Here is a 138,420-nt window from a genome sequence, read left to right as displayed (position 1 = left end):
AACCGGCTGTGTCCCACCCTTAATCTTGTAAAAAAATTGCCTCCTCTCTTCTGTCCCTTCCTGCCGTCCTCCCCTCCCGACTTTCCTCTGTACTTGAAATAAATGCCTGCCCATAGTATTTCTATTCCACTGCTCCTGCCATCTCTGTACCATCACTGTCCATATTAGACCTTTTGCCTTTCTCATTAAAACTACAACATGAACATACCCACTACTAAGTGCTTGTTTAGCCAGTACATCAACTGCCTCGTTCCCCTCCACCCCCACATGGGCTAAGACCCAAGTAAATCTTATCTGTATATCCATCTGTCTAATCCTGCCACGGGTTTGTAGCACCTCATAAAGCAGGTACCTACATGTACAAATTACCTCAACTAACATGTAGCCCCGCACACTAACTTGGTACGGGTACCCCCTGTATGTAGCCTCTTTATTGTTATTTTATTGTGTTACTTTTTTATAATTTTTTACTTTAGTTTATTTGGTAAATATTTTCTTAACTCTTCTTGAACTGCACTGTTGGTTAAGGGCTTGTAAGTAAGCATTTCACGGTAAGGTCTACACTTGTTGTATTCGGCGCAAGTGACAAATAAAGTTTGATTTGTCTGCTACCTGAGCTAAAGCTGGAGACTCATCAACACTGCACATGAATCAGAGCAAATGACTAGTCTGTCTGGCTTGACTTCCTCCACCCACTGCAAGGCTAAGAGTATGGCCATCAGCTCCACTATATATTCAGCCAAATGAGCTGTTTATTTGTATTTTTTAATTTAACCTTTATTTAACTAGGCAGGTCAGTTAAGAACAAATTCTTATTTACAGTGACGGCCTACCAAAACGCAAAAGGCCTCCTGCGGGGACGGGGGCTGGGATTAAAAATAAAAAGAGAGACACCACAACACTACATAAAGAGAGACCTAAGACAACAACATAGCATGGTAGAAACACAATATGACACCAAAATTGTAGCAACACAACATGGCAGCAGCCCGACATGGTAGCAGCACAAACATGGTACAAACATTATTGGGCACAGACAAAGGGCACATTATTGGGCACAGACAAAGGGCAAGAAGTAGAGAAAACAATACATCACGCGAAGCAGGTGCAACTGTAAGTAAGAGTATCCATGATTTTTAAACGAAGAGATGGAGATAAAACTGTCCAGTTTGAGTGTTTGTTGAAGATCGTTCCAGTCGCTAGCAGCAGCAAACTGAAAAGAGGAGCGACCCAGGGATGTGTGTGCTTTGGGGACCTTTAACATTTTACATTTTAGTCATTTAGCAGACACTCTTATCCAGAGCAACTTACAGTATTGAATACATACATTTCATTTCATGCATTTTTTTTTTTGCTGTTATTTTTTTTTTGTACTGGGCCCCCCGTGGGAATCAAACCCACAACCCTGGCATTGCACACACCATGCTGGCGTTGCAAACACCATGCTCTACCAACTGAGACACAGGGAAGACTTTAACAGAATGTTATACAAAAATATCTCATTTACATAAGTATTCACACCCCTAAGCCAATACATGTTAGAATCGCCTTTGGCAGCGATTACAGCTGTGAGTCTTTCTAGGTAAGTCTAAGAGGTTTGCACACCTGGATTGTACAATATTTGCACATTATTATTAAAATATTTATTCAAACGTTGTCAAGTTGGTGTTTGATCATTGATAGAAAGCAATTTTCAAGTCTTGCCATAGAGGCCACTCAGGAACATTCAATGCCGCCTTGGTAAGCAACTCCAGTGTATATTTGAAAGGTGACATTTTTTTTGGAGGGTTTTATAAATAAGCATCAATCAGTGGGTCTTGCGACAGGTATTCAGAGATGACCAGTTTACAGAGGAGTATAGAATGCAGTGATGTGTCCTACAAGGAGCATTGGTGGCAAATCTGATGGCCGAATGGTAAAGAACCTCTAGCCGCTCGAGAGCACCCTTACCTGCCGATCTATAAATGACGTCTCCGTAATCTAGCATGGGTAAAATGGTCATCTGAATCAGGGTTAGTTTGGCAGCTGGGGTGAAAGAGGAGTGATTACGATAGAGGAAACCAAGTCTAGATGTAACCTTAGCCTGCAGCTTTGATATGTGCTGAGAGAAGGACAGTGTACCGTCTAGCCAGTTCTCCCAAGTACTTGCATGAGGTGACTACCTCAAGCTCTAAACCCTCAGAGGTAGTAATCACACCTGTGGGGAGAGGGGCATTCTTCTTACCAAACCTCATAACCTTTGTTTTGGAGGTTTTCAGAACAAGGTTAAGGGCAGAGAAGGCTTGTTGGACACTAAGAAAGCTTTGTTGTAGAGTGTTTAACACACATTTCGGGGAGGGGCCAGCTGAGTATAAGACTGTATCATCTGCATATAAATGGATGAGAGAGCTTCCTACTGCCTGAGCTATGTTGTTGATGTAAATTGAGAAGAGCGTGGGACCTAGGATCGAGCCTTGGGGTACTCCCTTGGTGACAGGCAGTGGCTGACACAGCAGATGTTCTGACTTTATACACTGCACTCTTTACCATATCAAAAGCTTTGACCAAGTCAATAAAATAGCAGCACAACATTGCTTAGAATCAAGGGCAATGGTGACATCATTGAGGACCTTTAAGGTTGCAGTGACACATCCATAACCTGAGTGGAAACCAGATTGCATACCAGAAAGAATACTATAGACATCAAGAAAGCCAGTCAGTTGATTATTGACAAGTTTTTCAAACACTTTGTAATAAGTTTCCTGACTGCCACCCCACATTCCTGCACTACAAATGCTGACCCAGTACGTCCTGTCCTTGGATCTTTTGAACCATCTGTGTAAATGGCTGCAAAATCCTGATACACAGTCGTATCCAGACGTCTCTTAAACAAATCAGCTGGATCAACACCCTCCCTATCTTTCTGTTGTCTGCTCTTCTTCTGTGAGGTTTAACTGCGGTTGGCATCCAATATGTTGCATTACTGCCGCCAACTGAACTATAGTATAAATCTATTACACTTTGTGATACAAAATGGGAACAAATCAATAAAACATACAAATATATGTTTTATTACCCTACCAACTAACCCTACAACTCACTAAAACCCACCACCTTATTCCACTACTTTAACACGATCTGATCCTGCCCCAGGCCAACAGCCTGAGAGGACGGAACACTACCACTCAACACACACTGTAACTCTTCTGAAGTCAAATCACGTACCCCCCTAGTACTTCTCTGTAGCTGCCACCACAACATCTATTTTCTGTGACTTACGTTCCATCTCTGCGGTACAGTTGATAATCATTGCTATGAACGCTATGAAAACAAACCATACAGAAACATGCACTCGTTGGCCTATCCCTCTGTTCTGGCACAGATCTACTATTCACAGGGATCCTCTCAGAATCCCTCACCCTGGATCCACCCTCCTCTACTTTCTTCACTGCCTCAGCATATCACATCTTCTGTACTACTCTGACCCTGGCCACCTTAACCTGCCTCTCTCGCACTGGAGACCTGCGATCCCCAGCAACATTGTCTCCCCCAAAGTTGACATACACAACTTCTTCCACTGAAACATTCCTCTGTCCCATGTCCTCATGCACACTTCCCACATCTTGGCTCCCTGACACCTAGAACACCTCAACGTATTCAGCACAAAAGCTCTAACAGTATAACTTATATATCCAAACATTACTTGGTCAGGTAATGACTTTGAATCAAAGCTTAAAAATAACACACTGTCACCTCTGTTTCACCTTGCTCCCCACCGGGTCTGCGTCGCGCCAATCGGCAGGCATCACAAACACCAGGAATCTTCAACTTACATAGCTCCACCTTCACACTTAACACTACCCCAGAAATGACTGCCTTCAATGGTGCCCTGTAAATAAGCACAAAGCAAGATACAAGCAGTGGTGTAAAGTACTGAAGTAAAAATACTTGAAAGTACTACTTAAGTAGTTTTTTAGGCTATCTGTACTTTACTATTTATATTTTTGACAACTTTTACTTTTACTTCACTACATTACTAAAGAAAATGATGTACTTTATACTCTATACATTTTTCCTGACACCTAAAAGTACTGGTTACATTTTGAATGTTTAGCAGGACAAGAAAATTGTCTAATTCACACACTTATCAAGAGAACATCCCTGGTCATCCCTACTGCCTCTGATCTGGCGGACTCACTAAACACATGCTTCGTTTGTAAATTATATCTGACGGTTTGAGCGTGCCCCTGGCTATCCGTAAGTAAAAAAGAAAAGAAAAAGAAAATGGTGCCGCCTGGTTTGCTCAATAATATAAGGAATTTGAAATTATTTATATAGTTTTGCATTTGATACGTAAGCATATTTTAGCGACAACATTTACTTTTGATACTTAAGTATATTTAAAACTAAACACCTTTAGACTTTTACTCAAGTATCATTTTACTGGGTGACTTTCCTTTTTACTTGAGTCATTTTCTAATCCAGTATCTTTACATTAACTCAAGTATGACAATTAGGTACTTTTTCAACCACTGTGTATCATGCGTTGAATTTCACTCTGATTTTTAAAAAATAACTCAAATTGAAATAAAGGTGGTAATTCACACCAGAGTTTGTCTTTCAGCTTGATCCCTCCGACTGTAAAATAGATGTTCTTCATTTAATACAAAGATAGAAATGGTCTATACCTCACCATTCAACTGTACAACAATATGTACACTGTGTTGCAATAAAAAGTTTTTGGTTTTCAGATTATTTGAGTGAATGTGTTTTTTTAAGATACCATCTATTATATTATTGCTATTCTTAACATAATGGCTTGGAAAGATGTTGGAGAAGTGAAAAGTTAAAAGGGGCAATATGCAATTGTTAAAGATATATAAATTAAAGATATATAGGTCACCCGTTGATTCTTTTAGAATATAACTTAACCCATTAGAACCGAAAATTAAAGCTAGTAATTGTAAACAAACACTGTATAGCATCAACATAGTTAACATTTGTTATTATGGATTCATAGCTCTGTCTATGAATTTAAGAGTGGTTACATTTTTCCAGCCCAATCCCTCAGATGTTTACCAAAAACTGTCGAGATGTCCACAATGTGAGGAAGGAGGTGGATTTTGTCCTACATTCTGTACATTTTCTCATCAATTAAACATTTGATCTCAATACAGTTTTTTGTTCCCAAAACTAGAATCTGTTATGAACCGTGGCCGAAGTTTTGTAGATTTTACCTTTTGCCAAAGTATAAAAAAATCTATCTGTTTAGGAGTGCAAAGGCAAATTGAGTTATTGCAAACGCGCCATCATAGAGTAGTCGTTCCCTGAAGAAAATATGCAAATTAAATATATCATCTTTGAACAGATTCGAAAGTAAAAGTTTACTGCGACAAATAGGCACAGCACATGTATTGTTCAACGGTCTTGTCAGAGGAAGATAAGGTCTAGTTATTCACACAAGTGTGATTGAGATATTATATGATAAAGGATTATTAGCATTATTTTCTGAACTAATATTTCCCGACTTCATTTGGACGTCGTGATTTTTCAGAGATTTTACGCACGACATGCCACCTTGCGTTATTGAAAAAGACAGGTCGAGGGCCCTGTATACAGTAAGTACACCTTCGCTTCTATAGGTACCTCATGGCGTAATGTGCTTTACCTTTGTCTCATTTGTAATAAGTAATTGCGGAAATACAGTATCTAAATGATTTTTGCGACGATCGACCATAGCCCAATCAATATATTTTAGATTGCTATTTGAAGGTGAACGTAATATGGGCCCATGAACGATAGGCAAGATTTCCATATAGTGAAATTAACCATTTTTCATTCTCTTCAGGTTATGTGGTTGTGCACATTGGCAGCTTGGTGTGTGTCTGTAAAAGTGTCTGTTTCTGAAAGAGAGAGCAATGTCCCTCCACCTGCTGAAGAGGCTGAGACTGATGCCCTTCTATCTTCTAGCCAAAGTCGCAATCATCAGACTTCTGAATCCAAAGACCGTTAAAAATCTGTGAATAAACTAGAGCACTATCTATTAACACATTGTTTTGTGTGTCAAGTGCACTTCATATTAGGGTGTGTACAGTAGTATTCTGTACTGGTCCAATTCTTCATCATCTATTTGCTCTTCTCCTTTGTCTGCAGTGCAATTTGATTTGACTACCATGGAAACATGATTGGTGAAAGCAGTGTTGTAGATGGATGTAGTGGATGGATGTAGTGGATGGATGGATGTAGATGGATTTAGTAGAGAGATGTGGATGATGGATGGATGGATGTATGTAGTGGTTAGATGGATGTAGTGGTTAGATGGATGGATGGATATCTACTTGGTGTTTGGTTTGACCATCCCCTGTTTTTCACAGCAGTGCAGAGAACAGGAGACAGTTGAGAAGCTCCTTGCAATATAGCCGCTCTCTATAGTGTTCACTGATTGTTATTGACATTAATTTAATGGTTGAGCCATCTGGTGACATTTCATTTGAATCCGTAGATTTTTCCCTGTTACAGTTTGCAATATAGAGCAATATATTGATCACTAGAAAATATCAGATTATTCTGACCGGTGCCAAGAGTATGTGCATTTAACATTTCACTGATAGTTATGTATACATAGAGAATCCGACCTTCTGTTGAAACTGTTTGTTGAGACAGGCAGGGTTTCACATGCTTGAGCTCTCCACTTGTACAAATAATATGATTTAAAGGCCCAGTGCAGTCAACATTTTTTTTTTCATATTTCCACACTGAGGTCAAAATGATACTGTGAAGTGAAAACAATCTGAATACTTATGTAAATAAGGTATTTCTGTTTTTTATTTGTAATAAATATGCAAACATTTCTGAAAACCTGTTTTCACTTTGTCATTATGGGGTATTGTGTGTAGATAGATAGATAAGTAAATTATTTTTGGAATCCATTCTAGAATAAGGCTGTAACGTAAGAAAATGTGTTAAAAGTCAGTGGGTCTGAATACTTTCTGAATGCACAGTACAAAATGAAATGTATGCATTCACTACTGTAAGTCGCTCTGGATAAGAGCGTCTGCTAAATGACTCAAATGTAAATGTAATAAGCAGCAGTGTTGGAGAAGCTACTCTGAAAAGATAGTTTACCAAGCTACCAATTACTTTACACCGGAACAAGTTAAGCCATTTTAAAGGTACCCTTAAGAAAAATATAGTTTACTTACATTTACATTTAAGTCATTTAGCAGACGCTCTTATCCAGAGCGACTTACAAATTGGTGCATTCACCTTATAATATCCAGTGGAAGAACCACTTTACAATAGTGCATCTAAATCTTTTAAGGGGGGGTTAGAAGGATTACTTTATCCTATCCCAGGTATTCCTTAAAGAGGTGGGGTTTCAGGTGTCTCCGGAAGGTGGTGATTGACTCCGCTGTCCTGGCGTCGTGAGGGAGCTTGTTCCACCATTGGGGTGCCAGAGCAGCGAACAGTTTTGACTGGGCTGAGCGGGAACTGTGCTTCCTCAGAGGTAGGGAGGCGAGCAGGCCAGAGGTGGATGAACGCAGTGCCCTTGTTTGGGTGTAGGGCCTGATCAGAGCCTGAAGGTACGTAGGTGCCGTTCCACTCACAGCTCCGTAGGCAAGCACCATGGTCTTGTAGCGGATGCGAGCTTCGACTGGAAGCCAGTGGAGAGAGCGGAGGAGCGGGGTGACGTGGGAGAACTTGGGAAGGTTGAACACCAGACGGGCTGCGGCGTTCTGGTTGAGTTGTAGGGGTTTAATGGCACAGGCAGGGAGCCCAGCCAACAACGAGTTGCAGTAATCCAGACGGGAGATGACAAGTGCCTGGATTAGGACCTGCGCCGCTTCCTGTGTGAGGCAGGGTCGTACTCTGCAAATGTTGTAGAGCATGAACCTACAGGATCGGGTCATCGCCTTGATGTTAGTGGAGAACGACAGGGTGTTGTCCAGGGTCACGCCGAGGCTCTTAGCACTCTGGGAGGAGGACACAAGGGAGTTGTCAACCGTGATGGCGAGATCATGGAACGGGCAGTCCTTCCCCGGGAGGAAGAGCAGCTCCGTCTTGCCGAGGTTCAGCTTGAGGTGGTGATCCGTCATCCACACTGATATGTCTGCCAGACATGCAGAGATGCGATTCGCCACCTGGTTGTCAGAAGGGGAAAAGGAGAAGATTAATTGTGTGTCATCTGCATAGCAATGTTATGAGAGACCATGTGAGGATATGACAGAGCCAAGTGACTTGGTGTATAGCGAGAATAGGAGAGGGCCTAGAACAGAGCCCTGGGGGACACCAGTGGTGAGAGCACGTGGTGCGGAGACAGATTCTCGCCACACCACCTGGTAGGAGCGACCTGTCAGGTAGGACGCAATCCAAGCGTGGGCCGCGCCGGAGATGCCCAGCTCGGAGAGGAGGATCTGATGCCTCACAGTATCAAAGGCAGCAGATAGGTCTAGAAGGATGAGAGCAGAGGAGAGAGAGTTAGCTTTAGCAGTGCGGAGAGCCTCCGTGACTCAAGTTACCTTGGAAAAACTAGTTCACTGCATCCAAACTACTTTGAAAATGTTTCGTATTTAAATCTGACATTTCATAGAATACAAATGGCAAGAACAGTAGTCAGATGATAACAGAATGTGTAATTTATCCTATTAAACATAAAAACAATGTTTCAAATGAGAATAAGGCAGGTCTGATGCCGAAAACGAAAGGAAATTATGCCTTCTTCACCCATATTTTATAAAAAAGTAGTGTGTAGTTCCAGTAGTTAGCTACACCGCTATATGGTAAAACAGTAGTGTGTAGTTCCAGTAGTTAGCTACACCGCTACATGGTAAAACAGTAGTGTGTGTACTTCCAGTAGCTAGCTACACGGCAAAAAAGTAATTAACTACTAAAACACCAAGATTTGATTTTAGTTCAACTACCACTAAGCTACTGCAAAATATAGGTTAGTTAATATAGGTTAGTTACATCCCCAACACTGATGACTAGGGCCTACACAACCTGTTTTAACCCAAGGTAAACCATCCTCATTCACTAAGTCCTAACTTGATGTATTGGTGATATTGTTTCTCCCTTACTCAGTCTACACTGTAATGTACAAATATGGCTTTCAGTTGTTGAGGACAAACACACTGTTAAATGTGAGCAGCCATCATTGCAATGGTAACAGACGAAGTGGAATCCACCTTTGTACAATCATTTTCTTAGCAGTTGTGGTTCCTGCCGACCACACTCTACGTTGGCATTCTGACAGGTGCCAGTCAGAGTCATCACAAAGCAACATCACTATTGGATTTAATGGCAGTATTTTATCTTTAAGTACAGAGATGACGTTGTTGACTTTCCCCCAGAATTCAACCAACCCTGGGTATTTCCACAGCACATGTTGAAAAGTACGAAGGTCCTCTGTGGTGCAGAACTCACATAATGGCGATGGAATAATACCCATGTGATGTCTTTTTTGAGGTGATAGAAAAACTAAATTAAAACTTAAATTAATTGGAGTTTCTAAATGATCCAAATATATTTTTTTCATACTGTCTCCCAATTTATTTGTCTGTCAGTGTCACGGCTGTCGAAAGCATCGGACCAAAGTGCAGCGTGGTTGTAGTTCCACATTTTATTAAATTCGTGAAACTTTGCAAAACATAAATAACTGAATTTACAAAACAACAAACCGTGACGCAGAGAGAAACAAACACTACTCAAAATATAATAACCCATAAAACCCAGGAAGAAAAACCCCTACTTAAATATGACCACCAATTAAAGACAACGAGGACCAGCTGCTTCCAATTGGAGATCAACCAAAAAACCCCAACATAGAAATAGAAACCTAGAACTTAAACATAGAAATACAAAACATAGAAAAACACAACACCCCCTGTCACGCCCTGACCTACTCTACCATAGAAAATAACCTCTTACTATGGTCAGGATGTGACAGTACCCCCCCCCCCCCAAAGGTGCAGACTCCTAATGCTCCTAAACAAAAAACAAAAACAAAAGGGAGGGTAGGGTAGGGTGGGCAACTCCTGTTTATGGCGCTCAAATGCAGTCCACATAACCTTAATCTCCAGCAGAGGAGGCGGCTCCGGTTCGGGGCGTAATCCCCGCTCCACCCGCTGATCCTTCTGCTTTATTACCACCGGACCATGGATCGTCGTCGAAAGAACCGGACTGTAGATCATTGCTGGAGGCTCCTGACCGGGACCCTCGCTGGAGGCTCCTGACCGGGGACCCTCGCTGGAGGCTCCGGACCGGGGACCGTCGCTGCAGGATCAGCGCCACGGATCATCACTGGAGGCTTCGTGCCATGGATCATCTCTACAGGCTCCGGGCCATGGATCATCCCTACAGGCTTCTTGCCATGGATTATCCCTACAGACTCCGGGCCATGGATTATCTCTGGAGGCTTCGTGCAATTGATCATCCCTACAGGCTCCGGGCCATGGATCATCACTGGAGGCTTCGTGCCATGGATCATCCCTACAGGCTTCAGACCATAGATCATCACTGGAGGCTTCTTTCGTGGAGCTGGAATAGGTCTCACCAGACTAGAGAACGTCGCTGAGAGTTCTGGACTAGGGAACATCGCTGGAGGCCGGGTGCGCGGAGCAGGCACCGGGTATACTGGCCTGTGGAGGCGCACTGGAGGTCTGGAGCTTATGGCTGGCACAACCCGTCCTGGCTGGATAACCACCGTAGCCCGACAAGCGCGAGGCGTTGTGACAGGTCGCACAGGTTTGTGTTGGCGAACTGGGGGTACCATGCGTAGAGCTGGCGCAGGATAACCTGGGCCGAGAAGACACACCGGAGACCAGGAACGCTGAGCAGGCATACTCCTTCCTGGCTGAATGCCAACTCTAGCACAGCACCTGTGAGGAGCTTGCACTGAGCGCACTGGGCTGTAGCTGCGCACTGGCGACACAGTGCGTATCTCAGCATAACATGGTGCTTCCTCGATCATTCGCCCCCCACAGTAAGCACGGGGAGTTGGCTCAGGTCTTCAACCTGACTCTGCCAATCTCCCCATGTGCCCCCCAATTTTTTGGGGGGGGGCTGCCTCTTGTGCTTGCCTTGTTGCCGGGCTAGTTCCTCCTCTTGTCGCCGCTCTGCTCTCGCTGCCTCCACCTGTTCCCAATGGAGGCGATCCCATCCAGCCTGGATCTCCTCCCATGTCCAGGATCCCTTGCCGTCCAGAACTTCCTCCCAGGTCCATTCCTTTGCACGCTGCTTGGTCCTTTTGTGGTGGGGTATTCTGTCACGGCTGTCGAAAGGAGCAGACCAAAGTGCAGCGTGGTTGTAGTTCCACATTTGATTAAATCTGTGAAACTTTGCAATACATAAATAACTGAATTGACAAAACAACAAACCGTGACGCAGAGAGAAACAAACACTACTCAAAATATAATAACCCACAAAACCCAGCAAGAAAACCCCTACTTAAATATGATCTCCAATTAGAGACAACGAGGACCAGCTGCCTCCAATTGGAGATCAACCCCAAAAAACAACAGAAATAGAAACCTAGAACTTAAACCTAGAAATACAAAACCTAGAAAAACACAAAACACCCCCTGTCATGCCCTGACCTACTCTACCATAGAAAATAACCTCTTACTATGGTCAGGACGTGACAATACCTGTCTGTAATTTCTTTGTGTCAGTGGGGTTGATGAGGGGTGGTCCCTGGAAAAGGTTCGAGTTGAAAAAGTCCAGGGTGATGTCATGACCACTGGAGTCATACACCTTAACACTAACTACCTGGCAGCGGAGGTAACTTAACGTGACCCTTGAGATTTACTATTTGGAAAAAACCCCGGGCCAGTGTTGGTACTGCTGACAGCATGACGATGCCGCCCACCGCGAGGAGGCAAATGCAAATAGTAGTTATCTGAGATTTTTATATTCACCTTAACGGATGGTGACCCCAGCTAGGAGCGAAAGAGCAGCAAGGTTTCCCACGTCTCGCCTTCCTTTCATCCTTCTTCCAAACCAAGTCATTCGCCCGGATGTCGAAGCTCTTGATTCTCTTGATTCTCCTCTGGTAGCTCTCCTTCTGTTTCTCCAGCGCCTTGTCCTTGTTCAATCTCACATTGATTGATAATAGAAATATATGCAATTTATATATCATATTATTACAAATACATCTCTCACATATTTCTTGGCGGGACAGAAAATAAATAAATTAACAGCGGACAACCTCCACATCCTTCTCACCTTGTGCCTGAAGGTCGTCCTTGAAGGCGTTCTGATCTGGTTCGACAACTTCCATCACATCAGGTGGAGTTTCAGTGATCTGAAAGTATGTTATACAAAAATAGCAATAGACAAAAAACACTAAGTCAATCACGAATTTTAAATACTACAGTATATTCAATAATTGTATTTACAATTGCGTTGTTCACCTCAGTCAACAGCTGCAGCTCCACGTTCATACAGCAGGCGATATGGTGAGTACTCAAATAAAGCGACCATTACAAAACAACGTATCAGGGCAAAATTTGAACTGTGACACTTACCGATCATGTGCAATGGTGAAACAACTGATGGGCTTCAACTCCTACGCCAAAGTGTTCACCCTCTCAAACTTCTGTGAGACTAGACAGGGTACTGACTATTAAGCACAAGGTGACAAATTGAAATATTATGTTCTCTCTGATATGAAATCATAATAATTTCAGATATAATAGAATGTGATTGATAAACAAAAGGTTATTTCACTTGCCCAGCTGTCCACATTCTTGACAATCCCATGCCAAATGCCAAAAGAAGAGTATGTTGATTTTGGCAATCATGCGCTTCACTCTGAAATGGCCAGCTTGCATCTCGGTCAGCATGGCCTCCTTCTCCTCAGTTAAAAATCACACTCCTGTGAGGCTGGCCATCCTTCCCCCGTAGATACATGTTATTGCCTAACAAGTTTGAAGACAAGAGTTGTGGAAATACTCATGTCTAAGTAATTTTGCACCACTGTCCTTCTGTGTTTCTCTCTCCCCCCATATCTCTCTGTCTTTCACGCTCTTCCCACCATCTCCCACCATCACTTTCACCCCCGTCTGTGTGTCTGTCTAGCAAAGACACCTAGTTAAGGGCAGTTGGAATGACCATAATTGCTTAGACCTATCCATTTGATTGATCAGGGTTAACTTATAGCTAGATACCTCAATATGACAGACATATAACTAAATGTATAACTAGTAACTTCTAGATGACCAACTACCTAGATGGAAAATGGTTGTTCACAGCTAAATCCTTCCAGTTATGTAATAGGCATTTAACTTCTAACGTTACCCTGAATAGTGAATTTCTGCCCCCTACGAATGTTGCGCCTCTTGTCGAGATCAGTGGTGCCTTCATAGTACTTCACCTAGTTGGAAAGAAAAAAATAGCATCTCCTCGAAGGATGCCATTGAAGTGCAAGCTACGTACAAACATAAAGCTACAAAAACAGTTAGCTAGCTAGCTAACGTTAGCTAAACAAAACTGTCTGGTTAGCTAGCTAGCTGACTAGGCAGTCTGATGTAAGTAAATAAGTAACGTACAGTAGCTAGCAATTTAAATCCAAAAACAATTTAAATTATTTATTCCTATTTAACAATATTTTGTAATATAAAGACAAATATATGGTAAAGAAAAATAAACACATTGTAGACTATAGGCTACTCCTGTATCTAACTTGTACAATACCGTAATCATTGAATGAAGAAGCGTACCCATCCACATTTACAATTTAATTTATCAATTAGCTACATAATAGTAGCACATACAGTATTGTAGAATAGGCTACTCCTGTATCCACACCATATTAGGATAACGTTATGATTTCATTGGTCTTCTCAGGCATGATTTTAGGAATTTGATAGAAGTTGTATGTTGTAGGCTGGTGCTGGGCAGTGGACGTCACAGAGAGGCTGGGCAGTGGACGTCGCAGAGAGGCTGAGGCTGGGCAGTGGACGTCACAGAGAGAGTGACGTTGAGGCTGATCCTGGGCAGTGGACGTCACAGAGAGGCTGAGGCTGAGCAGTGGACGTCGCAGAGAGGCTGAGGCTGGGCAGTGGACGTCACAGAGAGAGTGACGTTGAGGCTGATCCTGGGCAGTGGACGTCATAGAGAGGCTGAGGCTGATCCTGGGCAGTGGATGTCATAGAGAGGCTGAGGCTGGTGCTGGGCAGTGGATGTCACAGAGAGGCTGAGGCTGGGCAGTGGACGTCACAGAGAGAGTGACGTTGAGTCTGATCCTGGGCAGTGGACGTCATAGAGAGGCTGATCCTGGGCAGTGGACGTCATAGAGAGGCTGAGGCTGGTGCTGGGCAGTGGACGTCATAGAGAGAGTGACGCTGAGGCTGATCCTGGGCAGTGGACGTCATAGAGAGTGACGCTGAGGCTGATCCTGGGCAGTGGACGTCATAGAGAGGCTGAGTCTGATCCTGGGCAGTGGACGTCATAGAGAGGCTGAGGCTGATCCTGGGCAGTGGACGTCATAGAGAGACAGACTGGTGCTGGGCAGTGGACGTCATAGAGAGACAGACTGGTGCTCGGCAGAGTGTGCCATGTGTCTGGACTGTCTGTTGGCCCGTCATCAAACACTGTGCACACGTCTACTGCAGAGACTAGTGAGCTGGTGGAGTTTCTTCAGGAAGAAGAGGAGAGTAACCTCTCGGAGACCTGGAGGAGCCGCTCCAAGGTGGAGGCTCTGTCTAGCCTGCTCAGACTGCGCAGTGAGGACAACAACATCAAGAGTCTGGTTGTCTCTGTTCACACACTTCCCACTCAGGGAGGACAGTTTTCAGGTTTGTGCGTCTGGACGGCACTGAGCCAGAAGAGGCGGGCTCAAGTGATCCTGGAGTTCCAGAGCAATACACCCGGCAGCTCATTGGTCATGCTGCTGTCATTCAAAGCCAGAGGGGCGGGGCATTCTACAAATGTGTTGGTGGGAATAAAGTTTGACAAACCAGAAAGAAAAAAAATCTCCAGGGACCTCACAATACGATATCACGATCCTTAGGTGCCGAGACGATACATACTGAGGTTCTCACAATTCTATATGTACTGCGATTTTGATGCTGCGATTCGATATTTCAAACATTTTGCTCACTATGTGTGTGGTGCAGAGGGACGAGAGAGACCCATGAGAAAACAGTAAAAATGTCTCTCATTATTTCATTCTGGCTTTCATTATTGTCATGTTGTCATTCCAAGCTAGAATTTTTTTACATTGTCAGAAATGTCAAGTGTAGAAAAAGAGGCCTGTGAAGGTGGGTGGGTTCCTTTAGGATCCCGATTAGGCAGAGATGCTTTGTAATGTCCAACTGGTTTAGTAATGATGATAACACTGACATATCATGACACCTCTCCATCTCAAGAACTACAGCACAGTATACTCCAAATGCCATTCTGTTTGAGGTGTAGTTTGTTAGATTAATATTTCATATTAAAATGCCCTCTCATCATTTCATTCTGTCTTTCATTTTTGTCCCGTTGTCCACATGGGAAACCATCAGACCAGGCTAAACATTTTGTGTGAATTTGAGAGTCCATCTAGTATCATTACCTGTACTGCATGTAAAATCTGTGGTTTAGCATTGTTTAGCTTGAGCTGAATATGCAATATGTATTATTTACAGTGGTGTAAAGTAGTTAAGTAAAAATGTTAAAGTACTACTTATTGTTTTTTTTTGTTGAGTATCTGTACTTCACTTTACTATTTATATTAATGACAACTTTTACTTTTACTTCACTATTTTTGTAAAGAAAATAATGTACTTTTTACTCCATACATTTTCCCTGACACCCAAAACTACTCGTTACATTTGAATGCTTAGCAGGAAAGGGGAATGGTCCACTCAGGCACTTATCAAGATGTCATCCCTACTGCCTCTGATCTGGCAGACTCACTAAATGCAAAAGCTTTGTTTGTAAATTACGTCTGTGTCACACCCTGAGCTGTTTCACCTGTTCCTGTGATTGTCTCCACTCCCTCCAGGTGTTGTTATTTTCCCCAGTGTTTTTTTTATCCCTGTGTTTCCTGTCTCTCTGTGCCAGTTTGTTTTGTATGTTTAGTCAAGTCAACCAAGTGTGTTTTTTCCTGTACTCTTCTGCAATTCTACTTTTTCTTGTCCTCCCGGTTTTGACCTTTGCCTGTTGCCTATTGTGTCTGAATCTGGGTCTCACCTTGTGCCTTGATTGTCTGAGTGTTGGAGTGTTCCCCTGGCTATATGTAAATAAAAAAAACAAGACAATTGTGCAGTCTGGTTTGCTTAATTTAAGGAATTTGAATTGATTTTTACTTTATGTTTTGATACTTAAGTATATTTTAGCAAATACATTTACTTTTGATATGTAAATATATTTAAAACCAAATACTTTTAGACTTTTACTCAAGTAATATTTTACTGGCTGACTAACTTTTGCTTGAGTGCAACAGGGAAGTGTATACTCATCTTCTCTTTTTAATATATAAGAAGTAGAAACAAAATAAACACGTATACAATTAACAGAAACGACACTAACAATTCAGTCATGTGACAAGCACAAAACAGAATACAACTACCCACAATACAAACACACCCCTAATTATAGGACCTTCAATCAGAGGAAACGATAGACAGCTGCCTCGAACTGAAGGCCCCAACACCAATTAACTAAACATAGAAATACAAATGACTAGACAGAACATAGAAATAAACTAACATAGAACAATAACCAAAACCCTGGACTAATAAATCAAATACCCCTCTCTACATGGACACATACACACAACCACCCTGAACCACATCAAACAAATACCCTCTGCCACATCGTGACCAAACTAAACACTAACACATAACACCTTTACAGGTCAGAACGTGACATAAGGTTTCTTTATTTTTACTCAAGTATGACAATTGAATACTTTTTTCACCACTGTGTATTATGAGTTGCATTTCACTCTGATAAAAAAAACTAATTGAATTGAAGGTGATATTTCACACCAGAGTTAGTCTTTCTGCGTGATCCCTCCGACTGTAAAATAGATGTTCATCATTTAATACATACTGTAAATAGAAATGGTCTATACCTCACCATTCAACAATATGTACATAGTGTTCCAATAAAATATACTTTTTTTCAGATTATTTGAATGTGCTTTTTTAAAACACATTAATTTGACGCGAGTATCTTTTTTTGACAGGCAACACCCAAACGGCGTTCCATACATTCTATAATATAATGGTGTTATTTGAAATTAAAAGCTGATTTGACACGTCAAATAGTGTTATTTGACGTGTATATGTCCTTTAACACACAAAGACCCAAACGGCTTTCCTTATCTTATCTTGGTTTAGTTATAAAAGTCGACAGTACATTTGAACAAATTCGAAAGTGAAAGTGTACTGCGACAAATAGGCACAGCACATTTATTGTTCAACGGTCTTGTCAGAGGAAGATAAGGTCTAGTTATTCACACAAGTGTGATTGAGATATTATATGATAAAGGATTATTAGCATTATTTTCTGAACTAATATTTCCCGACTTCATTTGGACGTCGTGATTTTTCAGAGATTTTACGCACGACATGCCACCTTGCGTTATTGAAAAAGACAGGTCGAGGGCCCTGTATACAGTAAGTAGACCTTCGCTTCTATAGGTACCTCATGGCGTAATGTGCTTTACCTTTGTCTCATTTGTAATAAGCTATTGCGGAAATACAGTATCTAAATGATTTTTGCGACGATCGACCATAGCCCAATCAATATATTTTAGATTTCTATTTGAAGGTGAAAGTAATATGTGCCCACGAACGATAGGCAAGATTTCCATATAGTGAAATTAACCATTTTTCATTCTCTTCAGGTTATGTGGTTGTGCACATTGGCAGCTTGGTGTGTGTCTCTCTCCACTGCCACTTCAGGTGAGTAGCCAAGACTGGTAGTGGCGGTTTAAAATCTTTACTGAATTATAACAATGATTCAATAAAGGAACTGTAATAGACTAATTACTGTATTTGTATAGGTCTATTTGGAATCTTTTGCCGGCGCAATTCCTTCCCGTCACACCGACACCGACATACATGTTATTCAATTACTGCACCCACACTGCTCGCATGCCAACGAGGGCCTGCGTTGCCAAAGAAACCAAACGCGATCACGACACGCAGGTTAAAATATCAAAACAAACTCTGAACCAATTATATTAATTTGGGGACAGTAAACATTTATGGCAATTTAGCTAGCTTGCACTTCCTGGCTAATTTGTCCCGGGCTATAACGTTAAACATTGAGTTGTTGTTTTACCTGAAATGGAGAACATCCTCTACCTCGCCAATTAAGCCACAAATAAAACGGTCAACAGAATCGTTTCTAGTCATCTCTCCTCCTTCCAGGCTTTTTCTTCTCTTGGCTTTATATTGGATTGGCAACTTTCATAAATTACGTGCATTACCGCTCACCCACGTGGGTATAACCAATGAGGAGGTGGCATGTGGGTACCTGCTTCTATAAACCAATGAGGAGATGGGAGAGGCAGGACTTGCAGCGCGATCTGCATCACAAATAGAACTGACTTCTATTTTAGCCCTTGGCAACAGACATGCGAGCAGTGTGGGAGCAATAATTGAATAATATAGATTTAAAAATTTAGCGGTGTAGTCATATAAATCTATATTATTAAATTATTGCGCGCGTGTCAACGAGCGTCTGCGTGGCCAAGGGCTAAAATAGAAGTCAGTTCTATTTGTGATGCAGATCGTGCTGCAAGTCCTGCCTCTCCCATCTCCTCATTGGTTTATAGAAGCAGGTACCCACGTGCCATCTCCTCATTGGTTATACCCACGTGGGTGACTGAAAGACGAACTAGGTCAGTGGCGGTAATGCACCTAATTTATGAAAGTTGCCAATCCAATATAAAGTCAAGAGAAGAAAAAGCGGAAAGAGGAGAGATAACTAGAAACGATTATGTTGACCGTTTATGTGTGGATTAATTGTCGGAGTAGAGGACCTTGTGTATTTCAGGTAAAGTAACAACTCAATGTTTATATCCCAGGACAAATTAACTAGCAACAGCAAGCTAGGTAAATAGGACAAATTAGCTAGCAACTGCAAGCTAGCTAGCTAAATTGCCATGAATGTATAATGCTTTTTGACCTCTCCCCAAATTTATATAATTGGTTCAGAGCTTGTTTGAATATTTTAACCTGCGTGTCTTGATCGCGTTTGGTGTGGGGGGACAAAATCAATTTGCTCATGATGGCACGTGGCCGGTTTGGGTAAGGTGTTAGGCAGGGTTTATAACTTTGTGGCCGTGGTATCTAGTGACGACCCAGTTTTCTAATTTTGCAAAGCTGCCTGATCCTGAAAGCTTATATTGATGTTGTCACGTCCTGACCAGTAAAATGGGTTGTTTGTTATTGTAGTTTCGTCAGGGTGTGGCAGGGGGTGTTTGTTTAGTGTGTTTCGGGGTTTTGGGGTATTGTTCTATGTTAGTATATTTCTATGTTTATTCTAGTATGTCTATTTCTATGTTTAGTTTATTGGGTTGACCTTCAATTGGAGCCAGCTGCTACTCGTTGACTCTAATTGAAGGTCCTTTTTATAGGGGTGTTTTTTCCATGGGGTTTTGTGGGTAGTTGTTTCCTGTTTTGTGGTTGTTGCACCTGACAGGACTGTTTTCCGTCGTTTGTTTTGTTCAACTGTTTTGTTCATTTTTCCTTCAAATAAAAGAAGATGAGTATACACATTCCCGCTGCATTTTGGTCTCATCCATATGACGAACGTGACATATGTTTTATCTGCAAAAGTGAATCAGTCTGGTATTTATGAGGCTACCAGTTTTCTATTGGATGTTACAGATTTAAAGATATCGAATCTTTGGATACCAGACCACAAATGCCTTGTAGGCTATATTTTGGAGGTGCCATGTGATGTATTTTACAAAAAACAAACAACACATTTCTGAGGCTTATACTTTTAGTAATGAAAGTAATATTAGAGGTCGACCGATTATGATTTTTCAACGCAGATACCGATAAATGGAGGACCAAAAAAAGCCGAAACCGATTAATCGGACGATTTCAATTTTTATTTATTTGTAATGACAATTACAACAATACTGAATTAACACTTATTGTAACTTAATATAATACATCAATAAAATCAATTTAGCTTCAAATAAATAATGAAACATGTTCAATTTGGTTTAAATAATGGAAAAACTAATTGTTGGAGAAGAAAGTAAAAGTGCAATATGTGCCATGTAAAAAAAGCTAACTCAGAACATGAGAAAGCTGGTGGCTGCTTTTAACATGAGTCTTCAATATTCCCATGTAAGAAGTTTTAGGTTGAGGTTATTATAGGAATATTTCTCTCAATACCATTTGTATTTCATATACCTTTGACTATTGGATGTTCTTATAGGCACTTTAGTATTGCCAGTGTAATAGTATAGCTTCCGTCCCTCTCCTCGCCCCTACCTGGGCTCGAACCAGGAACACATCGACAACAGCCACCCTCGAAGCATCGTTACCCATCGCTCTACAAAAGCCGCAGCCCTTACAGAGCAAGGGGAACAACTACTTCAAGGTCTCAGAGCGAGTGACGTCACTGATTGAAACGCTATTAGCACGCAACCCGCTAACTAGCTAGCCATTTCACATCGGTTACACGAGCCTAATCTCGGGAGTTGATAGGCTTGAAGTCATAAACAGCTCAATGCTTGAAGCACAGCGAAGAGCTGCTGGCAAACGCACGAAAGTGCTGTTTGAATGAATGCTTAGGAGCCTGCTGCTGCCTACCACCGCTCAGTCAGCTCTATCAAATATCAAATCATACACTTAATTATAACATAGTAACACACAGAAATACGAGCCTTAGGTAATTAACTTCTATGGGAAACGTGGGACGTCAGCGTCCCACTCTATTCAACAGCCAGTGGTATACCGTGGCGCGAAATACAAAAACCTGAAAAATGCTATAACTTCAATTTCTCAAACATGACTATTTTACACCATTTGAAAGATAAGACTCTCGTTAATCCAACCACATTATCCGATTTCAAAAAGGCTTTACAGCGAAAGCAAAACATTAGATTATGTCAGGAGAGTACCCAGCCAGAAATAATCACACAGCCATTTTCAAAGCAAGCATATATGTCACAAAAACCCAAACCACAGCTAAATGCAGCACTAACCTTTGATGTCTTCATCAGATGACACTCCAAGGACATTATGTTATACAATACATGCATGTTTTGTTCAATCAAATTCATATTTATATCAAAAACCAGCTTTTTACATTAGCATGTGATGTTCAGAACTAGCATACACACCGAAAACTTCCGGTGAATTTACTAAATTACTCAGCATAAACGTTCACAAAATACATAATTATTTTAAGAATTATAGATACAGAACTCCTTTATGCAATCGCGGTGTCAGATTTTAAAATAGCTTTTCGGCGAAAGCACATTTTGCAATATTCTGAGTACATAGCTCGGCCATCACGGCTAGCTATTCAGACACTCGCCAACGTTGAGGCTCAGTAAACTCAGAATTACTATTAGAAAAATTGGATTACCTTTGCTGTTCTTCGTCAGAATGCACTCCCAGGACTTCTACTTCAACAACAAATGTTATTTTGGTTCCAAATAATCCATAGTTATATTCAAATAGCTCCGTTTTGTTCGTGCGTTCAGGTCACTATCCAAAGGGCGACGCGCGGGCGCATTTCGTGACAAAAAAATGCTAAATGTTCATTTACCGTACTTAGAAGCATGTCAAACGCTGTTTAAAATCAATTTTTATGCGATTTTTTTTCTCGTAAAATAGCGATAATATTCCAACCGGACAACGTTGTATTCATTCAAATAGGGAAAGAAAAACATGGTGGTCTCTCGTGACCGCGCATTTCCAGGCTCTGAGCCACCAGACAGACCACTCACAAACAGAGCTCCTGAACCTTGCCCAGAGACAGCAGACGCCCCAATCCACTTTCTGGCGCCTTCAGAGAGCCAATGGAAGCCTTAGAACGTGTCACATAACCCCAAAGATACTGTAATGTCGATAGAGATGCAACAGTTGGACCACAAATTGTCAGACAGGCCACTTCCTGCTTGTAATCTTCTCAGGTTTTTGGCTGCCATATGAGTTCTGTTATACTCACAGACACCATTCAAACAGTTTTAGAAACTTTAGAGTGTTTTCTATCCAAATCTACTAATAATATACATATTCTCGTTTCTGGGCAAGAGTAGTAACCAGTTTAAATCGGGTACGTTTTTTATCCGGCCGTGAAAATACTGCCCCCTAGCCCCAACAGGTTAATATGGTCAAATCCGGAAACTATCCTTTCGAAAACAAAACGTTGTCACGCTCGTCGTACGAACTGGAAGTATACTCGGACCAACGTGCAGCATGATCTGGATTCCACATATTTTATTTAAGTGAAACGCACAAAACAAAGAAACAACAAAACGTGACTAAGTGGTGCACATGCACAAAACACAAAATACAAAATAATATCCCACAAACGCAGGTGGGAAAAACAGCTACTTAAATCTGATCCCCAATTAGAGACAACGATTACCAGCTCCCTCTAATTGGGAATCATACAAATCACCAACATAGAAATAATAACCTAGAACCCTACATAGAAATAATAAACTAGAATACCCCCCAGTCACGCCCTGACCTGCTTCACCATAGAGAAACAATGGCTCTCTATGTTCAGGGCGTGACAAACGTTTATTCTTTCAGTGAAATACGGAACCGTTTCGTATTTTATCTAACGGGTGGCATCCCTAAGTCTAAATATTGCTGTTACATTGTACAACCTTCAATGTTATGTCATAATTATGTACAATTCCAGCAAATTAATTAAGTTTTTTGTTAGGAATAAATGGTCTTCACACAGTTCGCAACGAGCCAGGCGGCCCAAACTGCTGCATATACCCTGCATATACCCTCATCACCCGTTTGGCGAAGTAGGCTGTGATTCGATGAGAAATTAACAGGCACTGCATCGATTATATGCAACGCAGGACACGCTAGATAAACTAGTAATATCATCAACCATGTGTAGTTAACTAGTGATTTTGTTAAGATTGATTGTTTTTATAAGAAGTTTAATGCTAGCTAGCAACTTACTTCGGCCGCAATTGGTGTCTAAAAATACCGATTTCCGATTGTTAGGAAAACTTGAAATCGGCCCTAATTAATCGGCCATTCCGATTAATCGGTCGACCTCTAATATTAATAACTTTTTATATGACTTATGACATTTTAAACTCACCAAGTTAAAACAAAGTAAAACAGTGTAATCAGAAGATGGTGATAATTTGAACATGTTCTTCTTCCTCTATCAGACATTTTCACATGTTCGGTACCCGAGGATCCGGTCTCGGCGCGGTTTGGACATGTTGCCACCATGCCATGCTGGCTCACCCCTTCCATGAACGCAGAGGACCTGGAGGTGCGTTGGTACCGGCCCAAAGATTTCGACAACCCGGTCTTGCTCTACAGAGAGAGAAAGATCCAGGAAGCCTCACAGCAGTCCCAATTTGAGGGCCGCACCTCCCTTGGGCTCCGGGAGGTTACGTCAGAAGGGCTGAAGGGAGGGGATGTGACCTTGAAGCTGGTTAATGTCACTCTGAGAGACCAAGGGGAGTATGTGTGCTACGTCAGCAGTAACCAGGGCTATGAGATTGCCAGTGTCTTTCTCAATGTAACTGGTGAGTTCATTCAAGTAAAACATATCCAGGAATGATGCTATAGAAATGAAGAGATCTCCATCATTCTTTCACAAATAGTTGAATTAGCTGAGGTACAAAATGTAATACTGTTTTTTATTTGAGACTCTCGGAGACTTGACATTATTTAGTTTAATCCCCTCCTCCTTAATGTCCACTTAATCTCCTTCCCAGTGATGGGCAGCCCTCCTCTCCTCTCAGCAGTCAGAACAGATGCTGACTCTGTGAATGTGAGCTGTGTTTCCCATGGATGGAAGCCAAGGCCCAGGCTACAGTGGTCAGATGGGAGGCAGACTCTGAAACCTGAGAAGCTGGACTACAGCAGTGGGGCCAATGGTCTGGTGTCTGCCCACAGCTGGGTCCTCTCTTCCCCCTCCAGTGCTCCCTGGGTATCCTGTTCTCTGGTTCTGTCTGAAGGGGAGGAGTTGGAGGGAAGAGTGGACCTACGGAACCTTGCGTCTGTACCAGGTAAATAAGGATAATAACAGTGTTTCTTTCTGCTATGAGCATGTGCTGATCTGGAACCTATCACAAGGTGTGTGTGTGTGTGTGTGTGTGTGTGTGTGTGTGTGTGTGTGTGTGTGTGTGTGTGTGTGTGTGTGTGTGTGTGTGTGTGTGTGTGTGTGTGTGTGTGTGTGTGTGTGTGTGTGTGTGGTATTTATATGCTTGTGTGTATGGAAATGTGTGTGTCCAACAGTTTGTTGAATTAAATAAGGGATACCTTCTTTCCACTTCCAGAGACTTCATCAGGACTGCAAACAGCTGTAATCATTTTAGCTCTGCTTCTGCTCCTGTCCGTTGTCTTCATCGGTGTGTTCTACAAAAAGAGAGGTCAGGGCTATGTTTTGGTTTTGATAGTTATACTATATATTGATAAGCATACAATGCCATGAAAATGTTAGACTGGGTCAAATTTGAACTTAAGCCTAAGAGGGTATGGAATCCTCTTTCCACCATATTTGGATTTCCTACAGGAGAAAACAGAGGAGTCATCTCCTAAGCCCTCCTTTATCCCTCCTAAGATTTGATTGAAAACTCATGTGTGTTTTGCTTTTCAGGAAACAAATCAACACGTGTGCCTGAAGGAGGTAAGGAATCTATTTATCTACTTCACACTTTTCAATGTCAGTGTTCGGAATTGGATTGTAAATGCTTAACTTTATAACCATGTGTCCTAAATGTTGTGGCATTTTATACTGTAACTAGGCCTACATTGATCCTGTAAGAGAATACAATTAAAACTCTAAATTACTACTAAATCAAGTCTAATGAACACAAAATTATAAACACTACCAATGGACCATATTCTGTGCATTCAGTCACCACAATGTAAGATATTGCCTTTCTTTATCATATGGCAAATATTGATCCAAAATACTTACTGTACAGAATACATTTAACATTTTCCTACTGTCCCTGTTTTTGTGCAGATATAGTGGATATCAAGACTATGAGCCAAGTTGAAGGTAATTTATTTTGACATTTTCCAGAGAGAATCTGAATTTATTCTGATATTGCCTTTCTTTATCATGCAAGATGCTACACTTCTAAGAGTGTATAGCAAATATTGATCCCTTATACAGAATACTTACTGTACAAAATACATTTAACATTTACACATTGTTCCTGTTTTTGTGTAGATTTAGTGGATATAGAGACTATGAGACAAGCTGGAGGTAAAATATTTTGAAAAATGTATGATACATTCTGATTATTATTATCATGATTGTTGTTATTACGGTTCATTGTCATCTCCTGATTCTGTGTTTGTCTTCAACAGTGGACGTCACATTGGATCCCAAGACAGCTCATCGTCATCTGACAGTTAGTCAAAATGGTAAAATTGTGAGAGACAGTGAAGATAATGTATGTCCTCCGGGTAACCGTGCTTATATACTTGGAACACATGGTTTTACCTCGGGCAACAGTGCTTACTGGGAGGTTAGACTGGATAAGGAGAATGTAGGCATTAAAGAATCCTGGTGGGTTGGACTTGCAAGTGGGTCTGTTAAAAGACAAGGTGATGTACCAGCCACACCTTCCAATGGTTTCTGGTTCCTGTCCTCAGACAAAGAGAAAGGCTTACGGCTTAATATGACCCCCAACATCCTACTTCCTGCCAATCCTAGACCTCAGACACTAGGTGTGTATTTGGACTATGACAAGGGAGTACTCTCTTTTATCAATGTAAAAGACAATAAACTGATTGTCACTGTGAGAGCTATGTTCATAGGGGAGGTGTTTCCTCTTTTTAACCCAGGTAAAGGTGACAAAGCCCCTATGACGATATTAGATGTCAGCCGCTATAAAACAGACACTGTAAAAGTGTCTGTTTCTGAAAGAGAGAGCAATGTCGCTCCACCTGTTGAAGAGGCTGAGACTGATGCCCTTCTAGCTTCTAACCAAAGTCACAATCATCAGACTTCTGAATCCAAAGACCGTTAAATGTCTGTGAATAAACTACAGCACTATGTATTAACACATTGTTTTGTGTATCAAGTGCACTTCATATTAGGGTGTGTACAGTAGTATTCTGTACTGGTCCAATTCATCATCTCCTTGCTCTTCTCCTTTGTCTGCAGTGCAATTTGATTTGATTTGACTACCATGGAAACATATGATTGGTGAAAGCAGTGTAGTAGGTGGATGTAGTAGGTGGAAGTAGTAGGTAGATGGATGTAGTAGGTGGATGGATCGATGGATGTAGTAGAGATATAGTAGATGGATGTAGTAGTAGATGGATGTAGTGGATGGATGGATGTAGTCGAGAGATGTAGTTGATGGATGTAGTAGTAGATGGATGTAGTGGATGGATGGATGTAGTCGAGAGATGTAGTTGATGGATGTAGTAGATGGATATCTACTTGGTGTTTGGTTTGACCATCCCCTGTTTTTCCCAGCAGTGCAGAGAACAGGAGACAGTTGAGAAGCTCCTTGCAATATAGCCGCTCTCTATAGTGTTCACTATTATTATTTTAATGGTAGAGCCATCTGGTGACATTTCATTTGAAACCGTAGATTTTTCCCTTTTATAGAGCAATGTACTACTGCTTACTTGAAAAGATCAGATTATATTGACTAGAGTATGTGCATTTAAAAACAACAAAAATTCTACTGGGGAAAATCATTTTCAACATCCAACTTGAAAACCTGGCCATCTTTCTAGAGCTCCATCTTTCTGACCTGAAGTTCACTGACTTCATGATTTGACCTCGTTTTTTTTCCAAGTTCACAGTTGTCTTGAAAGCAACATGACCATCACATGCAGGTACCATCAGTTCTGTAAAATAAAAAGCAAATTATTTCTTTTTATGCTCAGCTGTGCGTCGCAAGTGCTACACCAACTGCTCTATTTTGTTATCAAAGCTTGAGTTTTGAAATTTAATATGGTCTGAGAAGAACAATATTGGCAGTCTAGGCCTTTAGCCAATATCCTGTGATAGGCCTCCTGTAAAAACCTAATACACTAATTCCTACAGAACTGTTTTTATTATTTGAATGTAAAAATCTCCAAATCATGTTTAAAAGAAAAAAATCTGAGCAGTTGATCTCGGCTTGCAATATGGTTTCTGGTTGTGGGAGTCTCACCTGGCCCAATGGGCAAACAGAAATGCTTTACTGGACTTCTTAGCCTGCGTTTACACAGGCAGCCCAATTTTGATCTTTTTTTTTCACTATTTGGTCTTTTGACCAATCAGACCAGGTCTGAAAAGATCTGATGAGAAAATATCTGATGTAATTGGTTAAAATACCAATTAGTGGAAAAAATATGAATTACTGAGGATAATAACGGACGATATTGCCACTCCTATTTGCCATATCTTTATACCATCTATTGCATCTAGCCTATGCCGCTCGGTCATTGCTCATCCATATGTATATATTCTTATTCCATTCCTTTACTTAGATGTGTGTATTAGGTAGTTGTTGTGGAATTGTTAGATTACTTGTTAGATATTGCTGCACTGTCGGAACTAGAAGCACAAGCATTTCGCTACACTCACAATAACATCTGCATGTGACCAATAAAATTTGATTTTATTTGTCTAATTCCAGCCACACAGCCTTGGAAGTGAACAGAAAAGCATTCACTCAATTACATTGCTTTTCATAAAGCAATATAATTTTGAAAAAATGCGACTGATATCGATATAGATTTTCCATATCGCTTCCCTTCAATGCTTTTACCTCTTGTCCATTTATCTATACAAACAAGCTAAAACTGCACACCTCTGAGAACAACCCATCTCGACCAGCTGACAGCTAATTATGCCAGCTAGCTAATTCAAGGGCAAGGAAAGGTGTGGGAGAGAGACATCCGCACAAGCTCAGCAATCCACATAAAGAGACACACATGCAATTATTGAACTTTGCTTTATCTTGGCCAGGTCGCAGTTGTAAATGAGAACTTGTTCTCAACTAGCTTACCTGGTTAAATAAAGGTGAACTAAAAAAAATACAAGTGTTCACGCTGTGAGAAATTCTACGTCACAATCAAATCATATAAAATGTGTTTGTCACGTGCCCGAATACAACATTTCACCTTATAGTGAAATGCTTACTTACACGCCCTTAACCAACAATGCAGTTTTAAGAAAAATACCTAAAAAAAACCAAGAAATATAAGTAACAAATAATTAAGAGCAGCAGTAAAATAACAATAGCGAGGCTATATACAGGGGGTACCGGTACAGAGTCAATGTGCGGGGCACCGGTTAGTCGAGGTAATTGAGGTAATAAATACATGTAGGTAGAGTTATTAAAGTGACTTATGCATAGCTAATAACAGAGAGTAGCAGGGGGTAGAAGCTGTTTAGAAGCCTCTTGGAAGCTCTCAACCTGCTCCACTACAGCCCCGTCCATGAGAATGGGGGCATGCTCAGTCCTCCTTTTCCTGTAGTCCTCAATCATCTCTATAGTCTTGATCACGTTGAGGGAGAGGTTGTTGTCCTGGCACCACACGGCCAGGTCTCTGACCTCCCTTTATGCAGATGTCTCGTCGTTGTTGGTGATCACTGTTGCGTCATCGGCAAACTTAATGTTGGAGTTGTGCCTGGCCGTGCAGTCATGAGTGAATAGGGAGTACAGGAGGGGACTGAGAACACAATCTGAACGTCTGGGAATATTTACACGACACCCATCACTAGTCAGGATGTTTCCAAATATATATTTAGTGATTTTTTTTTGTATTGACAGAATTTCTAATTCCATGTATTAGCTACATTTATATAATGTCAAGACAATGTAACGTGTCAGTTATGAATGTGTTTCTCGTTAAAAAAAAATATTATGGTTTATTTTTCAGTAATGTTGTGGTAGTGCTAATGTTTTTCCTACTGAATCTGTCACCATAATGTAGCCAATACTAAAGAAGTTCCCTTGAAAAAGGAGTGTATATATAAGCTGTCTAATTTTTTATTGTTGATTAGTAATTATGTACATTGTGCCAATATAATATTGTAAATGACAAAAAAATGAATAAAAAAACTGTCATCATAAACAAATTCAAGTAGGTATGCCTTATTTCATACTAGTTTGACTGAGACAGCGGTAGAGGTATAGTGAGGTAATCAGACACATTGTGTCTGGATATCTTACAAGTGTAGATGGATCTGGACAGTGAAACCATTTTAAACCATATTAATTAGTGAGTGTGGATGAGATTAAAAAAGTATTGTTGTCTATCAACAATGACAAGCCACCGGGGTCTGACAATTTGGATGGAAAATTGCTGAGGATAACAGCGAACGATATTGCCGCTCCTATTTGCCATATCTTCAATTTAAACCTACTAGGAAGTGTGCCCTCAGGCCATGAGGGAAGCAAAAGTCATTCCGCTACCTAAGAATAGTAAAGCCCCCTTTACTGGCTCAAATAGCCGACCAATCGGCCTGTTACTAAATCTTGGTAAAGTTTTGGAAAAAATGGTGTTTGACCAGATACAATGCTATTTTATAGTAAACAAATTGACAACAGACTTTCAGCACGCTTATTGGGAAGGACATTCAACAAGCATATCCTGCTATATTGTGGATAAAGAATTACTTGTCTAACAGAACACAGGGTGTTCTTTAATGGAAGCCTCTCAAATATAATCCAGTTAGAATCAGGAATTCCCCAGGGTTGCTGTTTACTAACGACATGCCACTGACTGAGTAAAACCAGAGTGTCTATGTATGCGGGTGACTCAACACCATACACATCAGCTACTACAGTGACTGAAATGACTGCAACACTCAAAGAGCTGCAGTTAGTTTCAGAGTGTGTGGCAAGGAATAAGTTAGTCCTAAATATTAAAAATCTTTCACTAAACCTCAACTAAATCTTATAATAAATAATGTGGAATTTGAGCAAATTGAGGTGACTAAACTGCTTGGAATAACCCTGGATTGTAAACTGTCATGGTCAAAACATATTGATACAACAGTAGCTAAGATGGGGAGAAGTCTGTCCATAATATAGCGCTGCTCTATGTTAACAGCACTATCAACAAGGCAGGTCCTAGAGGCTCTAGTTTTGTCGCACCTGGACTAATGTTCAGTCGTGTGGTCAGGTGCCACAAAGAGGGAGTTAGGAAAATTGCAATTGGCTCAGAACAGGGCAGCACGGCAGGCCCTTCGATGTACACAGAGAGTCAACATTAATAATATGCATGTCAATCTCACCTGACTCAAAGTGGAGGAGAGATTGACTTCATCACTACTTGTATTTGTGAGAGGTATTGACATGTTGGAAGCACCGAGCTGTCTGATTAAACGACTGGCACACAGCTCAGACACCCATGCATACCCTACAAGACATGCCACCAGAGGTCTCTTCACAGTCCCCAAGTCCCGTTTAGACTATGGGAGGCGCACAGTACTACATAACTAAATGGAACGCTATTCCACATCAGGTACAGTTGAAGTCGGAAGTTTTTTATTTATTATTTAAATAAACACCCTTGAAACTGAGGTAATCCTACTCTGTCCATGTCTGATCTGTGTAAACGTCTTGACCAAACCCCCTGGTCTGCCACAATATATATATAATATACAATACTGTATTGTATGTATGTATATATATATATATATATATACACACAGTTGAAGTCGGAAGTTTACATACACCTTAGCCAAATATATTTAAACTCAGTTTTTCACAATTCCTAACATTTAATCACAGTAAAAATTCAGTTTTAGGTCAGCTAGGATCACAACTTTATTTTAATAATGTGAAATGTCAGAATAATAGTAGAGAGAATTATTTATTTCAGCTTTTATTTCTTTCATCACATTCCCAGTGGGTCAGAAGTGTACATACACTCAATTAGTATTTGGCAGCATTGCCTTTATAATGTTTAACTTGGGTCAAACGTTTCGGGTAACCTTACACAAACTTCCTACAATAAGTTGGGTGAATTTTGGCCCATTCCTCCTGACAGAGCTGGTGTAACTGAGTCAGGTTTGTAGGCCTCCTTGCTCGCACACGCTTTTTGTGATGGCCACTCCAATACCTTGACTTTGTTGTGCTTAAGTCATTTTGCCACAACTTTGGAAGTATGCTTGGGGTGCCATCAATTTTGTGAAGTGCACCAGTCCCTCCTGCAGCAAAGCACCCCCACAACATGATGCTGCCACCCCCGTGCTTCACGGTTGGAATGGTGTTCTTCGGCATTGCAAGCCTCCCCCTTTTTCCTCCAAACATAACGATGGCCATTATGGCCCAACAGTTCTATTTTCTCCCTTACCTCACCTCGCTCATCAACTCATCCTTGACCGCTGGCTACGTCCCTCCCGTCTTCAAGAGAGCGAGAGTTGCACCCCTTCTGAAAAAACCTACACTCGATCCCTCCGATGTCAACAACTACAGACCAGTATCCCTTCTTTCTTTTCTCTCCAAAACTCTTGAACGTGCCGTCCTTGGCCAGCTCTCCTGCTATCTCTCTCAGAATGACCTTCTCGATCCAAATCAGTCAGGTTTCAAGACTGGTCATTCAACTGTGACTGCTCTTCTCTGTGTCACGGAGGCTCTCCGCACTGCTAAAGCTAACTCTCTCTCCTCTGCTCTCATCCTCCTAGACCTATCTGCTGCCTTTGATACGGTGAACCATCAGATCCTCCTCTCCACGCTCTCCGAGTTGGGCATCTCCGGCGCGGCCCACGCTTGGATTGCGTCCTACCTGACAGGTCGCTCCTACCAGGTGGCGTGGCGAGAATCTGTCTCCGCACCACGTGCTCTCACCACTGGTGTCCCCCAGGGCTCTGTTCTAGGCCCTCTCCTATTCTCGCTATACACCAAGTCACTTGGCTCTGTCATATCCTCACATGGTCTCTCCTACCATTGCTATGCAGACGGCACACAATTAATCTTCTCCTTTCCCCCTTCTGATAACCAGGTGGCGAATCGCATCTCTGCATGTCTGGCAGACATATCAGTGTGGATGACGGATCACCACCTCAAGCTGAACCTCGGCAAGACGGAGCTGCTCTTCCTCCCGGGGAAGGACTGCCCATTCCATGATCTCGCCATCACGGTTGACAACTCCATTGTGTCCTCCTCCCAGAGTGCTAAGAACCTTGGAGTGACCCTGGACAACACCCTGTCGTTCTCTACTAACATCAAGGCGGTGACCCGATCCTGTAGGTTCATGCTCTACAACATTCGCACAGTACGACCCTGCCTCACACAGGAAGCGGCGCAGGTCCTAATCCAGGCACTTGTCATCTCCCGTCTGGATTACTGTAACTCGCTGTTGGCTGGGCTCCCTGCCTGTGCCATTAAACCCCTACATCTCATCCAGAACGCCGCAGCCCGTCTGGTGTTCAACCTTCCCAAGTTCTCTCACGTCACCCCGCTCCTCCGCTCTCTCCACTGGCTTCCTGTTGAAGCTTGCATCCGCTACAAGACCATGGTGCTTGCCTACGGAGCTGTGAAGGGAACGGCACCTCCGTACCTTCAGGCTCTGATCAGGCCCTACACCCAAACAAGGGCACTGCGTTCATCCACCTCTGGCCTGCTCGCCTCCCGACCTCTGAGGAAGCACAGTTCCCGCTCAGCCCAGTCAAAACTGTTCGCTGCTCTGGCACCCCAATGGTGGAACAAGCTCCCTCACGACACCAGGACAGCGGAGTCAATCACCACCTTCCGGAGACACCTGAAACCCCACCTCTTTAAGGAATACCTAGGATAGGATAAAGTAATCCTTCTAACCCCCCCCCCCCCCTAAAGATTTAGATGCACTATTGTAAAGTGGTTGTTCCACTGGATATCATAAGGTGAATCCACCAATTTGTAAGTCGCTCTGGATAAGAACGTCTGCTAAATGACTTAAATGTAAAATGTAAATGTTTCATCAGACCAGAGGACATTTCTCCAAAAAGTACGATCTTTGTCCCCATGTGCAATTGCAAACCGTAGTCTGGCTTTTGTTATGGCGGTTTTGGAGCAGTGGCTTCTTCCTCGCTGAGCGACCTATCAGGTTATGTCGATATAGGACTCGTTTTACTGTGGATATAGATACTTTTATACCTGTTTCCACCAGCATCTTCACAAGGTCTTTTGCTGTTGTTCTGGGATTGATTTTCACTTTTCGCACCAAAGTATGTTCATCTCTAGGGGAACGAACACTAGACAAAATAAACAAAATGACAGCCAACAGTTCTGTCAGGTAACTACAACGAAACAGAAAACAACTACCCACGAAAACAAAGGGAAAAACAGGCTGCCTAAGTATGGCTTCCAATCAGAGACAACGATAGACACCTGCCTCTGATTGGAAACCATACCCGGCCAAAACATAGAAAAACAAAACATAGAATGCCCACCCACCTATCACACCCTGACCTAACTAAACAGAGAAAACACAGCTCTCCTAGGTCAGAGCGTGGCAGTATGTAAACTTCTGACCCACTGGAATTGTGATACAGTGAATAATAAGTGAAATAATCTGTCTGTAAACAATTGTTGGAAAAATTACTTGTGTCATGCACAAAGTAGATGTCCTAACTGACTTGCCAAAACTATGGTTTGTCAACAAAAAATTTGTGGAGTGGTTGAAAAAGGAGTTTTAATGACTCCAACCTAAGTGTATGTACATTTCCGACTTCAACTGTATGTATATATATATATATATTATATATTTATTTATTTTTATTCGCTAATCACACCCTTTTCTTATCTAAGGCTATAATCACTTCCTGAGTATTGAAGTGTGTAATACCAATGCAAAGTGTCCATTCTGTGTAAATAGTCTTCCAGACTAGAGTCACTACTAACATGGTAAAACGTTAACAAAAAACGTTCTCAGTCTCAGAAGAAAAAGTCAATTTCTCAGCTGCCTCACATTCATTTTATTTTAATTGTAACATATTTTTTTGACATCCAAATCAATAACATAGGTAGGGTTGTGTTCTCTAAAAACACTGGTCTGAAAATGAGCTGGCTACACAACAACCTACATTCACTAGTTTGCACATTGATTTATTGATTGATTGCTTAGTTGATTTATCAGTGACTCATCGTGTTTGATTACGGAGTAAATCCAGAGTAAAAAGGGCATCCAGTCGGAGTTCTTCTGTTGAATGAAAGAAAGACACAAATAAAAAGATTCAGTCATGCGTTTATCACATCACTTAATATGGGTTCATATGTAGACCAGCAGTAGAGTAGACAGGACTCACCGATGGAGGCGGACAGGAAGTGGCAGCAGCCGAGCCAGGCCATCATTACACTGTAAGGGCTAAGGTAGGTTACAGTCAGAGGGTGTGTCTCCATAGTCTAGAGTGGCTTCCTGTCTACTATCTCCATAGTCTACAGTGGCTTCCTGTCTACTATCTCCATAGTCTATAGTGTCTTCCTGTCTACTATCTCCATAGTCTACAGTGTCTTCCTCTCTATTATCTCCATAGTCTACAGTGGCTTCCTCTCTATTATCTCCCTAGTCTACAGTGGCTTCCTCTCTATTATCTCAATAGTCTACAGTGGCTTCCTCTCTATTATCTCCATAGTCTACAGTGGCTTCCTGTCTACTATCTCCATAGTCTACAGTGTCTTCCTCTCTATTATCTCCATAGTCTACAGTGGCTTCCTCTCTATTATCTCCATAGTCTACAGTGGCTTCCTCTCTATTATCTCAATAGTCTAAAGTGGCTTCATCACCTCTCCTACATTTCAATCGTCTACAAAGACTTCCTCCTCTCCACGCCTCCTCTCTTTCATCTCCCCTATCCTCTTCTTCTCCTCCTCTTCTCCTTCATCTTCTCTGCATCATGTTAACAGTACAGTAGCTTCCTCTCCTCTCTATCATCTCAATAGTCTACAGTAGCTTCCTCATTTCCTCATCTTCTCTCCTTCCTATTCTTGTTTCCTCATCTCTCCTCTCCTTCCTATTCTTGTTTCATCTACTCATCTCCCTCTCCTCATCTCCTCTTCTCTCCTGGTCTCCTTTCTTTACTCACCTTCCCCTCCTTATCTCCTCATCTCCTTCCTCATCTCCTCTTCTTCCTCTCCTCATCTTCTCTTCTTCCTCTCCCGTTCTCCTCTCTTTCCTCACCTTCCCCTCCTTATCTCCTCCCCTCATCTCCTTCCTCTCCTCTTTCCTCCCCTCTTCTCTTTCCTCATCTAATCCCCTTCCACATCTCCTCTCCTTCCCTCATCTCCTCTCTTCTCCTTCTTCTGCACTTAGCTGATAGCTGTTTTGTACTCACTGCCTTCCAGACAGGTGTAGGAAACCTCCAGGTATTTGTAGGTTCCGTAGCAGGGGTCCCCGAAGACCGGATCAAGCCCCACAGTGCATTGACTCTTTCCCTCACACCTGCAGAGTTACACATTTATAACACAGTTATAACACACATGCACACACAGGGGGGATATTTGTATACCACCTTTCAACACCACTGACATCCCCAAACTAGAGAGGAGAGATGGGGAAATGGATAGAGAGGGAGAGTGTACCATTGTTTGACAACGTTCAGAGTTTTGGGTTGCAGACAGTTCTGGTTGCTGAGCTCATGGCGTCCAGCAGAACAGGTAGAGCCGTCTCTACGGCCGTAGTTAGCATGAAGCACCTTCATCACACCCTTACCTACACACACACACACACACACACACACACACACACACACACACACACACACACACACACACACACACACACACACACACACACACACACACACACACACACACACACACACACACACACAATAATTGAATTGTACCCTTAGCTACACGGGGAGGGCTGAGGGGGATGGGTGAGGGTGTTTGTGGGTGTAATCGTGTGCTCACCACAGTCCAGGGAGCTGGTTGAGCCCTCGCAGGTGATACTGGTCTCTGAAAACACAACGCACACACACAACATCAGCCCTGCTGCTGAGACACAACATCAGCCCTGCTGCTGAGACACAACATCGGCCCTGCTGCTGAGACACAACATCGGCACTGCTGCTAAGACACAACATCGGCACTGCTGCTGAGACACAACATCAGCCCTGCTGCTGAGACACAACATCAGCCCTGCTGCTGAGACACAACATCAGCCCTGCTGCTGAGACACAACATCAGCCCTGCTGCTGAGACACAACATCAGCCCTGCTGCTAAGACACAACATCAGCACTGCTGCTGAGACACAACATCAGCACTGCTGCTAAGACACAACATCAGCACTGCTGCTGAGACACAACATCAGCCCTGCTGCTGAGAAACAACATCAGCCCTGCTGCTGAGAAACAACATCAGCCCTGCTGCTAAGACACAACATCAGCCCTGCTGCTGAGACACAACATCAGCCCTGCTGCTGAGACACATCATCAGCCCTGCTGCTGAGAAACAACATCAGCCCTGCTGCTAAGACACAACATCAGCCCTGCTGCTGAGACACAACATCAGCCCTGCTGCTGAGACACATCATCAGCCCTGCTGCTGAGACACAACATCAGCCCTGCTGCTGAGACACAACATCAGCCCTGCTGCTGAGACACAACATCAGCCCTGCTGCTAAGACACAACATCAGCCCTGCTGCTGAGAAACAACATCAGCCCTGCTACTGAGAAACAACATCAGCCCTGCTGCTAAGACACAACATCAGCAATGCTGCTGAGATAATGGGGGATAAGGAAAAGGATGAAGAGCAAGAAAGTGTGGGAGGAGCAATCAAAGAAAGGTGGGAAGAGCAATCAAAGAAAGGTGGGAGGAGCAATCAAAGAGAGGTGGGAGGAGTAATAAAAGAGAGGTGGGAGGAGTAATGTAATCAAAGACAGGTGGGAGGAGCAATCAAAGAAAGGTGGGAGGAGTAATCAAAGAGGTGGGAGGAGTAATAAAAGAGAGGTGGGAGGAGTAATGTAATCAAAGACAGGTGGGAGGAGCAATCAAAGAGATGTGGGAGGAGTAATCAGAGGTGGGAGGAGTAATAAAAGAGAGGTGGGAGGAGTAATAAAAGAGAGGTGGGAGGAGTAATCAAAGAGGTGGGAGGAGTAATGTAATCAAAGAGAGGTGGGAGGAGCAATCAAAGAGAAGATTGTGACAACACAGTATGGGGCTCCATTCATGAAAAAGTGTTGACTACTTTGTATCATGCACAAGCACATTTCAATTGACTAGTTGTTCACTAGACACCACGAGCAGGTTGTTGTCCACTGTACAAGTACAATATAGGTGTCAGAAGTGGAATGGCAGTGAACAACAACCTGTGCGTGGTATCAAGTGAACGACAAGCCCATTGGACAGGAGAGGGAGAGCGCCTGAGGGAGAATACTGACGAGCAGGCAGGCAGATGTAGGTGACGTCCAGGTATTTGTAGGTTCCGTAACAAGGGTCAGAGATGTGATTCACTCTCATGTTCACCTCACACATCTGCTTCCCGTCACACCTGGAACAACCACAGAGCAACACCATTAGAACCATAACAAAGCCACAACATAACTCCAACATAACCTGTAAAAACGGATATCTGGAGCTTGTCTGAGTGGTTGGCCTCTGAGCCCTCTGAGCCCCTGTACTTGATGCTGATTTGATCAACAAGCTCACATAGTCTCACTGCAAAATTAGACGTTTGTCCACATTTCTCACACGTCAAATTTTGAAGTTGTTTTAAATGGAAGCATACTTGATGGTAATAGCGTTGCCCCTAGTGGCGATGTGGGTTAAGTTAAGGGTTTAGGCATACCAGGGTTTAGGGACACAAACAACTCAAAAATTAACTTCAGGCATTCATTCTGATTGGTTACATTAAGGTTGAAAACAGAAAAACGACTACACTGTTAAGTTTTGAGATGTATTAAGACTTGCCTTGATAACTAAATGTGGATGGATGGTGCTGTGGTCTAAACAGCAGCAGTCTGTCATATAGACCTGGGTTCTAGCTCCAGGTACTTGTTTTGTTTGCACCCTAGTGGATGGTTTTGACGGAGCCTCCTGACCTGGATTTAACTTGGATCTGGAGTGATTTGACTTGGACCTGCACGTTTGTTTGTTTGTTTGTTTTTGTGTTTGTGTGTGTGTGTGTGTGTGTGTGTGTGTGTACCTCTGTGACCAGAGTGCCAGAGTTCCTTCCTGGGAACACTTTGTGTTAGTCAGCTGACTCTGAGGCCGTCCCTGACTGCAGGTCTGGCTGTCTGTGCGTCCATACAGTGCTTTCTGAAGAAAGACCACCCCATCTCCTATGAGAGAGAGCGAGAGAAGAGGGAGCATGAGAGACTCACGAGTCAACTCAACTAAGTAACCGATTGATTGACACGCAGAGTGTTGTTTCTTACCACATTCCAAATGCACCACACCGGCACCCTCACAGGTAGTCACCATCTCTGTGGAAGACAAAAATCTGATTGATACAAACACATCACACATACATCATATAGAGAAAAAGATTCAGCATATTTATGTGTGTGTGTGTGTGAGAATGTGTGTGAGCACGTATGTACAGTTGAAGTCGGAAGTTTACATACACTTAGGTTGGAGTCATTAAAACTTGTTTTTCAACCACTCCACAAATTTCTTGTTAACAAACCATAGTTTTGGCAAGTTGGTTAGGACATCTACTTTGTGCATGACACAAGTAATTTTTCCAACAATTGTTTACAGACAGATTATTTCACTGTATCACAATTCCAGTGGGTCAGAGGTTTACATACACTAAGTTGACTGTGCCTTTAACCAGCTTGGAAAATTCCAGAAAATGATGTCATGGCTTTAGAAGCTTCTGATAGGCTAATTGACATCATTTGAGTCAATTGGAGGTGTACCTGTGGATGTATTTCAAGGCCTACCTTCAAACTCAGTGCCTCTTTGCTTGACATCATGGGAAAATCCAAAGAAATCAGCCAAGACCACAGATTTTTATTTTTTAGACCTCCACAAGTCTGGTTCATCCTTGGGAGTAATTTCCAAATGCCTAAAGATATCGCATTCATCTGTACAAACAATAGTACGCAAGTATAAGCACCATGGGACCACGCAGCCATCATACTGCTCAGGAAGGAGACACATTTTGTCTCCTAGAGATGAACGTACTTTGGTCCGAAAAGTGCAAATCAATCCCAAAACAACAGCAAAGGACCTTGTGAAGATGCTGGAGGAAACAGGTACAAAAGTATCTATATCCACAGTAAAACGAGTCCTATAACGACATAATCTGAAAGGCCGCTCAGCAAGGAAGCCACTGCTCCAAAACCGCCATAAAAAAAGCCAGACTACAGTTTGCAACTGCACATGGGGACAAAGATCGTACTTTTTTGAGAAATGTCCTCTGGTCTGATGAAACAAAAATAGAACTGTTCGGACATAATGACCATCGTTATGTTTGGAGGAAAAAGGGGGAGGCTTGCAAGCTGAAGAACACCATCCCAACCGTGAAGCACGGGGGTGGCAGCAACATGCTGTGGGGGTGCTTTGCTGCAGGAGGAGCTGGTGCACTTCACAAAATAGATGGCATCATGAGGGAAGAAAATTATGTGAATATTGTGAAGCAACATCTCAAGACAGTCAGGAAGTTAAAGCTTGGTTGCAAATAGGTCTTCCAAATGGACAATGACCCCAAGCATACTTCCAAAGTTGTGGCAAAATGACTTAAGGACAACAAAGTCAAGGTATTGGAGTGGCCATCACAAAGCCCTGACCTCAAACCTATAGAACATTTGTTGGCAGAACTGAAAAAGCGTGTGCGAGCAAGGAGGCCTACAAACCTGACTCAGTTGCACCAGCTCTGTCAGGAGGAATCGGCCAAAATTCACCAAACTTATTATGGGAAGCTTGTGGAAGGCTACCCGAAACATTTGACCCAAGTTAAACAATTTAAAGGCAATGCTACCAAATACTAATTGAGTATGTAAACTTCTGACCCACTGGGAATGTGACGAAAGAAACAAAAGCTGAAATAAATCATTCTCTCTACTATTATTCTGACATTTCACATTCTTAAAACAAAGTGGCGATCCTAACTGACCTAAGGCAGGGAAATTTTACTAGGATTAAATGTCAGGAATTGTGAAAAACTGAGTTTAAATGTATTTGGCTCAGGTGTATGTAAACTTCCAACTTCAACTGTATGTGTGAGTGTGTATGTCTGTGTGTCTGTGTGTGAGTGAGTGAGTGAGTGAGTGTGTATGTGTGTGTGTGTGTGTGTGTGTTACTCACTGCTCTCCAGGCAGCCATAGGTAACGTCCAGGAAGATATAAGTCAGGTGTGCAGAGTTACAGAGGTCACACACACTGCCGGAGGTCGCCACCTCACACTTCCCATTTCCATCACACCTGGATGAGCAGTAGTAATGTCACACACCTAAAACACCTCCGACACTGTCCTTACTCAGGTTTTAGAAAGCATGATGTTATTTCTCTCCATTTCCCCTCTCTGTGCTATCAGTTTTAGGACCACTTTCTTTTTCAGTGCAGCTCAGTTTTGCTGTGAAGCTGTTCTTGATAAGATTCCCATATGGCTGAACTAATACAGGGACTGGTTACATACAGGGCATTCTGAGGGTATTCAGACCCCTTGACTTTTTCCACATGTTGTTACGTTACAGCCTTATTCTAAAATGGATTAAATTGTCTTTTTTTCCTCATTAATCTACACACAATACCCCATAATGACAAAGCAAAACAGATTTTTCATATTTTCACATTTATAAGGAGAAAATCTCCAGAAATATCACATTTACATAAGTATTCAGACCCTTTACTCAGTACTTTGTTGAAGCACCTTTGGCAGCGATTACAGCCTCGTATTCTTGGGTACGACGCTACAAGCTTGGCACATCTGTATTTGGGGAGTTTCTCCCATTCTTCCCTGCAGACCTTCTCAAGCTCTGTCAGGTTGGATGGGGAGTGTCGCTGCACAGATATTTTCAGGTCTCTCCAGAGATGTTCGATCGGGTTCAAGTCCGGGCTCTGGCTGGGCCACCCAAGGACATTCAGAGACTTGTCCCAAAGCCACTCCTGCGTTGTCTTGGCTTTGTGCTTAGAATCGTTGTCCTGTTGGAAGGTGAACCTTCGCCCCAGCTCTGGAGCAGGTTTTCATCAAGGATCTCTCTGTACTTTGCTACGTTCATCTTTCCCTCGATCCTGGCTAGTCTCAGTGCCTGCCTCTGAAAAACATCCCCACAGCATGATGCTGCCACCACCATGCTTCACCGTAGGGATGGTGCCAAGTTTCAACCAGACATGATGATTGGCATTCAGGCCAAAAAGTTCAATGTAGGTTTCATCAGACCAGAGAATCTTGTTTCTCATGGTCTGAGAGTATCTAAACATAATTTTAATATCTCCAAAGCAATTGCCTCTCTATGAACCACTGGCTACTTTTTCTATATCAACACACCTGCTGGTAACTCTGAACTGGTTAGGACAGCTCATGTGGTCTCCTCAGTATCTGTCAACTAGGGTAGGACTCTTATGACTAAAGAGGTTTAATATCTAGCTTTTATTTCTACCCATAAGAGTAGGAGTAAATTGTATCTATTCTCAGTGCTTACGACACATTTTCTACTCTGAGACGCTTTGTGGATATGGCCCGATTACTGTAAAATTGCTGGAAACATGCCAACAGGACACTGAAGTTGGGAAATAAACAATGTTGTTAGTAGAACATTGCAAACATTATACACTCAGTGAGCTTGCTATTGACTGAAGTTGTGTACTTTCCGTGTGTGTGTGCGCGCATGCGTGTGTACACAGACCTATTAGACACACCGTTGAAGGCCTCTGTATCGGAGCAGGCTTTAGGGCTCTCGTTTGATGACAACTTCTCAATAGTGCGGAATTTGACCCCATACACCATGATCACACCGTAATCTACACAGACACACATAAGAGTTGGTTTAACACTTGCTAATCCATATGAGGCTAGTTTCCTCAACTAAAAAGAACAGAATCTCCATTGAAAGTGCTTTTTAGTCCAGGACTTTTGTGTCCGGGAAACTGCCCTGTAAAAAGAAACTCAGTCCACAGGTGTAGATATACTAGGAGCTTAAGGTTCTGATGGAAAACTGGAGTTACTTTACCGCACTGGAGTTACTTTACCACACTGGAGTTACTTTACCGCACTGGAGTTACTTTACCGCACTGGAGTTAATTTACCGCACTGGAGTTACTTTACCGCACTGGAGTTAATTTACCGCACTGGAGTTACTTTACCACACTGGAGTTACTTTACCACACTGGAGTTACTTTACCACACTGGAGGCTGGGATCAGCACACGTCAGGAACCTGCGTTCAATCTCTGACATTCCATAACCTGGAACAGGAAAACAATGATCTTCTTTCACCTTTTATTCTCTGTCACCTCGATGAGGGTTTTCAGCCTCGAGCTACACATACCATCCGTAATCACTGTAAGATGATTAGACTTACCCAGAAAGAGGCTGGCCTGCAGCACTGGAAGAACACACAAGAGAATATACTCTTTATAAATGTGAAGCCCCTGGAGCACGTTAGAGGTTGAGAGGAGGAGAGAGGAAAAGGATGAAAAAACGAAGAGAAATTAGAAGAGTGGAGACTTACCGGCGAATAAAATTGATTGTCCAAGGAGCATTCTGTCTATTTTATCAGGGATCTCTATAGGAGAAACAGCTTCTGAGTGTCTGACTGTTTTGAATGGTTTTGCCCACGTAGTGAGATATGAATAACAGTTGAACGCATGAGCAGTTACTGGAACATATTCCCTCTTTACTCTGTTGACCAATCCCCCCCCCCCCCCAAACACACACACACCTTCAGTCAATATAGCATGAGGATGAAAGAAAGATTATAAAACGGGCGGGTCTAATCCTGGATGCCGATTGGTTGAAAGAGTATGTCAGACGTTATCTATTTCACAACTACCCACGGCTGTAACAAAATCAAAATGTCTATTTACTTCCTAGCGTAAGCTAGGCTAGGGGTGAGGGGTTAAGATTAGGTGAAGGTTTAGCTAAAAGAGTTAAGGTTATGAATAGGGGAAGGATTAGCTAATATGCTAAGTAACTGCAAAATAACAAAAAAGTAGTAAGTAGTTGAAAAGTTGCAAATTAGAAAAATGTTGCTAGATGTTATACACCTACCTGTCCACCCCGAATGACTACCATCCTTTCGTTTTTGACCTAAGTAACCATGTCTTATGTACAAAACGTAACATATCATACTACATGGAGTGTCCCCGATTTACACACAGAATAATAATCCTCCCTCAGGGGAGGAGTCAATATTCACTCAGGGGAGGAGTCAATAGTCCCTCAGGGGAGGAGTTAACAGTCCCTCAGGGGAGGAGTCAACAGTCCCTCAGGGGAGGAGTCAATAGTCCCCCAGGGGAGGAGTCAATATTCACTCCGGGGAGGAGTCAACAGTCCCTCAGGGGAGGAGTCAATATTCACTCAGGGGAGGAGTCAACAGTCCCTCAGGGGAGGAGTCAATATTCACTCAGGGGAGGAGCAATGTTCCAGACAATATTTTGGGATTTTGATTGAAAACAACTCTGTCTCATCTATAAACTCTGATGGTGAAGTTTTGCACTGTAGTGGTTGGTCTGTAACTCTGATCAGATCTGAACAGCATAAAGAGAGGACTTGGTGTATTTTAATACATTTGAATACACATATAGGACTACATACACACAACTAAGGACACTAAGACTCTTACCTGTCCCCTTCCCTTCCACCAACAAGACTCTTACCTGTCCCCCTCCCTTCCACCACCAAGACTCTTACTTGCGTCCCCCCCGTCCCCCACCTGGTGTCTCAGATGTGAGTTGTCGTAGGCTTATGCTATGTGCTGTATTTTGGGTGCTTGGCTTATTACTGGAGTTTTTAGACATGACTCAGTATCTGGTCTGTCTCCCTCAAGTGGTCAAAGTCAGTAACTACAGTGTGTGTGTGGCTCTGTGGGATGCTGCTAACCCTCCAGACCAGGTGATGGACAACTGGCGTCCCCTTTTTTAGGCCCACGGATCAATTTCAGTTGGGGTCTCAACTTTCTGTTGAGAGGTAGAATAGTAGAATACACAAGGTGACATTTCGAAATGTGGTTGTGAATCAGCTGTTTTTCTCTTGTGATGTCAGTCACTGACGGTCACTCAATTAGCCCCATTTTTTTTTTAAATTGTTAAGTTAGTCTAGCCAGCTGTCTAAACTTGCTAGTAATCATGATCGAATTAGCGACCGGGGGGGGGGGGTCCCATTGATTTTGTAAGTCACTCTCACTCAGATATCCTACAAAAACTGCAAACATTTCTCTCCACCCCATGGCAATGTGTAGAATTGCAGGAAATGAACTCAAACTTAAGATTTCAATTAGGACCTCCAAAAGGCTATGGCCAGCTCCGTCTAAACTTGTGTCGGTATGGATGTGGGTATTCATAATTGCTGCATTAACACAGGCAGCCCAATTTTGATTATTTTGCCCCATTATTGGCAAAAGATCTGATCTGATTGGTCAAAAGAGCAGTTAGTGGCAAAATATCAAAATTGTGTGTTTCAGAGTATGAGTGCTAATTTGGGATCAGTTTTGCCTTTCAGATGATAATGCATGAGATTACATGGACGGACGGGGGGGGGGGCCTGATCCTAGATATGTACTCCTACTCTGAAACACTTAAATGAACACAGGCTGTGGGGGTTTGTGTTCACCTTGCTCACAAGGGATGTGGGTAGTGAAAAATTTCATTTTGCTAATTCATAGTTGGAGCTATGGATGCAGGGACCTACAGTTCACGAGATTATAATGTATAGCTTCAAAATAAAACCTAATTTTCAGCAGTAGAGTGATATAATCTTCTGCAACGAGTTTCTAGCGAGAGGGTATTTTCCTGCTGTATCTGTAGTAGTGACTGTATACTGTATCACCTGTTCAACCATTAGACCCTTTACTAGAGCCCCAACCTGAGATGTTTAAGGTATTCTTAATATGACAGATACCTTGTGTGACTTCAGGTATTCTAATAACATTATTAGATATAGCTACATTTGTTTCAAGAAAACACGTTTAGAATATTGTTCTGACACATGTTCTTTATCATTAGACTATTCAGATTTTTTTAAATTTTTGTTTTGCAGTACTGTAGATAACCTTTTCTGTTACTTCTGTTACCATAGTGCAAAATATCACGTTACAATTTGTGGTTCAGAAAACACTTCAAAATGTGGTATTTACAATATGTACACCTTAGCACAATACGACCAACTTTATAACCACTACTACGTCAAATTTCATTCTTGATTAGCACGTATTTACATTTGTTACTAACAAGACCATATATTGTCGAGTAAAATGACTACAAAATATTTTTTTTTTAAAACAGACATGATAAACAATTTAAAGTAAGCGTGCCTCGTTTCATATCAGTTTAACTGAAACCGTGGTACAGAGTTGTGTGTGAACAAGTTCACTGGTGCATCATGGTCCAATACTTTGATCGATACCGTTAAAAACACAGCTGGCCGTGATAGCAATGGTTAAGAGTTCACGGCAGTCAGTTATCCATATCAAACAGCTCATCCCAGTCCATATGACATGGATGCTCATTCTAGGGGGGGGGTGATCTTATTGGTTCAAACCATATGTTTCTTCCTCCATCTTTGTAAAGATAACCTAATATTCACATTTGGTCTTCAGCTTTCAGTGGAGGTGGACCCACTCCTCTGAACTCCCTCACTTTCCCGGTCATTTCCCAACAGACTGAAATAAATGGTTTAAAACACGGGATTCTCCAGTAACTTCTAGGACCATTGTTCCGTAATCCAGGGCCCATATTCACAAAGCGTCTCAGGGTAGAAAATGTGTCGTAAGCGCTGAGAATAGAGACATTTTACTCTTACTCTTACGGGTAGAAATAAAAGCTAGGCATGAAACCTCTTTAGTCATAAGAGTCCTAACCTAGTTGACAGATACTGAGGAGACCTCATGAGTTGACCTCACCAGTTAAGAGTTACCAGCAGGTGTCTGATAATAAAAAAAAAGGCCTGCAACATTGTTAAATAATATGTCTAAGGAATATTGGGACACTGAAGGTATTTAGGGCCTATGTTAACTTTGATTGGATGATGAAAATGATACAACTTTTTATGCAACATTATCAGTAAGAGACTTGATGCCTACAGTACTGTACAAAATACATTTAGAGTAGTTATCCAGGAGTTCAGAGTGTTAGCGACAATATTATAAAACTTACGCTTTTAACAAACATCACAATTGGTAAAATAAAATAAAAAAGAAGGTTATGCACGCCAACATATTAGGCAATAATTAGGAGTAGACAAAGTGATCATGTCAGACAAATTATATCAAGTGTTTTACCATTACAACATTTGATGTACAGTCACATTCATCTGGGTGTCTGAAACGTGCTATACAGTTCACAGCTGGCCATGCCTCTTCGTGATTGGTTAGTTCCCATAATTTACAACGATGAGTGTCATCACCATCGGTACCTCAAACTGTCGTGATGACCAGCTGAGATAACCTTTTTAGGAGTTGATGTTAGTCCTGGCTCAGAGTTTGTCTGGTCAGTGTCTTAACATCCTAAAACCTACTGTGAGCTGGGAGTTTTTTTTTTGTCTTAAAAAACGGTTTTAACAGGATTCCTAGAACCTTTTGAGACACTATGTGGATATGTCCTCTGGTCAGAGGAGACATTTCAACTAATCCCAGTTAATTCTCTCCTTGACTCTTGATGAAGACAACACTGCATTACTGGGCTACACGGCTAGGACTGATACTGCACACCTAGTCCCAGGAACGACCTCTAAGGTCAGGTCAGAGGTCAGGTAAATTCGGTCGAAAAACAAGCAGACTGCACTTCTCCAGGACTAGAATAGGGTCACTCCAGATGGTAGAAGTCAGTTCTCTCGCTCTCTCCCATCTCTATCTAACAGAGTGTCCTGCCCTCTCCCTCCTGCCCTGCTTCTTCAGTAGCTGGATGCGGTTGTGGCAGTAGAACTTGATGGCTCTCCAGTCACGCTGGTTGCTGACCAGCAGGGGACAGAGCTGCAGGCAGCGCTCGCAGTCCGCCTTGGCTGGCACGCGCTGCTCCATGATGTTCCTCTTCAGGTGCGTCTCCACGGCGATGCGCTCCGCCTCCGACCAGGGCCGTTTCAGCACCCCACGCTTCCCTGGGAACACAGGACAGAGTCACGAACATCAATTTCCCAATTCCAAATCCATACCCACCGAGTACCTAACCCCTAAACACTTGTGTGTGTATGTGTACATGTATGTATGTATGTATGTATGTATGTATATACACACACACACACACACACACACACACACACACACACACAGCTCAAAAAAGTAAAGGAACACTTAAACAACACAATGTAACTCCAAGTCAATCACACTTCTGTGAAATCAAACTGTCCACTTAGGAAGCAACACTGATTGACAATACATTTCACATGCTGTTGTGCAAATGGAATAGACAACAGGTGGAAATTATAGGCAATAAGCAAGACACCCCAAATAAAGGAGTGGTTCTGCAGGTGGTAACCACAGACCACTTCTCAGTTCCTATGCTTCCTGGCTGATGTTTTGGTCATTTTTGAATGCTGGCGGTGCTTTCACTCTAGTGGTAGCATGAGACGGAGTCTACAACCCACACAAGTGGCTCAGGTAGTGCAGCTCATCCAGGATGGCACATCAATGCGAGCTGTGGCAAGAAGGTTTGCTGTGTCTGTCAGCGTAGTGTCCAGAGCATGGAGGCGCTACCAGGAGACAGGCCAGTACACCAGGAGACGTGGAGGAGGACGTAGGAGGGCAACAACCCAGCAGCAGGACCGCTACCTCCGCCTTTGTGCAAGGAGGAGCAGGAGGAGCACTGCCAGAGGCCTGCAAAATGACCCCCAGCAGGCCACAAATGTGCATGTGTCTGCTCAAACGGTCAGAAACAGACTCCATGAGGGTGGTATGAGGGCCCGACGTCCACAGGTGGGGGTTGTGCTTACAGCCCAACACCGTGCAGGACGTTTGGCATTTGCCAGAGAACACCAATATTGGCAAATTCACCCTGTGCTCTTCACAGATGAAAGCAGGTTCACACTGAGCACATGTGACAGACGTGACAGAGTCTGGAGACGCCGTGGAGAACGTTCTGCTGCCTGCAACATCCTCCAGCATGACCGGTTTGGCGGTGGGTCAGTCATGGTGTGGGGTGGCATTTCTTTGGGGGGGGCCACACAGCCCTCCATGTGCTCGCCAGAGGTAGCCTGACTGCCATTAGGTACCAAGATGAGATTCTCAGACCCCTTGTGAGACCATATGCTGGTGCGGTTGGCCCTGGGTTCATCCTAATGCAAGACAATGCTAGACCTCATGTGGCTGGAGTGTGTCAGCAGTTCCTGCAAGAGGAAGGCATTGATGCTATGGACTGGCCCGCCCGTTCCCCAGACCTGAATCCAATTGAGCACATCTGGGACATCATGTCTCGCTCCATCCACCAACGCCACGTTGCACCACAGACTGTCCAGGAGTTGGTGGATGCTTTAGTCCAGGTCTGGGAGGAGATCCCTCAGGAGACCATCCGCCACCTCATCAGGAGCATGCCCAGGCGTTGTCGGGAGGTCATACAGCCACGTGGAGGCCACACACACTACTGAGCCTCATTTTGACTTGTTTTAAGGACATTACATCAAAGTTGGATCAGCCTGTAGTGTGGTTTTCCACTTTAATTTTGAGTGTGACTCCAAATCCAGACCTCCATGGGTTGATAAATTGGATTTCCATTGATTATTTTTGTGTGATTTTGTTGTCAGCACATTCAACTATGTAAAGAAAAAAGTATTTAATAAGATTATTTCTTTCATTCAGATCTAGGATGTGTTGTTTAAGTGTTCTCTTAATTTTTTTGAGCAGTGTATATTCATGAAACATCGTTTTGATCTCCTTACATATTTTTGTATAGTTTTGTTCATACAAGTACAGGTTGGGATATAGAGAAAGGAGCAGAAAAAGTAGACAGAGTCACCTGACCCAGGGCTCGAACCCCAGTGGCTGATGGGGCATGTGACCGGCACACTTGAGTAGATTTGAAAGGACTCGTTAACTGTGAGGAAGTTATCGATTGGCTTGTTGAGTCCCTCAATTTTCTAACATGTCTGACGCTGGCTCGCAATGGCTTGCATGGATGTAGCGCAATAATGTGTATTAAAGCGGCTATTGTTCAAAAACACATTCACCCAGATAGGTTTGAATAGGTAATGCATTTGGTAGAACAAATACAACTGTACATACCTGACTTGGGCTGTATGATCCTCCTCTTGTGGGCACCAGGGAGCGAGGGGTTGACGGAGGAGGGAGCAGGGGCTTTATTCTTGCTGGGGGGTTGACCTGGTTGCTTCTTCACCTCCTCCACCTTCTCCTTAACCTTCTCTTTAACCTTCTCCTTAACCTTCTCTGCCTCCACGTCCGAGTCGTCTGAGAAGGAGTCTGCAGAGTTCCCTGACATCACTGTTGGGTAGGGATAGAAGACGGAGAGAGCGCGTTAGGTAGGGGTAGAAGACGGAGAGAGCGCGCTGGGTAGGGGTAGAAGACGGAGAGAGCGCGCTGGGTAGGGGTAGAAGACGGAGAGAGCGCGCTGGGTAGGGGTAGAAGACGGAGAGAGCGCGCTGGGTAGGGGTAGAAGACGGAGAGAGCGCGCTGGGTAGGGGTAGAAGACGGAGAGAGCGCGCTGGGTAGGGGTAGAAGACGGAGAGAGCGCGCTGGGTAGGGGTAGAAGACGGAGAGAGCGCGCTGGGTAGGGGTAGAAGACGGAGAGAGCGCGCTGGGTAGGGGTAGAAGACGGAGAGAGCGCGCTGGGTAGGGGTAGAAGACGGAGAGAGCGCGCTGGGTAGGGGTAGAAGACGGAGAGAGCGCGCTGGGTAGGGGTAGAAGACGGAGAGAGCGAGCTGGGTAGGGGTAGAAGACGGAGAGAGCGCGTTGGGTAGGGATAGAAGACGGAGAGAGCGCGTTGGGTAGGGATAGAAGACGGAGAGAGCGCGTTGGGTAGGGATAGAAGACGGAGAGAGCGCGTTGGGTAGGGATAGAAGACGGAGAGAGCGCGTTGGGTAGGGATAGAAGACGGAGAGAGCGCGTTGGGTAGGGATAGAAGACGGAGAGAGCGCGTTGGGTAGGGATAGAAGACGGAGAGAGCGCGTTGGGTAGGGATAGAAGACGGAGAGAGCGCGTTGGGTAGGGATAGAAGACGGAGAGAGCGCGTTGGGTAGGGATAGAAGACGGAGAGAGCGCGTTGGAGAGGGATAGAAGACAGAGAGAGCGCGTTGGAGAGGGATACAAGACAGATAGAGCGCGTTGGAGAGGGATAGAAAACGGAGAGAGCGCGTTGGAGAGGGATAGAAGACAGAGAGAGCGCGTTGGGTAGGGATAGAAGACAGAGAGAGCGCGTTGGGTAGGGATAGAAGACGGAGAGTGAATGAACAAAGCATGAACAACATGTTTTGTTCATTCACTATAACCTGCCTTATACAATGTAAAAGGCTTGGAGACTCAGGGCAAGGTTTTCCTCTTTCATTTATGTAATAAGCAAACCATAACATACAACACCAAGACAAGATGTCCGTTAACAATGTCTGTGAGAAGGACAGATCGTTGTACGGCAGGCAATGCAATTACAAGGTACCCTGTTCAGAGTTCCCATCTATTTAAAATGTTCTGGTAAGTTTGCTCCCAGCTGGCCTCCCAAGTGGCGCAGTGGTCTAAGGCACTGCATCGCAGTTCTAGCTGTTCCACTACAGATCCTGGTTCAAGTCCAGGCTCTGTTGCAGCTGGCCTCCCAATATAAAAAAATAAAATTTTTACAAATAAGTTTGTTCCCAGCTGTGTCCGAGTGAGAGGAGAATCACCCTTCATGTGTAAACCTCTAAACATGCAATCCCTTACTACTGCTTTATTACCAACTTACAAATAGTAAACATAGCCCTACTGAGCATGACCAGCATACTTGTTAGTAAACATATCGCTACTGAGCATTAACAGCATACTTGTTAGTAAACATATCGCTACTGAGCATGACCAGCATACTTGTTAGTAAACATATCGCTACTGAGCATGAACAGCATACTTGTTAGTAAACATATCGCTACTGAGCATGAACAGCATACTTGTTAGTAAACATATCGCTACTGAGCATGACCAGCATACTTGTTAGTAAACATATCGCTACTGAGCATTAACAGCATACTTGTTAGTAAATATATCGCTACTGAGCATGACCAGCATACTTGTTAGTAAACATATCGCTACTGAGCATGACCAGCATACTTGTTAGTAAACATATCCTTAGTGAGCATGACCAGCATACTTGTTAGTAAACACATCCCTACTGAGCATGACCAGCATACTTGTTAGTAAATATACCGCTAGTGAGCATGACCAGCATACTTGTTAGTAAACATATCGCTACTGAGCATGACCAGCATACTTGCTAGTAAACATATCGCTACTGAGCATGACCAGCATACTTGCTAGTAAATATATCGCTACTGAGCATGACCAGCATACTTGTTAGTAAACATATCCCTACTGAGCATGACCAGCATACTTGTTAGTAAACATATCCCTACTGAGCATGACCAGCATACTTGTTAGTAAACACATCCCTACTGAGCATGACCAGCATACTTGCTAGTAAATATATCGCTACTGAGCATGACCAGCATACTTGTTAGTAAATATATCGCTACTGAGCATGACCAGCATACTTGTTAGTAAACATATCGCTACTGAGCATGACCAGCATACTTGTTAGTAAATATATCGCTACTGAGCATGACCAGCATACTTGTTAGTAAACACATCCCTAGTGAGCATGACCAGCATACTTGCTAGTAAACATATCCCTAGTGAGCATGACCAGCATACTTGCTAGTAAATATACCGCTAGTGAGCATGACCAGCATACTTGCTAGTAAATATACCGCTAATGAGCATGACCAGCATACTTGCCATGCCTCCCTTGGTAACAAAGCCATCATTCCTCTAGTGCCGTTTCCTCCTCTCTTCCATCCCAATGAGATGGGGAGATTACTAATTCACATGTAAATGCAATGTAACTATTGTCCTTTATTCCCTTCAGTATGTATCAGGTGCAAACCCTTCATGAACAGAACGCACCCCCCCACACACACACACACACACACACACTTTCTCTGATAAGGGATGGAGCTGTGCCATGGATTTGCAGTGTGTGGTAGTTTGGTCATACCAGAGCCCAGTTCCCTGTAGTTTCCCCTTACCATCCAGCTCCAGACAGATGTGCTGCAGACTCATCCCTCTGAAGAGGACCCCCTCCTTTTCCCCATAGATCACCACCCTGCCCACACGGCCCATCAGCGCCGGGTCTCGGCCTATCGTGGCACAGCTCTGGGTCACGTGGTACTCCCTCTGCAGGAAGTCTTCCAGGCGCTTGGCGGCTGCCCCGCCCGGCTGGCCCTGCCCCTCGCCTTCCTCCAGGAGCAGTAGCTGGGTGAGAATGGCCACCTGCTGGCGCGCCCGTGTCTGGGTCAACGCCCTGGGGTTCTTGGCGCCGCTGGCACGTGCCAGGTTGCGCAGTAGGTCGGTGCCCCGGAGAGGCGTTGCGGGCGAGTGGAAGGGCCGGGAGAAGACGTAGGGGCTGTGGGGGTCGACGCCCACGTTGGAGGAGGTCTGAAGGAGCAGTTCCAGGCAGGACTCGCAGTGCGGGGGCAGGATGAGGGGCTGGATACGCCCCCTCTTACCCAGCACACCTGCCCGGGGGAGGTGGCAGAGGACCTGATGCTCGAAGGGGGAGAGGATGGCCTCCATGCCTGTGGGGGGGGTGTTGGCCGAGTTAGCCTGGGTCAGGGTAGGGCTTGGGGGGGTGGTGCGGTTGTGGTAGTCCTGGGTGGTGAGCTTGGCCACCTCACACTCTCGGTGGCGGTTGTAGAGGATGAGCAGCGCCAGGCTGGAATGGCAGAGGAGGCGCCAGGCCTCAGCCGAACTGGGGGAGCGAGTGAGAGACAAGAAGGAAGAGTGCTGCTGCCGGCTCAGGTAGAGCACCAGGCAGGAGAGGGAAGAGAGGAGAGGGGGCATGTGGTGTCTGTGGGAGCTAGAAAAAAGAGAGAAAGAGAGAGGGAGAGAGAGAGCGACACAGAAGGAGAGAGAGAGAGCGACAGAGGGAGAGAGAGCGACACAGAGGGTGAGAGAGCGACACAGAGGGTGAGAGAGCGACACAGAGGGTGAGAGAGCGACACAGAGGGTGAGAGTTTAAAAAAATACAATGTCAAAATGTAATATTTGAAAGCACATTTTTTTTCTTTTCCTGTTGAAAATCAATATCCCACGAATACACTTAAGGACCCAAAAATGTTTTGAGCAGAATCCCCAAAAAATTGACAACTGCAAACTCCATTGAGTAGGCCATTCAAGGAGTTGGTCTGATGTCATCGCCCCCCGGTTGAGAACAATAAAGGAGAAGCAGAGTACATAAGAGGAAGCCCCACCCTCTTGTGCCATGTCATGAGGATTGACATGTTCCTTTTGTTAATAAATCAGGTGATGAAGGAGCTGAAAAGAAGACTGGAGAACTTTACATCTCCATTATAATATTGATAGAATGGTAAAATATGCATTTCTCAAGCAATTTCAATTCAGAACTTCATATGTAACATTTAATTTAGGCCCAACTTCTCTTTCCAATGTAGCAGAACCATATTATCTGTCATACCTAGCCATCTGTGTACTCCAGTCCCCAGGACTCTCTACTGTCCCCGCTCCACTCAGCTCCTCATCCTGCTCTTCTTCCTCCGGCTTGGGGGTAGGAGGTGGAGGCATCTCTTCCTCTTTGCTCCTGATGGACTCCCCCGCTTTCTGCTGCTCCTCCTTCTCTCTCTTCGGCTTGCGGCCCCTCCTGGGTGGCGTGGATGTGGGAGGACTTTTCACCGGTGCCACTGCAGGGGCTGAGCCTGGCTTGGGCGTCTGAACCGATAAGTTGGAGGCTTTTTTGGCCGCGGCCGACTGAGAAGCCGAGGGTGGGGAGAGTGAAAGTGAAAAGGAGACCGCCCCCGAGGAACTTCGAGCGGCCACCGCATCCCTCTCTCTCTCCCTGGAGAAAAGAGGGGGAGGGGCGGGAGCAGAGGAAGAGGAGGGCTGGGGGGAGGCGAAGATGTGGCCGTGCGAGGAGGAGGTAGAGGAGGAAGGGTGTGTGTGGAGTGCGGATAGCTCCATGGCAGCCCTGACCTCTGGCTGGTTGGCATGGTGTTTCTCCAGGTGGCGTGCCAGAGAGCGGTAGTGGCGGCCGCAGTAGGGGCAGTGCTGCCGCCGGCTGACAGTGGCCCCGCTGGAGCTGCCGATGTTTATGTTGATGTTGTTGTTGATGTTGGTGGTGGGGGGCGCCAGTGGGGTGGCGGGCTGAGACGGGGTCTGGGCCGGGGTCGAGGTCGAGGAGGCAGCCAGCCGGGAGAAGGAGGATGAGCAGGGGCGCCCGGGTCCGGCCCTGGGGTTGGCGACACTCTTCTTCTTGGTGGTGGTGACGGGGGTGGCTATTTTGCGCTTCTTTCGGCGGCGGAGCATGCGGCCCCTCAGCTCCTCCATCTCTTCTTCTTCGTCGTCATCGTCGTCTTCCTCCTCCTCCTCTCGGTCCGAATCGCTGGGCTCAGTGTGAGTTAGCGGGGAGGAGGAGGGGGAGAGGGACCAGGAGGGGGTGAGGTAGTCGGAGAGAGACAGCGGGTGGGGGCCAGGCTCTTCATCCTGTTCGGAGACAAAATCCAAAAACATAACAAATGAGCAACTTTATAAATCCGCACAGTAACCAATAGAAAAAAATTAAGTTGAGGTCACGATCTTCTGATTACCTTATTTTTGTTATTGTCTGGGTTAAAGCTGCAGTCAAACCCTCAGAGACACAGAGCTATGGAATCCCTAGGATATTCATAAAGCAACCAACAGGCTTCAAATATGGAGCCCAACCAATCACACTGGGCAATGTTCTTTACATGGACAGAACAAGGAAACAACACAACAAGCAACTAGTAATGCCAGAACTGCGAATTTTGATGTGTATGAGGTTTCTGTTGGTCAGACGTCATGACCTCTGACCACACTCATTCACGGAGTATATTTAAGAATAGCCGAAATGGGTTTGCAACGAGGCAAGCTGGCGATGTTATCAGAGTCATTAGTCACCATGGCGTTCTCTCCCCAGTCCATCAGGCTGTAGTCCACTGTGATCTCCTCCCCTTTGGCGATGTCGCGAATCGCTATGACGACCAGCCGCACCTGACTCCCGCAGTGCACCTCTCGGATCCTACAGTTGGGCGGGGGGTGGAAGAGCACTGGCCCCCGGACCCCACTCGCCCCCTCCTCGCCCAGCTCCGACACACTGGACGGAGAAACAAAGTAACGTTACACACCATCCACTGGAGACACAGACTTTTGCTCTTGCCTAGCAACCACACCTGATTTCACTGACCAAGGTCTTGGTGAGGTGTGTTAGAAACTGGGCTTGAACAAAAGCCTGCACACCCTGCAATAGGTAAGGTTGACCCATACACTGCAGTCTCAATGCAACTACAGACATTTGATTGATTTCTCAAGACATGTCTGTCATTGGTTGTCTATTCCATGATCCTACTGTCTCTCTCACCAGAGCTGGGAGGGGTCGGCGAGGTAGTAAGGGCTTCCGGTTGGAGGTAGTCTGTCCTCCGCTCCGTCTGGGTACTGTCCATCACCTGGGAGAGTTAGAAACAAGTAAGAACAGCAGAACACATGATAGGGCTGGAGGACTGAATAGATAAACACAATGATCTGCATGTCCTTTTTGGCAGTGAGGGGAAAACACTATAGAGAGAGAGATTTATTTAACAAAGCTTAGGCTTCCGTTAAGGCCTATATGAATTCTACCTTAGATACACATCTCATGAGTAGCAGACCCTTTTTCCTTTCTTCCTGTGCCAATGCCATTCCAAATGTGTTCCTATATAGTCCGCCACAGTCGGACGCTTCATAATACCCATAAAACCTTGTAGTCAAACACGTTAATGGTTCCAATCGTTTCCCCACCAAGTATGTGCCCGGTGTAGGCTTGGCGTGATGTTTTGATAACCGTGTAAAATCTCTCTACCCTGACAATTTGAGTCATCAATATATTTGCCTCAATTTACACAAAAAAAATGTCATGCTAATTAGCAAAACGGAGAACACCTCAGCAAGACTACGAATTCCTGCAGGAAGCTCCTGCACGTCACATCTAGCCGACACGGTCAGCTACTCTTCACCTGCGCGATCAGAGATATGTGCCCAATCCATGATGAATCCATGTGCTGTATTGAAATGAATTGAATAAAGTGTTGAACTTCTTCTGTCCCATTTCTCGGTCTTAAACTAGCCACTGACAAAACTTTAGCTAGCTAGTTACACATATTTTGGATTACTTAGCATTGATAATTGTTTGTACAGTATGTCGACTTTGGTGTCTATTTCACACATTATGGCTTTTTCCAAGGATGACCACCATCAGTCTGGCCACGTGGAGGAGACCCCCATCAGTCTGGCCACGTGGAGGAGACCCCCATCAGTCTGGCCACGTGGAGGATGACCACCATCAGTCTGGCCACGTGGAGGATGACCACCATCAGTCTGGCCACGTGGAGGAGACCACCATCAGTCTGGCCACGTGGAGGAGACCACCATCAGTCTGGCCACGTGGAGGAGACCACCATCAGTCTGGCCACGTGGAGGAGACCACCATGAGTCTGGCCACGTGGAGGAGACCACCATGAGTCTGGCCACGTGGAGGAGACCACCATGAGTCTGGCCACGTGGAGGAGACCCCCATCAGTCTGGCCACGTGGAGGAGACCCCCATCAGTCTGGCCACGTGGAGGAGACCCCCATCAGTCTGGCCACGTGGAGGAGACCCCCATCAGTCTGGCCACGTGGAGGAGACCCCCATCAGTCTGGCCACGTGGAGGAGACCCCCATCAGTCTGGCCACGTGGAGGAGACCACCATCAGTCTGGCCACGTGGAGGAGACCACCATCAGTCTGGCCACGTGGAGGAGACCACCATCAGTCTGGCCACGTGGAGGAGACCACCATCAGTCTGGCCACGTGGAGGAGACCACCATCAGTCTGGCCACGTGGAGGAGACCACCATCAGTCTGGCCACGTGGAGGAGACCACCATCAGTCTGGCCACGTGGAGGAGACCACTATCAGTCTGGCCACGTGGAGGAGACCACCATCAGTCTGGCCACGTGGAGGAGACCACCATCAGTCTGGCCACGTGGAGGAGACCACCATCAGTCTGGCCACGTGGATGAGACCACCATCAGTCTGGCCACGTGGAGGAGACCACCATCAGTCTGGCCACGTGGAGGAGACCACCATCAGTCTGGCCACGTGGAGGAGACCACCATCAGTCTGGCCACGTGGAGGAGACCCCTATCAGTCTGGCCACGTGGAGGAGACCACCATCAGTCTGGCCACGTGGAGGAGACCACTATCAGTCTGGCCACGTGGAGGAGACCACTATCAGTCTGGCCACGTGGAGGAGACCACTATCAGTCTGGCCACGTGGAGGAGAGCACTATCAGTCTGGCCACGTGGAGGAGACCACTATCAGTCTGGCCACGTGGAGGAGACCACTATCAGTCTGGCCACGTGGAGGAGACCACTATCAGTCTGGCCACGTGGAGGAGACCACTATCAGTCTGGCCACGTGGAGGAGACCACTATCAGTCTGGCCACGTGGAGGAGACCACTATCAGTCTGGCCACGTGGAGGAGACCACTATCAGTCTGGGCACGTGGAGGAGACCACTATCAGTCTGGCCACGTGGAGGAGACCACTATCAGTCTGGCCACGTGGAGGAGAGCACTATCAGTCTGGCCACGTGGAGGAGACCCCTATCAGTCTGGCCACGTGGAGGAGACCACTATCAGTCTGGCCACGTGGAGGAGACCACTATCAGTCTGGCCACGTGGAGGAGAGCACTATCAGTCTGGCCACGTGGAGGAGAGCACTATCAGTCTGGCCACGTGGAGGAGACCACTATCAGTCTGGCCACGTGGAGGAGACCACTATCAGTCTGGCCACGTGGAGGAGACCACTATCAGTCTGGCCACGTGGAGGAGACCACTATCAGTCTGGCCACGTGGAGGAGACCACTATCAGTCTGGCCACGTGGAGGAGACCACTATCAGTCTGGCCACGTGGAGGAGACCACTATCAGTCTGGCCACGTGGAGGAGACCACTATCAGTCTGGCCACGTGGAGGAGACCACTATCAGTCTGGCCACGTGGAGGAGACCACTATCAGTCTGGCCACGTGGAGGAGACCACTATCAGTCTGGCCACGTGGAGGAAACCGCTGAGGGTGATTCTCTGATCCACCTCTACGCAGACGACACCATTCTGTATACTTCTGGCCCTTCTTTTTACACAGTGTTAACTAACCTCCAAAACGAGCTTCAATGCCATACTACACTCCTTCTGTGGCCTCCAACTACTCTTAAACGCTAGTAAAACCAAATGCATGCTTTTCAACCGTTCACTGCCCGCACCTGCCTGCCCGACTAGCATCACTACTCTGGACAGTTCTGACCTAGGATACGTGGACAACTACAAATACCTAGGGGTCTGGCTAGACTGTAAACTCTCCATCCAGACTCATATTAAACATCTCCAATCCAAAATCAAATCTAGAATCAGCATTCTATTTCGCAACAAAGCCTCCTTCACTCACGCCGCCAAACTTACCCTAGTAAAACTGACTATCCTACCGATCCTTGACTTCGGCGGTGTCATCTACAAAATAGCTTCCAATACTCTACTAAAGTTCATCCTGTGTCAGTGACTGTAGCTATTAAGTTAAGTTTGTGCATCTTAGCAATACACTGTGATCGATCCAGCTTTCAACATACTCCAAGGAAAGAGCCACTTAATCATTAACCAGATTAACCCAGATACCAAACTTAGATAAGTGATAACTCAGTTCTAGAATGTTGTCATTGATGAGAATGAATCTAAAAACTTAAGACATTCAGAATGTACTTAGTTTAGACATTCAGTCTGTATTGTAGTTTCATGACCATTGACACATCTTCAATAGGCACAGTATTTATTAATTCAGAGTGGTACATGCATTCTCTGTCTGGATTTATAGAATCCTTCACACTGTACGATTGATATTGTCAAGTGATAAAATCCCAAGTTATCAATTAAAAAAGGTTAATGGAATTGTATAAAATATTCTAAAGCTGTAATGTCATCAAATCAAACTTTATTTATATTGCACATTCTTTACAACAAAGGCATTTCAAGGTGCATTTAACCTCCTTCCTGTTGGCAGGTCTCTATAGGTGACCACTTCCTGTTGGCAGGTTTCTCGAGGTGACCAGGGGAATCTCTCTACAACATGTGAATGCCTCCGTGGCTCATCAGTGTTGCCTGCAGCCTATTTTGACGGTTCACAAAATGGGCCGTACGGGTGTGGAATGCGAGTGGAGGAAGCCACCCGTGCCCAACCAGGTGCAGTCAGTTGGAGGACCTGTACCCGGCTGAAGACTACAACCCTCTGTCCCGAGAGCCCCCACGGGAGGATCTTCAGTGTCTAAATAACCATCTCCAGGGCAGGTTCAGTGGAATGGCATGTCTCCTTAAACAACCGCTACCCTCCCTGTCATCCCTGTCTGAACATTGTTAAAAAAAAAAACAAGGGCATCTGGGGCATGCAGGCATCCTGGCTGGCATGGCGCAGTCGTTGGAGCAGCAGGAGGCTATACGGCAGTGCACCAACCCCAACTGGCACACATTGAGGAGAGGGAGGTTGACAGACAGCAATAATGGAGCAGTGGTTAGGGCCAAGCTCGTTACTCCATCGCTGCTAAAAAGGGTCCTCAGATCAGTCGTTGGATGGGGTGTTGTCTGTAAAGTGGGGCAGAGATAAAGAGGAGGGAATCAAGGCATTCAAAATGGGGGTGTGAAGGAGTTAGGGCTTTGAGTCACATGGTCCTGGATCCTGGGTGCCTCATTGGACGGTCTGGAAGTCAAGTGTCCCTATGGTGCCAGGGACCTTATCATTGAAGAGGCAGTGAAGCTAAAAGATTTTTGTTATATCAAGGATGGAGGTTCTTACCGCCTCCGTGAAGACCATCCTTACTGGCACCAGGTCCACGGTCAGCTTCACATTACTGGAAGGGACACCTGCTTCTCATTGTGTGGACCACCAAAGCCTCCATCCCCAGCCAGCGTGACGACCTCTGACAGACTCATATCGCTCCTCCTGTCAGTACCCGTTTTCAGGGAAGCCACTGCTCCAAGAATATTCCACATAGTGTACACACACACACACACTAGGCTGCCAAAATAGGTTATATAACATACAAGTTTAGCTCAAAGCAGCTAACTAAAGTAATCACAAAGGCACAGTCTCATCCAGTAGTACAACAGTTCACATTGCATTTTATCATGGACACAGTGGGAATTTATATCTGTGATGTTTAAATTACATCTTACCCCCAGTGTGAGTGAGTGAGTGAGGAGACACGTGTGCCTATCGGAGTAGAGGTTACAGTCCGGTACATAGCACAGAACCATCCTTGCTTCTGCTCGATGGAGAGACCTAAGGTTAGCTAGTTGGCTACAAAAGCCAGGGTAAATTCAATTCTAGTAATACAGAAAAAAATGCTAAGGTAGCTAGCTAGGTAACTTTAAAATGCATAAACAAGATTACACACGAGAAATATACAATATCAATTATTTACACAAGAAACTAAAAAAAGGCTGATATCTACTTGCTAGGTTAGTTGCTATTGTCGATGCGAGTTTGCATGGAGAAATGTGGAGGTTTCTCCCCACCCTGCAACTTGAGTGATTACGTCAAAGCTCGTGACAAGATGTGTAGTTCTGTATGATAGCCACATTGGCGGCTAATTAGCATAGATTTTTAGGGGGGGGGCAATTACAGACGAATATATTGATTAAAAAATTAATTTAAAAAAAAATCACCTTGTCCTAGAAAGATTTATATGGTTCTCAAAACGTCACCTTTTATGACATAGTTCGAAAATCCCCAACGGAAAAAATGAATGGTGGAAAAATGATTGGAACCACTTCAGGGTTTTACAGCTAGGTTTTGTGGGTATTATGACTCATACTGGGGTACTCAATAGGCAAGACCTACTGGTGAACTAACCGGGTTATTAGCTTGATGGGTAACATGACTGAACACCGTTGTTTGTTATCAAACAAATAATTAGCAGCCCGGGATTAATTTAAAATTGACTGCGATTTGGTTTATAAAATGTGTGCTAATCCACAAGATAAATATATCCATCTATTGATTTATTTATTTTTTCCTCTTAAGGGGTTGATCAGCTTTAATATTGCAGATAGATTGCTGCTTTCATCAATGTAATTGTCGGCATCATTTCCAATCCCCCCATATATTTTTGGGGTAAATGCACACTTGTTTTTGAATATTCCTTTATTATTCCCAGCAAAACCTACCACCCCTCCCCCAATTGGAGTAAACTAATAAACAATAACACTTCGGCTTCTACCTTCAGTTTATACATACTGTACACATTTTACAGACACAATCTATTTTACAATAGTTATATTTAGTTTGTTTTTAGTCCTGGCCTCTATTTCTGATGTCCATCCAGTTTGATTTCTATTTGTAACTGTGCCATTTCACAACATTTCTGAACCTATATACATTTTATAGACCCCGTATGTTTTACATTTGTTATCTTGACTATGGGAAGATTGTATCCCCTAATATAAATGGATATATCCCACTGGAATTGTTACATACGTACGTACATATATAAATAAATAAATACACACACACACACAATTCCAGTGGGTCAGAAGTTTACAAACACTAAGTTGACTGTGCCTTCAAACAGCTTGGAAAATTTGAGAAAATGTCATGGCTTTAGAAGCTTCTGATAGGCTAATTGACATCATTTCAGCCAATTGGAGGTGTACCTGTGGATGTATTTCAAGTCCTACCTTCAAACTCAGTGCCTCTTTGCTTGACATCAAGGGAATATCAAAAGAAGTCAGCCAAGACCTCAGATTATTATTTTTTTTACCTCTACAAGTCTGGTTCATCCTTGGGAGCAATTTCCAAACGCCTGAAGGTACCATGTTCATCTGTACAAACAATAGTACGCAAGTATAAACACCATGGGACCACGCAGCCATCATACCGCTCAGGAAGGAGATGCATTTGGTCTCCTAGAGATGAACATACTTTGGTGCGAAAAGTGCAAATCAATCCCAGAACAGCAGCAAAGGACCTTGTGAAGATGCTGGAGGAAACCGGTACAAAAGTATCTTTATCCACAGTAAAACGAGTCCTATAACGACATAAACTGAAAGGCCGCTCAGCAAGGAAGAAACCACTGATCCAAAACCGCCATAAAAAAGCCAGACTACCGTTTGCAACTGCACATGGGGACAAAGATCGTACTTTTTGGAGAAATGTCCTCTGGTCTGATGAAACAAAAATAGAACTGTTGGGCCATAATGGCCATCGTTATGTTTGGAGGAAAAAGGGGGAGGCTTGCAAGCCGAAGAACACCATCCCAACCGTGAAGCACGGGGGTGGCAGCAACATGCTGTGGGGGTGCTTTGCTGCAGGAGGGCTTGGTGCACTTCACAAAATAGATTGCATCATGAGGAAAGGAAAATCATAATTTTCCTCCCTCATGAAGCTTATAAGTGAAATAATCTGTCTGTAAACAATTGTTGGAAAAATTACTTGTGTCATGCACAAAGTAGATGTCCTAACCGACTTGCCAAAACTATAGTTTGTTAACAAGAAATGTGGAGTTGTTGAAAAAGTGTATGTAAACTTCCAACTTCAACTGTATGTAAATGTGATATTTCAGTTTGGTTTGAATAAATTAGCAACAACTTCTAAAAAACAGTTTTAGCTTTGTCATTATGGGATATTGTGTGTAGATTGATGAGAAAGAGAAAATCAATTTTAGAATAAGGCTGTAATGTAACAAAATGTGGAAAAGGTCAAGGGGTCTGAATATTTTCCAAATGCACAGTAATGTAACTACCTTAATAACCAATGTGTATTATGTAACATTACTATAAAAAAAAATAAAAAAAATTGTACACACTTACAGTAATGGATAATTGTTGCTAGCTATCCCATAAAGCCATCGCAGAAAAGCAAATTGTTTTCTTCTTCTGTAGTTTGGTAACTTCCTGTTCTTCGACTGACAAAGTTTGAAAAATGTCAAAGTATGCGGTGTCCATCTCGTAACAGAGCCTCCAACTGCAAGGGGGTGTTGCGATTCCACTCCGTTGTGGACGTCCCCATTGAAATGCATGACATCCGGCGCAAAGTAACGGAGTGCTTATGGGTAATGTGAACAAGGCTTCACACGTGATATATGACGAAGCACTCATTCTGATATGACATATCTGCCGCCTACGTAAGATCAACGGCAAAGTGGATAAAACGAGAATAAATCACCTCTTACTTTAGCAGCCTTGAAAAAAGATGTCAGGAAAGGAATGCTATTAATTATTTGTATGTTAAATGGGATTGAAAGAACAGAACCAAAGTTGATTGCTACAGACATTATTTCATCCTACTTCCCCAATAACGGCTATTACTTTTTTGAGAAAACTCAACAACAAAAAAGCATATTCCTACAATAGACAAGAATTGAATGAGTTTTGCGAGGCAGAGCTTAAAATAGAGGAATTGGCTATAGCTGTAAAGAAACCAGCCTTAAATAAATTGCCTGGCTGTGATGGCCTATCATCGGATTTTCTTTTGGAATGATCTAAGATCTACCTTCATTGAATGTATTGAGAATAATATTTTCATGCCCACTTTTGAAACAAGGTATAATTATATTACTACCTATACCTGGGAAATTGGTAGTATTTGATTAGTTGGGTACTTTGCATGTTGAATGCATAATCCAACTGCCATGTTTATACAACTTAGAAAGTTTAATAAAAAAATACAATTAAAACATTTACAAAAAAACAAAAAAACACATCTGAACTCATATTCTATTTGTAGGATGCATTCTGTACTCAGTCATTAATTTCAAGAGAGAAGGTAATGATCACACGGGGAGAAGATCAGCCTCTCTTACAGCTCAATGGTGATACTTTTTTGGGGAGTGTATGTTTTTTTTTTATTCTACTACACAATTCACGTGGATGACCTAATGAAATCAAAATGCAAATTTAAAAAAAATTGCTGAAAAGTGCCGGGTTTGCTTCCGTGATACAACGCATCAACTTTGCCTGCGCTGCCCCAATGTAAAAAGGTAACAGCAGAATAATTATTGGGGTCTGCGCCGAGGGTGTGCGAATGAATGTGAAGTGGTCATTATTGGACCGACAAGAAACTAGCTGCTGTTGCAAAACAGACACCAGCGGGTTCTTTAGATCGGCAGGGCCAGTACTACATATGCAACGGTTCTACGGTTTTCTAAAATGTTAGTCTCTTTATGTTTTGGTACCATTATCATAGTACCGGTATACCATGCAACACGTGTGTGTGTGTGTTTACCTGGACTGTAGCTGTGTTCAGACAGACTCTCCTCTTCCTCCTCCTCTTCATCCTCTGTCACGTAGGCCCGGTCGCACACCTTCACAGGGGTACCCTTCCTTTTCCTGACACACACCCTTCTACAAAACACACCAGGGGTTCCTTCAGATTTAGAACATTTCAGATTTAAAAAAAAAAAACATGTTTTACTGAATAGAGCTGACAGATTTATTTTGTACATGACAAGAATGACATTTCTAGATAAATTGCATTTACATCTGCCACATTATAAATAGGCCATTTTTCACCATCAAAACAACCCCAAGTAAGCCTACAGCTAAGGCTGTGACGGTAATTGGATAACTGTGACATTGACAGTTTTGGATGTTGACCATCATGAAACTAAAATAGCTGTCAAACATCTTTTTTTCATAAAATGTTTCATCAAGTTTATTTTAATGTATAACACTCCTGCTATGGGTAAAGTAGATAACTATTGATTTGTATGGTATTGTTTTGCTAACTTAGTCCGTCTATTAAAATTGTATTCGCCACCTCTTTCCAACCATCTTTTAATGTGGCGCAATCAGCAAATCCGCTCTATCACGGATAGGAGAGAGAGAATCTTTGAAGGTCAAATCAGCCAATTCAAAAAGGGGAGGGGTGGAGTGAAAAGTGTGGACTGAGGTCAACTATAGATCCTATAGCCTACAGGCTGGGGGTGGGTGGGTAGCCTCTGCTCTTCACCTCTGGCCTTTTTCATTGTTACAGTAGATCGGAGGAGTGAGGTGAAAAAGATCTCAACTAGCAAAAAAAAAAAAAAAAAAAAAAAAAAAGTTTCATTTTTTTGCACTAAAGTGTAAATATGACTCCTTACATGAGTCTGACAGTGCACTTCCGCTGTTTGAAAACAATTCCACACAACCGACACCCTGGCCGAAGCCCTGCGTTTGGGATAGCTTGACTGGCCCCTTGACAAAAATAAAGTGTACTGTATCACCACAGACAACAGGGCAAATATTGTGGCTGCAGTGAGGCAACTGAACTGGCCTTGGCTAAATTGCTTTGGCCACAATCTCTATCTTGCCGTCGCCATCGGAGTGAACAGCGAGAGCACACACACAGGCCAGGGTCTAGGTCTATGGACCTAGTGAATGCCCAGACGGAGCTGAATCTCCCAAATCACAGCCTCATTCTGGTGAGAAATAAAAGTTTGATCAGCTATAATAACAATAATTTATTTATAACCTATTCGATGTTAAAATAATAAGCTATAATAATGTTGTTATTCAGATGCAAATAAATTAAACAAAAATCTGCTAATTTCCTTGAATCATTCAATGTTGCATTACCATAGATCCACTGTATTTTCACAATGGAATTAGCCCGTTTATTTTGTTTTATTGTCGTTAAACTACTGATAATTAAATTATAATAATCATATAGAACATATTCCGAGTTTCTCCCATTCTTCTCTGCAGATCCTCTCAAGCTCTGTCAGGTTGGATGGGGAGCATTGCTACACAGCTATTTTCAGGTCTCTCCAGAGATGTCAGATCGAGTTCAAGTACGGGCTCTGGCTGGGCCACTCAAGGACATTCAGAGACTTGTCCCGAAGCCACTGCTGCGTTGTCTTGGCTGTGTGGTTAGGGAAATTTTCCTGTTGGAAGGTGAACCTTCGCCCCAGTCTGAGGCCCCGAGCGCTCTGTAGCAGGTTTTCATCAAGGATCTCTCTGTACTTTGCTCTGTTGATCTTTGCCTCAATCCTGACTGGTCTCCCAGTACCTGCCGGTGAAAAACATCCCCCCAGCATGATGCTGCCACCACTATGATTCACCGTAGGGATGGTGCCAGGTTTCCTCCAGATGTGACGCTTGGCATTCAGGCAAAAGAGTTCAATCTTGGTTTCATCAGACCAGAGAATCTTGTTTCTCGTGGTTTGAGAGTCTTTGGAAGCCTTTTGGCAAACTCCAAGCAGTCTGTCATGTGCCTTTTGCTGACGAGTGGATTCCGTCTGGCCCCTCGACCATAAAAGGCCTGATTGGGGGAGTGCTGCAGAGATGGTTGTCCTGGTAGGTTCTCCTATCTCCACAGAGGAATTCTGTCAGAGTGACTATCAGATTTTTGGTCACCTCCCTGACCAAGGGCCTTCTCCCCAGATTTCTCAGTTTGGCCGGGTGGCCAGCTCTACGAAGAGTCTTGGTGGTTTCAAACTTCTTCCATTTAAGAAATATGGAAGCGCACTTTTGTTCTTGGGGACCTTCAATGCTGCAGACATTTTTTGATACCATTCCTCAGATCTGTGCCTCGACACAATCCTGTCTCGGAGCTCTACAGACAATTCCATCGACCTCATAGTTTGGTTTTTGCTGTGACATGCACTGTCAACTGTGGGACCTTTTATAGACAGTTGTGTGCCTTTCCAAATCATGTGCAACCAATTGAATTTATCACAGGTGGACTCCTGCTCACAGCTCAATTTTGAGTCTCATAGCAAAGATTCTGAATACATATGTAAATAAGGTATCTTTTCTTTTTTTTTTATACATTTTCTAAAATTTCTAAAAACATGTTTTCGCTTTGCCATTATGGGGTATTGTGTGTAGATTGCTGAGGAATTATTTTTGTTTAAATCCATTTTAGAATATGGCTGTAACCTAACAAATGTTGGAAAAAGTCAAGGGGTCTGAATACTTCCTGAAGGCACTGTAGATGGGGCTGTAATGGAGCAGGTCGAGAGATTCAAGTTCCTCGGTGTCCACATCACTAAGGACCTATCATGGTCCAAACGCACCAACACAGTCGTGAAGAGAGCACAACAACGCCTCTTCCCCCTCAGGAGGCTGAAAAGATTTGGCATGGGCCCTCAGATGCTCAAAATGTTATACAGCTGCACCGTTGAGAGTATCTTGACTGGCTGCAATACCGCTTGGTATGACAAATGCGTGGCGTCCGACCACAAGGCGCTACAGAGGGTAGACCGTATGGCCCAGTACATCACTGGGGCCGAGCTCCCTGCCATCCAGGGCCTCTATACCAGGCGGTGTCAGAGGAAGGCCCTAACAATTGTCAAAGACTCCAGCCTCCCAAGTCATAGACTGTTCGCTCTGTTACCACACAGCAAGCGGTACCAGAGCACCACGTCTTGGCCCAAAAGGTTCCTGAAAAGCTTATACCCCCAAGCCATAATACTGCTGAACAGTTAATCAAATGGCTACCTGGACAATTTGCATTGACCCCCTTTTTCTTTTGCATTGGCTCTATGCACACTCACTGGACTCTATCCACACATACTACACCGACACACACACACACGGTACTCCTTGTATATAGTCTTGTTATTGTCATTTTTTTGTGTTACTAAGTCCTTTTTTTGCTAAATTGAATTACCTTTTAACTCTGCATTGTTGGTGAAGGGCTCAAAACTAGGCATTTCACATTAAAGTCTACACCTGTTGTATTTCCAGGCTGTATCACAAACGACCATGATTGGGAGTCCTATAGGGTAGCACACAGTTGGCTGTGTTGTCTGGGTTAGGCCGTCACTGTAAATAACAATTTATTCTTAACTGACTTGCCTAGTTAAATAATGGTTAAATAAATAAGAAATAAAAAAATCTAGCGCATGTGAAAAATATCTCATTATTTGTTTTCAAGTGCAACTTTAATAATTATGGAAACAACTTGGCAATTTAATAATGATTCTAATGATGAAGTTGGCCATAAGATGCTCTTGGGAAACTGGGCCATTATATTTATTGAATACAATTGTAAAAAACAAATTTGATCACATCCATAAAGTATCAGACAATCAAATAATATATTGTAAACATTGTAGCTATTTGACAAACCCCAATAACCAGGCATATATAAAATGACACACACACAGCCTTTGCATCCCTCATTCGTTCTCTTTATACAGTAGACCACAAGTCAGTCAGATCTACACAGTGAAAGTGATGCCTAATGTAACTGACGGATTTCCCCAACAACATCAGATTGAATGAAGATTGTAGTAGCACATAGCTAACTACAGTACCAGAATATCTGGCAAACATGTGGTTTTAATGATTAAATGCCTAAATAACGAGCCATATCGCTTTCGAGTTAGCTAGCTATCAAAATCAAGCAAGGCTAGCCTAAATGCAATTTAATCTGTTTAGCTAGCTAGCTATGACTACCGTGTGCAGATGTAACTGGCCAGCTTGCTAACTAACAGATGGCTAGTAGTTAGCTAGCTGGCTAATTAAATAACAGACAGGACATTACAGCTGGCTACCTCCCAAACGAAAACTCAAAAGCATACGGATAATCAACGGTGAGAAGTGGGTGACAGGCTGTGCAAAAAAAATAACGAAACTAGGTAGCTATTGATCCTGAAGCGAAAAAAAAAAAAACACTTTCGCCGTTACATTTTTTCCTCAGAATCATCACAGGGATGGATGCCTCTAACTAAACAAACACACCCGTTCAGGCACGGCTTTGCATTCGACTTCACTTTTAAACAAGTAGCTAGCAAGTGATCAGATATTCCCCCAATAAGTTATTTATCTCACCCTCGGGGAGGCGGCGGTTTGCTCCCATCCCCGTCGCTGTCGAGGGTCGGTGGCTCCCGGTACTCAAAAGGCGACCGTACGTTCTCCGCCATTTGTACAGCTCCCCTACCTCTCGCTCCGGTAGATATGCGCAACGCGCATGTGCGAGTATGCAGAGATTTATATGGTAAAATGGGGGGTGGAAATAGCAGGACAAGGAGGCAAGAAAGCAATAGATCTGTCTCTTACAACCCTTCCTTTTCATTATTATTGCGTTGGAATTAGAATAAAGTAGTCTATAACATGTTTTTATTACATTTATAAATGCACTGAATACTATTAATGAAAAACTACAACAAAACACTCTAGATACACTTCAGTTTAATATTCAGTGCAAATCCAAATAATTTACAGATAATGTTCGACAAAGTAGAAAAGCTCACAATAACAAAAAAAATTAAATCGAGGTTATATCCATTATCATAATATTCAGTCAGTGTTTGGAAGCTGTGTCGGACTGTGAAGGAGGGTAAAGAGGGTGTGACAGTTTTGGCTACACACATTCAGTTTGCTACTGAGCAGTATTAGCTAAAAAGGTCAACGTCAACAAGTTAAAACAATTTAGCAGCATTTTCAAGTATGTAGAATATACAATTAGCCTACTGTAAGTGAATAGCCACATTGACAGTACAATAACATGCAGCGACGTGATCCATCACAGTTTATTTTCTAAACTTGCCTGACCAAAAAAAGATGAGCACAACATCGGTATGTCAGTTACATGATCATATCCTTATGTTTGTTGGAATTACTTTTCTCCTATGGTAAAGAAATGGAATCTGGAGTTATGTTGGCATCATGTGGTGCAAGTGAACCACCAGCTATCTTCATTGATCAGTAAGCTGCATTTTCACAGTAACAGTTTATCAGTAATTTTCGGTTACATTCTAATAGTTAGCGTTAGTCAGAAGTGTTAGTTACGACATGATTCAAACTGTGTTAGAATGCTTCTACTAAGCCCCTTCAAATTCTACCTCAAACAAAAGTAGGAAGAATAATTTAAATTTCTCATCAGTAAGTTGTTCCGCTTCAATAAATAGACTACACAACAATAACAACAAAAACTATCCTTGGAACTTAACACGCCATGCATGGCATGACCATCCTTTCTGACAAAGAAAATGCTACTGCAACAAGTCTTGCTGGTGGACCTCAACATAGTGAATACAATCATCTGATGAAAGTCATTTTTAGCATTTCATAAAAGGAGCTTAGTTGTGATTTTAGTAAAGCTTCCCAGCATTGGAGAGTCTGTCATAATACCGTAGGATTTTTAATTACTAACATGTCTGCTTTTGAAAGCTATCTGATCTTAGACAGAACTAGATTTCTTCTCTCCCTTCCCTCTCGGAGTGGAGGACGTGAAGGGTCTGCGAGGCAGAGTCGGCCCAATGGATCAGCTCTAGCAGGACCCGATAGGTCCACATTTTCGCCCCAAAAGTACCCACAACTCCATCAACCTCCTAAAAGAGAAAGAAAAGTTGGTAGTTACAAAAACATCAAAGTTTTCTCACAAGCCCTCAACACAACAAGAAGAAGTTAACTTTTGAAAACCTGTTTAACTTGGCAAGTCAGTTAAGAACAAATCCTTATTTACAATGATGGCCTAGGAACAGTGGGTTAACTGCCTTGTTCAGGGGCAGAATGACAGATTTTTACCTTGTCAGCTCAGGGATTTGATCTATGAGCCTTTCAGTTACTGGCCCAACGCTCTAACCACTAGGCTAACTGTCATTCCAACATATCAGTTTGTGCTTTAGACTGATTAGGACATTGTTTTTTTATTTTGGCCTCACTAAATGGAAGATAACCCATGATAATGGTCATTAAAAATGTTAATTTTTAACCTCATTGCACTGATGGTCTGGGGTGACGTCCTCCTCGGTCTCCAGTAGGACCTTGGTGCTGTGAAGCAGATGTCCCAGTCGATCCCGGACGCTCTTTCTCAATGTCTCGTACTCGCCCTCTAGCTCACCCATCTCCTCCTCCTCTCGTAGGATGAGACACTCCAGTAGTCCCAAGCATTTGCGCAGGGCTGAGTGTAGCAGCTGAACCTGCTCGTCAGAGCTGAGGTCAGGCGAGGACAGAGAGAGGGACACGATGCGGTCCCCCGCTGGGGTGTGGTCTGACAAGAGGCTCTCCCTCTCCCTCTGAGAGGATATAGGAGGAGGAGAAAGGGTGGGTGGGGAGGGCCAGGGGGGTGGAGAAAATGAAAGCAAGATAATATAAGCATGAAAATGAGTAACATATGCTGCTACAAATAAAGGTGTGCCCCAACAGTAAACCACCTGCTACTGATTTTTGAGAAATCTACTTTGTTTTCTGTGGGGGGGGAAAAAAAAAGTGTTGGCTATTCTGTGAAAAGCATCAGCTTTATTCATACCCAATAAAATATCATTTTTAAACAATCAAAACAATTGTATATTTATAATATCTATACAATTAATTCAGTCCATACAATTAATTTACATATATTGCTTATTTTTGTAGATGTATTTTTTTGTCTATTGGGAGCCAGCAGCCAAATTTGAGTGACTCAATCGATTAAGGTGGGTTCCCCTGGGTCACAGTTTGGTGGATTGGGAACATGGAAGAGAGGGAGGAGGGATGGTTTTTAAAGGATGATTCAATTAGGAACTGCAGCAGCATTACATATTCTGCAAGGGAAGTGCACAGTTACAGTACAGTAGACAGTTTATTATTTCTAACGACCAATGTTGGAATTTACCATCTGGCTACAGAGCTATCCTGAAACAAGATCTTAAATTTATATTTTTATCTAATGAGACTAATCTAGGGAAATGAAAATAAGAAAGTTACAAGTATCTTAAACGGTGCCTTACAGGTGCAGCGGAATAGGCCTGAGGTCTAACGGGACGTGAATGACGTGATAGGTATGCTATGTGGTGTTGTTTATACCCAGCAAGTTGCCCTAAAAAAAATATATATATATATCTACAAATTCGCTCAGTAACTACTCACATATAGCTCCAGAAGATGAGTGCAGTCCTGGTGCAGTAGCCGAGCCAGAGCCGCTGCTCTCCCCGTTCTAGATCGCCCCGGTGCAGGCATGTCTAGGAGCGTGTCTATCTCAATGTGCTCCTGATCAGCCATTTACTCGAGGTGGTTTGCGGTGAGTCGGTGGTAACCAATGGTGGTAACAGGCAGAAAGCAGCCGGAGTGTTTTTCTCCTACTACAGAAATGGAGACTTAGATAAATAAATTATCTAAAGCTACCAACCTCGATATTTTTGAAAACGTGCAGATTGAGCTAGAGGTCCATTTCGTCGTTGCAGTAATTTGACAATTTGTTTTATTTAGTTGTTCACATGAACGCGACGTACAGGGGTAATGGAATGTAATTGGTTCCGTAAGCGACAGGGGCGTTTTTCAGGGACGCACAGAGGTTTACACCCAAACCCGGAGAGGTACGGACACGCAGACGAACTGATTCGGTTCAGCTCAGTCCACAGTCTGAGGGCTTGTTCGACATTGCAGCCAATCATTTATATAAACCCTGTTTTGCTAATGCTATGTATTGACCATTGAGAGGCTTTGAAGCCACGGTCGGCCATATTGGCACTCAGCAGAAAGAGCCTCTAAAAATGATACTTTAGGGAAAATGTTTTTATATATTTTACATTTGTATTTGAATGTCTAGCTCACATTATAATAATAATAATAATAATAATAATAATAATAATAATAAAAAAAAAATGCATTCATATCTCTGTAATATAATAAACGTGTCAGAAAATGATGTAGACATTAATACATGTGGCGCAACGGTCAAAGGCACTGCATCTCAATGCTAGAGGAGTCACTACAGACCCTGGTTCGATTCCAGGCTGTAACACAACTGGCTGTGATTGGGAGTCACATAGGGCGGCGCACAATTGACCCAGCGTCGTCTGGGTTAGGGTTTGGCTTGGGTAGGCCGTCTTTGTAAATAAGAATTTGTTCTTAACTCACTGGCCTAGTTAAATAAAGGTTAAATCAATTGTAAAAAATGTAAAAGCTTCCAAAATATTTTTTTTACCATGGTAAGTTAATGCCAAGATTAAATTATTGATTACAGCCGACAGTGTAGGCGACTGCCGACGTACTGATCGATAAATCACCTTCCATCATAAATAACAACTCATTACTATTTGTATTATTTGTAGATCAGTCATTCAGTCAGTCACAATTTACCCATAATACATAACGGTTTTGGTGCTCTCGAACACGGCCATTGGTTCAGTCCACTGAGGTATAGGTTCAGTCAGTCATCCTGATGAGCCCTTCTCAGCTGAGAAAGGGGTAGCTGCAGCACAATAGCGTGATGAGGCGGAGACCCTTTGTGTCAGGAAGTAATTTAACCATTCATTATAGTCATTGCGCTCTGTAGAGTTCCTATTTTCCCTATATTTTTTCATGTAATTAACTCGTGACATTCCTGAATTACTCATTATATTAACAGTCAGATTTAATCAACAAGTATGATAGTCAGTTTAAAAAGGGTAAGGTTAAAAGACTGTAAATACAGTGCATTCGGAAAGTATTCAGACCCCTTGACTTTTCCACATTTTGTTACTTTACAGCCTTATTCTAAAATTGCTTACATTGTCCCCCCATCAATATACACACACAATATGTATTAACAATAAAAAACTTAAATATCCCATTTACACAAGTAAATGGGCAGCAGGTAGCCTAGTGGTTAGAGCATTGGGCCAGTAACCGAAAGGTTGCTAGATTGATTCCCTGAGCTGACAAGGTACAAATCTGTCATTCTGCCCCTGAACAAGGCAGTTAACCCACTGTTCCTAAGCCGTCATTGTAAGTAAGAATTTGTTCTTAACTGACTTGCCTAGTTAAATAAAGGTTCAATGAAAAAAAGTATTCAGACCCTTTACTCAGTACTTTGTTGAAGCACCTTTGGCAGTGATTATAGCCTAGAGTCTTCTTGGGCATGACGCTACAAGCTTGGCACACCTGTATTTGGAGAGGCCAAATACAAGTGTGGTAGGCGTGATCACTGGCCATGAAGATCATCAAGGACAACAACCACCCGAGCCACTGCCTGTTCACCCCGCTATCATCCAGAAGGCGAGATCAGCACGGGTGCATCAAAGCTGGGACCGAGAGACTGAAAAACAGCTTCTATCTCAAGGCCATCAGACTGTTAAACAGCCATCACTAACATTGAGTGGCTGCTGCCAACAACTGAAATCTCTAGTCACTTTAATAATTAAAAATTGGATGTAATAAATGTATCACTAGTCACTTTAAACAATGCCACTTTATATAATGTTTACATACCCTACATTACTCATCTCATATGTATATACTGTACTGTACTCTATACCATCTACTGCATCCTGCCTATGCCGTTCAGCCATCGCTCATCCATATATTTATATGTACATATTCTTATTCATTCCTTTACACTTGTGTATAGGGTAGTTGTTGTGAAATTGTTAGATTACTTGTTAGATTTTACTGCATGGTCGGAACTAGAAGCACAAGCATTTCGCTACACTCGCATTAACATCTGCTAACCATGTGTATATAACCAATAAAATTTGATTTCATTTCTACTACTCCAATCACAGAACAGGGCAAACTGGCTCTAACCAGAATAGAAAGAGGAGTGGGAGGCCCCGGTGCACAACTGAGCAAGAGGATAAGTACATTAGAATGTCTAGTGAAAAGAAGGAATCCTGTACACTAGGGGATTTGTTTTATGGGTATTACAACGCGTCCACTGTGGGACTCTATGGCGACCGGTGTATGGGCAAGTGAGTGTGTCGAAAGGCAAGTAGTAGATGTGTGGAAAGGATTGGGTGTGTCGAAAGCGCTCTGCTAGGTTAGAAGGTTTTGATTGAATTGTGTTTTTAGTTTCTTACCACGCAACTACACTTTTGAAGCCAGAGGAAGAGTCTGAGTCATATTTCATTGTTAGTTTTACTCAAATACTTCATTTACAGTTTAAAACTGATGACTGTTTATTTTAGACTGTACATGTATCAAGCAAATCAAATTTTATTGGTCACATACACATGGTTAGCAGATGTTAATGCAAGTGTAGCGAAATGCTTGTGCTTCTAGTTCCGACAGTGCAGTAATATCTAACAAGTAATCTAACATTTCCCCAACAACTACCTAATACACACAAATCTAAAGGGTTGAATGAGAATATGTACATATAAGTATATGGATGAGCGATGGCCGAGCGGCATAGGCAAGGTGCAATAGATGGTATAAAAATACAGTATATACATGTGATATGAGTAGTGTAAAACATGAAAACATTATTAAAGTGCCATTATTTATAGTGCATTGTATAAAGTGACATCCGGTGACACAACTGGTGGTGGGAAGCACCTCAGTTCTGCACCATACAATATATACCTCAGTGATCGGCAGGCACCTTGATACAACTCCTGTGCACTGTTCGCCTGCTTTACGTACACCAGATAATGGGATTTAACCAAAGAATAATCCACACCTCTTTATTTTTATTTTTATGGAAATCCGAATTGTAAAAAAAAAAGAAAATACAAATCTACACAAATTAGGGGTGAGGATGTTTTTTTTCCTAGTTATTGACAAAAGAAAACCGAATATCCAGTATAAAACTAATTTTATCTCGGTGCCGAACCAGCCGCCTACTCTGTAAAACGTCAGGTAAACAGTACTTTCCTGTGGATATTTTGTCTCAAATTTCAAGCAGCTGAAGAACAAACCGCACAGACAACCAGTAGACTTTATTTTACTACGCAAGTCAGTTAAGAACAAATTCTTATTTTCAATGACAACCTAGAAACAGTGGGTTAGCTGCCTTGTTCAGGCGCAGAACAGATGTCCACTTTATCAGTTCAGGGATTTGATCTTCCAACCTTTTGGTTACTAGTCCAACACTCTAACCACTAGACTACGTTTAAATTAAAAAAAAATCTACTTTCTTGCTTGTAAGGAACATTTAGAAGATTTTGCAGACATTAGTTTCAGGCTGTATATACCAATTAATGATGTATTACAGCCTGATTTATCAGATTAACATTAGCCTGCCGCTAACCTCACCTAGCTCGACACAAAGACCTGCTACAAACCTTCTCAACAAATGCACGACCACACTATTGAACCACACCGGTTCACCACCATCCGGACCACAACCACAAATGCTAACATGTGTTAACATTTACGCCAGACATGTTCCTATGTTACGAAACCCATAACTAGCCTACTGATTTTGCTGTACTCATTATGTCTAGGGGTCTTAGGCCTAACTAACTGGTCTGGAACCTGACTCGTTATGTCCAGGGGTCTTAGGCCTAGCTAACTGGTCTGGAACATGACTCGTTATGTCTAGGTGTCTTACGTTATGACATCTTAGGCCTAGTTAACTGGTCTGGAACTTGAATGAATGTCTGCATTTATATGAGAAATCAGCATATGCGCCTAGGTGTTGAATGAACATGTGCCCAGGGAGACGACAACCTTAGCTATGTCCGGAGCCAGCTCTGTCTTGACTCCTTTGGGTCGGTGAGCCCAAACTGATCATTACGTTCAGATGGTGACGGAAACAAATATATACAAAAATGAAAACAACATGCCAGGGATACTGACTAATTAGCAGCACCTGATGTTCTTATCAACCAGGCTCAGCACCTGGACAAGATTGTCATTCCTAGGGGAATGGAGTGTGGAAGTATGGCTTGGATAGTGTCTGTCTATGTCATAACACTAACCTTCCCCCTATATCATAACACTTGTCTACCAGAAGTTGAGTATGCTAACTGTTTGTCATTTTTTTAATGCCGTAGTTGCACATTTTCTGTGAAAATCACTCCAATAAATGTGCGTTTAGCTACAGTGCCGATCTTGGTGGGACAAACTAAAGAAATTACATTTTTTGATGCATGCCAGCAAAGCCACTACACAGCACAATACTAAACAATACATTAATTGCTCTATAATGGTGACAAACGGTGCCCACAAACCGTTAGAGCCTACATAAAACTGTCCCAACATAAGAGTTTTCTATTCAGCACCATGGAGTGAATCCTTACCACTGCTACACCTGACTATCAGCTGAGCCTTGTCTGTCAGCGAAACAGTTCATTCAGCCTCATTTACTGCCTTTTTAAAAAACATAGTTAATATGGCTGACTTGCTTAAACAAATGTGGTTTATTCTGACAATTGAGATGTAAAAGACATGGCTTAAGGGAACGATGAGCGGAGAAGAGGCAATCCGTAATTTCGATTAAGATATTAACGAGCAAGCTAAGATGGACGTAGTTAATAACTATTTGTTCAGCACTTTTGAAATGTACAGCGACAGAATTCAGAACATGGGCCATTCTTACAGTATTCTCCCTGTACACCAAGTCAGAACAGTAGGATAAATAAAGGGGGCATATAATTAGACAATGAGAGCTCTTACAATATTCAATGATTACATTTATCTTAAAACAGGTTATAGGCTACTGTACATGTGTGCCATCAAGTCAGAACAATAGGCTAAGTTATGAGAGGGAAATGGACTCAATTATTAGGGTGAGGCATATGACCTACTAACAGCTTACTCTACAACATACACTTATTGTTACTTTCTTAGCTACAGTATACATATCTCCCCCGCACCAGCATACAATACATTTTCGGAATCACCGTTGTGCTAGCTCGGTGCTCACTTGAACAGGAAGGTTGCGGCTGTCCTTCTTTTGGGCAAATTCTGTTATTAAACATTGTAATCGAAGTCTGGCATTCTCTGGATTTATGGTGCTTTCAAGACAACTGGGAACTCAGAAAAAAAACGAGGTTGAATCATGATGTCAGCTATCTTTAGGTTGGAGCTCTAGAAATAGGCCCGAGTTCCCGACTTGGAATTCTGAGTTGGATGACTGTTCAAAACGGATTTTCTTCTGAGTTCCCAGTTGCCTTGAACTCACTGAAGTTTGAGATTTCCCAGTTGCAAGTTCCTTTGAACATGGCAGAAGTCATGCTGGATTGACAGCATGGCCAATGTATTCAACCTTTTCTGGCCCATGGTGTTGCATATGAATGATTATCCTTTTGAGCTTGGAGAGAGACCCTTAAACCTAGACTTGGACCACACACCCTCTCCACCGAATAGCAGGGGAAGCAAAATAGTGATTGCACTGCAACACTTGCAGTTAGCCACTGATTCCTTCCAAACCATTCATTGTTGTATTTGCGATTTCCAACTTGTTGTGTAATGTTTATGTCTAATGGCCGATGAGCAACGATACATTTTATATATAATTTCTCTTCATATGACAAGGATTTAAGTGATGGCGCCAGAGGGGATGGCTGCCGTCTTATCAGCTCTTAACCAACCATGCTATTTTGTTTATTTTTTCACGTTTTTTGTAACTTGTTTTGTACATAATGTTGCTGCTACCGTCTCTTATTACCGAAAAGAGCTTCTGGACATCAGAACTGCAATTACTCACCTCAGATTAGACAAATAGTTTTTCTTCAATGAGTCGGATGGGAGAGATATACTACGAACACCCGACCAGGCCCAGATCCCCATCGTTCGCTGGAGTAGGAAACAGAGATTTTGCAGAAAAAGATCAGGATGCCTTGTGAGGATCTGGTGACGAGTGGCTAATCTGCCTTTGCTTTCCGTCCTGCTAGCTAACGTTCAATCGCTGGAAAATAAATGGGACGAACTGAACGCATGTATATGCTTCCAACGGGACATAAAAAACTGTAATATCTTATGTTTCACCGAGTCGTGGCTGAATGACGACATTAAGAACATACAGCAGCCTCTGGTAAGACGGGGGACAATGCATATATGTAAATAACGGCTGGTGTACAATATCTAAGGAAGTCTCAAGGTTTTGCTCGCCTGAAGTAGAGTATCTCATGATAAGCTGTAGACCACACTATCTACCTAGAGAGTTTTCATCTGTATTTTTTGGAGCTGCCTACATTCTACCACAGACCGATGCACTCAGTGTGTTGTATTCCCGCCATAAACAAACAGGAAAACGCTCATCTAGAGGCGGTGTTCCTAGTGGCCGGGGACATTAATGCAGGGAAACTTAAATCAGTTTTATCTAATTTCAATCAGCATGTTAAATGTGCAACTAGAAGTAAAATAATTGTAGACCGCCTTTACTTCATACAGAGACGCGTACAAAGTTCTCCCTGACCCTTCATTTGGCAAATCTGACCATAACTCTATCCTCCAACTTTCCTAATGTCCCGGAAAGTTGGCTGTTACTTACGGCATTCTAGTCACATTAGCAACAACCGTCCCGGTATAGGGACACCGATCCTGAAGAGGTTTTAAACGGTGGTACAATTTTAATTCTGCATAATGGCACAGCATTTCAAAAACTTTACTGGGCGAAAGTTGATATGCTTCAGTTTGTTGCCATATGACGGGATTCACACTTGTTTCTAGCGATTATAATGTCAAATATTTCTAAAACAAGTGTAATTTAATTTGCATTCGGAGTATTCAGACCGCTTGATTTTTTACACATTTTGTTACACTACAGCCACACTCTAAAATGGATGCAATAGTTTTTTTCCCCCTCATCAATCTACACACAATACCCCATAATGACAAAGAAAACCAGGTTTTTAAACATTTGGGTATGACTCTACATGCTTGGCACACCTGTATTTTGGGAATTTCTTGGGAATTTCTAAAGCTTTGTCAGGTTGGACGGGGAGCATTGCTGCACAGCTATTTTCAGGTCTCTCCAGAGATGTTCGATCGGGTTCAAGTCCGGGCTCTGGCTGGGCCATTTAAGGACATTCAGAAACTTGTCCCGAAGCCACTGCTGCGTTGTCTTAACTGTGTGCTTAGGGTCATTGTCTTGTTGGAAGATGAACATTCACCCCAGTTTGAGGTCCTGAGCGCTCTGGAGCAGGATCTCGCTGTACTTTGCTCTGTTCATCTTTCCCTCGATCCTGACTAGTCTCTTGGTCCCTGCCTCTGAAAAACATCCCCCCAGCATGATGCTGCCACCGCCATGCTTCACCGTAGGCATGGTGCCAAGTTTCCTCCAGACGTGACGCTTGGCATTCAGGCCAAAGAGTTCAATCTTGGTTTCATCAGACCAGAGAATCTTGTTTATCATAGTCTGAGAGTCCTTTAGGTGCCTTTTGGCAAATTCCAAGCAGGCTGGCCAGTTCTAGGAGTCTTGGTGGTTACAAACTTCTTCAATTTAAGAATGATGGAGGCCACTGTCTTGGGGATCTTCAATGCTGCAGACATTTTTTTCACCCTTCCCCAGATCTGTGCCTCGACACAATTCTGTCTCGGAGCTCTACGGACAATTCCTTTGACCTCATGGCTTGGTTTTTGTTCTGACATGCACTGTCAAATGTGAGACCTTATTTAGACAGGTGTGTGCCTTTCCAAATAATGTCCAATCAATTGAATTTACCACAGGTGGACTCCAATCAAGTTGTAGAAACATCTCAAGGATGATTAATGGAAAGAGGATGCACCTGAGCTCAATTTTGAGTCTCATAGCAAAGGGTCTGAATATTTATGTCAATATGGTAAAACCTGTTTTTGCTTTGTCATTATGGGATATTATGTGTAGATTGATGAGAAAAACAATTAATTTAATCAATTTTAGAATAAGGCTGTAACGTAACAAAATGTGGAATTAGTCAATGGGTCTAAATAGGTGGTGTTTGATTATTGCTAGACAGCCATTTTCAAGTCTTGCCTTAGATTTTCAAGCTGATTTAACTCGGCCACTGAGGAACATTCAATGCCTTTTTGGTAAGCAACTCCAGTGTATATTTGGCCTTGTGTTTTAGGTTATTGTGCTGCTAAAAGGTGAATTTGTCTCCTCGTGTCTGTTGGAAAGCAGACTGAACCATGTTTTCCTCTAGGATTTTGCCTGTGCTTAGCTCTATTCGTTTCTTTTGATCATAACAAATCCCCCAGTGCTTGCCGATGACAAGCATACCCATAACATAATGCAGCCAACACCATGCTTGGAAATATGAAGAGTGGTACTCGGTGATGTGTTGGATTTACCCCAAACATAACGCTTTGTATTCAGGACAAAGTTAATTTCTTTGCCACATTCTTTGCAGTTTTACTTTAGTGTCTTATTTCAAACAGGATGCATTTCATGAATATTTCTATTCTGTACAGGATTCCTTCTTTTCACTCTGTCAATAAGGTTAGTATTGTGGAGTAACTACAATGTTGTTGATCCATCCTCAGTGCTATCCTATCACAGCCATTAAACTTTGTAACTGTTTTAAAGTAACCGTTGGCATCATGGTGAAACCCCTGGGTGGTTTCCTTCCTCTAAGGCAACTGGGTTAGGAAGGACACCTCTATCTTTTTAGTGACTGTGTGTATTGATACACCATCCAAAGTGATGTCACTGAGTACTGTCCCTATATAAAGGACCTTCCACCCCCACCTGGGAGATGGATGCCTGATGAAGACCTAAGGGTCGAAACATTGTTGTAAATAAATATCACCTGGGCGCATAAGCGAGTGCAGCGTTTTCCTTTCTGTTTTCCATGAGTTTGCCTACAACTTCTGCGGAAAGTACCTGGATGTGTGTATGTTCTTCAGCTTTTGTAATTAAGAACTAATGTGCTTAGCTCCATTACGTTTATTTTTTATCCTGGAAAACTCCTCAGTCCTTAATTACTACAAGCATACCCATAACATGATGCAGCCACCATCTATGCTTGACAATATGGAGAGTGGTACTCATCACCGTGTTGTATTGGATTTGCCTCAAACATAACACTTTGTATTCAGGGCAAAAAGTGAAATGCTTTGCCACATTTTTTGCAGTATTACTTTAGTGCCTTGTTACAAACCAGATGCATGTTTTGGACTATTTAAAAAAATTCTGTACAGGATCCTTATTTTTACTCTGTCAATTAGGTTAGTATTGTGGAGTAACTACAATATTGTTGACCCATCCTCAGTTTTCTCCTATCACAGCCATTAAACTGTTTTAAAGTCACCATTGGCCTCATGTTGAAATCCCTGAGCAGTTTCCTTTCTTTCCGGCAACTGAGTTAAGAAGGACGCCTGTATCTTTGTAGTGACTGGGTGTGTTGATACACCATCCACAGTGTAATTATTAACTTGCTCCTTGCACCATGCTCAAAGGGATATTCAATGTCTGCTTTTTACATTTTTACCCATCTACCAATAGGTGTCATTCCTTGCAAGGCATTGGAAAAACCTCCCTGGTCTTTGTGGTTGAATCTGTGTTTGAAATTCACTGCTCGACTGAGGGACCTTACAGATAATTGTATATGTGGGGTACAGAGATGTGGTAGTCATTTAAAAATCATGTTAAACACTATTATTGCACACAGTGAGTCCATGCAACTTAGGTGATTTCTTAAGCACATTTTTACTCCTGAAATTATTTAGGCTTGCCATAACAAAGGGGTTGAATATTTCTTGACAAAAGACATTGCAGCTTTTAGTTTTTTTATTAATTTGCAAAATATGAAAAAACAAGTCCTCTTTGATATTATGAGGTACTGTGTGTAGGCCAGTGACACAATCTTAATTTAATCAATTTTAAATTCAGGCTGGAACAGCAAAATGTGTAAAAAGTGAAGGGGTGTGAATATTTTCTGAAGGCACTGTAAACCAACCAATCCTGATCACTCAATCTATATCAACCCACAGCTATCCCCGTTTGACACCTTCACCTCTGCACTCTCTAACAGTATCCGACTGTCTCCCTCTCTCTCCCATACTATCCCCTCATCTGCCCTATCCTCCTCCCTCTCCCCCTCCCACACCATTGCCCCTTCATGTCCCATCCCCACCACCACCCTCTCCCACATCACCCTATCCCCTCTCCTCTGGGTCTCCCCCTCCCCCTCCCACACCACTGCTCCTTCATGCTCCCTCCCCACCACAACCTTCTCCCATGTCACCTTTTCCCCTCCCCTATGGGTCTCTCCCTCTGGCTCCCCAACCCACTCCACGGCCTAATGGGTCGTGACGGTACTGGTTTGACAGGGCACCAATGGACCTAAGGGTGAGGAAAATGGTGGTGAGGGGGCCGGAGGTGGTGGTTGTGGCTGGGTGGGCCGTCAGCTGGATGATGGGGGAGGCCCCCGAGAGGAGGTGGGCACTTAGCTGCAGCAGCGTGGTAGTCTCGTACTGGGGGACAAGCTGTAGTAGCTGGGTCTGGTAGGTGTCCATCTGGTGGTTCTGAGGGGTGAGGGGGAGCACCACCTTCTGCAGGGGGATGAGGCCCTGGTTTTCCTGGCTGACAGGGGGCCATGGCAGGGGGGCACAGCCCCAGGTAAAGTCTTTAAGATTGGGGCAGGGCTGGTGATGAGGGCCCCTGCTTTGGCCGCCAGGGCCTCAGTAATGAACACCTCCGGGTGGCTCTTGGACTTGTAGTCCATCACGTTGTCCTTCTTCTCAAATTTCTTGCCGCAGATGAAGCAGGAGAACTGGTAGGTGGCGTCGGAGTCGTGCTTCTTCATGTGCCAGTTGAGGGAGGCCTTCTGGAGGCAGGTGACGCTGCAGATCTCACACATACCACAGGGGGAGACAAAGACACCGTTAAGTTTGGACTGGCAAATTCTTAGGTAAATACAATCTAAAAAAATGTATTGGGCTCCATTTTACCTCATTTGAAATGCACTGATCTGTACTTTAAAACACTGTAGTACTGACAATATTGCTGAAACCATGATTGTTAACTTTTTGGCTACAATATCCAGAAAATGCAATGCACGTGAAACACGGACATCGGTAAAGAGTTACAAGATCATTGCCGTTGCATTGTGAGTATTAAGGTATTTTGGGGCTAAACTGATGTTTTGGCTCAGGGGAGTCAGGGACACTCACAGGATTGACTTCTCTGCTGTGTGGATCACGTGATGAACAGCCAGGTTATGGGAGCTCTTGAAGGCATGGCACAGTACTCACAGATATATTCCCTCTCATCTGAGACACACAACAAGCACAAAAGAGAGGGATTTATAGAACAAAATGGATGTCAATAGAGATCTGTCACTAAGAGCCTCAAAAGCATGATATTACTTTTAAAGCATTATTTAAAAGTGAGGAAGCTGGTGGGAGGAGTTATAGCAGGACATGCTCATTGTAATGGAATTAATGGAACAGTATCAATCACATGGTTTACAAGACATTTCAGTGAGCCTGTCCTCCTATATCTCTGCCCACCAGCCACCACTGAGTTGAAAGAAACAGCCATTGCATGGCTGGAAGTTCCCTTAAAATCGAACTGAACTCAAAAGAGAGCTGAAATATGTGCTGCCCCGCCACCTAAACTCCTATTAAAGTACCTGTGTGGCGCTTAGCATGACGCAACAGCTGTTTCTGTACACAAAACAGGCGAGCACACAAATACCTCTTCTGCAACAAGTGCTGCTGAGAGAGAGAGAGAAGAGAGAGAGAGAGAGAGAGAGAGAGAGAGAGAGAGAAAAAAAAAAATTGAAAGAAAGAAAGAAAGAGGGGAAGATAAAAAGAAAGAGAGATAAATATATATAGAGAGAAAGAGAGAGAGAGAGAGAGAGAGAGAGAGAGAGAAAGAAAGAAAGAGAGACTTTTGACTTTTTGTATTTCTTTAACGAAACATTCTCATTTCATTAAAACCTCACCCTCCCCCCTTAAAAATAAAACACCAACATATATCCTGTACTGCATACATGTAGCATGCTCACCTTTCCCTCTGCCACACGATACAAAACACCACATATCACAATAACCAAAACCTCACCACTTCTACAACCATATATCCAAAATATCTTCCCCAGCACACCATATCTCCTGAAACATCTCCACACTTTTTTATAATTTTACAGAACTCAAATTCCACCCTAAGGCGCGCAGAGACCATCCCATAAAATAATAGTAAAGGGTCTGTTATCCCCCAACCTTTGACCTTGTTCCTCCTTGATAGCCAAGTAGCTAACTTTGCCTAAGAAAACTCAAAATTCAACAAAACACATTTGGCCTTCTCCTTATTTGAATACCTGTACCCCATAATAAACATCCCAACAGTAAAACCCACCCCCAACCTCTCACACAGACATTCCAACAGAGACATGAATGGCATTAACCTGACGCACACAGAAAACACATGAATCACGGTTTCTGTCATAACACAAAAAGGACACCCCTGCCTGATTCTCGGTTCAACCCATGCCAGCCAGCTGTTAGTGGCCAGGGCTCCATGTAGAACCCTCCACTGGAGGTCCCCTGACCTCTTTGGTACTGGGGGTTTGTAGAGCCCCCTCCATCTAAAACCCACCATACTCTCCACCCCACATACCCCCTGCCACTGATGTGCCTTCACTCCTGTTAGGCTCCTAATGTTCCTTACCTTAATGCAGAGGTTGTAGAGGGCTTTACCTCCCACCCCTTCAAACTCCCCAGGCTCGGAGTGTTAAAATCTAACGAGTCCTCCAGACCCCTTTGCCAGTCTCTGTGATGGAAACATTGGTGGCTCCTCCCCCTTTGGCTGCTCAAACACCCCCCTTACCAGCTCAGACAGTGCCTCTTGGACCTCCTCCAGGAATCTCTCCAGCAGCCTAAGAGACATTATTCCTGTTTGTTGTGCCAGGACTTCTAGGGTTTTCCACCCCTCCTCTCCCAGCAGTCGCAGGTCACCCGCCTTTGTAAATCCGTTGCTATCAGTTGCCTCTGCAGGGTGGCCGACTGAACCAATCTCAAAGAGATGGCTGGGTTGTGGAAGATAGGCTTCTCCCACACCCACAGGCCAGGCTCCACACCCCCTTTTCGTGTGTGCCTTAGCAGCTGCCAAGCCCTCAGCACTGCAGAGTAAAAATCTGAGAGACCTGCTGTACTCAGCCTCTTCAGCTTCATGAGGAACAGCTGCTGGTCCAACCCTAATCCGCCAGCTCTCCTCAGCAGCGCGCATGCTGGTTCCCTCCAGCCAACATCAGCATGGTACAGCAGTCTCTGCACCGCCTTTAGTCAGAAAGCAGCCACCCTGCTCTCCAGTTCCACCAGGCCCTGTCCTCCTTCGTGGACGGTCATGTACAACACTGCCACCCTCAGCCAGTGATGGCCCGACCAGAAAAGGTCCACCAGCTTGCGTTGCAGGTCTGCGAGCAGACTGGCGGGGGAGTTGAGGAAAGCCAGTTTATGCCACAGGGAAGATGTCACCAGGTTGTTGATTATCAGCACTCTCCCTCTATATGACACTTGGGACAAGGAGCCACCTGGCCAGTCTTGACACCACTGCCTGAGACAGCCTGTCCCAGTTCTTCCTGACCCACCTGACATTAAACAGATACCCATGGTCCACTCTATCAAAAGCCTTCTCTTGATCCAAAGAGATGAGTCCAAAGTTCACATTAGAACCTCTCGACAAGTCCAACATGTCCCTGATTAAGAACAAGTTGTCCGTGATTGAGCGTCCTGGTACACAAAATGTTTGGTCCTTATGTACTACCGAGATGGGACTTCAGTCTGTTAGAGAGGACCTTGGCAATTATCTTGTAGTCCGCACAGAGCAATGCCACAGGCCTCCAGTTCTTAAGTACAGACAAGTCCCTTTTTTTGGGCAGGAGAGTCAGAGCCGCCCGACGGCAGCTCATCGGCAACACTCCTACCCCGACGCATTCACGCAACACGCAAAAGAAGTCCAGTCCAATTATTCCCCAAAATATTTTATAAAACTCCACTGGGAGTCCATCAACCACCGGTGCATGACCGGGGGACATCTGGGTTACGGCCTCTGCCAGTTCATGGGAAAACAGGGGAATGTCCATTTCATCCCTCTGTGCCAGAGAGAGCTTAGGGAGTTCTAATAATAAGACCTGAGCACACATAGGATCACACACTTCTGCCTTATTCAACTCAGTATAAAACTCCACAGTTCGCTCCTGCATCTCCCCACTACAGAGGTCACCTGCCCATCAGACAGCCGTTGACAATGCATACAGTGAGGGAAAAAAGTATTTGATCCCCTGCTGATTTTGTACGTTTGCCCACTGACAAAGAAATGAGCAGTCTATAATTTTAATGGTAGGTTTATTTGAACAGTGAGAGACAGCAATACAACAAAAAATCCAGAAAAACGCATGTCAAAAATGTTATAAATTGAAAAATACCATCCCTGGCATGACTAGGCCCAGCCTCTGCTGTCTGCGTCTCATTGCCCCCTGCACGTTGACTTCGATTTCCCCCACTGGCACTTCTACCCTCACCTTGTCTACGGCCTTTATGTGGGCACGCAAAGCTCTTATGCCCCAAATCCCCACACTCAAAACACCGCAGACTATCTGTGCTGGCAAACCCTGCGCAGAGCCCCTCCCCATGCCTCACTTTAAAATGTACATTTAGATGTTGCTCATTGTTAATCAGAAACATGAACACTTGCCTCCGGAATGAAACAACGTGCTTAACGGCATCTGCCTGAAAACCTCTGACTGTACATGAAAACCACTAACAAACTTATCAAAACGACTCAGCTCTTTCCTGATTTGATCATCCGTAATAAACGTCTCGTGCTGGGGGCCAAGCTGTAGTGACTGGGGCTGGTAGGTGTCCATCTGATGCATTGTGAGTATTAAGGTATTTTGGGGCTAAACTGATGTTTTGGCTCAGGGGAGTCAGGGACGCTCACAGGATCGACTTCTCTGCTGTGTGGATCACGTGATGAACAGCCAGGTTATGGGAGCTCTTGAAGGCATGGGCACAGTACTCACAGATATATTCCCTCTCATCTCTGAGACAGACAACAAGCACAAAAGAGAAGTATTTATAGAACAAAATGGATGTCAATAGAGATCTGTCACAAAGAGCCTCAGAAGCATGATATTACTTTTAAAGCATTATTTAAAAGAGAGGAAGCTGGTGGGAGGAGTTATAGCAGGACATGCTCATTGTAATGGAATTAATGGAACAGTATCAATCACATGGTTTATAGAGTAAACTGCCTAATACTCGGGCCCAGAGTCAAATATTTGCATATTATTAGTGGATTTGGATAGAAAACACTCTGAAGTTTCTAAAACTGTTTGAATGATGTCTGTGAGTATAACATAACTCATATGGCAGGCAAAAACCTGAGAAAAATCGAACCAGGAAGTGGGAAATCTGAGAATTGTAGTTCTTCTTTTGAATCCCTATCAAAACAACGGTGTCTGTGGGGTCACGTTGCACTTCCTAAGGCTTCCATTGGCTGTCAACAGCCTTTAGAAAGTTTTTTCATCCTTCTCCTGTTACTGGGCAGAGAATAGTAGCTCAGTCAATGAGTGGACTGCCTATGGACAAAGGGCTTGGGTATGCGCGATCCCGCGAGCGCGCCGTTCCTTCTTTTTCTCCTGGAATGAATACGCTATTGTCCGGTTGGAATATTATCGATGTTTTATGTTAAAAATACCCTAAGGCTTCCTTGTAAACAACGTTTGACATGTTTCTACGACCGGTAATGGAACATTTTGACTTTCGTGTCCTTATTTACGCTCGCGCGTTATGCCTTTGGATAGTGATCTGAACGCACGAACAAAACGGAGGTATTTGGACATAAATATGGAGTATTTCGAACAAAACGAACATTTCTTGTGGAAGTAGGAGTCCTCAGAGTGCATTCTGACGAAGATCAGCAAAGGTAAGAGAATATTTATAATACTAATTCAGAGTTTTGTTGATGCCAGAACTTGGCGGGTAGCTGTATAGCTTGCTTCGATGGCTGAGCTATGTACTCAGAATATTTAACAATGTGCTTTTTCCGTAAAGTTATTTTTGAAATCTGACAAAGCGGTTGCGTCAAGGAGTAGTGTATCTATAATTCTTTCAATAACTGTTGTAAATTTTATCAATGTTTATAATGAGTATTTTTGTAAATTGATGTGCACATTCACTGGGAGTTTTGGTGGGAATGCATTTTCTGAACAGCACGCGCCAATGTAAAATGCTGTTTTTGGATATAAATATGAACTTTATCGAGCAAAACATACATGTATTGTATAACATGAAGTCCTATGAGTGCCATCTGATGAAGATCAAGGTTAGTGAATATTTTAGCTGTACTTTTGGTTTTTGTGATGTTTGTCCTTGCTTGGAAAATGGCTGTGTGGATTTTCTTGTGAAGTTTATGTCCTAACATAATCAAATTTTATGCTTTCGCCGTAAAGCCTTTTTGAAATCGGACAATGTGGTTAGATTAATGAGAGTCTAATCTTTAAAATGGTGTAAAATAGTTGATTGTTTGAGAAAATGAAATTATGAGATTTTTGCTGTTTTGTATTTCGCGCCATGCTATTTCACTGGCTGTTGAATAGTGTGTCCCGCAGGTGGGACGGTCACGTCTCACCTAGCCCAGAGAGGTTACAAGATTTAGTTGAGGTTTAGTGAATGATTTGAAATATTTAGGACTAACTTACTCCTTGCCACCCACTCTGAAACTAGCTACAGCTCTTTGTTCAGTGTTGCAGTAATTTCAGTTGCTGTAGTAGCTGACGTGTATAGTGTTGAGTCATCCGCATACATAGACACGCTGGTTTTACTCTAAGCCAGTGGCATGGCCTTAGTAAATATTGAAAAAAGTAAGGGGCCTAGACAGCTGCCCTGGGGAATTCCTGATTCTACCTGGATTATGTTGGAGAAGCTTCCATTAAAGAACACCCTCTGTCTTTTGTTGGACAGGTAACTCTTTATCCACAATATAGCAGGGGATGTAAAGCCATAACACATACGTTTATCCATCAGCAGACTATGATCGATAATGTCAAATGCCGCATCATCAATTTCTCTCGGCCAATCATTAATTTGTGTAAGTGCTGTGCTTGTTGAATGTCCTTCCCAATAAGTGTGCTGAAAGTCTGTTGTCAGTTTGTTTACTGTAAAATAGCATTGTATCTTATCAAACGCAATTTTTTCAAAAACTTTACCAAGATTTGGTAACAGGCTGATTGGTCGGCTATTTGAGCCAGTAAAGGGGCTTTACTATTCTTAGGTAGCGGGATGACTTTGCTTCCCTCCAGGCCTGAGGGCACACTTCCTAGTAGGTTTAAATTGAAGATATGGCAAATAAGAGCGGCAATATCGTTCGCTATTATCCTCAGCAATTTTCCATCCAAATTGTCAGACCCCGGTGGCTTGTCATTGTTGATAGACAACATTCATTTTTTAATCTCATCCACACTCACTAATTATGGTTTAAAATGGTTTCACTGTCCAGATCCATCTACACTTGTAAGATATCCAGACACAATGTGTGCCTGATTACCTCACTATACCTCTACCGCTGTCTCAGTCAAACTAGTATGAAACAAGGCATACCTACTTGAATTTGTTTATGATGTCAGCTTTTATTCATTTTTTTGTCATTTACATTTACAACATCGTATTGGCACAATGTACATATGAACTAATCAATAATAAAATTAGACATAGTGGTGGTTATTAAGTTGGTCTTATTGTGTAGAGGTGTTGCATTATATATACATTATGTACACATTCTGAAGTGTTTTCTACATTATGGTGACTGTATACAGCAGGAAAAACATTAGCACTACTGAAACATTACTGAAAAATAAACCATTGTAAAAAATGTAATAATATTAAAAAAGAGAAACATTCTTAACTGATATTTGACATTTTCATGACATTATACAAACGTAGCAAATAAATGGAATTAGAAATGAATTACAAAAATCACATTTGGAAACATCCTATCAAAAGTTAAAACATCCTAACTAGTGTACAAATATTCCTAGCGCGAAAATGTTCCCAGGCGTTCAGATTGAGTTCTGATTGTGATATCATGTTGTAAAATTTCATCCATCTACTATATCTATCTACTACATCCATCTACTAAACTCAGCAAAAAAAGAAACGTCCCTTTTTCAGGACCCTGTCTTTTAAAGATAATTTGTAAAATTCCAAACAACTTCACAGATCTTCATTGTAAAGTGTTTAAACCTGTTTCCCATACTTGTTCATTGAACCATAAACAATTAATGAACATGCACCTGTGGAACGGTCGTTAAGACACTAACAGCTTACAGACGGTAGGCAATTAAGAGTCTTGGTGGTGGAAGGGAGGGGGACAGGTAAGAGCCTTTGTGGTGGAAGGGGGGGGGGGGGGCAGGTAAGAGTCTTTGTGGTGGAAGGGGGGGACAGGTAAGAGTATTGGTGTTGGGGGGGACAGGTAAGAGTCTTGGTGGTGGGGGGGACAGGTAAGAGTGTTGGTGATGGAGGGGGAGGGACAGGTGAGTCTTGGTGATGGAAGGGGTGGGAGACAGGTTAAAGTCTTGGTGGTGGAAGGGGGGGACAGCTAGAGTCTTGGTGGTGGAAGGGGGGGACAGGTAGCAGTCTTGTTGGTGGAGGGTTGGGGGACAGGTGAGAGTCTTGGTGGTGGAAGGGGTGGGATACAGGTAAGAGTCTTGGTGGTGGAAGGTGTCGACAGCTAATTGTCTTGGTGGTGGAAGGGGGGGGGCAGGTAAGAGGCTTGTTGGTGGAGGGGGGGGGGACAGGTAAGAGTCTTGTTGGTGGAGGGTTTGGGCCAGGTAAGAGTCTTGGTGGTAGAAGGGGGGGCAGGTAAGAGACTTGTTGGTGGAGGGGGAGGGACAGGTAAGAGTCTTGGTGGTGGAGGGGGAAGGAGAGGTAAGAGTCTTGGTGGTGGAAGGGGGGACAGGTAAGAGTCTTGGTGTCCTTAGTTGTGTGTATGTAGCCTATATGTGTATTCAAATTTATTAAAATACACCAAGTCCTCTCTTTATGCTGTTCAGATCTGATCAGAGTTACAGACCAACCACTACAGTGCAAAACCTCACCATCAGAGTAAATATCATGTGACCGTATATATGAGACAGAGTTGTTTTGTTAAAGAAGAATTTCAATCAAAATCCCAAAATATTGTCTGGAACATTGCTCCTCCCCTGAGGGACTATTGACTCCTCCCCTGAATGTTTGATTTTGAAATTATTGTCCTTTAGAATGGCAAAACCTTCAGAACAAACAAAGACTTCTAAAGGGTTGTAATCGTCAAAGTGAAAGCCTGCAATGAACCTCAATGGTGTTGTAGGTGGAGTGGTTACTATGCTGTAACATCAACCGAGTCCACAGATTTTGACCAAGACTGTGTTTGACACATGGCAGAAATATCCACTGCAGGACTGATTGCTGTTGCTCTGCCATCCCAGCCATGGATCACCTGCTTAGCAAGTGATGCTCCACCATCCCAGCCATGGTTTGCCTGCTTAACAGTTGATGAATATTATTTTTTCAACTTTCATTTTTGATGTTTATTGTATTTTAGTTAGTATTTTCAATTGTAATATAAAAATTTGATTTGGACTCACAATTCAGGATGTTGCTGTCACCTAAAACATTATTTCTTCTCTCTCTCTCAATTCAATTCAAGGGGCTTTATTGGCATGGGACACATATATTTACACTGCCAAAACAAGTGAAATAGATCATAAACAATAACATTACCCTCACAAAAGTAAAAAAAAAATAAAGACATTACAAATGTCCTATTTTGTCTATATACAGTGTTGTAATGATGTGCAAATAGTTAAAGAACAAAATGGAAAATAAATAAACATACATATTGTGTTTGCTCTTCACTGGTTGCCCTTTTCTTGTGGCAACAGTTAACAAATATTGCTGCTGTGATTGCACACTGTGGTATTTCACCCAAGATATATGGGAGTTTATCAAAATTGGATTTGTTTATGCATTTAAGCAGAGGTATGTTTAGTTTTTGTGTGCTCTGAGGCAACGGTGTCTAGATGGAATTTGTATTTCTGGTCCTGGCAACTGGACCTTTTTTGGGACACCATTATTTTTGTCTTACTGAGATTTACTGTCAGAACTCAGGTCTGACAGAATCTGTGCAGAAGATCTAGGTGCTGCTGTAGGCCCTCCTTGGTTGGGGACAGAAGCACCAGATCATCAACAAACAGTAGACATTTGACTTTTGAGTCCAGTAGGGTGAGCCCGGGTGTTGCAGATTGTTCTAGTGCCCTCACCAATTCGTTGATATATATGTTGAAGAGGGTGGGGCTTAAGCTACATCCCTGTCTCACCCCACGGCCCTGTGGAAAGAAATGTGTGTGTTTTTTGCCAATTTTAACAGCACATTTGTTTTTTGGGTACATGGATTTTATAATGTCATATGTTTTTCCCACAAAACCACTTTCCATTGAATTGTATAGCAGACACTCAGGCTCAATTGAGTCAAAAGCTTTTTTGTAAATCAACAAATCATGAGAAGACTTTGCCATTGTTTTGGATTGTTTGTCAATTAGGGTTTGCAGGGTGAATACGTGATCTGACATACAGAGACTTGGTAAAAAGCCAATTTGACATTAGCTCAGTACTATGTTTTCACTGAGGAAATGTACGAGTCTGCTGTTAATGATAATGCAGAGGATTTTCCCAAGGTTGCTGTTGACGTATATCCCACGGTAGATATTGGGGTAAAATTTGTCTCCACTTTTGTGGATTAGGGTGATCAGTCCTTGGTCAATCTCTCTCTCTCGCTCTCTCTCTCTCTCTCGCTCTCTCTCTCTCTCTCTCTCTCTCTCTCTCTCTCTCTTCTCTTTCTGCCCTTCATATACAATCACAAAATAAGCCTTATCACCACTTTGTTTACTCATAGTTTCGTCTAAAAGCGAGTGGAAATAAGGTGTAGATGTTTTTTTTTTACAGTGGAGATTATGTTTATGAATTGCCTGTCTGGGCTGATGGGAAAGTGGAGATTATATTTAAGAATCGCCTGGCTGATAGGACAGTGGAGATTTTATTTATGAATGGTTGGGCTGATGGGACAGTGGAGATTTTATTTATGAATGGCTGGGCTGATGGGACGGTGGAGACTTTATTTATGAATGGCTGGGCTGATGGGACAGTGGAGATTTTATTTATGAATGGCTGGGCTGATGGGAAAGTGGAGATTTTATTTATGAATGGCTGGGCTGATGGGACAGTGGAGATTTTATTTATGAATGGCTGGGCTGATGGGACAGTGGAGATTTTATTTATGAATGGCTGGACTGATGGGACAGTGGATTCACAGTGATTCCTCAGATAGAACAGTAAATAGACATTTTGATTGGGTAGTTGTGAAATAGATAACATCTGACATACTCTTTCAACCAATCGGCATCCAGGATTAGACCCGCCCATTTTATAATCATTTGTACTTTCTTTCATCCTCATGCTATATTGACTGAAGGTGTGTGTGTTTGGGGGAGATTGGTCAACAGAGTAAAGAGGGAATATGTTCCAGTAACTGCTCATGCGTTCAACTGTTATTCATATCTCACTACGTGGCCAAAACCATTCAATACAGTCAGACACTCAGAAGCTGTTTCTCCTATAGAGATCCCTGATAAAATAGACAGAATGCTCCTTGGACAATCAATTTTAATCGCCGGTAAGTCTCCACTCTTCTAATTTCTCTTAGTTTTACTCTCTTCTCCTCTCAACCTCTCAACCTCCAGGGGGGCTGCTCCAGGGGCGCTGCTCCAGGGGGGCTGCACCAGGGGGGCTGCTCCAGGGGCGCTGCTCCAGGGTCGCTGCTTCAGGGGTGCTGCTCCTCCTATGTGTGTGTGTAGTTTTTTTATAAGCAAAAGGACACATTTATAAAGAGTATATTCTCTTGACTGTTATTCCAGTGCTGCAGGCCAGTCTCTGTCTGGGTAAGTCTGATCATCTTACAGTGATTACGGATGGTATGTGTAGCTCAAGGCTGAAAACACTCACTCAGGTCTCAGAGAATAAAAGGCGAAATAATATGTTTTTTTTCCTGTTCCAAGTTATGGAATGTCAGAGATTCAATGCAGGTTCCTGACGGGTGGGGATCCCAGCCTCCAGTGCGGTAAAGTAACTCCAGTGCGGTAAAGTAACTCCAGTGTGGTAAAGTAACTCCAGTGTGGTAAAGTAACTCCAGTGTGGTAAAGTAACTCCAGTGCGGTAAAGTAACTCCAGTGCGGTAAAATAACTCCACTGCGGTAAAGTAACTCCAGTGCGGTAAAGTAACTCCAGTGTGGTAAAGTAACTCCAGTGCGGTAAAGTAACTCCAGTGTGGTAAAGTAACTCCAGTGTGGTAAAGTAACTCCAGTGTGGTAAAGTAACTCCAGTGTGGTAAAGTAACTCCAGTGCGGTAAAATAACTCCACTGCGGTAAAGTAACTCCAGTGCGGTAAAGTAACTCCAGTGTGGTAAAGTAACTCCAGTCCTGGACTAAAAAGCACTTTAAATGGAGATTCTGTTCTTTTCAGTTGCGGAAACTGGCCTCATATGGATTAGCAAGTGTTAAACCCACTGTTTTGTGTGCGTGTGCATGTGTCTGTGTAGATGACGGTGTGATCAGTGTGTATGGGGTTAAACTCAGCACTATTGAGAGCCCTAAAGCCTGCTCCGATACAGAGGCCTTCAACGGTGTGTCTAATAGGTCTGTATACACACGCATGCGCGCACACACACACACACACACGGAAAGTACACAACTTCAGTCAATAGCAAGCTCACTGAGTGTATAATGTTTGCAATGTTCTGCTTACAACATTGTTTATTTCCTAACTTCAGTGTCCTGTTGGCATGTTTCCAGCAGTTTTACAGTAATCAGGCCATATCCACAAAACGTCTCAGGGTAGAAAATGTGTCGTAAGCACTGAGAATAGATACAATTTACTCCTACTCTTATGGGTAGAAATAAAAGCTAGATATTAAACCTCTTTAGTCATAAGAGTCCTAACCTAGTTGACAGATATTTAGGAGACCACATGAGCTGTCCTAACCAGTTCAGAGTTACCAGCAGGTGTGTTGATATAGAAAAAGTAGCCAGTGGTTCATAGAGAGGCAATTGCTTAGGAGATATTAAAATAATGTTTAGATACTCTCAGACCATGATAAACAATATTCTCTGGTCTGATGAAACCTACATTGAACTCTTTGGCCTGAATGTCAAGCATCATGTCTGGTTGAAACCTGGCACCATCCATACGGTGAAGCACGGTGGTGGCAGCATCATGCTGTGGGGATGTTTTTCAGAGGCAGGCACTGAGAGACTAGCCAGGATCGAGGGAAAGATGAACGTAGCAAAGTACAGAGAGATCCTTGATGAAAACCTGCTCCAGAGCTGGGGCAAAGGTTCACCTTCCAACAGGACAACGACCCTAAGCACACAGCCAAGACAACGCAGAAGTGGCTTTGTTACAAGTCTCTGAATGTCCTTGGGTAGCCCAGCAAGAGCCCGGACTTGAAACCGATCGAACATCTCTGGAGAGACCTGAAAATAACTGTGCAGTGATGCTCCCCATCCAACCTGACAGAGCTTGAGAAGAACTGCAGAGAAGAATGGGAGAAACTCCCCAAATACATATGTGCCAAGCTTGTAGCATCATACCCAAGAATACGAGGCTGTAATCGCTGCCAAAGGTGCGTCAATAAAGTACTGAGTAAAGGGTCTGAATACTTATGTAAATGTGATATTTCTGGAGATTTTCTCCTTATAAATGTGAAAATATGAAAAATCTGTTTTGCTTTGTCATTATGGGGTATTGTGTGTAGATTAATGAGGAACAAAGACAATTTAATCCATTTTAGAATAAGGCTGTAACGTAACAACATGTGGAAAAAGTCAAGGGGTCTGAATACCCTCCGAATGCCCTGTATGTAACCAGTCCCTGTATTAGTTCAGCCAGATGGGAATCTTATCAAGAACAGCTTCACAGCAAAACTGAGCTGCACTGAAAAAGAAAGTGGTCCTAAAACTGATAGCACAGAGAGGGGAAATGGAGAGAAATAACATCATGCTTTCTAAAACCTGAGTAAGGACAGTGTCGGAGGTGTTTTAGGTGTGTGACATTACTACTGCTCATCCAGGTGTGATGGAAATGGGAAGTGTGAGGTGGCGACCTACGGCAGTGTGTGTGACCTCTGTAACTCTGCACACCTGACTTACAGTTGAAGTCGGAAGATTACATACAACTTAGCCAAATACATTTAAACTCAGTTTTTCACAATTCCTGACAATTAATTCTAGTAAAAATTCCCTGTCTTAGGTCAGTTAGGATCACCACTTTATTTTAAGAACGTGAAATATTTCAGGTAGCCTTCCACAAGCTTCCTACAATAAGTTTGGTGAATTTTGGCCCATTCCTCCTGCCAGACCTGGTGTAACTGGGTCAGGTTTGTAGGCCTCCTTGCTCGCACACAATTTTTCAGTTCTGCCCACAAATGTTCTATAGGATTGAGGTCAGGCCTTTGTGATGGCCACTCCAATACCTTGACTTTGTTGTCCTTAAGCCATTTTGCCACAACTTTGGAAGTATGCTTGGGGTTATTGTCCATTTGGAAGACCCATTTGCGACCAAGCTTTAACTTCCTGACTGATGTCTTGAGATATTGCTTCAATATATCCACATAATTGTCCCTCCTCATGATGCCATCTATTTTGGGAAGTGCACCAGTCCCTCCTGCAGCAAAGCACCCCCACAACATGATCCTGCCACCCCTGTGCTTCACGGTTGGGATGGTGTTCTTCGGCTTGCAAGCATCCCCTTTTTCCTCCAAACATAATGATGGTCATTATGGCCAAACAGTTCTATTTTTGTTTCATCAGACCAGAGGACATTTCTCCAAAAATTACGATCTTTGTCCCCATGTGCAGTTGCAAACTGTAGTCTGGCTTTTGTTATGGCGGTTTTGGAGCAGTGGCTTCTTCTTACTGAGCGACCTTTCAGGTTATGTCGATATAGGACTCGTTTTACTGTGGATATAGATACTTTTGTACCTGTTTCCTCCAGCATATTCACAAGGTGCTTTGCTGTTGTTCTGGGATTGATTTGCACTTTTCGCACCAAAGTACGTTCATCTCTAGGAGACAGAGCGCATCTCCTTCCTGAGCGGTATGATGGCTGCGTGGTCCCATGGTGTTTATACTTGCTTGCTATTGTTTGGACAGATGAACGTGGTACCTTCAGGCATTTGGAAATTGATGCCAAGGATGAACCAGACTTGTGGAAGTCTACCATTTTTTTTCTGAGGTCTTGGCTGATTTCTTTTGATTTTCCCCTGATGTCAAGAAAAGAGGCACTGAGTTTGAAGGTATGCCTTGAAATACATCCACAGGTACACCTCCAGTTGACTCAAATGATGTCAATTAGCCTATCAGAAGCTTCTAAAGCGTTGACATAATTTTCTCGAATTTTCAAAGCTGTTTAAAGGCACAGTCAACTTAGTGTATTTAAACTTCTGACCCACTGGAATTGTGATACAGTGAATTATGAGTGAAGAAAATCTGTCTGTAAACAATTGTTGGAAACATTACTTGTGTCATGCAGAAAGTAGATGTCCTAACCGACTTGTCTAAACTTTAGTTTGTTAACAAGAAATTTGTGGAGTGGTTGAAAAACGAGTTTTAATGACTCCAACCTAAGTGTATGTAAACTTTTGACTTCAACTGTATATCTTCCTGGATGTTTCCTATGGCTGCCTGGAGAGCAGTGAGTAGCACACACACACACACACACACCGACAAACACACCGACAAACACACACACACACACACACACACACACACACACACACACACACACACACACACACACACACACACACACACACACACACACACACACACACACACACACACACACACAGAAATATGCTGAAAATGTTTCTCTATATGATGTATGTGTGATGTGTTTGTATCAATCAGATTTTTGTCTTCCACAGAGATGGTGACTACCTGTGAGGGTGCCGGTGTGGTGCATTTGGAATGTGGTAAGAAACAACACTCTGTGTGTCAATCGGTTACTTAGTTGAGTTGACTCGTGAGTCTCTCATGCTCCCTCTTCTCTCGCTCTCTCTCATAGGAGATGGGGTGGTCTTTCTTCAGAAAGCACTGTATGGACGCACAGACAGCCAGACCTGCAGTCAGGGACGACCTCAGAGTCAGCTGACTAACACAAAGTGTTCCCAGGAAGGAACTCTGGTCACAGAGGTACACACACACACACACACACACACACACACACACACACACACACACACACACACACACACACACACACACACACACACACACACACACACACACACACACACACACACACACACACACACACCCTATAGTGTGCATATTGAAGGTAAATCCATGTATATCACTCCATATACAAGGTCAATCCAGGGAGATCCCTCCAGATACAAGTTAAATCCAGGGAGATCACTCCAGATACAAGTTAAATCCAGGGAGATCACTCCAGATACAAGTTAAATCCAGGGAGATCACTCCAGATACAAGTTAAATCCAGGGAGATCACTCCAGATACAAGTTAAATCCTGGTAGATCACTCCAGATACAAGTTAAATCCAGGGAGATCACTCCAGATACAAAGTAAATCCAAGGAAATTACTCCAGATACAAGTTAAATCCTGGTAGATCACTCCAGATACAAGTTAAATCCAGGGAGATCACTCCAGATACAAGTTAAATCCTGGTAGATCACTCCAGATACAAGTTAAATCCAGGGAGATCACTCCAGATACAAGTTAAATCCAGGTAAATCACTCCAGATACAAGTTAAATCCAGGTAAATCACTCCAGATACAAGTTAAATCCAGGGAGATCACTCCAGATACAAGTTAAATCCAGGGAGATCACTCCAGATACAAGTTGGAATTTGACATTTTGAAAGTCCTTAGGAGGTCGGGAGGCTCCGTCAAAACCATCCACTAGGGTGCAAACAAAACAAGTACCTGGAGCTGGAACCCAGGTCTATATGACAGACTAATGCTGTTCAGACCACAGCACCATCCATCCACTTTTAATTGTCATGGCAAGTCTTAAAACCTCTTGGGGCTAGGGAGCAGTATTGAGAATTTTGAAAAAAACATGTGCCCATTTTTAACTGCCTCCTACACCAACTCAGAAGCTAGAATATGCATATTATTGTCCAGGTTTGGATAGAAAACAGTCTGAATTTTCTAAAACTGTTTGAATGGTGTCTGTAAGTATAACAGAACTCATATGGCAGTCAAAACCCTGAGACAAATTCTGACAGGAAGTGGATACCTGATGTGTTGAATTACCTTTAAGCCTATGCCATTGAAACACACAGGGGCTTATTAATTGTTGACCACTTCCTATGGCTTCCACTAGATGTCACCAGTCTTTAGAAAGTGTTTTGAGTCTTATACTGTGAGAACTGAACGAACAAGAGCCTTGGCACGGTGATGGCCGATTTGACTCTTGCGCGCGAGTTCATGTTGGGTACTCTCGTTCCAAAATGTTTTAAAAGAGAATGCAAACGTCCGCCTTGAATATTATTCATGTTCTGGTTAAAAAAGGCACTAATGATTTATGCTATACAACGTTTGACATGTTTGAACGAACGTAAATATTTTTTTTCCCCTCGTTCATGACGAGAAGTCCGGCTGGCATAGATCATGTGCTAACAACACGGAGCTTTTTGGACATAAATTATGAGCTTTTTCGAACAAAACTACATTTGTTATGGGCCTGGGATTCCTGGAAGTGACATCTGATGAAGAGAATCAAAGGTAATGGATTATTTACATAGTATTTTCGATTTTAGATCTCTCCAACATGGCGGTTAGTCTGTATCGCAAAGCGTATTTTTCTGGGCGCAGTGCTCAGATTATTGCAAAGTGTGATTTCCCAGTAAGGTTATTTTTTAAATCTGGCAATCCGGTTGAATTCAAGAGATGTAAATCTATAATTGTTTGAATGACAATATAATATTTTACCAATGTTTTCGAATAGTAATTATTTAATTTGTTGTGCTGCTTGACTGGCGGTTATTGGAGGGAAACGATTTCCTCAACATCAACGCCATAGTAAAACGCTGTTTTTGGATATAAATATGAACTTGATAGAACAAAAAATGCATGCATTGTCTAACATAATGTCCTAGGAGTGTCATCTGATGGAGACTGTCAAAGGTTAGTGCATCATTTTAGCTGGTTTTCTGCTTTTGGTGACGCCGGTCTTTGAATTGACAAAACATTACACACAGCTATTGTCAATGTACTCTCCTAACATAATCTAACTTTATGCTTTTGCCGTAAAGCCTTTTTGAAATCGGACAACGTGGTTAGATTAAGGAGATGTTTATCTTTCAAAGGGTGTAAGATAGTTGTATGTTTGAGAAATTTGAATTATGACATTTAATTGTTTTCAAATTTGGCGGTCTTGATATTTCACCTGTTGTTGATTGGGTGTACCAGGGGTGGGACGCTTGGGTCCCACATAGCCCATAGAGGTTAATACAGCTCAAAACTTAGCAGTGTAGTCGTTTTTCTGTTTTTAACCTTAATGTAACCAATCAGAATTAATGCCTGAAGTTAACCTAAGAGTTGTTTGTGTCCCTAAACCCTGATATGCCTAAACCCTTAACTTAACCAACCTCCAACCTCTCTTTGATTTCTCCTCCCACCTCTCTTTGATTGCTCCTCCCACCTCTTTGATTGCTCCTCAAACCTCTTTTAATTGCTCCTCCCATCTCTCTTTGATTACTCCTCTCACCTTTTTGATTGCTCCTCCCACCTTTTTGATTACTCCTCCCACCTCTCTTTGATTACTCCCCCACCTCTCTTTCTTGCTTTTCATCCTTTTCCTTATCCTCCATTATCTCAGCAGCAGGGCTGATGTTGTGTCTCAGCAGCAGATTGAAGTGACGGTGCCGGATGGGATGGCTGCCGTCTGATCGGATCTTACCTAACCACGCTATTTTATAATTTTTTTTGCGTTGTTCGTAACTTGTTTTGTACATAATGTTGCTGCTACCGTCTCTTATGACCGAAAAGAGCTTCTGGATATCAGAACTGAGAGTACTCACCTCAGATTAGACGAAGAGATTTTCAACAATGAGTCGGATGGAAGGGATATAATACAGACACCCGACCAGGCCCAGATCCCCGTCATTGGCTAGAGAAGAAAAGTGCCTTTTGAGGATCAGGTGACGAGTGGCTAATCTGCCTTGGCCTTCCATCCTGCTAGCTAACGTTCAATCACTGGAAAACAAATGGGACGAACTGAAAGCACGTATATCCTACCAACGGGACATTAAAAACTGTTATATCTTATGTTTCACTGAGTCGTGGCTGAACAACGACATTAAGAACATACAGCTGGCGGATTATACACTCTATCGGCAGGATAGAACAGCAGCCTCTGGTTAAACACAGGGCGGGGGCCTATGCATATTTGTAAACATCAGCTGGGGCACTTTATCTAAGGAAGTCTCGAGGTTTTGCTCGCCTCAGGTAGAGTATATCATGATAAGCTGTAGACCACACAATCTACCTAGAGAGTTTTCATCTGTATTTTTCGGAGCTGTCTACATACCACCACAGACCGATGCTGGCACTAAAACTGTGCTCAATGAGATGTATACTGCCATAAGCAAACAGGAAAATGCTCACCCAAAGGCAGTGCTCCTAGTGGCCGGGGACTTTAATGCAGGGAAACTTAAATCAGTTATACCTAATTTCTATCAGCTTGTTAAATGTGCAACCAGAGGGAAAACAATTCGAGACCACCTTTACTCCACACACAGAGATGCGTACAAGCTCTCCCTCACCCCCCATTTGGCAAATCTGACCATAATTATATCCTCCTGATCCCTGCTTAAAAAACAAAAATTAAAGCAGGAAGCACCAGTGACTTGGTCTGTAAAAAAGTGGTCAGATGAAGCAGATGCTAAACTATAGGACTGTTTTGCTAGCACAGACTGGAATATGTTCCGGGATTCTTCCGATGGCATTGAGGAGTACACCACAACAGTCACTGGCTTTATCAAAGTGCATCGAGGAAGTTGTCCCCACAGTGACTGTACGTACATATCCCAACCAGAAGCCATGGATTACAGGCAACATTCGCACTGAGCTAAAGGGTAGAGCACCGCTTTCAAGGACTCTAACCCGGAAGCTTATAAGAAATCCTGCTATGCCGTCCGATGAACCATCAAACAGGCAAAGCATCAATACAGGACTAAGATCGAATCGTACTACACCGGCTCCGACGCTCGTCTTATGTGGCAGGGCTTGCAAACTATTACAGACTACAAAAGGAAGCACAGCCAAGACCTGTCTAGTGACACAAGCCTACCAGACGAGCTAAATAAATTCTATGCTCGCTTCGAGGCAAGTAACACTGAAACATGCGTGAGAGCATCAGCTGTTCTGGACGACTGTGATCACGCTCTCCGCAGCTGATGTGAGTAAGACCTGTAAATAGGTCAACATTCACAAGGCCACAGGGCCAGACGGATTACCAGGACGTGTACTCTTAGCATGCGCTGACCAACTGGTAAGTGTCTTTACTGACATTTTCAACCTCTCCCTGTCTGAGTCTGTAATACCAACATGTTTCAAGCAGACCACCATAGTCCCTGTGCCCAAGAACACTCAGGTAACCTGCCTAAATCTTTAGCCATGAAGGAAAGAATGGAGAGGAGGAGAGGAAGGAGATGAGGGGAAGAGATAAGGAGGGGAAGGTGAGGAAAGAGATGAGAGGAAGGAAAGGAGATAAGGAGAGGAGATGAGGAGATGAAACAAGAAGAGGAAAGAGAGGAGGAAATTAGGAAGCTACTGTAGAATGTTGAGATGATAGAGAGGAGGGGAAGCTATTGTACTGTTAACATGATGGAGAGGAGGAGATGAAGGAGAAGAGGGTGGAAGAAAAGATGAGGATAGGGGCGATGAAAGAGAGGAAGGGTGGAGAGGAGGAAGGCTTTGTAGTTGATTGAAATGTGGAGAGGAGATAAAGCAACTCTAGACTATGGAGATCGTAGACAGGAAGCCACTGTAGGCTATGGAGATAGTAGAGAGGAAGCCACTGTAGACTATAGAGACACCCCTCTAACTGTAACCTACCTTAGCCCTTACAGGGTAATGATGGCCTGGCTCGGCTGCTGCCACTTCCTGTCCGCCTCCATCGGTGAGTCCTGTCTACTCTACTGCTGGTCTACATATGAACCCATATTAAGTGATGTGATAAACGCATGACTGAATCTTTTTATTTGTGTTTTTCTCTCATTCAACAGAAGAACTCCGACTGGATGCCCTTATTACTCTGGATTTACTCCGTAATCAAACACGATGAATAACTGATAAATGAATTAAGCAACCAATCAATAAATCAACGTGCAAACTAGTGACTGAATGTTAATGTGTAGCCAGCTCATTTTCAGACCAGTGTTTTTAGAGAACACAACCCTACCTATGTTATTGATTTGGATGTCAACAAATATGTTAAATTTAAAATAAAATGAATGGAGGCAGCTGAGAAATGGACTTTTTCTTCTGAGACTGAGAACGTTTTTCTTAACGTTTTACCATGTTAGTAGTGACTCTAGTCTGGAAGACTATTTACACAGAATGGACACTTTGCATTGGTATTACACACTTCAATACTCAGGAAGTGATTATAGCCTTAGATACGAAAAAGGTATGATTAGTGAATTAAAAGTGAATAAATAAATGTAATAATCAAAAAAGTGTGAAACAAATCAAAATATATTTTTGATTATTCAAAATTGCCACCCTTTGCCTTGATGACAGCTTTGCACACTTGGCATTCTCTCAACCAGCTTAGTGAGTAATGTTTTTCCAACAGTCTTGAAGAAGTTCCCACATATGCTGAGCACTTGTTGGCTGCTTTTCCTTCACTCTGTGGTCCAACTCATCCCAAACCATCTCATTTTGGTTGAGGTCGGGTGATTGTGGAGGCCAGGTCATCTGATGCAGCCCTCCATCACTCTCCTTCTTGGTCAAATAGCCCTTACACAGCTTGGAGGTGTGTTTTGGGTCATTGCCCTGTTGAAAAACAAATGATAGTCCCACTTAGTGCAAACCAGATGGGATGGCATATCGCTGGAGAATGCTGTGGTAGCCATGCTGGTTATGTGTGCCTTGAATTCTAAATAAATACTCTGGTAACCATGCTGGTTAAGCGTGCCTTGAATTCTAAATAAATCATAGACAGTGTCACCAGCAAAGCCCCCCCACACCATCACACCTCCTCTTCAATGCTTCACGGTGAGAACCACACATGCTGAGATCATCCGTTCACCTACTCTGCATCTCACAAAGACACAGCGGTTTGAACCAAAAATATCAAATTTGGACTCATCAGACCAAAGGACAGATTTCCACCTGTCTAATGTCCATTACTCGTGTTTCTTGGCCCAAGCAAGTCACTTCTTATTATTGGTGTCCTTTAGTAGTGGATTCTTTGCAGCAATTCAACCATGAAGGCCTGATTCACGCAGTCTCCTCTGAAAGGTTAATGTTGAGATGTGTCTGTTACTTGAACTCTCTGAAGCATTTATTTGGGTTGCAATTTCTGAGGCTAAATCTGGGTCTTCCTTTCCTGTGGCAGTCCTCATGAGAGCCAATTTCATCATAGCGCTTGTCACGTCTGCTCCTGCTCTTCCCTTCCCCTGGCGCTTGAGGGCGCCAGATTACCCTGCATCACACGTTCCTGCCATTCATCACTCACACTTGCCTTCCCTCGTCACTTGCATCAGCATTATTGGACTCACCTGGACTCACTTATCTCCTGTTAATTTCCTCCCCTATAATTGTCAGTTCCCTATCTCTGTTCCCTGCTGCTGCATTGATTGTTTCTTGTCCTTGTATTTGTTTGCTGACGCTGTGCTTGTCTCATTCTATGTCCGTTATTTATTTAAATGTTTACTGCTTTGTCATTCCGCTTGATGGTTTTTACGACTGCACTTGAAGAAACTTTAAAAGTTCTTGAAATTTTACGCATTGACTGACCTTCATGTCTTAACTTCTTAGGGATAGGCATCCTGCTACTGTTTAGTTGGCGCCATCAACTTGAGTAATCCACTCGTTCAACATGCAGAAAAAGGAATCTGAAAATCTACCCCTAAACTTTGTTTCAACAAGTCAAAATACGTTTCTATTGACTCAAATGTAATCAAACTATATTTCTTACGGAAGAAGTATGTTCAATAGGAAACCGATATTAGCAGGTGCATACTGTCTTCATGGTGCATGAGCCCTTGATCATAGACTGACACCCTGTGGAAGCCATAGGAATTGCATCCAGGGAGCTAATTTTCAATATGACCTTTCACTTGCCTTTCTAAGAAGATGGTCTCTCTCTCAAAAAAAACCTCTGGTTGGTTTTTCTTTGGATTTTGTCCTACCATATCTATTGTGTTATCTTCTCCTACATTATTTTAACATTTCTACAAACTTCAAAGTGTTTTCTTTCCAATGGTACCAATTATATGCATATTCTGGCTTCAGAGCCTGAGTAACAGGCAGTTTACTTTGGGCAAGTCATTCAGGCGGAAATGGAGTAAAAAGGGGCCTAGCCCTAAGAATTAAAGTAATGATGGACTGTCATTTCTCTTTGCTTATTTGAGCTGTTCTTGCCATAATATGGACTTGGTCTTTTACCAAATAGGGCTATCTTCTGTATACCACCCCTACCTTGTCACAACACAACTTATTGGCTCAAAAGCATTAAGAAATTCCACAAATTAACTTTTAACAAAGCACACCTGTTAATTTAAATGTAATCTAGGTAACTACCTCTTAAAGCTGGTTGAGAGAATACCAAGAGTGTGTAAAGCTGTCATTAAGGCAAAGGGTGGCTACTTTGAAGAATCTCAAATATAAAATATATTTTGATTTGTTTAATACTTTTTTGGTTACTACATGATTCCATATGTGTTTTTTCATAGCTTTGACGTCAGCATTATTATTCTAAAATGTAGAAAATAGTAAAAATTAAGAAAAACCCTTGAATGAGTAGGTGTGTCCAAACTTTTGACTTGTACTTTATATAAACCCCTTTCCAAAAAACAGTTTTCCACTGGAGGGAATGCTCAAGGTCCTTAAATATCTTTAGGCTACTAGCAAGGCCCCCAACATTTTGAGATACCCCTACCCGAGGTGTAACAAAACACAACCATGTTTTTTTTCACATCTATAATGTCTTACATTTCTGAATATATGGTTGTATTAAAATATTTTACTTCAAAAGTGATTACATTATTATTTAGTTATTGTGACACTCCCTTAACTCAAAAGTGCAGAATTGCTCTCATTCAGTGCTGTATGGTCATGCATGATAATAATCGATATAGTTACACATGTATTTAATGTTGTGACTATTGTAATCTGCTCTAAGGAAAGCAAGTGGGCTCAGTCATCAAATGACATCTTTTAATTTATCAGGGGGGCACCACAGATTATCTTTGGAGCCACCCTGTTTTTCCTCAAATCCAATATGGCTGCCATATGATTTGATATTGAGATAAAAACGGCTGCATTGGACCTTTAAAGACACAAAAACGCAATACAAAATAAATAAGGGCAATTTATACGCAGGTGAAGGTGTCTTAGTGTCATCATGTTAGCCATATTGGATTCAGAATCAAATTGATTTACACTTGTTTTACACAATTTAGAAAAAATGCCTTTAATTTACAACATGTATTTTTACAGTACAGGTGACTTAACTCCCATCAAATGGTATTATTACAATTTGATGGAAGTTAAACCAGCTGTACTGTTAATATCCATTTATTTGAAGACATATTGATGCTAGTCAATGGTGTCACTTTGAGAGGCGGGATATTTGTATTTGTATTTACTTATGGATCCCCATTAGCTGCTACCACTCTTCCTGGCGTCTGGCTAAATTAAAGCAGCTATACAATTTTTTTTATACATGACAATACAATCACAACAGATTTCACAACACGTTAAGTGTGTGCCCTCAGGCCCCTACTCCACAAAATCCATGTGTACGTGTGTGTATGTTATCATGTGTGTGTATGCATGTGTCTGTGCCTATGTTTGTGTTGCTTCAAGGTCCTGCTGTTCCATAAGGTGTATTTTTATCTGTTTAAAAAAAATCTGATTCTACTGCTTGCTTCAGTTTGTCATGACTTTGCCCTGTTGGGTGAGGGTCCTAAAACACCCTTTCTCTCTCTTCCCCCACAGGTTTATGACCCCCTCCATAAATACCTAATCTCTCTCTATCCACTCTGTAGAATGGACTTTTGAAAATCCTTTCTTACCACAGAGAGAGACTTTGCAATACAGTAACATAGAAAGGTTGGGGAATGGAACAATATTTCTGTAATCCAACCAGTTGAAAGTGTCCGTTGGTACTTAAAGAATATGTCAGATCAGTTGTTGTCTGGGACATTATTACTGAAGACAGGACAACTTAAATTGTATATTGGAAAGTCTACACATCCTAGTTATCAGATTTACATGCAAATGTTGCAAAATGTATATGATTGAATATGAAACTATTTGTGAGATGATGAAATTTGATTTTAGCCTTATAAATTAGAGAATTGATTTCATAGTAAACTTATGTTCAATCAGTAACCCCGCCCACGGGAGCACATTCATTGGTTGGAAATGATGAACCAATCCCCTTCTCTTCTCCAGCACAAAAGTCCCAGGTGAGCTGCGCGAGCTGATTATGGGAAAATGGTATGAACTTTGAACTATTATTCACTAAAGAAGGAGTGATACATCTTAGACGTCGTGTTATCCGCCCCAACTGTAAACGTACGAAAAGGAGAGACAATCTCTTCAGATTGACAGGGTACTTCAACGTGACCAGAAAGATTATTCAAAGGACAATGGTGATCTCTGCTGGACAAACCAGTCGTCCATCTTCGATCCATCTATTGAAGCGCAGCTCAGAGTAAATGTATATCTTGCATTTTCCTTTTCCCGAATGAGCTGTCATTAGAATGCATAAGATTCTGTATTTACGGTAACATAGCTTCTCAAGGTCCGATAGAGACCGAATCCCTTTGTCCCTCAGTCTTCCCGCTCTTTCATTGAAACCCAACCCCCTTCCTTTGTGTAACCAGCCGTCATATCGGGTTAGTCCATTAGGGACTTTTCCTGACATGATTAGTAATCGATGTATGATCTATCCTGTGTATATATTATGTATTTCTGTGATTTGATTAGTTATTAAATAAATAATTAAGCCAATTTGCATGTCACTGATTCATAATTTAAACTAGGGTCCGTGCGGATAACCAATAATTTTACGACATTTGGAATGAGAACTGATGAGGTAATAATTCATTAATAGAAGACTAATTGATCAGATATTAAAATATCTGAAGAGTTATATTCGGTAAAATTATAACTTTGTAATCTCAAAATTTTCCGTGGTGCCCCGACTTCCTAGTTAATTAAGTTTAAATGATTAGTTTAGTCACGTAATAATAATTACACATAGAGAATTGATTTGATAAAATAACAGTCTTCACATTTAATGATAGTAAAGACACGGCACGTTACCTGATGTGGAATAGAGCTCCATGTATTCATGGCTCTATGTAGGACTGTATGCCTCCCATAGTCTGTTCTGGACTTGGGGACAGTGACGAGACCTCTCGTGGCATTTCTTGTAGGGTATGCATGGTTGTCTGCACTGTGTGCTAGTCGTTTAACAGCACTATCAACAAGGCAGGTCCTACAGGCTCTAGTTTTGTCGCACCTGGACTAATGTTCAGTCGTGTGGTCAGGTGCCACAAAGAGGGAGTTAGGAAAATTGCAATTGGCTTAGAACAGGGCAGCACGGCAGGCCCTTCGATGTACACAGTGTCTCAACATTAATAATATGCATGTCAATCTCACCTGACTCAAAGTGGAGGAGAGATTGACTTCATCACTACTTGTATTTGTGAGAGCTATTGACATGTTGAAAGCACTGAGCTGTCTGTTTAAGTGGTGCTGAGAGAGAGAGAGAAAAAAAAGAGAAAGAAAAAAGAGAGAGAGAAAGAGAGAGAGAGAGAAAGAGAGAAGGAGAGAGCGAGAGAAAGAGAGAGCGAGAAAGAGAGAGAGAAAGGGAGAGTGAGAAAGAGAGAGCGAGAAAGAGAGCGAGAAAGAGAGAGCGAGAAAGATGGAGAGGGTGGAAATGGCGAGATTAGATACTAGGAGAAAGAGAGAAAAAGGTATCAGTGTCATCGTGGTTACTCCAGATTGGATGGCAGACCTGTAGGTAGCGTGAGTGGGCTAACACAGTGCCACAGCCCTCCATCTCACAGCGAACATACTGCACTGAGGGCCGCCTTCTTGTTAACAGGAGGCAGGAGAGAGGGAATTGATATTATACTATTCATGTTTCAGAAAGGGGGCCTTTCCAAATATTGAGAGCAGATTGTTGGACTGAGATGATGGTTACAAGTTCGTACACAGTTACAGTATATTCACGGTTACAAGGCAAAATTTAAAAAAAAAAACTTTATTTTTGTCAGTCGAGGAGTTTTGGGATCTTTCTGCTGCCAACCTCTCCTATGATGACAGGGTAATGAACAGCTTAGCATTGGCTGGAGTTTTAACTCATTCCTCCGTGCAATCCCTTTCCATGGTCTATCCATTTTTAGAAAATGGGTGGTTCGAGCCCCGAATGCTGATTGGCTGACAGCCATTGTATATCAGATCGTATACCACGGGTATGACAAAATATGTATTTTTATTGTTCTAATTACGTTGGTAACCATTTTATAATAGCAATAAGACACCTCGGGGGGGGTTTGTGGTATATGGCCGATATACCACGGCTAAGGGCTGTATCCAGGCACTCCGTGTTGCGTCGTACATAAGAATAGTCCTTAGCGGTGGTATATTGGCCATATACCACACCCCCTTGGGCCTTATTGCTTAAGTAGATCGATCCGTCCATCATGTTCCCCCATTCATCCCTCCATCACTTACTTCCTAGGAGGCTCCTCTCCCAACTAATTTCCTGTCTTCAAATCGATTTCTCGCATTCCATCTTCTTTTATCTCTCTCTTCTCTTCTTTCTGCTTCGTAGGACGTTGGCTTGTTTTCTGAGGCTCTCTGTAGACGTGAGATGGAGGTAAATAAAATACATTTGCTTTAAGTGGATCTTTCACTTAGTTACTTGTATAAACAGTATGTAGATATTACCTGCAGAGTAGTCATTCATATTAATGTACTGGTATTAACTATTACATACACCATTAATTTGGACAGGCAGTTAAGTGACTTCCTCTTTGCAACAGGTTTGTAGTGGAGGTCATTGGGGTCATCTCTGAAAGGAAGGTCCTCGACTTCACCAGCTCTGGCTGAGGGTCTGCGTTGGGTCTGGGAGTGTTTAGGTCTGGATGGCCTTGAGGCTAGTGAAGGGGACGGATAGGAAATGTTTCAGAGAAAATTGAGCAGGTTGGCTTACATATAGTCTCATTCTAAGGGCCAGTTTCCTGGACACAGATTAAGCCCAGTTCAGGGCGAAAAAGTATTTTAAACTTTTATATAGGGGACCTCTAGCCTGGGGGAACATCTAGTCTGCGGGATGTCTAGCCTCTAGCCCGGCAGGTGTCTAGCCTCTAGCCTGGGGGGGATCTAGCCTTTAACATGGGGGACGTCTAGTCTCTAGCCTGGGGGACCTCTAGCCTGGGGGAAATCTAGTCTCTAGCCTGGGGGACACCTAGCCTCTAGCCTTGTGGACCACTAGCCTCAGGAACTCTAGCCTGGCATATATCTAGACTCTAGCCTGGGGGACCTCTAGCCTGGGAGATGTCTAGCGTCCAGCCTGGGGGAAGTCTAGCCTGTAGCCTAGTGGACCACTAGACTCTAGCCTGGTGGACCTCTAGCCTGCAGGACACCTAGCCTCTAGCCTGGGGATGTCTAGCTTCTAGCCCAGGGGATGTCTAGCCTCAGAGACCTCTAGCCTATTCTCTAGCCTCGGTTCATCTAGCTTCTAACCTGGGCAACAACTAGCCTCCAGCCTGGGGGACCACTAGACTCAAGCCTGGGGGACATATAGCATGGGGTGTGTCTAACCTCTAGCATGTCTAGCCTGTAGCCTGGTGTATGTCTAGCCTCTAGCCAGGGGATGTCTAGCCTGTAGCCTGGGGGACACATTTTTTACATTTGAGTCATTTAGCAGACGCTCTTATCCAGAGCGACTTACAGTAGTGAATACATACATTTCATACATTTTTTTCTCCGTACTGGTCCTCCGTGGGAATCGAACCCACAACCCTGGCGTTGCAAACACCATGCTCTACCAACTGAGCCACACGGGACACATAGCCTCTAGCCTGGGAGGCATCTAGCCTGGGGGACCTCTAGCCTTTAGCCTGGGGACATCTAGCCATTAGCCTGGGGGACCTCTAGCCATTAGCCTGGGGCACCTCTAGCCATTAGCCTGGGGGACCTCTAGCCATTAGCCTGGGGCACCTCTAGCCATTAGCCTGGGGGACCTCTAGCCATTAGCCTGGGGGACCTCTAGCCTTTAGCCTGGGGACTGGGGTAAAGTCAAGGCAAAAGTGATAATTAAGTGGCTCGGGGAACAAAACATCAATATTTTGGGTCCATGGCCAGGAAACTCCCCAGACCTTAATCCCATTGAGAACTGGTGGTCAGTCCTCAAGAGACGGGTGGACAAAAAAAACCCCACAAATTCTGACAAACTCCAAGCATTGATTATGCAAGAATGGGCTGCCACCAGTCAGGATGTGGCCCAGAAGTTAATTGACAGCATGCCAGGGCGGATTGCAGAGGTCTTGAAAAAGAAGGGTCAACACTGCAAATATTGACTCTTTGCAATAACTTCATGTAATTGTCAATAAAAGCCTTTGACACTTATGAAATGCTTGTAATTATACTTCAGTATTCCATAGTAACATCTGACAAAAATATCTAAAGACACTGAACCAGCAAACTTTGTGGAAATTAATATTTGTGTCATTCTCAAAACTTTTGGCCACGACTGTACTTTTGATTACTGGGCATTTCCACGTAAGGAGCCATAAGCGCCAGGTAATTTCCATGTAAAAGGACACATGAGCACCAACATGTGAAGTTCATAGGAGCACATGAAAGCAATTTTTTTATAAATTAAGGCATATACATTTTTTTCTCCACCATTTTTCATCAAAATGTGGAATAAGCAAAGGCTTTGATTATGGTCAAAACAGATAGAAAGTCTTTAAAAAAGGTTTTAGAAATACATCAAAAGACAAACATGTTGAAGTAAAGGCCAATGCCAACTAATAGCAAAACATATTTAGTTTCTTTCAGATATTTTCTAATTTCTCTCCCTCATGAGGGAGAATAATGAATGTTCACATAAGTACCAAATAGTTATAGTGTTTTTAAAACTCATTATTATGTTACCAAATCGGTAATGGAATTACAGAAAAACTGCTGTACTGTTATGAGCTGAACATACTGTTATATTCAGTTTATAGGGTCTCCTGCTACTGTCCTCTCTTCCACTGTCATTCTGTTATGTTCAGCTCATAGGGTCTCCTGCTACTGTCCTCCCTTCCACTGGCATACTGTTATGTTCAGCTCATAACTGTTTTCTTTCTCTTTCTGTCATCTTGTGGTCAAAGCAAGTGTGTTAAAACAATCTGGACAACCCCTCCCTCACTTTTTCTCTGCCTCTGTCTCTCTTTCTCTCTCTTCTTTCTCTCCAGTTAATGTCACTTCTTACTGACGCCCACCATGACACCTACCACCAATCCTCTTTCTATTTACAGTAACCATCATCCTCACCCACTGAGCACCGACTGACACCAGAAGTCCATTGACGCTGAAAAGTAGTTTACATTTTGGCAGTTGGCCCTGGCCTTGATTTCAACATCCACAGATGTCGTTATTTGGTCCGGCCCGGAACGGCCTTGATTTCAACATCCACAGATGTAGATTTTTGGTCCAGTTTGGACAGTACAGTAGAGAACAGTACAGTAAAGTACAGTAGAGCACACTAGAGTACTGTATATTGTACGCTACTGTACTTCACATATGTACTTTAATCTACTCTGCTCTACAGTACTGTGCTGTACTGAATTATCTACAACAGCTGTCCCAACCTCAGTTGGGGCACCTGCTACTGTCCCCTGTCCTAGATTGATTAGTTAGTTAATTTTTGTGCACAAAGTGTAGAACAAAATGTTTTCTTGTAGTGAAGAAAAATAGGATAATTTTTTTGGTTGAGTTCTCAATTACCCTTTCGAAGTTTATTTCCATACACGTCACTAAAATAAGACATTATAAGCTTGATGAAAACATGAATTACATATTTCTACCTTTGTGTACCTATTCAGGCTATTTCACCATGACGCAAACGGTATTCATATCCATTTCTGTATAGTACAGATCAGGGACCGATGATATAATTCGATTACTGTAATTCTGCATGTAAATCCACTTCACTTCATGTAGTTCAACAACCAAAAATATGTTTTCAAACTCAAGGTGTCATTCCCATTCTTTCTCCAGACATTGTTGAATCTTAATTACAGAGCTATTATGTAACAGGGTTTTAGGAAAACTTGGCCACATAAAAAAACTGTAGGGAGATTTAAACGTAATTCTGCACAGTTCTACCATTAAATATGTTTTTGTAAAATTGTCTGTGGAAATTGTTCAAAGTAGCCTAGTCCTTTTGGGTATAGTTGTATAGTTTGTTAAACCTTAAAATCAATGGTTTTTGTTTCGCACACATTTTTAAGTCTCAACGTAATTCCATTACCGTGGAAACCTGCCCTACTCCAATACACTACACGTAAATTTGTCAAAATAGCAAATACTTATGGTTTCTTCAAATGGGGTACATAAAGTGCTTTAATTTCTAAATGTTAAAACAGATACTGTATGTATGAAAATACCCTCAAATAAAAAGGTCCCATTCTGTACTGTCGCCTCATTTGAAACATTTGATCTCAAATCCAAAATGCTGGAGTGTAGACAACATTTTAGCTTCACTGTCCAAATACATATGGTGTTGAGTGTATGGGTGTCAATTTCCCTTGAAGAATTGAGTTATTCATTCCACCATTCATTAATTTCATGCAACATCTAGCATCCACCGGCAAGAGTTCACAATTACCTTGATTAGATGAAGGTTTGTTATGTTCAGTGCTGAGGGTGAGAAAATATGTAACTTGTAAATACTCTCTATAAATCATATCCTGTTATCTCAAATCAAATAAAAAAAAATGTTTTTGTCACATGCACCGAATACAACAGGTGTAGTAGACCTTACCGTGAAAGGCTTGCTGACAAGCCCTTAACCAAAATATTTACTAAATAAACTAAAGTAAAACATTTAAAGAGTAACAATAAAAGAACAATAATGAGGCTATATGCAGGGGGTACCGGTACCGAGTCAATATGCGGGGGCACACATTAGTCCACGCAATTGAGGTAATATGTACAAGTAGATAGGGATAAAGTGACTATGCATCTATAAAAGTGTATATAGGGCCAGGACTAGTAATTTTGTGCAAAACCCTAATTTTACCTAAAATATCCCTAAGTGACAACCTACTGTTTTTGTCAGGGGCGCACACAATATTGGATAGTGAAATATTTTCCCAGCAAGTTATTGAAATGTTTTTATAAACAAATGTTATCCTTACAGTAGCCTATATGACACTTGTCTTTAGACAATCATTTACAAAACACGTTCTCCATTGACAGATATGTAGCTAAAATGCTCTGGCAATGTCTACTTTAATCAGCACGCACGGATGGATATCAGCGGAAGTAGCCATACGGGCACCACACAGGAACAGTCACTCCAATATATTGGTATCAGTCTGCAGCGGAGGGATACATCCGAGGTGATGATTTACAGATTTACTCCTGTGTACACCTGTGTCACGGCTGGGGTCCACCACTATATCAAATCAAATCAAATTGTATTGGTCATATACACATGCAGATGTTAATGCGAGTGCAGCGAAATGCTTGTGATTGTAGTTCCAACAGTGCAGTAATATCTAACAAGTAATCTAACAATTCCCAACAACTAGCTAATACACACAAATCTAAAGGAGCGATGGCCAAGTGGCATAGGCATGTAGATGGTATAAAATACAGTATATACATGCGATATGAGTAATGTAAGATATGTAAACATTATTAAAGTGGCATTATTTAGAGTGGCATTGTTTAAAGTGACTAGTGATCCATTTATTAAAGTGTCCAGTGATTGGGTCTCAATGTAGGCAGCAGCCTCTCTGAGTTAGTGATTGCTGTGTAGCAATATATAGACCCCATGGCCGCGACACACGTTCTATTTCGTTTTGTCGGCTGACGTCCGTCCGTATTGTGTTTGAGGTACAAACTTTCTGAAGTTAGCTTGGTAAGTCACTGGTAAGTGTAATATCTTGCGTGAAAGTATACTCACTGGCTGTTTGCAGCCTGGAGCAGCTGGCCACAACATGGCCGCCCCTCCTCTTGAGTGCACAACTCGCTGCGCGCGGTTGATCTGTATCTTCCGCCCATGGTTTGTCGTACTTGAGTTCCGTTAGCGTTATGCCACAACTCCGTGTGCATCCGTTAGTATGGTGGCTCTTGCTGCCACAAACTGTAATTTACCTGACACAACTTGCCGACTGGCTTGTTCTATGTGTGTGTTGTGAATTGCTTTAACATGCTGCTCCCCACGCCATAGGCACGGGTTCTCTGCTAATTATCCTGAAGGGTTTTTTCTTGTTCTTTCCCCCTGCAGAGTGTGAGAGTATCGTGGTGGGCTTCCATTACATTGAGACATTAACTTTGGAGTTAGGGACGGCTTACAAATTCATGTTTTTTCCCTTCAGCCTCTCCTTGGCACCCCGCACTTCAACAAAGTGCATGGACGCTGTCCTGGCACCTCTCACGTCACGAGGATTGTTAATCCTCAATTATCTGGACGATTGGCTACATCGATGGACTGGGCATTACTGTAAATGACAAGAAGAGTCATGTGATGCTCACCCAGAGGGTAGCCGAACTAGACTCAGTCCTCATGAGAGCACACCTTCCTGCCCACCAGAAGGGTTCAGGCGATCTTGTCTTGCCTTGACCACTTTCGGCAGGGGCGGGTGGTATCCGCCCCTGACCTGTCAAAGCCTGTTGGGCTTGTTGACTGCGGCCTTGTTGCTGATTCCCCTGGGCCTGCTCCGTCTCCAGACTCTTCAGCGGTAGTTCAACTCCCACCGGCTGCATCCGAAGCGCCATCAACACCACCAGCTGCCGGGTGACCGCACAGTGCCTCAGGGCATTGTTGAGGTGGTGCTGTCGCTCCTTACTCTCAGGTGGGGTTGAGATGCTGAGGACGTGCCGCCGGGAGCTGGCCTCGAAGATTGACTGGGGGGGTGTGACCAAGGGCAGGTCGGCCAGCGGGTGTTGGCTACCCCCTTGGAGCAGCAGGGACATCAATACACTAGTTCTGAGCTGTCCTGCTGGCTCTGCGGTCTTTCCTTCCACATCTGAAGGGAAGACATGTCCTGGTGAGAATGGACAACACCACAGTGGTGGCTTACATCAACCATCAGGGTGGACTGAGGTCTCACCGCCTCCATCTTATGGCAGGGGAGCTCCTTCTCTGGGGTCAGGGACGTCTAGCGTCTCTAAGCGCAGCACACGTACCTGGCATCCTGAATGTGGCAGCGGATATACTCTCGAAGGAAGGCCCACCACCTTGGGATTGGAGCCTTCATCCCCTGGTCGTGCAGCACCTGTGGGACAAGTTCGGGAGGGTGCAGGTGGACCTGTTTGCCTCGCTGGACAATGCACACTGCCCCCTGTGGTACTCCATGTCGGATCCACCAGGGCCTCTGGGCTTGGATGCTCTGGCTCATGATTGGCCAGGGCTGGAGCTTTACGCATTCCCCCCTCTTATTCCCCTGATCCAGCCTGTGCTGGACAGGACCAGGATGGCGGAGCATCATCTGCTGCTGGTGGCCCCATACATTGTCTGCTGCTGGTGGCCCCATACTAGCCCAGACGACCCTTGTTCAGCCTTCTCCTGTCCCTGTTGTCTAGGACACCTTGGCAACTGCCCCTGAGACCCGACCTGCCGTGTGAACTCTGTGGCGTCCGAGACTGCACTGCCTCAGTCTGTTAGGACTACAGGAGAGCGTAACAAACACCATGCAGAGCGCAGGTGTGCTCAGCCCTCCCTTTCCTGTAGTCCATGATCAGCTCCTTTGTCTTGCTGACATTGAGGGAGAGGTTGTTGTCCTGGCACCACACTGCCAGGTCACTGATCTCCTCTCTATAGGAGGTCTTATCTCATTTACATTTACATTTACGTCATTTAGCAGATGCTCTTATCCAGAGCGACTTACAAATTGGTGCATTCAACTTATGATATCCAGTGGAACAACCACTTTACAATAGTACATCTATATCTTTTTTTGGGGGGGGGGGGGGGTTAGAAGGATTACTATATCCTATCCCAGGTATTCCTTAAAGAGGTGGGGTTTCAGTTGTCTACGGAAGGTGGTGATTGACTCCGCTGTCCTGGCGTCGTGAGGGAGCTTGTTCCACCATTGGGGTGCCAGAGCAGCGAACAGTTTTGACTCGGCTGAGCGGGAACTGTGCTTCCGCAGAGGTAGGTGGGCCAGCAGGCCAGAGGTGGATGAACGCAGTGCCCTTGTTTGGGTGTAGGGCCTGATCAGAGCCTGTTGTCTGCAAACTGAATGATGGTGTTGGAGTTGTGCTTGGCCACGCAGTCCTGGGTGAACAGGGAGTACAGGAGGGGATCCCTGAGGGGCCCCTGTGTTCGAGGGTCAGCATGGCGGATGTGTTGTTGCCTAGACTGAACACCTGGGGCCGCCCAGTCAGGAAGTCCAAGATCCAGTTGCAGAGGGAGGGGTTCAGTTCCAGGGTCCTTAGCTTAGTCATGATCTTAGAGGGCACTATGGTGTTGAACGCTGAGCTGTAGTCAATGAACAGCATTCTCACTTAGGAGCCGTGCTTAATTAGTAAATTGGGAGGTGCCGGAACAAAAAACGAGTGCAAGAGGGTAGTGACCTGGGGAGCTCTGAAGTTCCGCAAAGCATGAGAAAAAAAAATCACCTTTATAATCAAGCATTGCATGCATATCATCACATTTGCATAGTGACATAGAGCAGTAGAGTAGACACATTAACAGAAGTTGCACACATGGGAAAAACATTTTGTGGCCTAGGGTATGGGAAATGTTTGGCCTTTTATAAATGCATTTCATGCAATTCTGTCCTTTTACATGTCTGGAGACTTTGGCATATTCTTTTTTAATGCCGCGAACTAGTAACTCGGAACAGAAGACTGGGAAATCTCTGACTTCAGTGCGTTCAAGACAACTGGGAACTTAAAAAAAATAAAAAGCAGTCATCCAACTCGGAATTCCAAGTTGGGAACTCAGGCATCTTTCTAGAGCTCCGACTTTCCAACCTTCAGATCACTGACCTCATGATTCAACCTACTTTTTTTCTGAGTTTCTTGAAAGTGCCATAATACTGCACAAATGATCAAAATTTGACTTTGACACTGACAACCTGAGAATCTGAGATAAATAAAAATGATCTTGTCTTGAATTCGTCAGTAGCCTAGGCCTAGGTGTGTGGAGACACATATTGTAGACTACAATATGAGGAGGAAGTTATAGTCATAAAAACGCCTTCCAGTTTCACTGACTCACCCAAGGATGTGCAGCTCACTCGCTGGGGATGCCCGATGCACCGCAGGAGTCCACGGAGCCAAGGTCAGCTGAAAATCCAGAACACACTGGAAGGGACTGCATTACCTCACTCATTAATCCCCTTTTATCTGGCACTCCCTTAGGTTCTATCCCTAGGCAGTATTGTTCCTGTTTCAGGTCAAGACGGTACTATGTTGTATCATTCCGTGTTTGTTATATTAAACTTACCACCTGCACCTGCTTCTCGACTCCCACAAATACATTCATAACTGTCACTTTAATGTTAGTTTCCTTCAATTTGTAGACTATGTTTTTGCATCATTTCATTCTGTTTACCTTTCTTTTCTCTGTCACATCTGTGTAGTTGTTCCTGAGGGTTGCTAGTATTAGTGGATCATATCAAATCAAAATCAAATCGTATTTGTCACATGCGCAGAATACAACAGGTGTAGACCTTACAATGAAATTCTTATTTACAAGCCCCTAACATGCAATGCATTTTTAAGAAAAAATTTGTTAAGAAAGTATTTACTCAAATAAACTGAAGTAAAATAAATAAAATAACATTATTAAAGAGCAACAATAAAATAATAGTAATGAGGCTATATACAAGGGGTATCGGTACAGAGTCAATGTGCGAGGGCACAGGTTAGTCTAGGTAATTGAGGTAATATGTACATGTAGGTAGAGGTAAAGTGACAATGCATAGATAATAAACAGACAAAGGGAACCTCAGTTTACAAATAATAATACAAAATATATACTTATAGAACACCAAATTCCCCTGTGTGAAAAAGCAATTACCGCATTACACTCAATAACTGGTTGTGCCACCTTTAGCTGCAATTACCGCTACCAAATGCTTCCTGTAGTTGTTTTTCAGTCTCATGTCACTGTGGAGGAATGTTGTCCCACTCTTGCATGCAGAACTACTTTAACTCAGCAACATTTGTGGATTTTCAAACATGAACTTCTCGTTTCAAGTCCTGCCACAACAATTGGGATTATGTTTGAACAACCAGTTCATGCTTGAAAACCCACAACACCCTTTAACCCACAAATGTAACTGAGTTAAAGCAGTTCTGCATCCACGAGTGTGACAAGATTCCTTCTAGTTGCAGTCATTGCAGCTGAAGGTGGAACAACCAGTTACTGAGTGAAAGGGGGAAAATACTTCTTCACGTCACTGTATGTGTGTTCATAAGAGTGTATGTTTGTGTTCTTTTAGATTTGTATGTAATTGAGACATGTTTTTGAAGCATGTTATTTATACTCTCATATTCACTCTCTGAGACTGATGATGTTTGTTAAAATCAAAATAGCACAAGCACAAAAGGCAACAAAGAAATAGACTGAGTTATGTTTACATTAAGCAGTTGATGAAAAGGTTACATTTAATTTTTCTTTAGGTACGCATATTCAAGTGTATAGGATCAAGTTGGACAAAAGAGGAGGATAACATTAACGAAATATAATAGCAATCACTTCAATCCTGACTATACTTGGTGGAATGACACACTGCTTCACAAGATGTGAATGTCATATAATTATCAGGTTTGAAAATGGAATACTGTATATTTATTCAATATTGTAGCACCCTTAGGAGCAGGCAAATCAGACTGTCTATAATACTAAAGCCAATAAAAGAAAAGTTGATCATTTTGTATAGACTTTTTTTTCTTTTGGAATATAATACATTCATTCAAACATGAGGGCATATGAAATGCCAATATAATGATACCACTGACAATGAAGTGATATGATGTTGTCTAGTCTTTGTAAATGTAATTATGGATTATCATAAAAAAGTTATATGCATAGCCATGGGAAATTGTTTGGGGGTGGGGGTGCTAAGAATCCAAATTAGTGGGGGGGGGGGGGGGGGGGGATTGGTTACTGCGGAAATATATCTATATTTTTTTATTGTGATTTTTCAGGGGGTGATGCAGCACCCTCTGCACCCCTACGTCCCAAAGCTATGGATATATGGTGGATGATAACACAATGACCTTCAGGGGGGGAAACACGTCAGAAAGACCAATAAAATGAGCTAAATTTCAAGTCTCATAGCAAAGGGTCTGAGTACTTATGTAAATAACATATTTCAGTTTCAGATTTTTTTTTTAAACAGTTTTTTCCCCCGATTTGTCATTATGGGGTATTTTGTGTAGATTGATGAGGGGAAAACATTATTGAATCCATTTTATGATAAGTCTGTAACGTAACAAAATGTGGAGAAAGTGAAAGGTTCTGAATACTCTCTGAATGCACTCTAGGTAGTCATACACAATATATATACATAGTCATATGTATACTACAGTAATAATTTTGTATTATATTTTGGGTGTTAACAGCCCTAATCTCACAAATATTTATCCGATGAGCTGCGTTAAGTGTTTATCACACTTGCCTATTTATTTGCGGATCTTGAACACAAATAAAATGAAATGCTGCCATACCTATTTATATTTGTCAGTAGCGCCCTGAGTAGTGAATTACATTTTCCCCTTGTTTGTTAAAGAGATATAAAATGTCTCCACCCCAAAGCCACAGGAAAAGCCACCATGACATATGTAGTTTCCATTTTCATTGTCATGGCTGGTGAGTCACCTTTCACAGAATTTGTAGAATTCACATTAGTGACTGGAGGTAACCTTTCTCAACCTTCATCAGTGATTTGATGTTAGTCATCCATTCTTATTCAATTTATCTAACTAGGCAAGTGTAACGCCCTGGCCATAGAGAGTGGTTTTTAGTTCTCTATTTTGGTTAGGCCAGGGTGTTACATGGGTGGGCGTTCTATGTTTATTTTTCTATGTTGGTTTGTTTCTTTGGTTGGCCGTGTGTGGCTCTCAATCAGGAACATCTGTAGTTTGTTGTTGCTGACTGGGAGTCATACATAGGCAGCCTGTTTTTCCTTTGGGGTTGGTGGGTGATTGTTTTCTGTTAGTGTGTTTTCCTGACAGAACTGTTTCTGGTCGTTTTTGTATTGTGTTCGTTCAGTCTATTAAAATTCTAATGATGAACACATCCTCCGCTGCACCTCGGTCTAATTCTGACGACGGCCGTTACAGCAAGTCAGTCAAGAACAAATTCTTATTTACAATGACAGCCTAGGAACAGTGGGTTAACTGCCTAGTTCATGGGCAGAACAAAAGACGTTTAGCTTGTCAGCTCCGGGATTTGATCTAGCAACCTTTGTGTTACCAGCCCAACACTCTAACCACTAGGCTACCTGCCTCTTCCAATATGTGTAACACTATTGTCATGAAGCTTTAACTGCAACCTACAACAGGTTATTCATAGCATATCTGCATGTAATAAACAACATAGAAGTGATTTAATTAAGACGCAGTAGGTCCAATACACTGTGGCTTTGTCTTTCTTTAGTTTAAAATGGAAGGGTTATTGTAGGTCGTTGTGGTTACTTTGGTGTAGATTCTCCTTTGAATTGATACAATGTTCTACTCCTATATTTAGTAACACGATCCCTTTCACCTTTCCTTTTCTCATAGCTGTCATTCAAACACAATCCTTGACCAACACTATGACAAGGATTCAACCATCAAACATTACAACATATTCTCGTACTCCATTTCATACATCCGGTCCTTCAGAAACAGAGGCCAAAGATGTTACTCATCCTGTATCCTCCACCACCACTACTACTACTACTACTACTACTACTAGACCAACGATGTTACTCATCCTGTATCCTCCACCACTACTACTACTACTACTACTAGACCAAAGATGTTACTCATCCTGTATCCTCCTCCACCACTACTACTACTACTACTATGCCAAAGATGTTACTCATCCTGTATCCTCCTCCACCACTACTACTACTACTACTATGCCAAAGATGTTACTCATCCTGTATCCTCCTCCACCACTACTACTACTACTATGCCAACGATGTTACTCATCCTGTATCCTCCTCCACCACTACTACTACTACTATGCCAACGATGTTACTCATCCTGTATCCTCCTCCTCCACCACTACTACTACTACTAGACCAAAGATGTTACTCATCCTGTATCCTCCTCCACCACTACTACTACTACTACTACTACGACTACTACTACTACTACTACTAGACCAAAGATGTTACTCATCCTGTATCCTCCTCCAGCACTACTACTAGGCCTCTTTACCTTGGGAAGTTGTTGTTTCATTTGAGATTTAGGGTCTGAAAATGTTTCAATGTTTGAAGAGATTAAATACATTTTTGATTGAAGGATCCATAGGGCTATACGTTTCTGTGTTCATAAAAACATTTTTGGTTGAAATTTTCATAGATGTGGTTGAGGTAGAGATGTTGGTGAATGAGGGGAAGTGGAGATATTTGACCATAGGATGGTTGAATATATATTTGTTGTTAATGGACCTATAGATATATCAGTTGTCAATGCAACACCATTACAAACTAAACCTTTAATTTCAGAATCCACAACACCATTACAAATAACTCCGGTGACAGCTTCAGTACCCAATACAAGATATAGGGAATTTATAGCAGGGTTTGTATACATGGTAGTGTCTGTTGCCAAATTACCAGTTGTGTAACGAGGGTCATCTAAAGGAGACCAAGGCTCATTCTTTTCTTTAATAAAAAAACACTTCAACAAAACAAAAAACGACCGATAACAGTTCCGTAAGGTACACTTGACTAAACGGAAAACAACTACCCACACCCACACATGAAAAACAGGCTGCCTAAGTATGGCTTCCGATAAGAGACAACGATAGACAGCTGCCTCTGATTGGAAACCATACCTGGCCAAAACATAGAAAACAAAAACATAGAAATAGAAAACTAGAAAACCCCACAAAGAAACAGAAAATCAAAACCTCCCAAAACACCTACCTGTCACGCCCTGACTACTCTATTATGGAAAATGACCTCTTACAAGGGTTAGGACGTGACACGTTGCTGAATTCATTTATGTGTTTTTAGGGACTATCATATTGAACATTTGGGGTGTAAGGAATCCTTTTCTTGTTGTCTGTGTGATAAATGTTGATGACAGTGTATGAGCTTTGTTTGACTAAGAGATATTAACTGTAACTACCAATGTGTTTTTTTGCCAAATTGACTGATGTATTTATAGTCATGTTTGCTCCACTTTCTGCTGTATCAGTCACATTTGTGTGGGCAGCAACAGTGACAGGGGTAGGGTTTGATGTTGTGTAATGTGACCCAGGGATACTAAAGGCCAGGAAAGTTGCACTGCCAGGAGACATTTAATTGACAACAGCAGTGCTCAGTGTTATCATTCTACCACCCACTGTCAACGTGGCTTGTTTGCCTGTGTAGTACCTGAGGCATTTATAAGCATTGGCACCTCTGTTTTTTTATCCACGCTAAAGGATTTAGCATATTTTGTCAGAACTGGGTGTGGGAACCCTAGTTACTGTGGATTTATGGGCATCTGTTGTTGCCACTGCACAAATCAATCTCTGACTTTGGTGGAGATTGATGCTGCCCATAAGATATTGGAAAAGTGGGGTTATGAGAGCATCTGGTAGTGGTGGTAGAGGAGGAGGATGCAGGATGCAGGATGAGTAACATCTGTAGCCTAAGATCCCCTGTAAACGTTTGCCCTCTCCACTTGTTTTTACCCCCTTTTGAGTTTCCCAGAAGTCAACTATAGATTTGATCAACTCAAAGTCCAAAACTGCAGCCACTGTGAACACATAAAAAAATACAGTCTCCAACATGTTTTGGTATTTTATTAGGATGCCCATTAGCTGTTGCAAAAGTAGCAGCTACACTTCCTGGGGTCTGCACACAAAACATGACATAGTACAGAACATTAACAGACAAGAACAGACCTTCATAATTTATTTTGTTAAAGCACACGAAGCCTACATATTAATACATACACTGTCACGTCGTGACCAGCAAAAGGGGTTATTTGTCATTGTAGTTTGGTCAGGGCGTGGCAGGGGGTGTTTGTTTTGTGTGTTTCGATGTTTTTGGGTTTAGGTTCTATGTTCTCTATTTCTATTTCTATGTATATATCTAGTTTTCTATTTCTATGTTTGGGTTTTTGGCAATGACCTCCAATTAGAGACAGCTGGTTGTCGTTGTCTCTAATTGGAGGCCATATTTAGTTGTGTTTGTTTCACTTGTGTTTTGTGGGTGGTCATTTTCTGTATAGCCTGGGAGCCTTATGGAACTGTTTTCGTCGTGTGTTTATTTTGTTTAAGTGTTTTCTTTAAATAAATTAAGAAGATGAGCACTTTACCCGCTGCGCCTTGGTCCAATCCTTACGACGCCCATGACATACACACAAACTATCTAGGTCAAATAGGGGAGAGGCATTGTGCCGTGAGGTGTTTATTTATCTTTTTATTTAAACCAGGTTTGCTGTTTATTTGAGCAATATGAGATGGAACTGAGTTCCATGCAATAATGGCTCTATATAATATTGTACACTTTATGTACGTTTTTCTTTGTTCTGGATTTGGGGATTGTGAAAAGACCCCTGGTGGCATGTCTAGTGGGGTAAGTGTGTGTGTCAGAGCTGTGTGTAAGTTGGCTATGCAGACAATTTGGGATTTTCAACACATTGTTTCTTTTTTTCTTTCTTTTTTTGTTAACAATAATGTTTCTTATAAAAATAAGAACTGATGCAGTCGGTCTCTCCTCAACTCTTAGCCAAAAGAGACTGGCATGCATAGTATTTTTATCAGCCCTCTGATTACAATGAAGAGAAAGACGTGCCGCTCTGTTCTGGGTCAGCTGCAGCTTAACTAGGTCTTTCCTTGCAGCACTCGACTACGCGACTGGACAATAATCAAACTGGAGTGTGGTGTCAAAAAAGCAGAGTATCTCTTCATGACGGACAGACCTCTCCTCATCTTTACAACCATTGAATCTATATATGTTTTGACCATGACAGTTCACAATCTAAGGTAACGCCAAGGAATTTATTCTCCTCTACTTGTTCACCATCCACACCATTCATTACCAGATTCAGCTGAGTTCTAGAACTTAGGGAATGATTTGTAGCAAATAGAATGCCCTTGGTTTTAGAGATGTTCACAACCAGTTTATTACTGATCATCCATTCCAAAACAGACTGCAACTCTTTGTTAAGGGTTTCAGGGACTTCATTAGCTGTGGTTGTTGATGCGTATATGGTTGAATCATCAGCATACATGTAGACACATGGTTTGTTTAATGCCAGTGGCAGGTCATTGGTAAAAATAGAAAAGAATAGAGGGCCTAGAGAGCTGCCCTGCGGTACACCACACTTTACATGTTTGACATTAGAGAAGCTTCCATTAAAGAAAACCCTTTGAGTTCTATTAGATAGATAGCTCTGAGTCCACGACATGGCAGAGGTTGAAAAGCTATAACACATACGTTTTTTCAACAACAAGTTATGATCAATATTATCAAAGGCTGCAATGAAATCTAACAGTACAGGTCCAGCAAATCTTCTTCTTATCAATTTATTTCAACCAATCATCAGTCATTTGTGTCAGTGCAGTACATGTTGAGTGCCCTTCTCTATAAACATGCTGAAAGTCTGTTGTTCGTTTGTTTACAGAGAAATAGCATTGTATTTACCTAGCTGGCATGTTCACGACAAACCGGTGCCCCCTGTATATAGCTTTGCTATTGCTATTTTACTGCTGCTCTTTAATTATTTGTTACTTTTATTTCTTATTTTTGTCGGTATTTTTCTTAAAACTGCTTGTTGGTTACAGGCTTGTAAGTAAGCATATTCGGCGCATGTGATGAATACAATTTGATTTGATTTGTGTTTGGTTAAATAATGTTTTCCAATAGTTTGCTAAGAGCTGGCAGCAAGCTGATTGGTCTGCTGTTAGAACCAGTAAAGGCTGATTTACCACTCTTGGGTGGCGGAATTACTTTTGCTTCCTTCCAGACCTGATTACAAAAACATTCCTCTAGGCTCAGATTAAAGATATGACAGATAGGAGTGGCTGTAGAGTCAGCTACCATCCTCAGTCGCTTTCCATCTAAGTTGTCAGTGCCAGGAGGTTTGTCATTATTGATCGATAACAATCATTTTACCACCTCTCCCACACTAACTTTACAAAATTCAAACCTGCAACGCTTTTCTTTCATTATTTCTTTTTATGCATGAATACGATGGCTCACTGTTCGTTGTTGGCATTTCCTGCCTAAATTTGCCCACTTTGCCCACCAATTCCTCATCAAGCATTGGCACCTGAACAGTTGTAATAGTCAGTTTCTAACAGGTGAATGTTTATCAATAATAAATTCATAAAGTGCAGCATCTGGATATTCCTTATTAATCACATCAGACAAACAAATATTTTTAAAATCATTCTCAGCTAAATCTTTTGTATGATCTCTTATACACAATTTTTGGCACAGCTGTTGGAACTTTGGCTTTCCTGGATATAGCCACTATATTGTGGTCACTGCATCCAATGGGTACAGATACAGCTTTAGAATGAAGTTCTACAGTATTAGTAAAAATGTGATTGATACATTTGGATGATTTTGTTCCTGCAGTGTTTGTAAACACCCTGGTAGGTTGATTAATAACCTGAACCAGACTACAGGCAGTAGTTACAGTGAGAAGCTTTGTATTGAGCGGACAGCTTGATGAAAACCAGTCAATTTTCAGGTTCCCAAGAAAGTAGACCTCTCTGTTTACATCACATACACTATCAAGCATTTCACACATATGATTTAGATACTGATTGTTCACAGTTGGTGGTCTACAGCAACACCTCAAAAGAAAAGGCTTTAGATGTGCCAAGTTAAACTGCAACCACAACACTTCAATAACACTTGACATAAGATCTTCTCTAAGCATTACAGGGATATGGCTCTGAATATATACAGCAACACCTCCCCTATAAGCATGTATGTCTCTTCTATAGATGTCATATCCTTGTATTGCTACTGCTGTATCATCAAATGAATTATTTAAGTGTGTCTCAGAAAAAGTTAATATATGAATGTTATCTGATGTTAGCAAGTTAGTGATATAATGAACATTCTTTATAAGGCTATATATATTAAGATGGGCTATTTTCAGCCCTTTCCTTATCAGAGATAGACATAATACTGAAAAGAGCAAACAAAAGCAAGAGAAAAAAATATGCATTCCATTCATTAATTGGTGCGTGTCTGTGTGTGTGCTGTGGGGTTGAATCTTAGATATCTATATATCTATATCTATATATCTATCCATAGGCTTGGCTCTCTCATCCCTTTAAGGCTTCCAGGAAGGAGGGTGTACAATGAGCCTGTCATAGCAGATGTAAGCAATGTCCGCATGTGCTCTGGCAGTTTTCGTGGCCGGGATAAGTTCTTTCCTCTTCTGGCACACAGCTTCAGGATAGTCCTCGTTGAGGAAGATATAAGTTCCTCTCAAGTTCTTGGCTCTTTAAAGAACAGCTACCTCACCCTTGAACCTCAGGAACTTGACCACTATCGGTCTGGGCCTGTCACTTGGACCGGTGGTAGTTTTTTCCAGTCCTGTGGGCGCGCTCCATCTCAATCTTCCTATGCTCCATCTTCAATTCCTCAGAGATCATTTCCCTCACTTTTTCCTCAGACTCGGTCCAGGTTAGGGACGGTGGAGATTCTGCAATTCCGTCCACAACCATGTTGTTCCGCCTTGATTATCCCTCGAGATTTATCCGTCATTTTTATCATGGATTCACACACAGAACTAATGTCCTCTCTCAATGACTTACAGATTACAGATCTTGCCGTTCTCCTGTTTCAACTCATTGAGCTGACTCTGGGAGAATTGCAAACCGTTCTTCAGGTTCTCTGGTCAGGTCATCCATTTTTTTTATACGTTCAATCCACCAATATTTGGACAAAACACTTGAGGCTATTTTCTTGTTGTTGGAACAACTGCTTGTAGAACTCTTTCTGTTCATTTAAAAGATCCTTCACGTGTGATAGAGAGACACCACTGTCCTCAACGGTACTCCCACCGGCTTTGGTCTTTGTAATGGTAGCTAGCAACGTAGGTTTCGCTGTTACTCCTTGCAGTTCCAGATAGGGCAGATCACAGGAAAGATTGAAAACAACGAACAGCAGGGATATAGACAGCCACAAACCCGGGACAATCCGCAGTCCCAGCCACAATGGCTAACTGTGTCACGGGCTGCGTTCAAGCCCTCAAGAAAACCTAGCTAGCTTGATAGGCAGCTAGTTAGCAGCTAGGCTAGCTGCTACGCCAAATAGCCCATCCTTGGTCGGCAGGTTCACCGGGCAGAGACTAGCAGTCCCGGCAACTGATGCCGAACTGCGTCGCGGGTTCCAAACAAAAAAGTTAGCTAGCTATAAACAAATTCCAATACACTTTCAAAACAACAAACTTTTCAAAACAACAAAACCGAGCTCTCCCTCATTCCGTTCAACATTTCAGTTGTACCATTGCAATCATCATTAAATATGAGAATGTAAAATTCCTATGTGTCAACATACTGAATTCTAATTGGTTGCATTCTACCGTCATATCATACTGCATTATGAATGGTTAATACCACCCAGGTCATGAGGTCATTTTCAGTTGATCATGGCCGGAGACACATGAACATACCAGTTATAGCTAGCTAATAAAGAGCTACGTTATATAAAGATCCTGTCGTACTGCATTTTATTATTTTGTGCAAAGCGTGTAAAACAAGACATGGTGTCAGAGTAAAAGGACTAAATATGGATTTTGCTGAAGTTCCTTCACCTCGAATGGACTGGGAGTCTACAAACTTACCCGATGCGTAAGTTTAAACAGCATGTGGAGCTAATGTTCACGGGTCCTCTGAAGGAAAGAGGAGAAGAGGAAAAGTGCAGCTACCTGCTCCTCTGGATCGGTGAAAAAGGGAGACAGATAGTAGTATAAATCCCCTCGCACGGTCCCCGCAGCCGGACAACTTTCTCATGGCTTCTGGAGGGAAATGCCGTAGGAATGCTCAACCGGTATCGCTCATTCAGCCGACAGAAACTTTCAACCGATTCTCCCCATTAAGCAGCGAGTCGGAGTCAGAGGCCGAGCCTTCTCTGGTCTCTATTCCTCCCGTTACGGGGTCTGAGACGCCGAAGCCTCCCACCATTAGCTCTGACAAATTGAAAACCCTAGTCATTGGCGACTCCATTACCCGCCGTATTAGACTTAAAACGAATCATCCAGCGATCATACACTGTTTCCCAGGGGGCAGGGCTACCGACGTAAGGGCTTATCTGAAGATGGTGCTGGCTAAAGCTAAAACTGGCGAGTGTAGAGAGTATAGGTATATTGTTATCCACGTTGGCACCAACGCTGTTAGGATGAAACAGTTAGAGGTCACCAAGCGCAACATAGCTTCAGCGTCTAAATCAGCAAGAAAGAGGTGTCAGCATTGAGTAATTGTCTCTGGCCCCCTCCCACTTAGGGGGAGTGATGAGCTCTACAGCAGAGTCTCACAACTCAATCGCTGGTTGAAAACTGTTTTCTGCCCCTCCCAAAAGATAGAATTTGAAGGTAATTGGCCCTCTTTCTGGGACTCACCCATAAACAGGACCAAGCCTGGCCTGTTGAGGAGTGATGGACTCCATCCTAGCTGGAGGGGTGCTCTCATCTTATCTACGAACATAGACAGGGCTCCAGCCTTCCCTGTAGCTCAGTTGGTAGAGCATGGTGTTTGCAACATCAGGGTTGTGGGTTCGATACCCACGGGGGGCCAGCACAGAAAAAAATGTTTATGAAATTGTATGAAATGTATGCATTCACTACTGTAAGTCGCTTTGGATAAGAGCGTCTGCTAAATGACTAAAATGTAAAAAAAAAAATGTAAATCCCCTAGCTCCACAATGAAATAGGGTGCAGGCCAGGCAGCAGGCTGTTAGCCAGCCTGCCAGCTTAGTGGAGTCTGCCACTAGCACAGTCAGTGTAGTCAGCTCAGCTATCCCCATTGAGACCGTGTCTGTGCCTCGACCTAGGTTGGGCAAAACTAAACATGGCGGTGTTCGCCTTAGCAATCTCACTAGAATAAAGACCTTCTCCATTCCTGCCATTATTGAAAGAGATTGTGATACCTCACATCTCAAAATAGGGCTACTTAATGTTCGATCCCTCACTTCCAAGGCAGTTATGGTCAATGAACTAATCACTGATCATAATCTTGATGTGATTGGCCTGACTGAAACCTCCTGGTTACACTAGTGACCATATCCCACCTGTGCATCCCGCAAAAGCAGAGGTGTTGCTAACATTTACGATAGCACATTTCAATTTACAAAAAAACCCCAACGTTTTCATCTTTTGAGCTTCTAGTCATGAAATCTATGCAGCCTACTCAATCACTTTTTATAGCTACTGTTTACAGGCCTCCTGGGCCATATACAGCGTTCCTCACTGAGTTCCCTGAATTCTTATCGGACCTTGTAGTCACAGCAGATAATACTCACATTTTTGGTGACTTCAATATTCACATGGAAAAGTCCACGGACCCACTCCAAAAGGCTTTCGGAGCCATCATCGACTCAGTGGGTTTTGTCCAACATGTCTCCGGACCTACTCACTGCCACAGTCATACTCTGGACCTAGTTTTGTCACATGGAATAAATGTGGTGGATCTTATTGTTTTTCCTCATAATCCTGGACTATCGGACCACCATTTTATTACGTTTGCAATCACAACAAATAATCTGCTCAGACCCCAACCAAGGATCATCAAAAGTCGTGCTATAAATTCTCAGACAACCCAAAGATTCCTTGATGCCCTTCCAGACTCCCTCTGCCTACCCAAGGACGTCCGAGGATAAAAATCAGTTAACCACCTAACTGAGGAACTCAATTTAACCTTGCGCAGTACCCTAGATACAGTCACACCCCTAAAAACTAAAAGCATTTGTCATAAGAAACTAGCTCCCTGGTATACAGAAAATACCCAAGCTCTGAAGCAAACTTCCAGAAAATTGGAACGGAGATGGCACCATACCAAACTGGAAATCTTCCGACTAGCTTGGAAAGACAGTACCGTGCAGTATTGAATAGCCCTCACTGCTGCTCGATCATCCTATTTTTCCAACTTAATTGAGGAAAATAAGAACAATCCCAAATTTATTTTTGATACTGTCGCAAAGCTAACTAAAAAGCAGCATTCCCCAAGAGAGGATGGCTTTCACTTCAGCAGTAATAAATTCACAAACTTCTTTGAGGAAAAGATCATGATCATTAGAAAGCAAATTACGGACTCTTTAAATCTGCGTATTCCTCCAAAGCTCAGTTGTCCTGAGTCTGCACAACTCTGCCAGGACCTAGGATCAAGGGAGACACTCAAGTGTTTTAGTACTATATCTCTTGACACAATGATGAAAATAATCATGGTCTCTAAACCTTGAAGCTGCATACTGCACCCTATTCCAACTAAACTACTGAAAGAGCTGCTTCCTGTGCTTGGCCCTCCTATGTTGAACATAATAAACGTCTCTCTATCCACCGGATGTGTACCAAACTCACTAAAAGTGGCAGTAATAAAGCCTCTCTTGAAAAAAACAAACCTTGACCCAGAAAATATATTCTGGGTCAAACATTTTAGAAAAAGCTGTTGCGTAGCAACTCACTGCATTCCTGAAGACAAACAGTGTATACGAAATGCTTCAGTCTGGTTTTAGACCCCGTCATAGCACCGAGACTGCACTTGTGAAGGTGGTAAATTACCTTTTAATGATGTCAGACCGAGACTCTGCATCTGTCCTCGTGCTCCTAGACCTTAGTGCTGCTTTTGATACCATCGATCACCACATTCTTTTGGAGAGATTGGAAACCCAAATTGGTCTACACAGACAAGTTCTGGCCTGGTTTAGATCTTATCTGTCAGAAAGATATCAGTTTGTCTCTGTGGATGGTTTGTCCTCTGACAAATCAACTGTACATTTCAGTGTTCTTTAAGGTTTTGTTTTAGGACCACTATTGTTTTCACTATATATTTTACCTCTTGGGGATGTCATTCGAAAACATAAAAAACATTTCACTGCTACGCGGATGACACACAGCTGTACATTTCGATGAAACATGGTGAAGCCCCAAAATTTCCCTCGCTAGAAGCCTGTGTTTCAGACATAAGGAAGTGGATGGCTGCAAACTTTCTACTTTTAAACTCGGATAAAACAGAGATGCTTGTTCTAGGTCCCATGAAACAAAGAGATCTTCTGTTGAATCTGACAATTAATCTTGATGGTTGTACAGTCATCTCAAATAAAACTGTGAAGGACCTCGGCATTACTCTGGACCCTGATCTCTCTTTTGATGAACATATCAAGACTGTTTCAAGGACAGCTTTTTTCCAGCTACGTAACATTGCAAAAATCTGACGTTTTCTGTCCAAAAATGATGCAGAAAAATTAATCCATGCTTTTGTCACTTCTAGGTTAGAATACTGCAAATGCTCTACTTTCCGGCTACCCGGATAAAGCACTAAAATAAACTCCAGTTAGTGCTAAATACGGCTGCTAGAATCCTGACTAGAACCCAAAAAATTGATCATATTACTCCAGTGCTAGCCTCTCTAGACTGGCTTCCTGTTAAGGCAAGGGCTGATTTCAAGGTTTTACTGCTAACCTACAAAGCATTACATGGGCTTGCTCCTACCTATCTTTCCGATTTGGTCCTGCCATACATACCTACACGTACGCTACGGTCACAAGACGCAGGCATCCTAATTGTCCCTAGACTTTCTAAGCAAACAGCTGGAGGCAGGGCTTTCTCCTACAGAGCTCAATTTTTATGGAATGGTCTGCCTACCCATGTGAGAGACGCAGACTCGGTCTCAACCTTTAAGTCTTTATTGAAGACTCATCTCTTCAGTAGGTCCTATGATTGAGTGTAGTCTGGCCCATGAGAGTGAAGGTCAACGGAAAGGCACTAGAGCAACGAACCGCCCTTGCTGTCTCTGCCTGGCTGGTTCCCCTCTCTCCACTGGGATTCTCTGCCTCTAACCCTATTACAGGGGCTGAGTCACTGGCTTACTGGTGCTCTTCCATGCCGTCGCTAGGAGGGGTGACTCAGGATGGTAAGTTGGTGGTTCTCCTGTCTTATCCGGTGTGTGAATTTAAGTATGCTCTCTCAAATTCTCTCTTTCTTTCTCTCTCTCGGAGGACCTGAGCCCTAGGACCATGTCTCAGGAATATCTGGCATGATGACTCCTTGCTGTCCCCAGTCCACCTGGCCTGCTGCTGCTCCAGTTTCAACTGTTCTGCCTGTGGCTATGGAACCCTGACCTGTTCACCGGACGTGCTACCTGTCCCAGACCTGCTGTTTTCAACTCTCTAGAGAGCAGGAGCGGTAGAGAAACTCTCAATGATCGGCTATGAAAAGCCAACTGACATTTACTCCTGAGGTGCTGATCATCGACAGGATGATCACATCAGTGACTCAACTCACTCAAGTGACGCACCCCTCCTAGGGACGGCATGGAAGAGGACTAGTAAGCCAGTGACTCAGGTAAGAGGCTGAGAATTCCAGTGGCAGGAGGGGAACTGACCAGGCAGAGAAAGCAAGGGTGATTCGTTGCTCCAGTGCCTTTCGATTCACCTTCGCACCCCTGGGCCATACTACACTCAATCATAGAACCTACTGGAGTGATGAGTCTTTAATAAAGACTTAAAGGTCGAGACAGAGTCTGCGTCTCTCACATGGATAGGCAGACCATTCCATATCAATTGAGCTCTATAGGAGAAAGCCATGCCTCTAGCTGTTTGCTTTGAAATTCTAGGGACAGTAAGGAGGCCTGTGTCTTGTGACCATAGAGTACATGTAGGTATGTATGGCAGGACCAAAATTAAGAGATAGGTAGGAGCAAGGCCATGTATGGCTTTGTAGGTTAGCAGTAAAACCTTGAAATCAGCCCTAGCCTTTACAGGAAGCCAGTGTAGAGAGGCTAGCACTGGAGTAATATGATCAAATATTTGGGTTATTTTCAAGATTCTACCAGCCATGTTTAGCACTAACTGAAGTTAATTAGTGCTTTATCCGGGTAGCCAGAAAGTATAGCATTGCAATCTAGAAGTGACAAAAGCATGGATTAGCTTTTCTGCATCATTTTTGGACAAAAAGTTACAGATTTTTGCAATGTTACAAAGATGGAAAAAAGCTGTCCTTGAAATATTCTTGATATGTTTGTAAAAAGAGAGATCAGGATCCAGAGTAACGCTAAGGTTATTTGTGACGACTGTACAACCATCAAGGTGAATTGTCAGATCCAACAGAAGATCTCTTTATTTCTTGGGACCTAGAACTAGCATCTCTGTTTTTTCCAAGATTAAAAGTAAAACATTTGCCTCCATCCACTTCCTTATGTCTGAAATACAGGCTTCCAGGGAGGGCAATTTTGGTGCTTCACCATGTTTCATTGAAAGGTACAGCTGTGTATCGTCCACACGCTCAAGGTCCTAAACGACATCGTAACCGTCATCGATAAGAAACAATACTGTGCTGCCGTATTCATTGACCTGGCCAAAGCTTTTGACTCTGTTAATCACCACATCCTCATCGGCAGACTCAGTAGCCTTGGTTTCTCAAACGATTGCGTCGCCTGGTTCACCAACTACTTCTCTGATAGAGTTCAGTGTGTCAAATCGGAGGGTCTGCTGTCCGGACCTCTGGCAGTCTCTATGGGGGTACCACAGGGTTCAATTCTTGGGCCAACTCTTTTCTCTGTATACATCAATGATGTCGCTCTTGCTGCTGGTGAATCTCTGATCCACCTCTACACAGACGACACCATTCTGTATACTTCTGGCCCTTCTTTGGACACTGTGTTAACAACCCTCCAGACGAGCTTCAATGCCATACAACTCTCCTTCCGTGGTCTCCAACTGCTCCTAAATACAAGTAAAACTAAATGCATGCTCTTCAACCGATCGCTGCCTGCACCTGCCCGCCTGTCCAGCATCACTTCTCTGGACGGTTCTGACTTAGAATTTGTGGACAACTACAAATACCTAGGTGTCTGGTTAGACTGTAAACTCTCCTTCCAGACTCATATCAATCATCTCCAATCCAAAGTTAAATCTAGAATTGGCTTCCTATTTCGCAACAAAGCATCCTTCACTCATGCTGCCAAACATACCCTCGTAAAACTGACCATCCTACCAATCCTCAACTTCGGCGATGTAATTTACAAAATAGCCTCCAATACCCTACTCAACAAGCTGGATTCAGTCTATCACAGTGCCATCCGTTTTGTCACCAAAGCCCCATATACTACCCACCACTGCGACCTGTACGCTCTCGTTGGCTGGCCTTCGCTTCATAATCGTCGCCAAACACATTGGCTCCAGGTCATCTACAAGACCCTGCTAGGTAAAGTCCCCCCTTATCTCCACTCACTGGTCACCATAGCAGCACCCACCTGTAGCACGCGCTCCAGCAGGTATATCTCTCTGGTCACCCCTAAAGCCAACTCCTCCTTTGGTCGTCTCTCCTTCCAGTTCTCTGCTGCCAATGACTGGAACGAACTACAAAAATCTCTGAAACTGGAAACACTTATCTCCCTCACTAGCTTTAAGCACCAGCTATCAGAGCAGCTCCCAGATCACTGCACCTGTACATAGCCCATCTATAATGTAGCCCAAACTACTACCTCTTCCCCTACTGTATTTATTTATTTTATTTATTATTTTGCTCCTTTGCACCATATTATTTATATTTTAACTTTGAACTTTCTTCAAATTATAAATCTACCATTCCAGTGTTTTACTTGCTATACTTTATTTACTTTGCCACCATGGCCTTTTTTTGCCTTTACCTCCCTTATCTCACCTCATTTGCTCACATTTTATATAGTCTTATTTTTGTCTACTGTATCATTGATTGTATGTTGTTTTACTCCATGTGTAACTCTGTGTTTTTGTATGTTGTCGAACTGCTTTGCTTTATCTTGGCCAGGTCGCAATTGTAAATGAGAACTTGTTCTCAACTTGCCTACCTGGTTAAATAAAGGTGAAATAAAAAATAAATGAATAAAAATAGGTCTGATGCTTTTAAAAGGTAATTTTCCACCTTCATGAGTGCAGTCTCAGTGCTATGATGGGGTCGAAAATCAGACTGAAGCATTTCGTGTACATTGTTTGTCTTCAGGAAGGCTGTGAGTTGCTGCGCAACAGCTTTTTCTAAACTCTTTGAGAGGAATGGGAGATTCGATATCGGCCGCTAGTTTTTAAAAAACTTTTCCGGTGTTAAGGTTTGGCTCTTTCAAGAGAAGCTTTATTACTGCTACTTTTAGTGAGTTTGGTACACATCTGGTAGATAGGGAGCCGTTTATTATGCTCAACATAATAGGGCCAAGCAACAGAGCCCAGCACAGGAAGCAGCTCTTCCAGTAGTTTAGTTGCAGCTTGAAGGGTTAGAGGCCATGTATGTGTCAACCAACAGACTAATTTAACGACAACAACATTCTCAGTAACAGTTACAGAAACGTTTTACTTTTTACTTTTTGCATGTGGTTGTTTATATACCTTCATTGATTGCACTAACTGAAGTCGCTCTGGATATAAGCATCTGTTAAATGACAAATGTAAATTTAACGGTTGCAAAGCATGCTGGGTATTATTCTAACTTTAAAAAAATGATTCAGCGCTGCAGACTTTTACATCCTCAACAACATTAGGACCCATGGCGACCATTTCACCATTCCAACCAATATCAGCTTCCTTCATTTTCAAAACTACACTGCAACCAACAGCATTTTCTCTAAGCCAACAATCTCCTACATATT

General features: G+C 42.9%; 6 protein-coding genes and 2 long non-coding RNA genes across 12 annotated transcripts; 2 read left to right on the top strand and 6 right to left on the bottom strand.

The window, feature by feature from the left end:
- Positions 1-6,830: 6,830 nt before the first annotated feature.
- Positions 6,831-18,414, bottom strand: LOC106608488 (uncharacterized). 2 transcript variants are annotated; one of them, XR_014392860.1, is made up of 7 exons: positions 18,259-18,414; positions 13,276-13,351; positions 12,706-12,896; positions 12,504-12,594; positions 12,202-12,280; positions 11,895-12,071; positions 6,831-11,248 (listed from the first exon to the last, which is right to left on the bottom strand). XR_014392860.1 is itself a non-coding variant. In XM_082977344.1 (6 exons), exon 6 carries the CDS (start codon positions 8,073-8,075, stop codon positions 7,326-7,328), a length of 750 nt encoding a protein of 249 aa, XP_082833470.1. In that variant the 5' UTR covers positions 8,076-11,248; positions 11,895-12,071; positions 12,202-12,280; positions 12,504-12,594; positions 12,706-12,896; positions 13,276-17,254; the 3' UTR covers positions 6,831-7,325. The 2 variants fall into 2 exon arrangements, 1 of the variants encoding a protein (XP_082833470.1); XM_082977344.1 differs by lacking the exon at positions 18,259-18,414 and having other exon boundaries at positions 13,276-17,254.
- LOC106608487 (butyrophilin subfamily 1 member A1) lies at positions 17,328-29,208 on the top strand. Its single transcript, XM_014206422.3, has 9 exons — positions 17,328-17,588; positions 17,819-17,876; positions 23,321-23,686; positions 23,879-24,172; positions 24,443-24,535; positions 24,763-24,792; positions 25,135-25,170; positions 25,345-25,380; positions 25,485-29,208. The coding sequence occupies exons 1-9, from the start codon at positions 17,541-17,543 to the stop codon at positions 26,147-26,149; spliced, it is 1,626 nt and encodes a 541-aa protein (XP_014061897.3). The 5' UTR covers positions 17,328-17,540; the 3' UTR covers positions 26,150-29,208.
- Positions 29,209-34,011: 4,803 nt separating this feature from the next.
- LOC106608489 (L-rhamnose-binding lectin CSL1) lies at positions 34,012-43,256 on the bottom strand. 4 transcript variants are annotated; one of them, XM_082977340.1, is made up of 13 exons: positions 43,218-43,256; positions 42,529-42,598; positions 42,350-42,412; positions 41,855-41,969; positions 40,315-40,430; positions 38,439-38,486; positions 38,207-38,342; positions 37,443-37,552; positions 35,972-36,016; positions 35,639-35,768; positions 35,392-35,498; positions 34,366-34,424; positions 34,012-34,259 (listed from the first exon to the last, which is right to left on the bottom strand). In XM_082977340.1, the coding sequence occupies exons 1-12, from the start codon at positions 43,239-43,241 to the stop codon at positions 34,411-34,413; spliced, it is 978 nt and encodes a 325-aa protein (XP_082833466.1). In that variant the 5' UTR covers positions 43,242-43,256; the 3' UTR covers positions 34,012-34,259; positions 34,366-34,410. The 4 variants fall into 4 exon arrangements, with proteins under 4 accessions (XP_082833466.1, XP_082833469.1, XP_082833467.1 ...); XM_082977343.1 differs by lacking the exon at positions 43,218-43,256 and adding an exon at positions 42,679-42,859 and having other exon boundaries at positions 42,529-42,552; XM_082977341.1 differs by lacking the exon at positions 41,855-41,969 and having other exon boundaries at positions 42,331-42,412.
- Positions 43,257-45,138: 1,882 nt separating this feature from the next.
- Positions 45,139-69,318, bottom strand: LOC106608490 (uncharacterized). The gene is made up of 8 exons (XM_014206428.3): positions 69,193-69,318; positions 64,658-64,776; positions 55,739-55,823; positions 55,279-55,474; positions 53,822-54,843; positions 52,374-53,203; positions 49,375-49,590; positions 45,139-47,258 (listed from the first exon to the last, which is right to left on the bottom strand). The coding sequence occupies exons 1-8, from the start codon at positions 69,282-69,284 to the stop codon at positions 47,011-47,013; spliced, it is 2,808 nt and encodes a 935-aa protein (XP_014061903.1). The 5' UTR covers positions 69,285-69,318; the 3' UTR covers positions 45,139-47,010.
- Positions 59,169-64,647, bottom strand: LOC145879991 (uncharacterized). The gene is made up of 2 exons (XR_014392859.1): positions 60,230-64,647; positions 59,169-60,018 (listed from the first exon to the last, which is right to left on the bottom strand). It is a non-coding gene; the product is annotated as an uncharacterized LOC145879991 (long non-coding RNA).
- An 859-nt stretch (positions 69,319-70,177) lies between the features above and the next one.
- Positions 70,178-72,587, bottom strand: LOC106608492 (uncharacterized). Its single transcript, XM_014206429.3, has 3 exons — positions 72,214-72,587; positions 71,079-71,381; positions 70,178-70,694 (listed from the first exon to the last, which is right to left on the bottom strand). Exons 1-3 carry the CDS (start codon positions 72,343-72,345, stop codon positions 70,554-70,556), a joined length of 576 nt encoding a protein of 191 aa, XP_014061904.1. The 5' UTR covers positions 72,346-72,587; the 3' UTR covers positions 70,178-70,553.
- A 10,124-nt stretch (positions 72,588-82,711) lies between these two features.
- Positions 82,712-87,794, bottom strand: LOC106608499 (E3 ubiquitin-protein ligase ZFP91-like). The gene is given in 5 exon segments (XM_082977275.1): positions 82,712-83,775; positions 84,091-84,154; positions 84,157-84,186; positions 84,549-84,633; positions 87,684-87,794. Coding segments are annotated over 5 exon segments (705 nt in total). The 3' UTR covers positions 82,712-83,360.
- A 9,719-nt stretch (positions 87,795-97,513) lies between these two features.
- On the top strand, positions 97,514-104,377 carry LOC123743845 (uncharacterized). The gene is made up of 4 exons (XR_006770712.2): positions 97,514-98,701; positions 98,934-98,981; positions 99,074-104,160; positions 104,267-104,377. It is a non-coding gene; the product is annotated as an uncharacterized LOC123743845 (long non-coding RNA).
- Positions 104,378-138,420: the final 34,043 nt, after the last annotated feature.

The sequence above is a fragment of the Salmo salar genome, chromosome 07 (assembly GCF_965601325.2).
Source record: "Salmo salar chromosome 07, fSalSal1, whole genome shotgun sequence".
Lineage (NCBI taxonomy): Eukaryota > Metazoa > Chordata > Actinopteri > Salmoniformes > Salmonidae > Salmo > Salmo salar.
The sequence above is the reverse complement of the archived record's forward strand: the minus strand, read 5'-3'. Positions and strand labels throughout refer to the sequence as shown.

Excerpts from the sequence above, each read along its gene's own strand:
- LOC106608488 (XM_082977344.1), bottom strand. The coding sequence starts at position 8,075 with ATGACGGATCACCACCTCAAGCTGAACCTCGGCAAGACGGAGCTGCTC.
- LOC106608487 (XM_014206422.3), top strand. The coding sequence starts at position 17,541 with ATGCCACCTTGCGTTATTGAAAAAGACAGGTCGAGGGCCCTGTATACA. Across the intron at positions 17,877-23,320 it reads TCTCTCCACTGCCACTTCAG|ACATTTTCACATGTTCGGTA; the intron begins GTGAGTAGCCAA and ends TTCCTCTATCAG. Across the intron at positions 24,536-24,762 it reads TGTGTTCTACAAAAAGAGAG|GAAACAAATCAACACGTGTG; the intron begins GTCAGGGCTATG and ends TTTGCTTTTCAG.
- LOC106608489 (XM_082977340.1), bottom strand. The coding sequence starts at position 43,241 with ATGGTAGTCATTCGGGGTGGACAG. Across the intron at positions 42,599-43,217 it reads TAGTCATTCGGGGTGGACAG|GGGCTTCACATTTATAAAGA; the intron begins GTAGGTGTATAA and ends AACGTGCTCCAG. Across the intron at positions 37,553-38,206 it reads CTGGCACTCTGGTCACAGAG|GTGTGACGGGAAGCAGATGT; the intron begins GTACACACACAC and ends TGGTTGTTCCAG.
- LOC106608490 (XM_014206428.3), bottom strand. The coding sequence starts at position 69,284 with ATGGCGGAGAACGTACGGTCGCCTTTTGAGTACCGGGAGCCACCGACC. Across the intron at positions 55,475-55,738 it reads GCCGACCCCTCCCAGCTCTG|TGTGTCGGAGCTGGGCGAGG; the intron begins GTGAGAGAGACA and ends TTCTCCGTCCAG. Across the intron at positions 54,844-55,278 it reads ACTGGGGAGAGAACGCCATG|GATGAAGAGCCTGGCCCCCA; the intron begins GTGACTAATGAC and ends GTCTCCGAACAG.
- LOC106608492 (XM_014206429.3), bottom strand. The coding sequence starts at position 72,345 with ATGGCTGATCAGGAGCACATTGAGATAGACACGCTCCTAGACATGCCT. Across the intron at positions 71,382-72,213 it reads CTCATCTTCTGGAGCTATAT|AGGGAGAGGGAGAGCCTCTT; the intron begins GTGAGTAGTTAC and ends ATATCCTCTCAG. Across the intron at positions 70,695-71,078 it reads CAGACCATCAGTGCAATGAG|GAGGTTGATGGAGTTGTGGG; the intron begins GTTAAAAATTAA and ends TTTCTCTTTTAG.